This window comes from Pteronotus mesoamericanus, unplaced genomic scaffold (genome assembly GCF_021234165.1).
Source record: "Pteronotus mesoamericanus isolate MK-2021 breed Mesoamerican mustached bat unplaced genomic scaffold, CSHL_Meso_final contig_263, whole genome shotgun sequence".
Taxonomy (NCBI): domain Eukaryota; kingdom Metazoa; phylum Chordata; class Mammalia; order Chiroptera; family Mormoopidae; genus Pteronotus; species Pteronotus mesoamericanus.
The window spans coordinates 5,540,819-5,668,417 of NW_026555112.1; the positions used below are offsets into that span (position 1 = coordinate 5,540,819).

A 127,599-nucleotide genomic window follows, 5' to 3' on the forward strand; every position below is an offset into this window, starting at 1 on the left:
CCACTCAGGGGAGTGGTCTGCCTGAGCCAGATGGCTGCTGCCTTTTGGGGGAGGAGGCAGCACCAGGATCCCACCGGCTACTCTCTCCGTTCTCTCACCAAAGCCTCCATCTTCCATCTCTCCTCAAGTGTCTTGAGATCACTCTGCACCCCCTTCAGCCAGGATCTACTATCTGTGGCTGCTACCCTGTACTCAGCTGTCAGGCTTTAGCACCACCACCGAGCCAGGGCAGAGTCCTTCCCGGGGGCAGGGCTCTTGTGCCCTCTCATGCTTTTGCCACTCAGGGGAGTGCGCTCCCTGAGGAAGATGGCTGCTGCCACATGGGGGATGAGTCAGCATCAGGATCCTGCTGGATACATTCTCAGTTCTTTCCCCAAAGCCTCCTTCTCCAGTCTCTCCTCAGGCATCTCTAACCCACCCTGCCCCCGCCTATGCCAGAGACCAGGGTAAGTGGTTGCAAATAAAAATTTATGCTTTGGACCTTTAAATGGTTCTTTGCATTTCCAGCTGCCTGTCTCTGACAGAGAGCAACCCTGCCACTTTTTGCAGCTGGTTGTTATTTGTGTACTTTTTGGGCTCTGGTGCTGTAGGCTGGAGATCCCTGCTTATGGTTTAGACCCCACTCTTCTCAGGAGGATCCAACAGGATGTTTCAATATCTTTCTGGTGTTGCCGCCCGTGGGCACCCCGCCCGCCTTCTTGAGTCTCTACTGCACTCCTTACCAGTTAGGTTGTGCTAAAGCCGATTCTTCTGTTTGTCTGAGGTTATAAGGTTCCTCTTTCTCTATTGTGTAGTTGTTTGTTCCAGGTGATTTCTCCACAATTTAGTTGTAATTGCAAATTGGCCCTGGGAGAAGGTCCGTGTGACTTCCATTCACTCCTCCACCATCTTGATTCCTTCTGTGTTTTGCTTTTTAAGTTACTGCCATCCTCATGGTGTTTTAAAGCTTTGACTTACATATGGCTTTTAATTAATTATATTACTGAGGAAGGTTGACTCTATGAAGTCAACCATTTATTCTTTATTATGAAGGAAATGGCTTCTTCTGTTTGCTTGAGGACACAGCTCTGGCACTTCCCCTGTGGAGGGGAAGGGATCCAATTCCATTACTTTTGGTGGATGGTGAACAGCCTCGTGGGATTCAGGAAAGATCCTTTTCTGAGGCCTGGTTTCAGGACACTTCTGGGTAATATCATCACCTGTAACATGAGACCTCAGGAGTTATGCTCAGGGCCTTCTTCCCACTGTATTTTCAATCCCATCTTTGCTCAGTATGCCATGAAGACCAATGCTTTTCAATCTCATGTGACAGCCAACTTTGCTAATGATTTACACCTTTGTTTTTAAGTTTGAAAAAACTCAAGGTTATTCTCTAATAATTACATGTTCACTTATTTTCCTATGTGCTTTCTTCATTAAAAGAGAAGGAGTGGTGGAAAGAAGGGGAAGAGGCTAGTCAAAGAACATGTGTGAATGACCCATGGACATGGGCAACAAGGTGGGGGTTGACTATGGGAGTAGGGGAGGGGAGTGGGATGGACACAGGAGGGCAAATGGGGGGAAATTGTAATAGAATAACAATAAAAATGATTTAAACATTTAAAAAAATTTTAAAGTTATACATAAAAAATAAAAATAAAAGCTCTCAAACAGTTCAGGGTAAAAAATAAAAGAGAATGGAATGAATTTAAAGCTAAACCCTAGGGACCTAGAAATTTCAGTAGCATATGTGTCATGGGGATAGTTGAGGATGCCTGGAGCAGACTCCAATCTTAGTAGGCATCCTTGTATTTAGGAATGACAGTGAGGTGGCAGCAGGATGTGGGCAAGGCAGCAGAGGCTTGAAGTTCTATTAAACAAGTGCTCAATCATAACTTATCATGGGCTATTGGTTTGCAAACTGGCCACTACAACTGGTAGGTGACAGGTTTAATAAGCAAGGGAACTTACATTCGAGGTTTATCTTGAGCAGTCCCAAGATCTCTGTGCCACCCACCAGCATCTCAAAAGTTTGTACAAAGGTCTTACCTGGGTTCAGTCACGTACATCATACACATGATTGTCTCAGTAACACATGACTCCTTTAAAGCTTCATTCCTGGAAATGACAATGGCTGTGGGAAAGGTGGGCAGAGCGTATATTCTAAGGACAGGGGTGGGGAGGGGAGGAGGCCCCAACAGTTTGGTTCCAGCTCGAGGCTTCAACTGGTGATCAGAACATGGGCCAGTCTTGACTCCAAGTGCTTTGTATGTATTATCTCATTTAAGCCTCAAAACTAATGACAGGTACTTTTACTCTAACACCCATTTTTTCAGAGAGTTTAAAGAATTTACCAGAAGTCACACAGCAGCAGAACTCAGCAAGTCTGACTCCAGATTCTGTGGTTCTCGCCACACCACATTGCTTTGATGTTGAGACTAACCTCAGAGTGTCTCAGTATAGTCCCCTCATTCCCAAAACCACCTATTCTGTTAATAGCATGGAATGAGAATGAAAAGAAAGGTGCCTTTCTCTACTACTATCCTTGCTCACTCATTTATTTATTCATTCATTTAATCGACAACTTTCTGCTGAGCACAAACCACGTGCTAAGTTCTGTACTCTGCTCAAACTTGAGAATACAGCAGGGACCAAGGCAGACACAATCTCTCCCGTTGTGGGAATTACATACAAGTCGACAAGAAAATTGGGACAGTGGTAAGTGCCAGGAGTATCATGAACATAAACAATAGAGTGTCTGGGGAGCTACTTTAGGTTCAGTGGGCAGTGAGTGGCATCTGGGCTGAGGCCTGAGTGACGAGAAGAGCCTCTGTGAGAAGATCTGGGGTAAGAAAGCCTCGGGATGAAGGTAGAAGAACCAGCATGGTGTGTTTGAAACACAGAAAAGGGCAGCATTCCTAGAATGACGTGAGTGAGGGGCAGAGTGCGTAGGTAGGAAAGGTAAAAAGAATCTTTAAGGTCATGGAAAATATTTTACATTTTACAGTGATGGGAAAACATTGGAGAGTTTGAAAAGGGAAGGAAGATGACCTGGTTCATATTTTTAAAAGCTTTTTATTCCCTGATTTCACTGCCTGTAATAGGAATCTCTAAACAGTTAATAGAGACCTTTCTGCCAGTGTTGGCTTTTTATCAAATGGATCCTCAAACAGGTAACTGTCACTATGGTCCTTTCTCGCCTGGTCCCTAGAATTCCCAGGTGGGAGGGAATCTCTGTGGCAGAGCTCCCCAATCTGAGACTTGCTCTGAAGGCTCCAGAGAGGCTATGAATAGGCTATAAAACTGTCAGCCAGCCCCTGAGGTTGTGCCCAAACTCTGTCTGGCCTGTGCGTGCATCGGTATGTGCAGAGGCATTTCAGCATCCACCGGCTTCCCAAAGAGATCCCTAGGCCGTGGGAAGGGAATTCACGGCTTCTCTGCATGAGAAAAACATGGTGTGGGAGAACCCCTGACAAACAACTCCCCTTGAAAAAGTAGTACCTGGGACAATAAGAGCCATATATAAAATGCTTAAAGCAATCACATAGATTGTGGAGATGAAGATTACATGCTGAGCAAATATTTGTTAAATGAGTGAATGAAAAATTAGAATTAGCCAGTTCCCCATTCCCCATACATTTTGTGGTTGAGAAAACTGAGCTGCAGGAGGCTTATATGTTTTGCCCAAGGTCACACATTTAGAATGTGGTGATGCTGAGCTTCAAATAAGATCTTTTGGCTTCAGTAATAGGACTTTCCTCTTCAGTACACATTATGTTAAAGAAAGTGTTAAAGAAGCATTTTTAACAAATGTCAATATTCTTGGGCTATTAGAGCACAATGATGATAATAGCTAACATGTTCTGAGCACTCATTATGTGCTAAAGAAAAGACAACTGGCCCAAATGGAGTCACTTATGCTAAGTCTCAGATCAACAAAACAAGACTTAACTTAATTATAGTTTCAGCTCTTCTAGAAATACAATCTTAAACCAGTCAATCAAGCAGGTTACCCAACTAATGCCTGATGAGGGACAGTGTTAAGTGCCAGGAATATCATAACTGTAAACAATAGAGTGTCTGTATGTGTTAACATTACATACATTACATAGTCTGATCAGCATTAGTTGGGTAACCTGCTGGATAAGCCCCTGCTGTCCCTATAAGGAAAAAAACTTTGCAATAACTGATCAACTTTTTTTTACCCAACACAACTTCCTTATTCCTGCTCCCTCTGCATATAGCATTCCATGCTTTGTAAAGCTCTTTAGAACTCCTTTCTAGCTGCTAGATTAGATGCTATTCAATTCGTGAATTGCTGAATAAAGCCAATAAGATCTTTAACATTCACTCAGTTGAATTTTTTTAATACCAAGTACTGATTTAATCTTCTCAACAATCTTATGGCATAGGTACTGTGGTCACTCCCATTTCAAAATGATGCAATGGAGACACAGAGAGTTTAAGTAAGCTGCCCCCAAATCACACAGCTAGAAAGCGGAAGTAGCAGTATCCAAGCCCAGGAAGTGCTGCCTAATACCACACAGCCCCTCAGGATAACCATTTGCCACCTTGCATTCTCTTATGGTGGAAACCTAGGCCTAGTTCAGGGAGAGGAAGACCCTGATCAGGAGATTGATGGGTCTGTAGGAATCAAAAACAGAAGTTCCGAGGCCATGGAAGTCCAAAATTTGTGAGAGCAAAACTGTATCTGATGTATGAAATGACAACCTCTCAAAAAATACAAAAGTGGAGAGAAATTAAACTAAAGGTTAAAACATAGAGGAAAAGAAGAAAACAACCTAGAATATAAAACCACTGGGGCAGCTTCTGGTCAAGATAGCGGTGTTGGTAACGTGGCATTCACATCCTCCCACAACCACATCAAAATTACAACTAAACCGTAGAAGAGCCATCATTGAGGACCACCTGAAATCTAGCTGAACAGAATCCTACAACTAAGCACATAAATAAGACTGGGGAGGAGAATGGGGAGGCAAATGGTGAGGACGTGCCACCAGACCCTGTAAGATGCCTCCTGCATGAGGCCACCCTACCAAGCCCAGGAGATGTAGCAATTCTACCTAATACATAGGAACAAACACAAGGAGATTGACAAATAAGGAGACAAAGAAATATATCCCAAATGAAAGAAAAGAACAAAAGTCCAAAAAAAGAACTAAACAAAATGGAGACAAGCAATTTACTATATGCAGAGTTCAAAACACTGATTATAAGGGTGCTCAATGAACTAAGGGGAAGAGTACATGAATTTAGTGAGAACTTCAACAAAGAGACAGGAAACATAAAAACAGAAACTAGAAAACAAAAAAAAAACAACAAAAAAACAGTCAGAAATTAAGAATACATTAGCTGAAATGAGGAATACATTACAGGGAATCGAGAGTAGATGAAGCAGATGATCAAATTTGGAAGGTAAGGAAATGGGGAGGGGAGGGAAACAATTAAAACAGCAAAAAGAAAAAAGAATCTAAAAAAAATGAAGATAGTATATGGAGCCTCTGGGGCAACTCCAAGTATACCAACATTCATATCATGGGGGTGCTGGAAGAAGAAGAGAAAGACCAAGAATTGAAAACCCACGTAAAAAAAAAATGACTGTTAATGTCTTTAACCTGCTGTAGGAAATAGAAGAGCGTGAGTCCCAAACAAGATGAACCCAGAGAAGCCCACGCCAAGACACATTATAATAAAGTGCAAGAGTTAAAGACAAAGAGAGAATCATAAAAACAGCAAGAGAAAAAGTTACCTACTAGGGAGCCTCCCATTAGACTGTGTCAGCTGATTTCTCAACATAAACTTTGCAGGCCAGAAGGGATTGGCAAGAAATATTCAAAGTGATGAAAAACAAGGACCTGCAACCAAGATTACCCTACCCAGCAAAGCTGTTGTATAGAATCAAAGGACATATAAAGAGCTTCTCAGACAAAAAAAAAAAAAAAAAAAAAACTAAAGAAGTTCATCAAAACAGTATTACATGAAATGTTAAAGGGTCTTTTTTAAGAAGAAGGAAAAAAATAAAAATATGAATAATAAAATGGCAGACATATATATCTATCAACAATCGTATCTAAAAAACAAAATAAACAAACAAGCAGAACAAAAATAGACTCATAGGTAACACAGAACATTTTGGTGATTGCCAGATGGCAGGGCCATTGAGAGGTGAGATGGGTGAAAAATTTGAAGAGATTAAGAAGTACACATTGGTTGTTACAGAATAGTCACAGGGATGTAAAGTACAGCATAAGGAATATAGTCAATAGCATTGTAATAACTATGTATGGTATCAGATGGGTATGAGATTTATTAGAATGATCAATGATCACTAAGTTATATAATTTCTAATCATTGGAGTAAATACCTAAAATTTATAAAATATTGTGTGTCAACTGTAATTGAAAAACAGAAAAATATTTAAAGTAAAAAGAAAAAAAAGACCCACTGGGCAACAGAAGTTTTACAAGATAATATTTATTATCTGGGCAACTCATACTGTATTTCCTTAACAATTACATGGTGAAATTATTTCAAAATGAGCCATTCACTTTTTCTTTTAGCACTAAAAAAAAAAAAACCCTTAGAAACTGGGACAAAACAGCCTAAAGTAATCACTACTTTATTTTATTTTTCCCTTTTTCTTCTTGCTGAAAGTGGTATATATTGCACACGGGCCTTGTTTGACACTCCAGCTCTGTGGTGCACTCAGCGTGCTCTAAATGGCTGGGTGTGTTTTCTCTTCTTCCTCAGATTAAATTGGAGTTATTTTGTGTTCTTTTAAAAAGAAAAAAAAATAAAAATAAGCACCTGCAAATTATTTTGAATCCAGTTTTGACATGGATGGCTTCTACATTTATAATGATAGTTTTCTAGCATCACTGTCTAGGCTGTTTAAATGGTTTTTGAGATGCATGATGAAGGCCTCACCAAGACAGTTTTCACAGCCACTTATACGTTTTTTCAGGTTGTACATGTGAGGTTATATTAGTATATAATGGTACACTCTAATATAGAATGGTAGAGCAAATTAGAAAACAAACTGTAATTCGAAACATTAAATGTCTGCAGTATAGAAAATAACTGTGTTCACATTCAAAGTTGGCTTAGTAACGGAGAGAAATAAACATTGCCAGGAATGAGAAGATATGAGTTCCTTTCACAATAATGCCCATGATTTGGGAAAGCTATTTAACTTTATCATTCCATTTCCCCATCTGTAATAATAAACTAGGTGAGAATGCTTTTACTGCCATTGTTAACGATTTTTTCCTGAGTTCTGATCACTCTCACAATGAGATTATTTCCTATTATATTTAAGCAGAAATTTCATATCATGCACATATCAGCTAATTTGGGCAGTACAATACTTTAAATATGTCCCTAAAAGAGGGTTCTCTGCCTCATTCTCAATATGCTGCATTTGCTCTTCTGCATGAAAAGTAACCAATATTTCAAGAATAAATAACTGGACTAAGCCAATTATTTCAGTCTAGCCAAGTTTCATCATTGAAAGTAAGGAAAAATTATTGTATTCTATTCCTCCCTTCTGATTTCTTAGGGTTCTCCATCCCCCATTTCCCCCCAATTCTTTGCTTGAATCCACTTATTTGAACCGAGAATCTCTTGCCTTCAGCTGAGAATGCTTCCAGCAGTCGTTTTTGGCTTGTGTCTGCTCACTTCTAAGAAGGCTCCCTTTATCTGCCAAGGTCCTGAACAAGTCGTTCTCAGCAAGGACTCCTCAGACCATGCCCTGTACCCTCTCCTCCACAAGGCTTAATCATTCCCGCTTCCATATCCAATTAGGCTTTGTAACCGCCACTGGTGCAGCACATAAAACATCGTATTCATTTTATTTGGGAAGAAACCATTTCTCATTTATCTTTGCATCCCCAGTGCCTAGATTTCTAGCATATGTGTCAGTGCTAAGCATGATGCTAGGCCCTACTTACTGGATTTTAAAAAAAGAATACAGTAAAGTTTTAGGGACCTTATTTATGGTCTTTGAGTATAATGAATATTGTGAGGAGAAATGGATGGGTATTTGAGGCAGAGATGATTTTCAGTATTCATTCCCCCTTCTCTCAGTTGTATAAGAATCCCTGATTTTTGGCTGGGCACATGGCAATGCAGAATACAGATTGAATATCTCAGCCTCCTTTGCAGCTAGGTAAGGCTATGTGACTCAGTTTTAGCTGATGGGAGTGACATGTGGCAACTTCTACAAATCTTCCTTAAAAGAGCTCTGGCATACACTGTACTCTTTTTCTTTGCCACTTTCTAATTCTTACTGCCAGGAATGTCTATTTGAAGGCTGGAGATGAGCAGCCCTCTTGGGCCATAAAGTGACCTAGGGAGGCTATGTATGGTGAAGCATCAAGACAGAGAGAGAAATAGCCTAAGTGTCCATCGATGGGTGAATAGAGAAAGAAAATCTAGTATGTATATAGACATATAGAGCTATGTATATAGAATGAAATTCTGCCATTTACAACAATGTAAGTGAAACTAGAGGGCATTATGCTAAATGAAATAAGCCTGGCAGAGAAAGATAAATACTGCATGGTATCACTTATATGTGGAATCTTAAAAAAAATAAAAAGTCAGATTCATAGAAACAAAGAATAGTGGTCACTGAGGGCTGGGAGTGGGGGAAATGGTGATGTGTAAATCAAAGGCACACACTTTCAATTATAAGCTGAGTAGGCTCTGAGGATCTAATGTACAGCATGGTGACCACAGTTAATAATAATGTATTGTATAATTGAAACTTGGCTAAGCGAGTAGATCTTGCGTGTTCTCACATGCAAAAAAATAAAATGTAACTCTGTAAGGTGATGAATGTGTTGAATTGATTGTGGCAATCGCTTCACACAGCTTGTATACATCAAATCATCAAGTTATACACTTTAAATATAAAATTCTGTTTGTTAATTACATCTCAATAAAATTGGGGTGGGGAGAGTGCCAAGATCCCTGAGGCCTTCCTAGGCTAAAACCACCAACACCAGCTCTAGAATGCCAATTCTGGGCTTTTACATAAAAGAAACTTCTATGTTGTTTAAACCACGGTTATTTGAAGTTGCTGTTACAGCTGAATCTAGCCCAGAAACTCTGTTGTATTTTGTTCCTCCTGATTGGTGTATTTTAAATTTCTCACATCAAAAAAAATTTTTTAAATAAAAACTTCCCCCATAGGCTTAGATGAGTCATATCTGGAATCTCTAGACAGGAAAATTAAATGTATTAATATCCTCCAGTAAGACTGCACACAAACACACACATTTTGGGCATCAATTAGTAGCTTTTGTTATTGAGTGCTTAGTGTTTACCAGACCCTATGCTATACTTTATATGCATTATTTTATTTAATCCTCATAAAAACTTTTTGATGTAGGGACTTTTGTGTCTCCACCTTACCAGGGAGGTAGCTGCAGATTAGGGAAGCTAAGTAAACAGCTAACAGGTAGCCGAGGAAGGGTATAGTCCCTCTAAGCCCATGCATTAACCACTTCCTCTGCCCGCCAGAGAGCTTTACTTGCATATTCTCTGAGCTCCGCATGGCAAATGCCAAGCTGTCCAGGAATGGAGTTCTGCTATCATCAAAGGGACCGCTGGGTAGACCCAGGGAGAGAGCTAGACAAAGCTGAAGAGTCAGAAACTCCTGCACTGGCCTTTCAGTAAAAAGCCAGAGGCCAGAAAGACTCCCTGTTCATGAACAAGTTGGTGACGGGAGGGTGTGAAGACGGGGTTGTGTGGGGTCCCACTGCACAGGCACAGCTGGAGAACTGAATTCGGACATAATGACACAAGCACAGGGAAACCATCAATCAGATTTGTAGATAAAGACCAGAGGCTCAAACGCCTGAAATTCATATTTAACAAGAAAGACATTCAGAAAAAAAATGATTGACACATTTTGCTACCCTGCCTCATAATAACACCAAAACACACAAAAAGAGTAGTTAATTGTCTTTCATAATCCAAGGCATAAGCACTCATTCATTCATGAAATATTTATCGAGGGGCCGCTGTGTGCGTGGGCTGTGCATAGCAGGGATTGGGCCGCGCAGTGGAACACGGGCGTGCAGGGTGGCGCAATCAGGTGGGGGAGACCTTCCTGTCCTCAGATCTTCACAATGCAGGGTGCCACGTGCCCTGGTGGAAGTAGGTGTGGGGCTGTGTGGACCCTAAATGAGAAGTGGCCACCTTAGGGAAGGCCTTTAAGGATGGAGCAGAGTTCTGAGAGATGACCAGGACTTATCCAAGAGAAGCAGTGGCAAGGAGGGGACAGCATGTTCCTAAGAAAGGGAGGAGCAAGTGCAAGGCTCCAGAGAGCCTGTCACCTTCCAGGAAAGGTGCTTCCTTCTAAGGCTAGAGCACAGGGTGAGGAAAGAAGAGGCAAAGGAGAGAATGGTTCTTAAAGTGGCCAGTTTAATGATAAGGTGTATCAAATTTATATTTAGTCGACCAGCATTCACAGTCCTGCTCCTTGTTTTTCATTGTAGCTGAAAAGGCAGCAGTTTCGAACTCCACTCCCCCAAAGAACAATGCAATGAACCATCATCTGCTCGTCGAGTCCATCTCTCTTTCCCCTAACAGATCTCATGTCTCAGTTCTTCACACAGGTGAAGCTCTACCTGTGTGACTCTGGAGATGCTGGCTCATCACCAGGTTCATGGGTGGGTCCTTGTTAGTCTAGGGCAGAGGTCCACCTGTGGGCCTACTACCTGTTTTGTAAACAATGTGTATTTGAAAACAACCACACCCATAATTTCCTGTCGCTGCTTTTCTGATGCAACAGCAGAGCTGTGTGAGAGAGATTGTATGGCACACAAAACCTAAAATGTTTATTACCTGGTCCTTTACAGAAAGAGTTTGTTGATTCCTGGTCTAGGCCAATTAGAGCACTACATTCCCCTGGCAGATTTTATTGGCCCTAAGATGGGCTTGTTGCTTAAACTGGCCAAAATCAGATTAAAGGGAAGAACTTAAGTTTTACATTTGGGCAAGGATTCTCTCATTTCCATGGCTGTTCTGCAGGTGGCAGAACCAAGAGATGGAAAAATCTGGGTCCCTGATCACATGGTTAAGCCATTAAATCAAGCAACCCAGAAGCCTGACCTATCTCTGGACTTAGTGTCAGAGAGATAATATATTTCCTAATTGTATAAGTCACTTTGGGTGAGGCTGTCTCTTACTTGGAAGTAAAAGCATCCATTGTTGCTGTATAAGAAATGCCATGTTCTTCAGAGGCCAGACTCACAGCAGGCTACAATACCTAAAACCTAGTCCCAAACCCAGAATAAAACAGAGGAAATGATGGTAGGAATAAGCGCCATCATAAGCCCTTGCACATTACCTGCAGGGGAGGGTCTAGGGGCAACCACAGACCCTTACCCACAGTTGACAGAAATTTTTTGAAAAATAAAGTTCCTAATTCAATAAACTTATGATGATTTTTAAAGAATGGCAGTTCAGACATAGCATATTGGAAACTGGGGGAGTGGGGAGGTACCCCAGGAGAAGTGACAGCTGACTGCCTAAGGGGAAGGAGAAAGACAGAAAAAACAGAAACAAAATAAAACAAAGAGTAGATTGTGCCAGTTAATACAGAGTCAAAAGCTCCCCTTCAGTGGCCTGCAACGGCCCCAGGAGTGACAGTATTTATGTTAGACAATCATAATCCATGCTTATAAAAAACGGCCTTGATGTGCCAAGAATGGAATTAGTTATGTCCAATCTATTCTGTATAATAAAACAAAAAAGAATGCAGGCTCTTTTGTTTCAAGACTTTCTGACCCTCCTCAAAAAGTTTTCTCTTAATAACAAAGCAAGGATTCAATGATATGGGAAACACACCCTGTTCCTCAAATGCTACATCAAAGGCATCATTGCAAACAGTCCTACTTCAGACATATTTTCATGGCTCCCTGGACCAGCAGGATTATACTTTCCTAACATCAAACGCTGACTCAATTATACGGTGTCTCAGAAAGCAGGATCCAGGAACGCAATCACACTTCTGGTGCAGAAGCCGGTGCAGTGCCGCGAACAGAGCACATGCACTGGATTCAGGCAGATCTGACTCCAAACCTCAGTTCCATTTCCAAACTAGCTATGTGGGCCTCTGTTTCCTAACAAGCAAGACAGAAATAACGATACACACCTTGCACAATTATTGTAAGTCCACACACACACGCGTGCACACACATCCACACACACACACACAAGTATCTATGGCTTCTAGCACAACATCTGACATATATATATATTTGGCCTCTATTTATGGAAGTTCTCACTGTCTATTATTGTTATTGGTGGTGGTATTATTATTATTATTCATATTATTCTATCCCAAGTATTCTAAAACATTGTATTTGATGGGCAAAGTTGCTATAGAACAATTTCAAGCTACAGAGAGACAATCCTGTCTGCTTTGTTTAAATCTTCAGTGACTGTCCTTTGGTTTGTGACTGGCCTTTGTGTGCGGAATGTAAGGAGAGATCAAAGAATGAGGCAGACTGCTCCGGTTTGACAAGTGGAGGTTTAATAAGCAAGGGAGCTTACTGACGAGGCTTGTCTTGGGAGGTAGCTAGAGGAGGGGATCTCCACACTCAGCCACCAGAATCTTGGAGATTCCACAGAGGCCTTCCCTGTGTTCAGTCACGTATTTCATCTAGATGGCCTTAACAACAGCTGGCTGTCTCAGGGCTGTGTCCTTGAAACAGCTACCGCTGTGGGAACAATGGGCAGAGCGGATATTCCAAAGACGTGGAGAGGGCGAGGAGCCTCTGATTGCCTGGGTCCAGCTCTCAGGTCTAATGGTGGTCATATCCTATTGATGACCTTCTCCAATGCTTTCTGGGAAAGCAGAATGAGCCAAAACTCTGTGACTAAGAGCTGAGTCCTCCATAAACAGTACTTCATTCAGGAATGAGAATTCCATGAAAACCTATTCATGGATTGGGAGTGATTTCAAGCCATCATTGGATCAAGCAACCCACCACCCTTCCAATGTGTCAGAGGTCGGATGGAGTCGTCATTTAAATCAGTGAAGTGAAGTGAGTGGCTGAGACAGTCCGTGTGTTCAATCTAGCCTCTAACATGCCCCGAATGGTCCCAAACTATTCAACAGCAGATCTTCAGGGGATTCAAGCTATTCAACAGTGACCAGCACTTAAGAGAGGCCTGTGGAAGTTAGGTATGGCCTCAGGGGGCTAGGAAGTCCAAAGTGCTGGCTGATTCAGTTCCAGGTGAGGGCCTTCTTCCTGGCATGCCCACGGCTGCTTTCTCACCGTGTCCCCACATAACGGAGAGGGAACTATCTCACTTTCTTCCTCTTCTTCATAAAGCCACCAATACTATCGTGAGGGTTCCACTCTCAGCACCTCATCTAATCCTAATTACCTGCAAAGGTAATCTCCAAAAGGCCATCTCCAAATACCAGCACATTGGAGATTTGGGTTTCAACATATGAAATTGGTGAGGGGACACAATTCAGGCCATAGCATGACCCTTCAGCAACTTCTTCACCTAAAACCTAATTCCATCCTCTGAGTCATAAATAGTTTCTGAAGTCAGTGTTCTCATTTTCCAAAACATTTCTTCTTTTAGCCATGATGAAGCATAAAGAATTTCATCTCAGCTGGGAGAACAATGGAGAGAATCTTCAGTATGAATGAGGGTACCTTTATAAGAGAAGCCTGCATGACATTCTTTTCCACTGAAGAACACTTAGAAATTGCAGGAAGCTGAGAGGGAAGGTCAAGGATAAGAGAAGGGAGGGTGGAGAATAGGCCTACGTCAGCAAGAGCTCCAGCGTCCAAACAACGATTCTGTTCTGTCTCTGGGTTGCCTCAGCTGAGCTCTGGAGCCGAATGTGCTCCAACTGAGACACATGCAGTTTTGATTACCAGATAGGGCCTGTGTTACGAGGAAATAAACCTCAAATTTGTGAGAGAAACAATTAGGTGAGGGGAAGAGATTGGAAACAGGTGTCAGCATGTGGGGACTTTCTTGAGACTTAGTGGAATAATCTCTGGACTAATTTAATGAGAAGGCCAGAGCTGGTGCAGAGGCTAGTGGACTAGTTTCACGTCCACTCTATGTTGACCTGTGCAGTGGTTGAAAAAAACAAAACAAGTCTGGAAGATCAAACATCCATCTCTTGGTACCTGAGAACAGAGCAGAGAAAGAGAATCCTGAGCAGAAGGTGGAAGCAGAGAAAGTCTTAAAATATGTATGAATGATTCAGTTACCTCTTGGGAGGCACTGGGAAAGGAGGAGGAAGTAAAAAGGACATTTACTGAGAACCAACTAGAGTGTAAGGTCTTAGAAGGAGGGAATCCTTTCTTGTTCCCAATGTGTTCCCAGCTCCTAACATAGGCCTTCACATGCAGGAGGTACTCACTAAGTGCAAGAAAGACAAGCATGGCACAGAGCCCATTATATAGTTGGCACTCAGATATTTTTGAAAAAATCAATTAACTCATGAATGCCTACTGTGTGCCAGGCATTGTTTCATTCTTTCATTCAGTTTACAAGGATTTTATTGAGTGAGGTCCTATCATTTGCCAGACATTCTGCTGGACGCTGAGAACTCAAAACAATACAGAGATCCTTTCTGCCCCCGAAGAGCTTACAGTGTAGGGGAGATAGATGCACGAGCAAGGGCAATGCAATGTGCAGTGACCGCAGGTTGTACACTGTGGGGGACATAGAAGGGGTCGCAGGCTCCCTGGGAGAGCTGAAGCAGCCTTTCCGGGGGAGGCAGCCTTTGAACTGAGACTCAAAGAGGAGCAGAGGATCTCGGACATTTCGGGCAAAGGGAATGGTATGAGGGAAGATTACAAGAAGTTCATCCTTGCAGGAGAAAAACTTCAGTGGAACATAGTGGAAGAGAGAATTGAGAAGGGAAAGAGAGGAGGCTTAGGCCTCATCATAAAGGGTCTGTATTTCATCTGAAGTAGTTTGAACTCGCTGTCTAGAAGATAGGAAGCAGGACCAGATTCATGGACAGGTGACCTGTGCAGTTCTACAGTACTCCGTGCTCAGATGGGCCCCGTGCTTGGTTTACTGTGCTGCTGTCGGTGTCTCAAAATTCTTAATAACTTTGTCTCTGAGCGTGTGTTTTGTAAGCGAAGTCCAATGGGACGATGAACCGGTGCATCGCACAGACGGTGTATGCAATACTCATGTCTATGTTATCTTGCTGCTTCGGCCACATGTGGGATTCATGAAGGCCCATGAGTGCAGAATTCCAGTGGACCTGCTATGCACAGGGGTTTAGCAACTCAGAACAAGTGTAAGGTCAGCACATTATGGAAGCTACCAGCTCCCACTGAGTGCTGATAGCATGTGTGCATACGAAGAAGTGAGATAAAACAGTTGGGTTAGTTTTTGCGATGGGTTACAAGGTACAAATTGTATCATTTCAGTGATTCCGCAAAGGAGTTAAAGGCTCTCCTATTTGCACTTACAACGGGCATTGTACCATATAAAGATGAACAATAACATTTGTGCTAATAATTTATAATTTGAATTTTTCTTCACATTAAATGGCAAAGAAAAACAGCATAAGTTGAGAGACAGAAGGAGACTACCAAAAACAAAAGGAAAGGGAAAAGCTTCATATTTTCCTATTTTAGTACATTTGTCTTTTCCCTTGCTTTGTAAACATTTTGCGCCAGGCCCCGGAAATTACGTAGCTGGCTCTGATGGGGAGCCATTAAAAAAAATCTTGAGCAGGGAAGACACATGACAAGACAATTATTTTGGAAAAACAACTCTCACACTCCGGTGGGAAGAGTTAGGCGAGCAGGAGGTACAACAAGGAGAAAGGCTGGCCGATGAGGTCCACGTGAGAGCAGGGCCGGGGGATGAGGAACAGGGACAGGGACAGAGGTGCGACGAGTTGGTGGGCACACTGCCAGGGCCGGTGACGACTCCTTCCACAGCGGAGGTAAGCAAGAGGGAGGAATGCAGCTTGACTCCCAGATTTCTGGCTTCAGCTTTGGGTGCGCCATCCCCTGAGGTGTGGAACAGGAGGAAGAGAGGGTGGGGGTGGGTGAGGGAGTGGGGTTGGGTTGGAGGTGAAGGCTGGTCTGGGACCTGGGGCCGACTTCTCTGCTGGGTCTGCGGAGCGCTTCTCACTCCGCTTGCTGGTCAGAGACGCCACAGCTGCAGGGGTGTAGCTGGGACCTAGACTGGGGATCATCCTGCTACCTGGCCACAGCTGGTGGTCCAAGGAGTGGCCAGGTAGGTTGCCTCAGCCAGAATAATCAGAGCCCTTCCCTAGGATTTTTCAGACTAAAGCTGAGAGGTGACGTCTTCCTCTTTAGCGCTAGAAGTGAGCCTGCAACTGCCCAACAAACCTGTGTCTAGTGGCCCTGAGGCTTGGGCCTGAGAGTGAGGCCAACATGGAGAGGACGCGCGGGGAGCCTGTTCACTGCCTCTGAGTTCCTGGATCCCGCAGCTCTGAGCTTCATCCTGCCCTTCCTGGCAAGAGGATCCAAGAAACCCAGCGCCCCCTCTCTCCCCTCCACCTTCTTCCAGCCTTTTACGTTTTTCTTAAGCTAACTGGACTTAGGGCTCTGTCACTTTTGACTGAAAGAGTTCTGATTAATATAGGACACGTGGCCAGGTGCCCCTGGAAACAGCCTGTGACAGATAGTATTCCCATACCATGGAGAAGGGAAACTGAGGCTCGGGAAGGCCAGAGAGCTGCCCCAAGTCTCACGGCTAGCAGGCCGTCATGCCAAGGCTTGGGTGCAGGTTTGTCTAACTCCAAAGTCAGTCATCTCTCTGTCATGCCACACTTTCTTCCGAATACATTCCTTGTCCTTAGCATTCCTTTCTTTAAACTCAGGACTGCAAATTTAGGGACACTCATGCTGCTGGACTTCCAAGTTTCTTGCTTAATGATCAAAAGCAGCGAGGGCCCAGCCAGGAGTTCTCTGGAGCACTTCCCAGGCTCTGACTACTCCCACTTTAAAAGTCACTGGTACCCGAGGGCCTCGTTGCTAATTTTGCAGAGGTTTAAAGTCAGTGACCTTATCACTGAAACCTTATTTTTGTAAACTTTGCCTTGTTTTATGAGTTCAAATGGAAAGTCAAGTCTTAATTCTCAACAGAGTTATAAGGAGGTGATAACAAACTGAGCCCAAGGATTCAGATCTTGAGAAAAGCTCTCCGTGACCTTTTCTCAAGCCTGCGTCTCTGTTTCTTGTCACATTTTCTTCTTCACAGAACCTTCTTTCCCTTCTATCCCATTAACCCAAATGTAGTCTAAAGGGAGCCTTTTCTCACTAACTCATTCTAGGGAATTGAGACAGACACCATTGTCCCCAAATTGTTATTTACTCTTCTTCCCTTTCAATAAGAGAACCCCATATTTTAAAAATAATTATTTTTGAGATACAATTCCCATGTCATAAAATTCATCATTTTGTACAATTAAGTGGCTTTTGTGGTAGATTCACGAGATTGTACAACCATCATCACTACTTAATTCTAATTCACTTCATCGCCGCCCCCCACCACCACCACGTAAACCTCACACCTATTAGCAGCTACTCCCTAATCTCTCCTTCCTCCAGCCTCGCTGTAACCAGTAATCGATTTTCTATCTCTACCGGTTTTCCTATTCTGGACATTTCCCATAGGTTGAGTCATCTAATGCATGGCCTTTTGTGTCTGGCTTCTTTTACTTAACATATTGTTTTCAGGGTTCATCCACATTGTAGCATGCATAAGTACTTCATTCCTTTTATTGCCAAATAATAATAATAATAATAACAACATTCCACTGTGTGGTTATACCATAATTCCATTTTTGTTAAACCATCTGGGGCTGATGGACATTTGCATTTCCCCCCACTTTTTGGCTGTTATGAATAATGCTACTGTGAACATTCATGTTCACATTTTTGTGTGGACAGATGTTTTCGATTCTCTTTGGTCCACGCTAGGAGTGACTTGCTGGGTCACACGATAACTCTGTGTGTCACATCTTGAGTAGCTGCCAGACTATTTTCCACAGTGGCAGCGCCATGTTACATTCCCACCAGCAGTATATGAGAGGAAGCCTTGGTTTTTAGCAGGGCACGCCGAGCCAGATGAAAGATTGACTTTCCAGCTTCCCCACAGTGGTAACATTCAGCTCTTCTAGCCAGCCTGACTAAGCACAGGACCTTATGTTGAAATTGCTAATTAAGGATGCATTGTTCTCCCCAAACTTGCTATTTCTTGGAGTACTGCTCAAAAGACTTATAAAGTATACTACACATATAAATGTGCTAATATTGACATATTTACTTGCAAGAATGGCTTATCATTAGCAGCAGACAGAGCCACAAACATAAAGACATGGCAACAGCTACAAGGGAGACTGACTGACGCACATTTCAGTGGGCACGTTTCTCATCCACGCACCTGTCCTGATTCCCAGAAATGTCAACCTTGGCCTTCTACCACATGCTCTCTGCAGCCTGTACATCCCTTATCAGAACGCTCATCTCTTTAATGACCGGAAGCTTCCTGGAAGGCAGGAAACCGATGTCTCTTTTACATTATTAAACTGTCAGTGCCTTGGGCTTGGGGTTTGGAACAAAGTACATGCTTAATTAATACATGCTGAACTGAATTTCACTGACCACAGGAGTGATATTTAGCTGAGCTCCAGGAGATGAGTCTGTCCGGTGGCTCAGCGGGGGGAGGGCGTTTGGGGCTGAGGGAGACAATGTCTGCATGGACACAGGCACGCCCAACAGAACATTTTCGATGACTACAATGACCTTCAGATGGTAGGTATGCAAAGGGTCACGGCAGGAGATGAATCAGGGCTAGATCATGCGGGCGGCTTGTGTCCCTGCTGAAGGATACAGGTGGGACACTCTAAGCAACAGGGAGCCTCTGAAGAGGTTGGGTAAGAATGTCTTCTAGAGCCCAACGGCCTGCGTTTGAATGCCACCTCTGAAATTAGCTAACTGTGGGCAGGTTTTAACCTTCCTAGGCCTCAGCTTCCTCATCTTTAAAATAGGGATTAGAACAGCAAACAGCCAAGGAGACAAGGCAAGTAATGTATTAATGCAGGTGAAATGCAGGCATGGTTCCTGGCCCATCGTAGTAGCTCAGAAAGTGCCTGTTCGCTATTATCGTTTTTGCTCCTGTTATCACCAAAGGGTTTTAAACAGCAGTGTCATGATCAAATTTGTATCTTGAATGAAAGTCACAGGTCAGTCCCTACCGGGAGATGAATACTCGGAACTGACAAGGCTCTTTTCTTTTCTTCTCTTTACTGTTTTCCATGGTGGTCTCTCAGATCTGAAGGACTATACGCCTCCTTGGGGGTCTTCAGTTTGCTCTCTTAGTTCCACGGATAGGCTGTAGGGAGACAAAGGAGATGAAATGACAGTGAGTGAAGCAACAGCCTGATGTCACAGGAGTCTTAGGTGGAGAAAACGGGAACAGTCAACAACCATTTTAAAAGCATGTCCTGAGATCAGACACTATGTAGGCCCCTGGGAGGAAAAGGGGTGAGAGAGCCTTGAGTCAACTAGCCTTAGCTGACCTCTCTTTTCTCTTTGGGGTGTGGTAGGCACAGCCCCGGCCTTTGGAACCTTGTCTCTGTCTCTGTCATGTCATTTGTTTGAGCCTCAGTTTCAGTATCTGTAAAATGGGGATACCACTACTTATGCCTCGTCTTCTCATGCTACAAGACTTTACCTTACCCCTTCCTCTCTTCTCAAAGTTCCAACACCCTCTCACCATCATGGCTTTGAGCTGATGACCTCGTTTCTTATTTTACTGGGAAAATAAAAGCAATCAGAAAAAGAACGCCTTCATCCTCCTCCATGTAATCTACCAACCTACTGTTACATGTATCAATCTGAATGCACTGTTACTGCCTCTGTTCCCTTCATATGCAATTTGGATCCTACTCCCCGCCCTTGTGTGTGTGTGTGTGTGTGTGTGTGTACCCAGGACTATGTTCTTGCAATGGTCACTTCACTCTCTTGTATCTTCAACTCCAACCCACCCACTACCACTCACTCTACAGGGTCAGTCTCATCAGTACACAAATAATATAAGAAATACAGAATCTAAAAAAAAAGAAAGAAATACAGAATCTCTCTCAGTCTCTTCCAGATTTTGATGTTTTCTTTAAGGTAATTGAAGTTAGGTTTCTATTTGCAACTGAAAAAGTCGTGGTTAATACAAGACACATAGATAGGTGCCTACAGAAATAGCTCGTGTCCTTTTCCCTGTTGGTCATCAATGGGTAAAAGGTTATGGCTCCATAGAGCTCATCCTTTCTCTCCCTAAAGGATGTGGCAGCTCTAAATTGCCTGTCTTTGTACTTCCTGTTACAAACCTTACAGCTGTCCAGCAATTTCAGATACAGTTGGGTGAAAGTTTGAAATCCACCCTCATAATAGTTTAATAGGGACGGATATTTTTTAATGGAACTAAAAAACAAAATCTCATGCTTATATAAAATTCCTCTTACATAGCTTTTCACAGGTTATCTGTTGAAGAGGAAGATAATTGGCCTCAAAATTTAAATGAGTCATAACAAAGGCAGTAAAATAAGTAGGAGACGCAGTGCTTATTAACATTGAGCAGTCTATATTTATGAATGATTGGAAGAATTAATGAATGAAATTAATGAAATTAACCATTGCAAATCCATTGTAGTCTTGGAGTTGGTTTTTGTAACTTAGTTGTTTTGAATTTGGGATCCATTTGCCCATAAAAACAATGTTGTAAGTGATACTTAAGTGTCAAAAAAAAAAATCCCACTAAGGCTGTTTAGCTCATTATGTAGCAATAAGATGTAAAAAAAGTAATGGCATTGTGGAAAAAAACGTTTTAAACAGTTTCAAATACTGGTGTTTGAGGGAAAGTAACTTTAATTAAGAGATAAGGTGGCCCATGAAAAATGTGATTCCCAAGGGGACTCCTGAAACCTTTCCAGGGTTCCGAATTCTCTGTTTTATATTTATTTTCAAATTAAAATGTATGCATTTCTTTCCCTTGGTACAATAATACTATTCTTAATCGTCATCAGGATCACTGTTGTTTACCTGGTAGGTGATTAATAACCACTGTGTCTCTAACTGGATGGAAGGGTAGGAACAAAGCAAGATGGAAGTTTGAGGGAAATTTCTCTTAATTAATTGGAACAGTTGGAATAGGCGAACACATCACAAATAGCATTCATGTATTTGTTACCACGTGACTCCACATTCACAATAAAGGGATGTGATATGCTTTGCCCCCCAGAGGCTTACGATTTACAGAGGGAGTAAGACCTAAGGACAGAAAAAGTGTCCCTGGGTAAGACCTGTTGGATGACAATCAAGGTGATGGCGGTTCAGAGGAGGGAGTGATCTTTGGGGCCAGGAAGGGGGAAGGAAGGAGTTTGAGTTTGACTTTGTGGAAGAGGATTTCAGTGAGGAGAGAGTTGGGAGCGTGTACGAGGCAAAATTACCTGAATGGTATTTGACAGAAAGTACAGGAAAAGGAAAATACGTGATGTGAGCGTTATTCTACACAGCCAGAAGGAAGAATCTAGTGGGGAGAAGGCTGCTGGATGATTTCCCCATCGAGGCCATACAATAGCTCAGGAAAGGCTGGTGCTGGCTCGAGCTCACTAGACATGATGGCCTTGGAGTTTTCCAGGGGTCTGGGAGCACATGATCAGACTTTCAGAGGTGTTTACAAGTTAGACTGTAACTTAATACACCTGGACATTTTTGTAGAACAGAGAATGTGTATGATATTATCATATTCTGCCTGTTGATTTTGGTGGCATGTGTTCTATTGGACATATCCTATGGATTCCTAAAGAAGATACTCAGAAACCCTCGCCTTTGGTATAAAGAAAAACGTCAAGTTCAATTTGCCAGTCTTCCCTCGTGGCTCCATCTCTTCTTTCTTCCTCTCCTTCCTCTAGCTTTCCTTAGCTGTTTGATCAAATCACTTCACTTTCTGGGTCCCTTTTTAAAAAATTTATTTATACATGACAACACTGAACTGGAACACCTAAACTTTCCAATGCTAAAAACCTGATTATGAAATTTTCTAAAATGACTAAACATACACCATGACGACAAGACCTAACCCTATTGCTCAAACCAGATTGCTGTGGTTTCCAAAATGGTTACGTCTGAATATCACACATGATTTAGTGATCCGGTTTTTCTTAAAACCAGGTGACCGCTCTGTTCTCTGAGTTATTTGAGGTGCACTGCGATTTGTCTAGAAAAAATGTTGCGTTTTCCTTCCCTTAAAACAAATGGCAAGAGTCACGGCAGCAAAATCTGTTCGCGCCTAGCTCCGGTTCAAAAGTTTTCTGGGTACCCACAAGCAGATAAAACCTTATCTCTCCGCCCTCGAGTTTCTCTTCTTGGGCTTTGTATGCACTGACCAGCACAAGTACCAGGCCCTTGAGCGCGGATATTAACACTCCAGGCGGTCAAGAAGCTGCGAGGGTCCCGGAGGGTCTGCCGCATCCCTTGAGGCGTGGGCGCGGCGGAAGCGGGCGCCACACTTCCGGTACCAGGCCGGGCGCTCGCCACACTTCCTGTTGATCCGGCTCCTCGGAGGGCTGGGCTGGGGGCGGGAGGGGGCCGGAGGGGGCGGGAGGGGGCGGTGGCGGCAGATGGCTAGGCGTGGGCGCGCGGGGCGTTCGCGGCACAGAGCGTCCGCCTGTCTCCGGAGCCAGATCAGGGAGCAGCTCCAACGGCCGCGCGTGCTCCCCTCAGTCGTTCGCACCCGGCCCTCAGTCCACCATGCCCGCCGTGGACAAGCTGCTGCTGGAGGAGGCGTTGCAGGACAGCCCCCAGGTACCTCCTGCCTCCCCGATCCCTCTCTCCGGAGGGCTGAGGCCAGGGAGGCCCCTCCAGCCCGCCCGGGGTGGAGGCAGGGAGTGCTGGGGTCCTCTCGGGGACGAGGAGGGGGCAGGCCCGGCCCCACGCCCCGAGCCCGGGCTTCCCGGGAAGCGGGGTTCCTCTGGCGGAGCCGGAGAGCCCGGGCAAGCCCCCCGTGGCCAGAGCCTTTGTGTTCTGACCCCTTTCCAAAAGTCGGCTGCAACTGAGGCTGCCCGGCCTAAGCTCGGGCTCCACCACTTACTTGCTGAGCGCTGCGGGCGAAGAACTTAACCTTTTTGTGCCTCAGTTTTGTCATCTGTGGAATAGGGATAATCATCATACCTGCCTCTTAGGGGTGTTAGAATTAAATAAGCAAATGCCTGTAAAGTTGTTAGAGACAATGCCTGATGCATTGTAAGTAAGAAAGGAGTCATCTGTATTATTATTACTGCTACTGTTACGTTGTCGTGGGACCTGGTGGATTTAGGGCCAGAATGGGAGGCAGAGCCCGGATCTCTGTCCCAGCGGTACCAGGCCTCCCTTTGGCACTGTTTTCTCATCTGCGAAGAGAAAATTAACAAACGAGCCCCATTTGTCGGCAGAGCTTCATTAGCGCCCTCAGAGATGAGAGGCAAGTCCTTTGAGCTCTGCAGGTGAAAGCTGGGGGTGCACACATTGCAAATGAGTGCAGAATGACATTAGTTCATAATTCAGTGCGCCTGTCCCCGGGGAACTTTTGTTCTCTATTAACATTTCCCCAGCTCCATATCTGTTTTCCTGGTGCTGCGTCCCTGGGATATTTAAATAAGTCTTCTTATTCCCTGGTGTCTCAACCCTTGGAAAATAAGAATGAGATTAACCTCTTTTTCCTTGCACAGTTTCTCTTCTCTTTTCGGTTCCTTTCCTTTTTCTTCTTCGTGGACTGTAGTCCCGGGATGATCCTTTGGGCCTACCTGCAGCTACTCTGCATCTCTCCAGTTCAGAAGAAGTAATCAAAAGGGCTGTGGGCTTAGTTGCCTTGTGCCCATTTCTTTGTAATGAATTGTAAGCAAGGGGTGATTTGGGGGTGTTTTTGGTCTTGTTTTGTTTTTTTCTAATTGGCATCTGCTGGTCTGATTGACTTTTCAGAGGCCTCTTTGAAGTCTCTAGACATTTGGCGTGTTATGGTACCACAGCCCTTGGTAGAAGTCATTTCATCCATTCTTAAACATATTGTGTGGGATGGATGATAATAATGTAGAATTTCTAACAATAACATTTTGAACGAGGATTTCCACTTGCTTTGAAGTTGTAGAAACTGAGGTGCAAAAGTGTATCGCTTTCCTAACTGAGCTCAGTGATGGTTGAGCCAGGTGAGGGAGATCGCACAGATTTTCCATGCAGTCCTCACCGACAGATAAGTCACTTCAATTTCTGGCTCTCACGTAGATGCATATGCATTACTTCTGAGTGGGTCACTGGATTTGCTTAGCTCGAAGGAAGTAGAAAGAGGCCTGGCAAGTCAGGAGACCTGGGTCCTAATGCGGCTTCTAATGCTTACTTATCATGTGATTTGAGCAAGTCACTTATCCCCATCCTGGATCACTATTCTCATCTGCAGAATGAGAGACATGGCGCAGGTAATCTTGAAGGGGCTTTCGAAGCTTAAAATTTTATCCTATCAGCACGGTTTGTAACTCTGAGCTTATATGTGGAAGAGGAGGTTTAGAGGCATTGTCATTCCTCTTTAGTGTTTCTCTTAATGTAATGGAATGGAATTTGTCATTGCTTTTGAACCTTGCATGTCACCCTATTAGATATCTTGGTAAGGCTGCTGAATGGATGCTAACTTTCAAGAGGTCTTTGGTAATCATCAGAGCCTATTTACTTAACACTGTTGTATGGGAACGTGCCTGTTGCAGCTTCACTGCCAAGGAGACTCCAGAGACTTGGAACTGGAAGACATCTAATCCAGCTCTGTCATTTCATGTGTAAAGAATAAAAACAACAGCAAACACCTGTATCCCACATGCATTCTATGAGCCACACCCTGTTCTAAATGCTTTACTTAGCTTTACTTATTCACTCAATCCTCCCAGCAATCTTTTGAGGTAGGTGCTCTATTAGAATTTCCAGGGAACAGAGAAGTTGAATGACTTGCCCAAGATCACACACTATCAAGTGACAGAGTTAGGACTGGGACCCCGGCAATTTTGCCGTATTGTTCAAGTCAGCCCAGCTGCCTGCCACCTGACTCTTCTATCATCGGCGACCTAAAATGCCATTTCACTAAAAGGAAAAGGTCCTAAGAAACCACCCATTGTTTGCTTCCTCTAGTTTTATGTCCTGTAGTTATGAGGGTTGCTCCAGTAACCTGGTTGCATAGGTTTCATTAAATAAGCACAAAAGCTTTTGTATTTGAACTTAGTGACCCAGGAAGAGCTGAAAAGCAGTCGCCTGACCTTAAACACATCTATTTATTTCTTCCTTTTTAGTCCTGCATGTTGTCTTATATGATCAGTTTATGTGTGGACACGTGTTATTTCTGGTTACCTCTGAAATACGAGGTGGAGTTTTAGGGATGGAGATACTTGTCTCCGTTGCTGATTGCGAGTGAGCCTCTGCTGCTCACCCAGCACTGCTAGATGCTGGCAAGTCGTGGCAAAGGAGACAGGCGTGCCTGCCCTCCACTGGCTCACAGTCTGTTCCCGGAGACAGATAAGGAAAGCGGCCGTTCCAGTGCAGTGCGGATGCTGCTGTGATAGGGACACAAATGTAGCTTTGAGCTGCTGCAGCTCATATTTGGTCACTTACTCTCTTTTGTGTAAGTTGTCTGCTTTTGAGATAAGCTGACGACAAAAGCACTATTGCTTGCTGTTTGGTTTTGATTTTTTTGTTTGTTTCCTTTGCAGTTGGCATAACTGAAGCACAGAGAGATAAAAGACTTAGTTCTGAGATTATGCAGTTAGTAGTCAAGCTGGGAATGGCCCTCTCTGACCAAACCAGGCCTCTCAGTCAAGCAGGACATTTCAAAACACAGCCTGGTGGTGATGCCTTCATGATGGAGAAGTTTATATCTGCTGTTCTCTTTGTTTAGAGTACATTTTTTCTTTTAGTAGACTTGGCTCTACTGAGACATTTCTCTCCCTCTGCCAAATTATAGGTAGAAGACCTTTAATAGTTTTTATATTATAAAATACTTACATATAACTTAAATATACGTATTTTACAATCAGAGCTATTACAGTTGTACCATTCTATAATTAGATGACTATTCTTGAGTAAAAAATGTCTAGGACTATTTAGTTAGGTAGCACCCAGTTTCTTTAAGAGAGAGGGATGACGTGGAGCTGAGGCTGTCCCCATAGGGTGTTTGGTTTTGTGTTTCTAGCCAGGCAAGAGTGTAGGATAGTAGAAAAAGGATAAAATTCAGATCCTGATTCTGCCACCGTTACCTTAAGAAGTTACTCAACCTCTTTTAGCTTGTGATTTGCCATCTCTAAAATTAGAATCAAAATAGGTACTTAATGGAATTCTTATGAAGAACAGGTAGCATATGTAAAGTGTCTTCATGCCTCCATATCGTAGTAACTCCATAAGTGATAGCTGTTACTGTCTTTATAAGTGATATGGACCAGTCACTTTCTGACTTTTTTGTAGAGTTTTTGAACTGGTGCACCTTTGCCTGGTCATTGGTCTCATTCCTTCCTTATGTCTCAGAACATTCCTCTTGTTCCAAACGTAAAGTTTAAGCAGATATGAAGCTGATAAGTGATGTTGCTAAGGGCAGTGTTAGACCTTGGTTCCTGAGTTCAGCAAAGGAAGAATTCAGAGCCAAGAACTCTAGCGCAAGAAGTTGACTTAGCCTTTTAGAAAGAGAGTCCCCGAGGCAGGAGAAGTGAGCTGGCTGGGCTGTGTTGACTCAGGAAACAAGTTACAGGAGCAGCAGAAAGGCCTTTAGAGCGTAGGAGAGGGGAAGCAAAGTTATATGCCTGAGGAAAGAAGTGGGCCACGGAGGCGCAGGGGACAGCATGCACTGGGTCCTTTGCCTTAAGGGTTTTTAAGTGTTTTATAAAAGTGGGAATTTTAGGGGAGGTCTCAGGGGAGGATCTCAAGAGACTGTTCATCGGCTTTCCAGGTGTGTCCTTTCAGGGTTGTGGTCTCTAGCGGTTGGCCAGCGCTAGGTTAGGGGGCATTAGTCATTGCATCTGGTCCTGACGTCAGCCAGCGTGTTGCTTAGTCTGGTTTTGCTGCTTTCCTGGGCCTGGAGCTGAAGTACAACTGAGGCCTAGATGTTATCTCTAGTTTGACTAAAACTCTGTCTGTGGTCAACAGACCCGAGGCTTTGTTCCTAAGGTTATCTGATGCCGACCAGAACTTCGGAACGTCATTGTCTGGAGGGCTTAAGGTAGTGGTCACGCAAGGGCAGGTAAGCCAGGGTGTTGGATGGGGCCGGTTTGAATCAGCCACCTGCCTCAGTTTCCCCATTCCACTTGTCAAGGAATTTTCCTGGCTGCGTACTGTCCTGCCTTAAAATCAAAACAGTGTCTGAGATAGGTGGGGATTTGTTTTTTGCAGGCGAGATCATGACCTAGTTAAATTAAAAAGGGAAGATTGGAGTTTTCCTTTTAGTTTTAATGGGTGTTATGGTAAATATGTCCAAGGTATAAATAAAGAAAAAAACAACATCTGCAATGTGGTTCTTTGGCAGTTATTATAGGTGAGAGCATGACTGTAGATGACCAAAGAGAAGCCAGCTCCAGGCAGCCTTTATCCTGCCTCCAGGCGGGCCTGTGGGCCTTGGACCAAAGGGCATGCCCACTGGTCGCGCACCCTGCTGGGGAGCGGACGCAGCCTCCTGCAGCGGGGGAGGCTTGGCCTTTGCCGGCAGCAGGCCAGGCTGGGCTTTACATCCTGCCCAGCTGCTTCCCAGCTATGGGAGGCTGAACAAGTGTCCTAGCCTTGATTAACTTCAGTTTCATTATCTATAAAATAGGCTTAATGTAACCATGGTGTCTGTCTCATAAAGTTGTTGGGAGTATTAAATGAGGTAACAAATACTTAGTGCTCAGCACAGCATCTGACACACAGGTACAGAGTAAAGGGTAGTTTTAGTTTTCTGTCTGCTTTCTTTGTGGAGGACATTTACACAAGTCCTCCCTTTTCATCTTACCTCTCTTTTATCCTTTCTGTTTTATTCCTCAGAGTATTAAAAACCATGAAGAGCACTCCACTAAATGGATATCAGTAGTAGCAAAGGAGTTAAATATTCTCGATCCAGTTGCATCCCTCTCCTTCCCATTCTCCTAGACATATTAGCTGTAGCACAGAAAGGTAACAGAACCGTAAGATTGGTGGACTCGCACAGTCCTGGCACCGTGGGTAGGGAAGGGTCCTGCACCCTTAGATGGCACTTCCCCATAGCCGCGTGGATGACAGCGCTGCCGTCGTGTTCAGCTGAAATCGTGCATGTAAAGCCCTGAGCAGCCAGAATACATCAGTGAAGGTGCATTATCTTCTGTATAATCAATATCATTTGCTGTCACTGTGTGTCAGGCACTGGCAGGCACTTCATGTACATTCATTATCTCATTAACTCTACAAATTTGGATCCAGGACTGACAGGGCCCCAAGGTGATCCCAGATTCTTTGAGAGGTGCCAACAGACTAAGCCTCTGGAGAATGTAGAGTTGGTCCCCATCACCCCTGAGCCTCAACTCCCAGCCCGGGGTTTCATCGGATGCTGGGTGAAGGCAGAGGTGCATGCCTAAATGAAAAGACAGAGACTGGTAGACCGCCCAGGGTAGGTTCTGAGCATGTCTTGTAACAATGTTGTTTTTTCCCCCACATAGAGTGTATTTCACAGAGATGGAGTGAAGAATTCTAAGCCAGTGTTTTTCATCTATTAATGAATTGACATCCATTAATGGATTATTATGTGGGTCACAACTGTGATTTTTGTTTACAAATGGAACAGGACAGAGTAGGAAAAAAATCATTATGTACGCACACTAATGATATTGTTTGGTAAAATACGTTTTGTGCTATGGATTTGAATTGTAAAAGTTTGAAGAACTCCATTCTAACCCACAAGTTACACGCTGTATGCACCGTGTGATGTTTTATTCCCACTGAGAGATTTTTAAAAACCTCTCTTACGTTTTCCTTACTCATGGCGTTCTAGTCCTGCGGATGAGGATTGGTACCAAAGAGTACAGTGGTCTCAGAGCAGGTATTTTTAGCTTTAAGGATGACCTGGGGCAAAGGCAGGGTAAGTGTGTGCTGCTGTGAAGCACACCGGAATTTGTGGAACAAAATCAGGGGTGGAACGAGCAATCCAAAGGCCCAGGTTCCTGATTAAGCTGATGGAGGTGCTTTGGGGTCAGTTATTGCTCTCTTACCTGAGGTAGGTTAGAAAAAGAAATAACAAGTTTTAATGAATTAATTATTCTTTGTAAAGTGTTTTGGTATCACCTCCTAAAGGCATTTATCTTCTTATCACTAACTCAGTATTTTAAATTCCCACTGTGCTGGGCACATTAACAAAAGTCCCTTGAGTAGATACGGTGTCTTCGGTGATGCCTTGCTACTTCTTCAGACACTACCCAATATATCAGTATTTCCTTAGTGCTCATCGCGTGTCAGATGGGAGATGCCTTTCACCTAACGACACTGCCACTGCTCTCGGAGCCCTAAGTAGTTAACTGGACTAGAATCCTCACTAAGTCGCTATTTGAGTTTTGTGCCCAGATCTAACACTGGTGGACACAGGGTACACAACATTTTCTAGCCGTGAATTTGAAAATTGGTTGGATACTATATGATGAAAGACAAGGAAGTTGACTGTAGTACTGTAGGAGGAAAGAATGACACACTCGTGCAAGATGTGCAAGACGGCAGACCCAGGCAGATGGTGAGCTGCTGGGAGGATGCAGTGCTGGGTGTCCACGCCCCGGTATGCAGGCAGGGCTAGCATGGTGTTTAGTTTATCGACTTGAAGGGAGAGGCTGCCCTTTTAACCCTGTCTTTTATTGGGTGGACGTAACTGGTGCTTAGGTAGAAGCTAAAGTTGAGAGAGATAATATGCCCCGAGTCTTAATCTTTTAAAAACTGGCTTTCCTTTTCTAGCCGCAGTACTCAAATTGTATTATTTGTCCCTATTCTGTAGTCTAAAGGTTTAGAAAATGAGTCCTAAGTTAAAGCTGTAGGAATCAACTTGTACCAGCACCAATAAAAATAAAACCGGGGAACAGCCCTCTTCTCCCCCCATTTCTGTGTGTGTGTTTTCAACCTCCTTTATAACTTTTCCACTTAGAAATGAAATTGACCTCTTTTCTTCTTTCCTTGCAGACTCGCTCTTTACTGAGCGTGTTTGAAGAAGATGCTGGCACCCTCACGGACTACACCAACCAGCTGCTGCAGGCGATGCAGCGCGTCTACGGAGCCCAGGTACCCTGCTGTACCCCCCTCCCAGAGGGGAACAGAGGAGGGGCCCTCTGCCCTCATCTGGAACTCAAGGGGGTTGAGAAATTTGAGTCAGATTAACACCATTTGAAATACTGAAATAAAATCAGAATTGTTGTTCTCACTCCAGTTCACCTTCAAAAATGGAGGACGATCTGTTTTCTTGCTAAAGGAAGAGTAATTTCCCTGCAGCTAGTAGAACCGGTAGAGAGGGACCACATCATTGCTTTTAATTTTTTTTTAAAAATTCAACCCCAAAGGGAAACATTGGAGTCTCCTCTTCCTACTTGTGAATGAGTGGGTTCAGTATTCTGACACATGCTCTTTGTCTTTCTCATAAATGAGCAGTCTTAGATGTCAATGCAGGCGGGTAGAGATGTTTTTTCAAGCGCTTCCTCTGAAAAGACTTGAGTCACAGTTCTGAAACTATTGGGTGGCTTCTTTGTTTTGAGGAACAAATATCTCTGGCTTGCAAAACCATGGAAAATAAATTGCTGAGTAGCAAAAGTGAATCTTTTTAAGATCAAGAAGTGCTCATGTATGTTACTTTCTAAGAGAAGACTTGAGAGGTACTTAAAAATAAAATTCATTGTTATATATCGGAATACTGTGGTAGCCGATTCCTTTGATTATTGATTTTTTTGCTGACTTAAACCTATACATGTTAATGTTTCTTTTTCTCATAGATGATCTCTAAAGAAATAGCACATTTCGTATTTAATAACAATATATATTAACACTCACGTAGAGTCATTATTAAATAGCTCTTAATACTCATATATAATCATGTATTCTCAGTGTTTTATTAGTCGTTTATTCATGTCATATGAGAAGAAGACTCAATCCTTGCCATTACGGAGCTTAGAGCTGAGTTGAAAGAGAGACAAAACAATTACCTAAGAATGTTAACCGTGCTAGGAGAGAACGTCAGCTGACCCAGAATTGCACTGGGCGCCTCACGGGAAGATGGTTGTGCTAGGTGAGGTTTATTGAATACTGAGTAGCTTCCAAGCACGGTTTCAGGGGCTCTTACATGGATCATTTCATTTAAATTCCCCAACAATTCTGGGCTGGGTATTGTTGTTATCCTCATTTCCTAAAGGTCAGGAGACTTAAGGATTCTGATGATGAGTACCTTGTCCAAGTTCAGGCCCTTGATACATGGCAGAGCAAGTCAGCCTGAAGTCAAAGCCCGAACCCTTAACTGCTAAGCGTGGGGATGATAGCTGCGCTGGGCGAGCAGCAGTAGAGATGGAAAGAAGTGCATGAGTTTCAGAGGTGTGTGGGAGGCGGATCAGTGACTAGGAGGAAGAGAAGGGATCTGGTGGGAAGAGGAAGACTGAGGGAAGCCCAGGCCTTTGACCTGAATATCTGCTGTGGATGGTTGAGAGGACACAGGAAGAGGAGGAGGGTGTGTGTGTACTGGTTGGGACGGCAGCAGCGCTCTCCTGAAAGGCTGATTTCGAGATGTCCGTGCGACAGCCAAGTGGGGAGAGAGATCTTGCTGAAGGTTCGTAGCCAGAGGTTAGGCCAGAGCTACAGAATTGCAGACTTTACTGTATTACGCGTGTAGCTTATGAATTGGAACTAATTTTAATGACCAAATGAACTGTGCTCATTTGTAATTTTGCGTGTTTGTTGGTAAGACTTTCAGAACCTGGGGACATACTTTGTCGATTTTTTTAAGCCCTGTTTATTTATATTGTGTGTTTTGTATTTTCCCCTAAATATTCAAAATGTAAGAAATAAGATGTTTTTACTGGGCTTGTACCTGAACTTGCTTGCTATTCAGTAATTTAAGTACCGTCATTAAATGATTTGTTTTTCTGTTTAAAGTATTGTGTCAGAGCCCCAAGACTTCAGGGACTGAGCCTCTGCTACTCCCAAGAGTCTCTCCTCTACCTTTCCTTATCTGTCAGAATCGTTTACTTGATGTTCAAGCACTTTCTTCCGCGTTTTGTCTTTTGAGCCAGAAAACTACGTTTTGCCAAAGTTAAGTGGGTCTTGCATTTCAAGAGGCTGTAACTTGGCTTTTAATTCACACCAGATGATCATCACATGGGCTCTCCTCCCGGCCAGAAAGCCTTCCTCCTGCCTCGGCATTTCCTGCAGCGGAGGCTGACGGGAACATCTGGTCAGTGCCGCCGGCCTCGGTGACAGCCTCACACAGGGGTCAGTGGCATTCCGATCAGCTGGTCGGGGCCGGTGGGTGTCTCAGGTTTATTAAAGGCTTAATTTAATTTTAAAAAGGAAACCTTTCTAACTTCCCTTTGATTGGTATATGTATGTTTCTGTTTCTCAATGTCTTCATTCTGCTATGTTTCCCTAAATATAACTTAGAGAAACATTGTTTCTGAAATATTTTTTACCTGGCTCTGTTGAATTAGATTAATACTGTTTTATAATTTTATTTTTGAAAGCAGGTACTTAGCAAGATGTAATTTTTCATTATATTTTAAAAACCAGGTTTACACTGCTGATCAATGATACGTGTTCATAAAAGGTACTTTAATCAGGCGACGTGGTACATTTCTGTATCCTGAGATAGCAAATGCCCTTCATACATCAGTCTTATGAAGGGGAAGGGCAAGAAAAGCTAGAGGAAAGTTTTGTGAGCAGTTTTGCTGATTGTCGGAGAGATCTTAAATTTTATTTGGCTGAAGTGCTAGAACGAAGCTGTAGCCTGTAAGCCGCCTTCAGCACTTAGACGCGGTCCCTGGAGTCATGCCCGGTCTTTTCTTCACTGTCAGACGCGCCTTTGCACAGGTGGAAACGGAGTACTCCATTGTAGGTCATCTGAAAGGTGGGAGCTGTGCACATTTCTCAGGCATTCACAAAGCAGAGACAAGTTACTTAGATCTGCTGTGTTTCAAACTACTGGCTAAATAAGAACCTCCATAGTGTCTGAAGAGGTGCAACTGTACATATATTCTTTCCTGGGCTATTGCAGCGTGGACCCAAACAGCCTTACCATCTTCAGGGAGGTGTCTTTCACCTCCCTGAAGCCACTCCTCTACCCAACTGCTGAATTTATCCCGTCCAAACGTCCCTTCCCTCGCTGGCTCCAGGTGCTTAGGTGGTTGCCTGTAACTGCGGCAGATGTTAAACTCAGTGAGGAGTTCAAAGCTCTTCATGCACTGAGTGTCAGCCTCCCCTTTGGCTGTTCTAGAATGTGTCGGGCCCTCTACACATCTCAAGGCTTTGCTGTGCTGTTCCTACTGCCAGGCAGCCCCATCAACCCTCCCCTGGCAAATGGTCTTCCCGGCTTTTAAGACTGACCTGAAGTCTGAGACGTATCTGACACCTTTTCTTTCTAACTTGCCTCCCTTCCTGGCCAGAGTGCACTTGTCAGCCGGCGCACTTCAGGTGCAGCGAGTGGGCTTTCCTTGTCCCCCTGCGGCCTGCGAGCTCCCAGAGAGCAGATTCTCTTTGCGTCCAATGCCCAGCACCATGCCTGGCCCCAAACCTGTCCCCACCTCGGGTCCTTGGCAAGGGGCATTGTCATCCATCCATCATCCAGGCTAGAGCCCAGTTTTCTTAGGCTCCTCCTCCTTCCCCACTTAGAACACGCTGTTGTTTTTGCCCCAGGAACACCCCGCAGATCTCTGCCACCTTCCCCACTTGGTGGTTCGGGCTCAGGCCCGTTTCTGTCTCTCGCTTGACTTCTTCCAGTGTCTCCTGACCCTCATGCCATTGTCTCCTTTCAGTGTTTCTTCACCACCACAGCCAGTCATGCCTTTCCTTCAGCTCACGTCTCATCTTGTCTCCCTTTGCCCAAGCCCCTCAGGGCTTCCCTGCTGCCGCAGGAACCATGGCTGCCCCCAACTCAGCGCTCTACCTCCGTTCCCGCCGCACTCCTCCCTCCTCCCCATGTGCCTCCCACCTCGAGGTCTCCTGAACCAGAGCGACCCATGACCCCAGATGTGTGGTAAACACTGGTAGATGTGACTCTCAGCCACTTGGATCTAGGGAGCAGTTCGGGCGAATACTTGGTATAGCTCAAAGCAAAAGCAAATCGCAACGTGACTCGAGTGGGTTTCCCCGGCCGCCCCCCCCAGACTCCCCATTCACACTCTCCCTGGATGGTGGCGTCTGCAGGGGTTTCAGGTGACATTTGTGGTTAGGAGCGCTCTGTGCCACCGTAAGAGAAACATTCCTTTGCCAAAACCTCAGTTTCCCTTTCAGGTTTGCTAACCACTGGCCCTCCTGCCATGGCGACAGCCTCGGAAGGTTCTGTGTGACCTGGGAGAGCCTGCGAGGAGACCCCTCATTGGGTCATCTTTTTAAAGGATTCTGAGGAGTCATCCAGTAGCGTAGACAGCAACCAGAGAGCTATTCCAGAGTGGCCAAGGAAGCTTGTCCACGGAAACCCACTATGAATCTAAGCTTCAGGCCACCACTTTTGCTGGACCACAGCAAAAGTATGGGGCTTACCTTCCTACCATCGACCCAATGGGGCCTGGCCCCGGAGGGCTAACTAGACACAGCTGGGGGCTTTGGCCCGGAATGGCACGGTGTTAAGAACTGGAGCTTCAGATCGCGAGTCTGCCAGATCTGAATTGAGTCTTTGCCTTGCCAGTTACAAATTGTGTGATTTTAGAAAGTCATCATCCTTTCTGGTAATCCCTAACTCCTAGGTGCATGGTAAGGATTAAATGTGATAATATATGAAAAACCCGTAATAGCAGTGTCGAGCACTAGGAGGGACTCAATAAATGGCAGCGGCTATTTTTATGGTTGTGATTACTAATGTTTACTCTTTACTCAAGCTCCAGTTTTGCAAGTCTTGTTGCAGAGATAATTGTGCAGAGCTACCTGAGAGGGTGTGGATTAATTAGCTGGTGTTGGTAAAGCAGTTCATAAAACCTTTGCATGCAGTACCTTACGTTGAGTCAGATTTCAGTTGGTCTAGTTCAAAGACTTTTCTTGTGCTGTGCTCTGTACAGGAAAGGTGCGTTTCTTTTCAGGACAGGTGGCAGGCCATTTTTTTACTTCTGGTTTGTTCCCAGTGAAATCATGCTGGGAGAACAGAACCTTGCTGCCTGGAATCACACACACATGGAATGTACACAGTGTTCTCGTCCGGGATTCCTAGGAGAGGCGCGGCAGCGTCCGTTGTACAGAGCAGTTTGGAAAGCAGCTGCTGTGTGTTGTGCGGCCTTCTTCCCTGCGCCTCAGTGGGTTGTGTGAGCGGCAGACACATGCCCTCTGCTTTAGCCTGGTGCAGCGAGATGCTGGCAGCTCCCTGGCCAGTTTTCCATTGCATGTGGAGCGCTGGCCAGTTACCTCTAGAGAGGAGGAGACTTCAGGCAGCCTGTGGCCCTTGCTTGTTTTGAAGGCAGGGAGGATGGTTATCACATCTGTTGGCCAGTCCTTGAAGGCTACAGAGAATGTGGAGCAATATTTTAGACTTAACCTACGTTAAAAAATAAAAAAGAATGAATTCGAAGAGTAGAAAACGTTCCTTGAATATGAAATATTGTAGCTTAATAGAGCACCTCCTGAGGGAACCGTGGCAGAAAAGTGGCTCTTCTGAAATAGTTACTGTCTAAAGCAGGATCAGCGTTATCCTGCCCTCGGGCTGGCCACTTGTTTTTGTAAATAAAGTTTTATTGGAATGAAGTTACGCTCATTCGCTTATAGGTTGTTCAAGGCTGCTTTCATGCTACAGCAGCAGAGTCGAGCAGTTGTGACAGAGACCATGTATCTCACAAGCCAAGAGTAAAGACTGTTTGTCCCTTGACAGGAAAGGTTTGTCAACTCCAGTCTACAGCAGAGACCTTCTCAACGGTCTCTCGGCAGGACTTGGGATCTTAGAGAGTGGCGTTTAAGATTGTGGATTTTAGAATCAGACTTGGTTTCGCGTCTCAGCCCAGCTGCTGACTAGCTGGGCGACCTTGGGCAAGCGGCTTAACCTCTCTGTGCCTCAGCTTTTTCATCTGTAAAACTGAGTTAATACTTAGAACCTGCCTTACAGGGCTGTCAGAATTAAACGAGATAGTGCTGGAATGCACTCTGTGGCCTCTGGCATGAACTGAGTGCTCTGTAGATCTTTGCTGCTATTGTGGGGAGTGGGGGGGATCCTGTGGGTCTGCAGAGCATAGTCTGCATGGTGCTGCCCCAGGCACATGCCCAGGGAGCTTGAACAGATCCACCTTAATCCCAGTGCTGATAACTCAGAGGAGTAAAGCTGCTGGTGTAGCTGAGAGGTAGCCCAGTGGGTGGGCTAAGACTCCGGTTCCCACGCACTCTGAGCCTCAAAACAGCACTGCTGAAGATGACAGCGGGCTGCGTCCTGGCTCTTGCTTCATCCCTGTCCAGTCCTTGCATTGTATTCCGCACCCCCCACCCCCGCCGCCATTTGTGATGTTTCCTTGTAGGATTAGGCGGTATTTTTCTCCTCACACCACGATCCCGGGGATTGTTTTAAACTTGGAATTTAGATGAATCTTCTGACCTTGTTCGTCCAGTCGTTCATCCAGCATTTGTCGGGTGCCTGCTGTGTGCCGGGGAGCACGGCCCGTCCGTGCCTGGGTGCCTGGCAGTGCTGGTGGACTTGCCCACTTGCCTCCCTCTCGGCCGCCAGCTCTGGCCAGCTGCGAAAGGGGCGGCACCCCAGACGGTGCCGACGCCTGGAATGTGTATTACACTCGCCTGACTCTATTCTGGGAAAAAGGGAGAGAGCCACGTTTCAGGGTCTCTTAATGCCTGTCCTTGGGGCGGATGAAGGAAACCAGGGGAAGGGTCTGTGGAGAGGGTCCTAAAAAGTTGGATTAGGCGCTACTGGGTCTGGCAAAGGAGGACCATGAAGAATAAAACAAGTCCCTGGGGAGCTCAGTCCTTTCTCAAAGGAACAGCAAACCCAGGAGAGTTAGAAAGTAAGTGGAGGCCACGGCCGAGGCCAAGGCCGAGGCAGGCCAGCGCCCTGCCCCCATCTGCTCCCGGTCAGACCTGGTGGCTCTGCCCTGCTGTCAGGAATAAGCCCTGAATCTGAAGAGAAGCTTCCGCTGAGCTTTGGAAACAGAAGACACATTTTCTAGGCTGGGTGCATTGATGGGGGTCAGGGTGGGGGTGGGTAGCTGTAGAAAATGGCTGCGCAGCCGGAGACTAGAGGGGTGGGAAGGAGAAGAGGAAAAGGGACAGTATTGGCTGGTGAAAACGGGCACAAAGTGGGCTTCCCCACGCAGGCAGCTCTGCTTCTGTGTTACATCCATCATTACCCAGGCCGCGCTCGGAGTTTGGTACAGCCTGATCACGGCCTGGTGCTGCTTCAGTTCCCGCTGCGCTTAGAATAAAGTCTATACCTGGGCCACCGAGTCCTGCGTGCCCTCGCTCTGGCGGCCCTGGCAGCCCCGTCCCACCACCGTGCCCTGCGCCCCTTGTCCCCATTGCGCCCCGCGCTATAGCTCCTCCACCAGGCCGTGCGCTTTGCCCACGTGTTGGTCCCTCCGTCCGGAAAGCTGTTCCCAGGGCGAACTTTTAATCTTTCTTCGGGATCTGCTTAAATATCTCTTCCGTAGAGACCCTCTGGGTCGTCCTCTCAGAACCCCTACTGCAGGCAGTGTTTCCTTTGCGGTCCTCATTTTGCTGGTAACTGTTTTTTGATATCTGCTTCCTCTGTAAGCCCCAGGAGGACAGGGACCACGTCTTTGTTGATCGTGTTATAATTGATCACTACATTTGTTTATTAGCTCAAAAACCAGAAGGGGCAGTCATTTGTAAGTGGTGTGGGGGGTGGGGGCAAGCTTTAACCTTTGATTTTGTTTTTCCAAATAATTTCTGAACAAAATGATCATTTTACGCAGACGTATTTTTAAGAAATTCTCTGAGGTGCCATTTTTCAGCAACTGTGTGCAGTGGACAAAGTCTTACTTGCGTTTCTCTTCTCCACGCAGAATGAAATGTGCCTGGCCACTCAGCAGCTTTCTAAGCAACTCCTGGCATATGAAAAACAGGTAACTTGATAGTTATGAGGCATATGATGCAGTGCCCAGGGCTTTCTTAGCTGGAGTTGTTTAAAAGAAATTCTCCAAAGGCATTCTTTAGAGACCTTCCATCCTCCCTCCTGCCCGCTCTCCCTCTCTTTTTTCCATAGTCCATTTTTTTCTTTTTTCTTTCCTTTTTCTTTCCCCTGATAAAGGCTAACTGGTGGTTATCTCAAAGTCTGTATGCTGTAGTCATATTAGCCTACAGGAGTCATGAGCTGCCCTTGAGGGAGGGTTCATAGTCACTGAGGGACTACAGGTGAACTGACACTAACAACTCCAGGAAGTAAACTCAAAGATATACCACGATGTCTGAGCAGAAAGGTGATGGCCAACGGAGGAGCAGTTCGGGAGGGGCGGTCGTGTGCCTTGTGGGGGCAGAACAAGGCTTGTTCTGCCATCAGACGCTCTGAAGTGGGGAAGAAAGGAAGCCGGTGCAGAGAGTGTGTGCTGTGGGGTGATGCTGTGGTGCCGAATTCCCAGCGTTCGGTCAACACCTGGCTCTTCTGTTCTTTGGTTTTAGAATTTTGCTCTTGGCAAAGGTGATGAAGAAGTAATTTCTACGCTTCACTATTTTTCCAAAGTGGTGGATGAGGTAAGATGGCAATATGGTAAAACTTTTTTTTGATTCTGTTTTTGAACTGTCTTTTCGTTTTTACGTTGGTCTACTTTCCATTTTTAGGTATCTACTTAAATATCTGAGACTTTATCTCAACCTGTTGACAGTTGAAGGTTTGCCTCATCAGGGAGGCTGTATACTGTCATGTTTGTTCCTGGTTTGAGGGGAAGGGCTTTGGCATATACAAACAATAGACCAAAAGAAAGATTTCCAAGAATTTAGTTTCCTAAGGAGGAAGTAATCATCTCTCAAGGCTGCTGTAATAAATTACAAGTAGGTGGCTTAAAACATTAGAAGTTCATTCCCTCACAGTTCTAGAAGCCAGAAGTGTGACGTCAAGGCCTCGGCAGGGCCATGCTCCCTCTGAAGGTTCCCCGGGGAAGATCCCTCCTGGCCTCCTCTGGCTTCTGCTGGCTCCACATGTCCCTCGGCTTGTGACTGCATCATTCCAGTCCCCGCCCCTGGCTTCACACGGCCTTGTCCCCCGACGTCACCTCACCCCCATGCTTTTTCTCTCCTGTCTGTGTCCTCTCTTCTTATAAAGAGACTTGTCATTGCATAGCCCAGGATGACCCTGTTTCAAGATCCTTCATTACCTCTTAAAAGACCATTTCTCAAATATTTACTAGTTCTGTGTGGATATTTTTTTTGTGGTGGGGCAAGAGGCACGATTCAGCCTACTCCAAAGGGTTTCATACAACTGCTCTTGTAGCTGTATTGTATATTACACTTGGAAGATTTGTAGAAAACAGCTATTATTGTAGGAATGGAGTACATAAATCTTAATTGTAAAAAGAGAGCTCAGATGCAACTGATGCTGGGCAGATCCCTCTGCAAACTTAGGTAGGAATAAACTGTTTCCTATCTCAGGGAGTTTGCAAGCTTGTCATAGAAAATCAAGATAAAGAATAAGCAAAAAGGAGAATATGCAGGTGCCACTTAACTGTTGAATCCTTCATATGAAGTAGACACTGTCTTTAGTTTATAAAACAAGAAATTAATATTCCTATAAAATTGTACTGATGGCATTTTCATTCATTCAGGAAATTAGTCCAAAAAGTCGTTATTCATTCAACAAGCATGACTGCCCACCTGCTGTTTAGCAGATGCTGTTCTGGGCAGTGGTGATGTAACAGACACGTCGATTGGTTCTTTTGGAGTTTTGTCCTCTATGCCACTGCTGTGACTTCCTTCAAAATATGTGTTAAAATGGATGGAAAATGTAATTAGAGAGGAGCAAAAAAGTAATTCTTTTGGAAAATGTGGAGAAGAATGTTTATTAATTAACAGTGAATAGATAACCCAGGGGGAGAAGCAAAGACAGCACCTGCTGAAGGCGTGTGTTTTCCTGACTAGAAGAGAGTGGCTAAGGAAATAGGGGTAGTTGTCAAAGCCCCGGAACCAAGATCCCCAGTTTAAGATATTTATCACAACCATATTTTCATGGGCCGGAGTGACTGTTAGCTTCGTGGAGAGTGAGGCGTCCCCAAAGGACAGAGGCCTGGAAGAGCGAGGGTGTGAGTGGTGTCATGGAGCCTGGAAGTTTCCTTCTATGTAACGACTGTGAGTAAAAGCTGCGAGCTCATGGAGGAAGAGAAGACTAGTTCTTGAGGTTATTTTCTCTAGCTGGGCCGACCCCAGGTTAAAAAATTCCTAAGACAAGTAATGTGACTGAGTAGTTCAAGAAAACTCCAACTAAAAGTTCAGGTTTGTGCAGCATATATTTAATAGAGTGCCTTGGAAGCAGGTCTCCTGGGTAATAGGCGTGTGGAGGTCGTTGTCCTTGGTGGTCTCCCCAGAAGCAGGGTGTCTAGGTCGCTTCCTTGCAGTGCGCCTGGGACAGGAGGTCATTATAATTACGGGTCCCGTTTGCCGAGCGGGCGTCAGGCCCTCAGCTCTGCTCTGAGTGTGTTCTCTCCGTGTTATTGCTTTATCGCAGTAGCCACGCAAGGAAGAAGGTGTTGTCCCCTTTTTCTGTTGGACGCTGCTGAAGTGCCAAGAGGCAGTCCATGCCCTGTCCGCCTTGCTCCGTGAAGGCACTGTTTTTCGAAACGGTTGTCCCATACCTCTCAAAAGCCCCAAAGCACAAAGCTGATGACACACACCCTTTGAACCTGAAGAAATGAGGAAGAGAATGAGTATCTAGGAAATTGCCATTCCTGAAGTGAATAATCATTGGAAAGCCACTTAATCTTCCTGAGTTGTGGTTTCTTCACCAGCAAATGGCAGCAGTGGAAAGCCTGCTTAATTGGGTTATTATAAAGATTAAGTGAAAGAATGTATATCATCATTGAGCACAGAGCTCACTTAATCTTTACATACATAGTAGGTATATTTGCTGACTTTCATCAATTAAGTGTTAGTAAAAAACAGTACATTTCTTATTGAAGTTATTCGGGGACAACCACTAACGCATTCTATTCTGATGGCTAATTTGTTGGCATGACTGTCCTCGTGCGTTCCCAGCTGAGTAAGGCTGCCATGCCTCAGCTTTACTGAAAGACAGGGGGAATGGGGCCGGCTTGGCCTCCAGCTCCTTGCCTGGCAAATTGTTGACCTTAGGCAAGTTTATCAAAGCAGCCTCTGCAGGCACCGCCCTGAAGGACCAGTCGTACCGGCGGGGGGGGGGGGATCTCTGTGCAGAAGGGGCACATGTGTTACTGCCATCGCTGCTGAAAGGAACTTTGCCATGTGTTTACTTCAGAAAACGCCTGCTGGGTGATCCCCCTATTCACCCAGCAGGAACCCCGGAACATCCTCCATGATCTCGGAAAGTCTGGGGCCCTGGGGAAGAATTCTTTCCTCTATGTTCATGGCCGGCGTCTGGACAGCCAAACATTTGGAGTTCCGGCAGCTTTGAGGTTGCGGAAGATAAACTCTGACTCAGACAGTGGAGAGGGAGGAACGTGGCTCGTGGATCCCAATAGCCCAGGATTAAAATCCCAGTCGTCCCACTTATGTGCTCTCCGGACTGGGAGCCTTACTTGCCTGTTGGTAAAAGGGGGATAATAAATAGTACCCAACTCACAGAGCAGGTAGGAGCTAAATGGTATCAAGCACGCGAAGCTGTGTTACAAAATGCTCCAGATGGTAGTGCTGATGGAGACCATTTTTATTTTCCCTTGACCACTGACAATGACAGGGTTTAGTAAGGCCTTGAGGTAGAAAGGCAGAAAGAACCAGGAGCTGTTAAAATGATCTGTGTGGAGGATCACTTTTGCATGGGCTTGTTGTTCTTAGAAAGATTCATTTCTAAAGAGCAGAGGCTTGGAGTCTGGCTGAGTTGTGTGAGTGGCGCGCTCCCTCTCTCCAGAGAGTGATTCCCAGGCCCGCAGCTGGCTGCAGTTTTAGGGTTAGTAGGTTCCCAGCAGGCCTGCCTGCCTTTGAAGAGTGACTTCAGCCCTCTTGACAGTGACAGAGCTCACAGTGGCCTGGGAGAGTGGTGGCTTGTGCTGAGCACTCGGTAAGCTGCGTACACTGCAGGCACATGCCAGCGTTGGCATTCCCCAGGTGGGTGTGGCTTAGACTGAGGACACTGAATCCGATTTCTCACAGTAAACAAACAATAACTGTGGATTCAGACTCCTTTAGCCAACTTGACACATTTGTTTTTTTTTTCCACACCGCATCTGAGGGTATGTTTATTGATTTTAGAGAGAGAGGGAAGAAGGAGAGAGAGAGAGAGAGAGAGAGAGACATTGATCAGCAGCCTCCTGCACACACCCCAACTGGGGGTCAGACCCACAATGCGCGCATGTGCCCTGACTGGGAATCAAACCCACGCCCTTTTCATGCACATGACGATGCTCCAGCCAACAGGGCTCACATTTCGTTCTTAATACCTCTAGGCCTCTATCATTTACTGCTTGATGAGGGTATTTATTTGCTAAGGAAATGTAACCGAGCTCTTTAACCACTCAGAAGTGTTCAGCGTGGTTCCTTGGTGAAATAAGACAGTGTCAGTATAGTGGATGTAATCTTCTTCAACACATTTCTCTTTCTTTCAGCTTAATGTTCTCCATACAGAGCTGGCTAAACAGTTGGCAAACACAATGGTTCTACCCATTGTACAGTTTCGAGAAAAGGATCTCACAGGTAGAGTAACTGAATTCAGTGCCCGTTACCTTCAAAGTATTAATTCATTTAATAATAATTTGTATGCATTAATTTCTTTAAATGTGTGGATCCCTGAGACATGCCTTTTCTTTTGAGCAGTTCCTTTTAACCTTTAGTGAATCCTCATGGTGGTCTTGGCTCACCGGAAGGAGGCCACAGGCTAACCGTGCCCTTTTCGGATGACACTAGGGCAGATGTGAAGTGCTGGTGCGGGCTGCCCTTGAGGCAGCCTGAGGACCGATGCGTCCCCCCGCCCGAGGCAGCAGGGTGGCATTTTGCTGCTGTTTTCACTTATCAACAATACCAGTCCGTGATCTGAGTGAGGGCAACACAAGAAATATCGAGAAAGCTTATTTAAAATTGGTAAGGAAAAACGTCACAACTCTGCTCCAATAGGAAGTAAAAAGTTGAGAGAGAAATAGGGAAAAATGCCAGAAGAGAAAGTCAGAAAGTAGCACAGTATCAGAAAAAGAGTAAAAATAATACGAAGAGAGATTGAAAAGCTGGAGTCAGTTTTGAGGTAAATTGAAAAGCAATATAAAACATGTAAAAATGCTTTGCTTTAACAAACTAAAAATAGGGAGTTTTAAAGTAGAAAATACCACTTTACTTTAGATACCTGAGTTTTTAAGTTTTTAACCTTGAACACTCCTTGCTCTCATTGATCTTTGGGGGCTTTTTTTGGTCTTGGACTTTGTTTAGCCAGCTTTGTGTGTGATGGCTATCATGCACACATGGAGTAATAGTTACTGGTGTTGCCTCGTTGCAAGTACAGCACACTAGATCGCCTCGGTATTTTTGTTAAAACAAGCACCCCCTATTCCTTTGTCAGATGTTAAAATGGCAGTGATGGGAAATTCCTGGGATTTGGATGTAGTTGGGAGCATTCTGAGGAAAGATGAACTAAAACACTTCGGGGCTGAAGAATCAGAGCTCACATTCTTCCTCCTGGTCTCCGTGAATAGTACCTGGCCACCACACACTGCAGCCCTCGTCCCTAAGCGCCCTCTCTGTCACTGACTCAGAGGCTGTCTGGGGAGAGCTGGCTCCGTGGGCAGCCAGGCTCCCTGAGCGTGGAGTGCAGCTGCAGCCACGAGCTCCAGCAAGGCGAGGGTTCCCAGCCACCAGGCCAGGTCCGGGAGGGCAGGGGGGCCGAGAGGCGCTGGCAGCGCCTTCCCTATCCCCTGCACACCTTTGTTTTCTTGGGAAGGCATAGAGCTCTGGGTTGGCTTGTTTTGTTTTTCTTTGCTCTAAGATGTTTCTTTTTCTCTTACGCAGAAGTGAGCACTTTGAAGGATCTTTTCGGACTCGCCAGCAGTGGTAGGCACCCCCTGCGTTCTCAGCGTGTGGGTTTAGCGATGGGCGTGAGTTTAGTCTGCCGGTGGCCAGAGACGCTGAGTGCGTGTTCTTGCCGCTCAACCTGTCTGGTGCTAAAATGCCTCTCTACTTTTAGAGCATGACCTCTCAATGGCAAAATATAGCAGGCTTCCTAAAAAAAAGGAGAATGAAAAGGTAAGAATACCTGCCTTACACGTTATTTTTCTCCTCATTTACTTAAAGCTCCTTTTGCATCTCCCTGTTGTGAGTTTGTGGGCTCAAGGGTGTCTTGATTAATTTCGCCTCTTTTTTTCCTATACATGGGTTTTAAGATTTTCCATTTCCCAATTCCATCTTTAAAAGCTGATTTTCAAACACCAACTGGGAACCACTGTAAAAGTGTAATCACACTACGATTTTAACTTACGCTGGGTGTGTGGTGGGATCACTTGACTCATACATACCCAGGCACCTGAACTTCTCGCCCTGGGTGTTGACTCTGATTTTTGAACCCATGCTCCCTAGCTTTTTTACTACTAAGAATAGTATTGAATATTTTCGGGCATATAACTTCCATCTGTGTTACCTGATTTCCTAGAATGCCATCTCACAAGTGAACCACAGCTTTTGTGGCATTCAGTGCACTGGCCTACTGTTCTCCTAAAGGACCGTGGCACTTTCTAGTGCTGCCAGGAGAAGGTATGGGCTTCACCCCAGTGCAGCCTCACAAACACTGAGATGCTATGATTTTGGTGTTTTTAATTTGGACTTTTAAAAACATGAGGCAGAACCTTATCTATGTTTTATTCTCTTTGTCACAAAAGTGGTTCTGATGTATAAACGAACATGCTTGGAAGTTGCCTGCTCTTATAGAATTGCCACGTCCATTAGACAACTTGAAGTTTTCCTTTCGCGTCTCAAACAGGTGAAGACTGAAGTGGTGAAAGAGGTGGCGGCCGCCCGGCGGAAGCAGCACCTTTCGTCCCTGCAGTACTACTGCGCCCTGAACGCGCTGCAGCACAGGAAGCGCGTGGCCATGATGGAGCCCATGCTGGGCTTTGCCCACGGACAGGTAAGACCCAGGCCAGCTGGGGGCGGGGTGGGGGAGTCGGCATGGCATTCTGCTGAGGGAGCACGGAAGACACATGGAAGCACTGTCAGAGGGAGAAGCACAAGTGCACAGCCTCCCGGGAAACTTTCCGACATTCAGCACTGGAGAGCTTCCAGCTGGGCTGGATCGGCATGAGCTGGATTTGTTAGGCTCTCCGTGCAGGAGATGATGGCCTTGATCCCGTGCCTCCCGTGGGGAGGAGCCAGCATGGCCTGGTCTCTCATCCAGATGACAGGCAGGCCTGGTCCCATTGTCTGAGAAGCAGCTGACTGTTCAGATTGTAGAGCCAGGCTCGCCAGCTAGGACTCCGCCCAGTCTTCTGCCGCCCTGTGTGGTGAGGTCACCCTCAGCTGCCTGCTCCCAGATGATACATGGCTGAGGTGAATGCCAGCACTTGGCTCGCAGGGACGTGCTGCTAGTGCTTGATGAAGTCGCTGTAAAGTATGTGTTAGGTTCCTCCCTGCTGTGTGATGGTCTGCAGGACATTGGGCTGCAGGGAGGCTCCAGCTGTGGGACGGGGCCTGGACTGCGGCACCGGCCTGGCAGGGGTGGAGTGAGTGGGAACGTGAGGCGAGGGCCCCGGCCCTCACCCGCCACCCTGCCCTGCTTTATCCCCACTTACGCTGACTCCAAACTTCACTCCGGCTTGTGAGAAACACACCCAGGAACCTTCTCTCAGGTGACGATCTAGGGACAGGAAGGGATGTGAGAAAGCAAAATGTTGAGAAGGCAAAGTCAGCAAATATTTAAAAAGAAAGAAAACAAACACATGAGCACTTATTATTTTTATAATACATTTGAAAATGCATATATTTTTTAAAATAGGCAGTATCACTTTCATTCAGGGAAAGGGGCAACAAGAGAGGATTTTTGAACATCAAAATTCAGTTGTCTGTCATCTTAATATGGTTGTTACTTTCTTGAATGATGGGGACACTAAAGCCAGCTTACGCATTCAGTGGTGATATTTAAATAGAACAATATAACCTCTCTGTGTCGTCGGAGTAAAGCTGGGTTAAGCCAAAAACGAGCGCGGCCCAGCTGTGTGCTCCGGCCCTCCGCCTACCCTTGGGAGCCGGCCAGCTTCCTCGCGATAGCGCTTGTGCCCGCCCATGTGTCCTCTCTGTTGCCCCCACCCCTCTTTCCATGAGGTGTTACAGCCCTGCCCTGGTGGCTGTCCCAGCCTGTCAGAGAACGCCAGCACTCCCTCTGCTCTCTCAGGAAGTCCTGCTGTCACACTGCCCTCCCCGGCTGACAGGCCCTGCCCCTGGAGCAGTGACCCCTGCTCATTAGAGACTCAGGGTCATGGGGTGGGGGGCCCAAATTTGGACTCGCAGCCAGATGCGCAGCTGCAGGCCTGAGACAGCGGTGGGAGCCTGGTCAGTTAGAGGAGGGGCCTGAGAGCTCTCAAGGATGGGCTGGGCACCGGCTGCTTTCACTGTTGGTGGCCGAGTCCACCCCACCTCCGTAGCCTGCACTTTAAGCCCATGCTGCCCCCCACAGGGGAGGACAGGAGACGGCAGGTGCAGCCACGCAGATGCGGCCGTGCTGGGAAAGCAGAACCGAGCACACCGGCCGTGCCGGGCGGCGGCACAGTCGTGGTTGAGGGCTGAGGACGGCACATTTTATTTTTCATATGAAAAGCATCCATTTTTCAAGACAGAAGACCACATAGCCCCTCACCCAGGAGACTTTGTAATCCTTAGCCTGGGTTGTTCTTTAACCACCTGAATCTTTGGATGATTCTGAAGCAGCCCTTTTAATTTTTTTTTTTTTAATCCTTACCCAAGAGTATATTTATTGACGTTTTTAGAGGGAGAGGGGAAGGAAGAATGAGAGAGAAAGAGAGAGACAGAAACATTGAAGAGAGAGAGCACGGATTGGTTGTCACCGGTATGCCCCCCGACCGGGGATCAGACCTGCGACCTTGTGGTGTATTGGAGGATGCTCCAGCCAACTGCGCCACTTGGCCAAGGCCCAAAGCAGCCCTTTAAATCAGCGTTCATTGAGCATCACCTTTGTTAGCTGATGGTCATTTGACCATTGTACTTTCCACTGCTCACAAAGACATGAACTTTGGTCTTTGGATGACATTCCTCTAAATCAGACTTTTCCTCATTGCCTACCTTAGTGGAGGTTGTTTGACTCCACTTCTGCCTTCCTTGGCCTTAGTTAGTTTTCCCTTGCATCATGATTCAGTCCTCAGGCCTGCACACAAAGGGGGTTTTGTAATCTGTGTACATGTTTACAAGAGCACACGGACAGACTCTGGTGTAGTGTTTATGGGGCGAGTGGTATGGGTCGTGGCTATAGAAGACCGTGTCTCATTCCCTCCTCCCACTCACTCATCAGACTTTTGAGGGAATACGTGAGCCCTGCCGTAGGAACTTAGCAAACAATGAAGGAGCTAAGACATGGACTTGAACATGAATTCCAAGTTGTTCAGGGAGGGAAAGGAGAGGAAAAGCCACCATGACGTTGCACCCTTAGAAATGCGTCATGCTCATTGAACAGACTTTGATATTGAACATCTCAAGGATTCCGTGTTCATCTCTGTATGATTCAGAAGGCATGGGGCCAGAACATCTCCCTGTGTGTATTGCTTCGCGTTAGGATAATCCTGGCCATCATCTGCTTTTGTGCTGTGAAAACTCCGGATATGGGTGTCCGTACTTCCCAGGCCTCAGAATCGTACTGATAACACCTGCCGGCCTCCTCAGGGTGTGAGGTCAAGGTCTGTGCCCATCACCCGGGGTGGGGCTGCTTCCAAATCAGACAGACCAGCTCAGTGACACGAGAGAACACCCATGTCCGAGCTGAACATTTTCTCTCCTTCATGACGCAGGTTTGCAGCTGTTACCTCTCTACAGTCAGGCATGTGAAAGGGAGCAGCTCCTACCAATAGTCAGGCTCTTAAAGGCCCAACCACAGAAAGCAATGAAAGGTTGAGCTTTTCAGGGCAGGGCGGTTGCAGATGTCGGCGAGGCACACTGGTGGTCGTCTTCCCCGCTCTCCCATACCCCGCCCCCCAGGGCTTGTCAGGGGACCCAACCCCTCTGGGGAGGGAATACCCAGGAGTCACAGCAAGTGAGGAATTCCTTCTGTTCGTTTGCAAAAAGCCAGCAGCTGCAGTTTCATTTCAGACCGTGTGGCCCCCAGGTCTCCTCGGGCCAGTCTCCCTCGGGCAGAGAGCGCGTCGGTCACAGGACGCCAGGGAGCAGGAGGGGCCCTCGCCTGCACTGAGCCCCCAAGCAGTGCCAGGGCCTTGCCGCGTCCCTTTCATACACGGTCCCCTTTCAGCTGATGTCAGGGTCCGAAGAGCCTTATAAGGGTCTCCAGCCCAGTTGTCCCTCTGGAGTTGGCAGCCACGTCACCATCATCCAGCCTGTGTTCAGAGCTGCATGTGGCTCAGTGAACAGGGCCAGTCAGGTGGCGGCTCTCACCTCTCGGAGAACTACCTCATGCTGCTTGTTTGCTTCGTGTTGGTGCTGTGCATGTCACTTGTCACACACTGATTTAGCCCCGAAAGATGCAAAGGTGAAAAAGACCTAATCCTCGCCCCCAAGAAACACACTATCTAAAATTCACGCAGGGAAAGGCTGATGATAATATCAAAATTAATCATCCATAGTAATTACTGACACACCTGGTATATGCCAAGCTTTTTTTATTTCCTGAGCTCTTTAGTACTCTGGCCAGATAGCAGGGTTCACCGTCCCCGTTCTACACAGGCACTGGGGCATTGGGAGTAACTCCGCCGGCAGGATGGGGGCTGAGAGATGCCGCCAGTGCTGCGGGCGAGGAGGGGCCGGCCAGCCAGGGTCAGCTGCCCCCCCACGTCAGTCTCATGTCAACGAACTCATCAGTCCCCTTTCCTGGACTATTTCAGATTATTGTAATTCTATCTTCCAGATTAACTTCTTTAAGAAGGGAGCAGAGATGTTTTCCCAAAGCATGGACAGCTTTTTATCCTCCGTCGCAGACATGGTTCAGAGGTAATGCTGCGCTGCAGTCTGGGGCTTCCTGTCTTTGCTCTCCTGCTGACTCGGCCCCTTTGGGGGGTGCGGCGGGGGGCGGGGGGTTCTGTCCACGCCCTGCACTCAGACACAACACCTTCTTCTTAGCTGCCGACACCTGTGAATAGTGTGGTTAAAAAGCAGTGATTTCCTCAGTTCCTACCTTGTGTGGAACCCAGAGTCCTATCCACTACATTTAAAGATTGTATCTCAATAAAAGATTGAAATGTCCACCGGGTCCTTTCCTATGAAGTCCAAGTTCCTGTCCTTAGGGTCTTCTTTTGTTAATATTCACGTGTCACATGGTAGAAGCCTGAGCCCGGAGCAGGCTTGCTGTGGGTGAGTTAGGAGAGCGCCCCGTTTTTCCTGTGAGAGCTGACGGGTTAGCGGGCAGAGGTGCTGCACCTTCTCAGGCACCCTGATCGCCCCACTGACTGCAAACAGACACACAGGGCACTAAGCCTTTGCTGACTCAGTTGAACAAACTGTAGTTTAGTCTTGCAGCTGCTCATTTTCAAGAATGCGTCACCGCTTCAGACCGCGCTGCCCACTCGTAAGTGGTGCCGTGGCTGCTCTGACGCGCTGTGCCGCCCGTCATCAGCGCCGTGGCAGTGAGCCCGGAGGGGACCCCTGGCGCCTCCGGCACCGGGGGGATTCCATTGGGAAATAAGACGCATGCTTCCTTGAGTGCTCTTCTTGATTTCTGGGGTATAGGACTATGTCTTTCTGTATGGCTGGTGCACCTGAGCATTTTTCTGGGGAAGAAAATCCTTACCTTTCATCGGGTCCTCAAGGAGTTTTATCACCCACAAAAGCTTAAGAACCTAAGTGGTTTTGTAAACCTCTGGCTCCTGCCCTCCTTCCCTCTCTTGTACTGCTTAACCTTTTTCCTCATTTTCCATTCTGTTGGCCTTGGCAATGACAAGCAGGTGTAGCTAATGAGGTTTGTTCTCCCGCTGGCCTGTCCGGAGGCCGCCCGTTCTGGAGTCCCCAGTCATTCCATTCAAACGTCAAAATAGCCAAAGCTCACGCAGACGACTGCTCGCACCCGCCGCATTAAACAGGAAGCAGGCGGCGGGCGTCTCTGACAGGAGAAGGTGCAGCAGGCAAGCCCACACTTCACCACAGGCCCCCGCTGAGAAAATCCTGAGGAGCTCCCGCTGTGAACACTGCATTTGTAATCCTGTCTCCTCTTTAACGCGGGGGAGAAGTGAGACATGCCTCTGAAGTGTGCTGTCTCGGATGGACGGGCCATGTTGGCAGATTGTGTTCAGGCTTTTAGGACCAAGCCTGCCACCACCAGGCGAGGCAGTCGTATGGCTTGCTTAAAGGGAAGAGTGTCGCCCTGGCGTGGTCGTTGCACCTTCACCGCTCCTGGTCATTTTCCCATGCCCAGGGGCCATCTCCCAGCACCTGCCTAAACCAGGGCCGGGGCAGGAGTGGCTGCCCTTGCCTTTCCACCTTTGTGGCACTTGCACAGGCCGCTGCATGTGCCCCTTCTGAGAGCTGGCTTATCGAGGCTCCTCTGAAAATTTGCACGAGTTCTGCACGTGGATCCCACTCTGTCAGCAGAGACACTGGTTAGCTGGGTTCAGGCATTGTCCAGTGGCATTCCTTATGTTCTGCTTTAAAAAGCAGTTGGGCAAATGCTTAGAGTCACGCAGCCTGGAGTCTCTGATCTCCGGCTGCCGCGGCTCCCTTTGTGAGGCAGGAGGCTGTGGGGGCGGCTCTGCCATCTGCTGCCCCGCCGTGCCGGGTGGGCCTGTGATGAGTGACTGACCTGACTCCTTCTGTCTCAAGCGTCCAGGCGGAGATGGAAGCTGAAGCAGAACAGATGCGGGTGTCCCAGCAAGAACTACTCTCTGTTGATGAATCTGTTTACACCCCAGACTTTGACGTGGCCGCACCACAGATCAACAGGAACCTCATCCAGAAGGCTGGCTACCTTAACCTTAGAAAGTGAGGATGCCAGTGCCCGCCCCTGAGAGCGGTTGAAGTGCCCCGTGAGGGGGTGGGGGGGTGAGACTGGGCAGGAACTCCCACCACATCATCCCTCCCGCCTGGGACCCAGGAAGCTCCTGTATCCCAGGTCCCAGATGCCCTAGGAGATGGGCTTGAAATAGTCTTAGGAGTAAGAACCCAGCATGCAGACTCCAAGACACCGCAGGCCACCGCTGACCCTGCCCACTGTGGCCTTTTGTAGATAGACTGCTCTTAACTGTCATCACCCTGGACCGCTGAGAGGTATTCTTCCACCCTCCTCGCCCCTCAGGCCCTGACGGGAAGAGGCCGCCTGCCGAGGCAGAGGCTGAGGGCCCGGAAGCTTTCAGTCATCTCCATTCATCTAGACTGAGTCACACACTTACCACTCAGGTCGTTAAATGTCCGTTTGGAATGAGAGGTTGAATTGCAACTAGGAGCGGAGAGAGGCTGTTGTCAGGTGCAGGGGAAACTCTGACTTTGGTAACAGACGCCATGGGTCAGTGGGGCCTCGATCGCTTCATTTGTAAAATGGAGCTGATCATTGCACCTATTGCATAAAGTTTGTACAAGGGTTGACTGAGGTATTTCAACAGGCAGTAAGCACTCAAATGTTAGCTCTTTTTTGGAAACTGTAATCGTCGAGGCAGGAAACCTAGTGCCTCACACGTAGTCGCTGGTGAGTAAGTACTGGATCAGGTGATTGCGTTTGCTCTCCCCCCAACGGAGGGCCTGCGGAGAGGAACTGCCAGCTGCTTTCTTACCCAGGAAGAGCCCCTCAGAGGTCTGTGAGCATCTTGATCACAAGCCAAGTGTCTCCTTTAGTTCTGTACAGTTAGAAAACTCCACAAGGTCCTGCTGCTCTTTGCCAGGAACTGGATTTTCCTCTTGTAAACAGCCCACAAAGTAAGAGTAACATCCAGTTGGAGCAAAACCGAATCTGGTAAAAGCCCCCAGAATTCTGGGGTGTGAGCCGTGGGCCGAGGTGACCCTGGTGACTCTAAGTAGATACTGAGCAGTTCAGCTCCATGTAAAAGATCTCCCAGGTTTCGGCTGTTAATGGTGACGGACCAGTTCCCTTCCGGAGACCAGGTTTAGAAGCCAGCCTGGCTGCACCCCCCACCCACTTAGTGGAGTTGGCCCTGGGACCAGTGGTCCCATGTGAGCCAGGCCCGTATCTCCCAGATCCTTCAAGCTCAGTCACGCCTTTTCCGCTGCTCTTGCACTTGAATTATTTTCAAGGCAGTTTTGCTTTAATTTAGAGAAATACATGTGTGGATAAGGCCTGGATAGTAACATGGACACATAAAAGGTGATTTTGTGCCTTATTTTTTCTAAAATGTCATAGACGCCCATAGACAGGCAGCATAGAGAGGCAGCAGACTTTGAGGTGCTCCTCATGCTTCCTTGTACTAATGGGCTTTTTTAAAACACAATCCTTACAGTAAAACAGGGCTGGTCACCACCACCTGGGAGAGACTTTACTTCTTCACCCAAGGCGGGAATCTCATGTGTCAGCCCAGGGGAGCCGTGGCTGGAGGTTTGATCCAGGACCTGGACAACTGCTCCGTGATGGCGGTGGATTGTGAAGACCGACGCTACTGCTTCCAGATCACCAGTCCCAATGGGAAATCGTATGTCACATGGGTTTTACGTGGGTGGAAAACAAGAGTAGCGACCCCTCCCCTGCCAGGGCCTCCCAGCCCCTTCCTCCGTGGGAGCGGCCGGTTCCAGGGAAGACGATTTCACGTTCTCTTGAAGCAAGCACATGTGACGCGTGTGGGATGCAACCCGCCTTATGTAAGAAGTCCCAGGGAGGATTTGTCTGTGGCTTAGAGATGACCTACACATAAGACAGCGATAAGAGTGGTGTGGGCACACTCGCCCATTCCTAGACAAAGCATTTGGGTTTGTATCTCGGTGAGGCAGGGACAATGAGGGAGGACGGGCCTGAGGAGTTGGTTTTCCAGCTGAAATGGGAGATGTGAGCAGTACGTTCAGCTGCAGGAGTGTCGGTCCTTAGCATGCTGTCCCCACACATCAGGGCCCGGAAGGGGTCCTGCTTTCAAAACGGCAGCCTTGCAGTCGTTCACCATCGACCCCACCTCAGTGGGAGCCTCGCTCCCTCAGCGCAGGGATTTGCAGCTCAGAGCCCCAGGAGGTGGGAGTTGCTCGGGGTTCACCTGCCTGGGGGAGAGCAGTGGCCCTGTCCTGCAGCCAGAGTCGCACCGCTGGCACTTGCTGTCCGTTGGGGTTCCGAGCTGGGATTTGAACACTAGCTTGTTCAGAAGGGCGAGGAGGTGCTGGTCCAGTGGCGACCGTCTCCTCACCCAGACCAGCAGAGCATCGTCCTCCCTGAGTGATGCGTGGCGGAGCGGAATGGCTGCAGTTCCTTCTTTGGGCAGGGCTGGGAGTGGCGGCTGGGCTGGCGTCCCGGTTGCCTTGGATCATCGGAGCGGGGTCAGCGGGATGGTCAACACTGTAGGAACAATAGACCTGGGCCAGTGGGTCTGGGCCCGGCCTGCTCGTTTTATAGATGAGAGCAGAGGCCCAGGGAAAGGAAGTATTTGTCCAGATGACAGTGAGAAGCAGAGCCAGACCCATAACCCCATTCTCTCTCCTTCCCATTTTGCTGCCTTCCTGGCCCTTTCCCTTCGGGACCCCAGTGGAGTTCGGCTTTTGTAGCATAACCCTCAGTCGCTGAGACCTGGGGAGCACTTACTTAGATGCGCTTTATTTCAGGGGAATAATCCTCCAGGCAGAAAGCAGAAAGGAGAATGAAGAGGTAAAGATTTTGTTTGGTTCACTTCCTTCCCAGGGTAGTGGGGACTCAGGGATTCAGCCGTTTCTTTTCATGTCCTCCACAGTGGATATGTGCAATAAACAACATCTCCAGGCAGATCTACCTGACCGACAACCCCGAGGTAATGGCCGTCCGCCTTCCCTGCACCTCACCCTTTTCTCAATCTCAAAGCCAAGCGTCTGCCTCCTGGGACTAAGCCTGTCTTGCTGTGGATTTTTAGGCAGTCGCCATCAAGTTGAATGAGACGGCTCTCCAAGCAGTGACTCCCATTACAAGTTTTAGAAAAAAACAAGAAGGCCCGTGCCCCAGGTAACTAAAGGACAAAGGAAAGCTAGCTTTTGTGGAGCCAAACTGCGTGTTAGGAATTTGACACAAGTTGTCATTTCATCCTCACAAGGACTGGGGTAGTGTGCAGCCCAGTTCTACAAAAGCAGCAACTGGCCAGGAGCGGCCAAGGAAGGATAAACGTGTTCGCCTCGTTCACGGCACAGACGAGGGCGGAGCCGGGATTCAGACCCGGCTGAGGCGTCCAGGCCTTCAGGGCACGCAGGACTCACTGGGGCCCTGGGCCCGGGGGGGGGGCACGTTTTCTAGCAGCATCAACAAAGTTATGGAAGCAAAACATTTTTTTTTTTTAAATAAGGCACAAAATCACCTTTTATGTGTCCATGTTACTATCCAGGCCTTATCTGCACATGTAATATTTTCACAGGTGCATTTATTTTGTCTCTTTGCACATTCCTTTTTCCTATTTTTACATTTTTGATGTTCTTTTTAATAGCTACACACTGTCCCCTCGCTTGTTATTAGCCACCGGATGTTTAGGCCGCTGTCTCTTCCACTGTTGGCCATTCCCATTTACAGGGAGCATTTTCATGCACGCAGCTGTCCTCTCGTTTTGAATCCTGCCTCCGGGTTTGTTCCAGGAATCCCATCTTTTTGCCTTAATGGGAGTCGCCATTTGGTTTAATAGAGAGCCATGTGATTTGGCATGGCACCAAGGGGTGAATTAAAATTGGCTGTGTTTGGCACCCATTTCCTAGTGGCCGGGTAGAAGGAACCCCACCAAGTGTTTTATGGGTACTACCTCATGACTCCAGAAGAGGCAGGAAGCTCAGGGCGGCCAAGTGACTCCCAGGGCCTCAGCGCCACGCAGTGTGGAGCCAGTGTTCCCCCTGCTCTGGGCACGTGATGAGGAGACGAACATCAGGCCAGGAAGTAGGTTTGGGTCTGACTGTGACAGAACTAGGTGCCCTGCTTAGGAGTCGTCGGCAGTGGAGCAGAACTGAAGGCTTTGGGAACCGGGGTGGCACCATCAGAACCAGCGTAGCCCGGGAGGCACACAGAGGGACCAGACTGTCCCTGTGCCTTAGAAGAACCACGGGAGTGCAGAGGAGGGAGAGGGTCAGCCTGGCCTGAAAGGTCTAGTGGGTGAATAGGAATGTGAACTGGTGTTTGCAGTAGGAGAGATCTGGGTGAGCCCTGCGATTGGGACGGGGACGGAGAGGAGGAAGAGCACGTGCTGTGCTTGGTGTAGCCCTAGAGGAGGGCGCGCAGGGAGCGGAGAAGAGGCTCTCGGGAGAGATGAGACCAGGCTGTGGCTGAGTGCTAAGCCGGGAAATATTATTTACTCAGCTAACTTTTCTGACTGCCTGCTGCGTACCAAGTAATAAATATCATTTAACTATGGCTCTGTCCTGAAAAACCTGTCTCACAGGGAGAAATACACTGGGTTGGCCAAAAAGCCTGTTACATTTTTTTTTTCATGAAGACACATTTTTCATGTTCACCAATAACTTTACTGATTTGGATATTTTCAGTATGTCGGCTGTCTCCCACTATTGGCTTCTAGTGTGGGTAGAGGCTGGGATGCTGCTAAACATCTTCCAGTGCCTGACACAGCCCCACAGCAAAGAATTATTTGGCCAAAATGTCAATAGTACCAAGAAACTACACAAACCACCTGGGATGTGTTCAGTCAGTCACAGCACTTCCTCTATACACTGCAAAAATCTTTTTGTTTTGGTTGGTTGTTACCTTTCTTGAAATAATAAAGCATAATACACCAAAAATGTTGCATATCTTCTTCGATATTCAATATTAAAATGGCTGGACAAAAATTCACCAATTTTGATGTTTTTTTTTTAAACATGCTGATATGACAGCTGTCACAATATAGTCTACTATATTTTTATATAATATAGTCTACTATGTTTTTATAGTAATATAGTCTACTATATTACTATAGTCTACAATATATTTTCTAATGAAGACAACTAAGCACTACTAGAGCCATCGTACAGAAAACGCTTAATAGACTTTTTGACCAACCCCATACAAAGAGAAAATCAGCTGCCAGTGATAAGCAGTACAAGAGTGTGAAGTGCGCAGCAGAGCTGCCTGTAGGCAGTGGATGATCTGAAGTGTTTCAACCAAAGAATGAATGGCGTTTTATGAAGATTTATTTGTGGAATGGTTTGAGGGCCTGATCGAAATCTTCTCCCTTGTCTCTATCAGCACTCAACATGTATTTATTTGATTGTGAAGACAAAAGATTAAAAGAGATTTGTTTTTCCCCTCCTATCTTATGCTATAATCCAGCCAGAACCTGGAAAGTTCGGAGACGCAAAATGACAAGATTGTTCCCAAAGCAACAGTCAGCGTGCCTGAAACGGAAGAACTAATTGCACCTGGAACGCCCATTCAGTTTGATATTGTACTTCCTGCGACGGAATTCCTTGATCAGAACCGAGGGAGCAGGTACGGGCTATGGGAGGTCATCTCTGGAAGAAATGAAAATAAACCTGACATCTCGTGTGTCCCCCACCCACCTCCAACGACTGTCAGCATTCTGACTTAGAGGTCAAGTGCTAAGCGTCCTTTTAGCTGAAGATGTCATGATTGTTTGACTCTGGCTATTCCTCTAGGCGTACCAACCCTTTTGGTGAGACTGAGGATAACACATTCCCAGAAGCAGAAGGTAAGTGGTTTGCTTGGTGTGCTGCTGCTTTCCCCTGCACAAAATGACAGGGCCATTGAAATAAGATGTGACATCATGTTCTAGAGACTAGTGACTTGAAATATGGATTGAAATTATGACCCACAGACATGTTCTCTGAAAACTGAGTAGGACACATGCAGTTAGGTCTTGGATAAAAACTGAGGGGAAGCTGACGGATTTCATACAACTGTTGCACCACTGGCTGTAGCCACGTTTTTAGAGCTCCTGCTTAGAAAGTTGCCAAATTGAAATCTGGTGTCACGCTGTTACAAAACAAATTCAGGGCATAAAATGATCACCTTAAAATGCAGCCCAGGTGAGTCATAAATGTGCTATTTCATTTTAGAAAACCAAAGTACAAATAACTCATTCTTGAATTTGAAGATCACATGAATGTTCTTTGCTTCAATTGTATTACTGTTCGATTCACGTTCTAATGTTCATCAGAACATACTCAACAGAGCTGACCGCGACTCCCTGCTCCCCAGAGCAGGACATGAGTCCCGAGCAAAGACAAGTGCTGGCAAGACCGCGCTGTAACCCAGCTGCGCAACTGCAGCTGAGACTGTCATTAGAATGAAATGCTACTTATTTACATGCAAAAGTAGGACTTGAGAAATGGCACTCCTTACAGCTTCAAGCAAAAAAACTCCAAAACTGTTGCCTCAAATCTGACTCTCCTCTTAACGTCTAGCTGACTTTTCACACAGTCCGGTTGGTGAACAGTCTAAACAAAACTTTCAAGCTTGTAAAAATGCCTCATACGGGAGTAACCATACATGACATTAGGTCAATTATATTTTCCTAGTAAGCTTTTAACTCTGGTTATTTTTGGGGGCCAGGATGCTAAATGGGAAGGCAAGTGAGCCAACAGGCTTAGTTTAAAATGGTAGGCATATGAATTACTTTTACAAAAAAAAAAAAAGATCTTTTAAACTCCCTCATGATCTTCAGTTTGGTTGCTTTTATTCAGTTTGTCAGGTTATATTGCATGATCAGGAAGCCAGTACAGGAAGTTCAACAGAATCAAATAAGCAAACTTAGTTTGGGACTTCCATTAGTTTATGGAATACAATATCACAGCCCTTCAACCATAAATAAGACCCAACAGCAGTCTTATTTTCTTCAAATAAGCCTTCTTTTATAAGAGGACTTAATCAGTGGGCCAAAGTAATGAATTTTCTGTTGTCTAGTGGAAAAACTCTTTATTTCCAGAAGACAGGTATGATGCATATACTGCCACCTATGGGCAGCCACCTAGTGTTAGGGCAGGAGAATGCTCATCTGGTACAGCTAAAAGCAGGGCTTTTCTAGTCCAAGGAAGTAGTTCCAAACGGACAAAACACAGACAAGAGCAGATTCAGAGCTTTGGCAGTTCATGCGCATTTGTAAAAGCAGAGTATTGAGAGATCTGGGTAGAAAGCCAACCAAACCTGAGTGAGGTCCTAGGTCTCACACCGTCATGTAGGACACGGGGTACAGGTCAGCAGCAGGCAGGACGTGAATGTGCTCCTGAGCAGAAAATGCTCTCTTGCAGATTCCCTTTTGCAGCAGATGTTCATAGTCCGGTTTTTGGGATCGATGGCAGTTAAAACAGACCACACTACCGAAGTGATTTACGAAGCGATGAGACAAGTATTGGCGGCACGGGCTATTCATAACATCTTCCGTATGACAGAATCCCATCTGATGGTCACCAGTCAAACTCTGAGGTACATTGTTGCATTTCCAGGCTCTTACAGCTTCTTCTGATTCCTATTTTAAGGCACATATACCCACCTAGAGTGTCTACGACTAGGATATTCGATTGGATTAAGTGAAGATGCTACTTTTATTTCTGCTGTATTCCTTTTACATTTCGATTTTGTAATATGTGTTGGATAGAAGAGGCTCCCTTAATGATACCTTTAGTTTAGTGGTGAGTGAATCCTATCATTCATGAGGTTGCCATCGCTCAAGAGTTACTGTCTCAGAGCTTGAAAATGGAAGGTGGATTTTTTTTGTCATTTCTATTTATAAAAATGAACAGCAATGTATACAGGATATGAGCCTGCCTGAGATAACTCGACCACCACAAGGAAAATCTGATCAATATTTATTGGGCTTAAAATCAAGAAGCCAAGCAATTTAAAAGGATTTGGAGGTGCAGGTAACAAGATCTGTGGTAAACCACCCTCAGGCCACCGCCAGCAGAGGCGCCACCAAGAGTCGCACGGTCCAGCACTGCAGCTGCGGGCAGCGCCTGACACACAGCCGGCCTCCGCGGAGATGTGTTCTAAATGGGAAATTCTGAGATCGCCTCCTGCCCCTGATAAAAGAATACAAACTACATCGCCTTCATAATTCTTAATATTAATAACGTCTAGCTGATACTTTAGGTCTATTAAGTATGTTACATTAACTTCATCTGTTTTACTTTTTTTAAATGTAGCTGCTAGGAAAATTTATGTCTGAGGCGTACATTCTATTTCTATAGGACAGCAACAAGGCATTGGAGCCAATGTGTCTAGGTCCCTTCCTGGCTTTTGCATGTACTAGTTGTATGACCTTGGGCAAGTTATTTAACCCCTGAGCAGCCTTGGTTTCTTCAGCTATAGAATGAAAAAAATAACTAGCTACACCCCTTAGTGTTGTCATGAGAAATAGGTGAGTTAATACATGTAAAACATTTACAACCATGACTGGCACATAGAAAGCATTCAATAAATGTTAGCTTCAAAAAAGTTAACCAGGTCTTTGGCAGAAACTATATCATTTCTTCCGTTCATTAAAATCAGTTCGTTATAAACCTTATACTAAGAATTGGGTTCTTATGAATAGAACCTTATAATACAGCTTTTCTCCAAGTATGTCCTGGATCTTTCATAGGCACTGGCTTACTGTTCTCATAATTGTCACCAAAAAGATCAAAGTAAATGTATGTAAGAGCACTGAAAAGCCATAGTGCATCAGAGAACAGTATTTAAAAAAAAAAAGTGCAAAGACGATCCACAAACTCTTCTAAGTTTATCCAACATTTGTGACACAGCGTTTCTTAAAATTTCAGGTTAATAGATCCTCAGACTCAAGTATCCAGAGCCAATGTAAGTACATACCAACTGCAGTGGTTATTCCTTCATTCACTGTCATAACCACCTTAAACACAAATTCAATGACTGTCACTAATACACATTCTTCATGACTTTTTCCGTGGAGAACGACCATGTCTGTTGTTTAATTTCAGTGTGTTGTGTGATGTTAAGTCTAATCCTGTTTCTTCCAGTTTGAGCTTAACAGTGTCACCAAGTTCGCTGCTCATCAAGAAAACAAGAGACTGGTTGGCTTTGTGGTCCGCTTGCCCGAATCCACAGGCGGAGAGTCTCTGAGCACATATGTTTTTGAAAGCAACTCCGAAGGCGAAAAGGTCTAATTTTTTTCATCTTAAGATTCTCAGTACAAAAAGAGATGTTTAAAGGGGTTTTGTGCACCATCCCTCCCCCCTCCCACCCCCGTCCCACATAGAGCTGACTATTGTGCAAGCCTCCACTGGGGAGTTTAGATAGTGATACCTCCTTGGAAGGTCCCACTGAAAGAGAACTGCCTAGAAGTAAAACTTCCCTGTGGGAAATACTTGTTAACCAGAATAGATTGAATGATGATGAACTTTAATGGTGAGATGTAATTGTTTAGCAGAGCTATCAGTAAATGCTGAAAGCAGTTCTCCTCAAAACAAGTTACAGCAGAAAATCTAATCTCAGAGAGCAAACCAAGGAAGCAGACATCAAATACATCAAAACTGTTCTCTTAAGTATGAATGACTGCATTCGCTTAGAAGTGATCAAAATTAATCAGCCCCCCTTTCAGCAAGGATCCGTGTGCCAGTGTGTGTATGAACAGGCAGTGGCTAAGTGCCATCGAGAGAGAGGGGACAAGCATCCCACTGAGAACGTCAGACGCTGGAGTAGCTGCGCTCCCCGCCTGCCTGGGTATTTTTATAGACACAAACAGGCGACGGGGGCCAGGACAGGTGGATGCTCGTGTTCAGAGCCCCATGTGATGTTTCCTACAGCCACGTCCTCATGTTGACGTGAGCGGGCAGTGACCTCATTGTACTTCCATAATGACCTTTTTTCCACAAATACTTTATCCTTTTCTACCTTTACCAAACACCAGTTTTCTTATCTTTTACAGATATGTTATGCTATTAATTTGGGGAAAGAAATCATTGAGGTTCAAAAGGTAAGGTCCTCTAAGCATCCAGCCACATTTTTAATCAGCTAGTTCCCAGTCACTGGTCACCCATGTGGAGTTCTTAAACACATCGCTGCTGTAGTCCCTGCTTCCTTTCTTTTTTTGCTTGCTGTCGCCTAGATTTCCTTTCAAATTAGGATGGCACAAACTCAAGCCTCTGCCGTGTGCTTCTAGGCCGTGCTCCTCAGACTGGTCACAGGCCTAGCACACGTCACCCAGAAACTCACTAGAAAGGAAGAGTCAGACCTCTCTGTCTTTCAGCGGCTTACACTCTTCCATTCACCCACTAGGTTTTTGAGAGCCAAGTTTGTTTAATAAAAACCCTGGAATTAAGCCTTGAGCAAGACAGATACAGTCCCGGCCTGAGGTAGAGAGGGGGCTGCCATAGAGTTCAGCATTGTCCAGGACGACTTTCTGCTATAGTGGAAAATATGCAGATTGAATGTGGCTAGTGTGACTGAGGAACTGGATTTTTAAATTTAACTTAAATTTGAATACTAACATGTAGCTAGTGAAGACCGGATTAGTGTGGTTCTAGTCCTCTAGTGCAGACCAAGGACTGAGACGGACATACATGAAGGGAGCAGCACTGCAAGTCAGCGTTTCAGCCTGGGGCAGGCGCTGGCGGACCCTCTCTGCAGAGGGCCAGATGGTGCCCCTTTTGGGCTTTTCGTCGCTGTCTCAGTGACGCAGCTCCACTGTTGTAACACAAAAGCAGCCACAGATGCCGTATGGACATAAATGGGTGTGGCTGTGTTCCAATAAAATATTTACAAAAACAAGTGGTGAGCCCAATGGCCATAGTTTGCAAACGCATATACAGGTTGAGAGAGAAAAGACAAGCGTTTACAGAGACAGAAGACACAAAAGGTGTGTTGTGAGGGAAGTCCTTCTTCGGACTCTCCCTGGGAGAACGATTATGATCTGGGTGTGGAGTGATATTGTGGCTGAGAGGAGAACCAATGCCTAGGTTCTGGAAGTAACACAATTGAGTTTTTTCCCAGAGAAGTGAGACAACTCACCTGACAGACAAGAAGGAATGAGGCTAGAGGACAGAACATACTGAAAGCTGAGCCAAAGGGGTTTTAAGTGCATTTTAAGCGTTTTCTTTTCTCCTTCTTAAACTCCCATAACTTCAGGATCCAGAAGCATTGGCTCAGTTAATGCTGTCCATACCACTAACCAATGACGGAAAATATGTACTATTAAACGATCAACCAGATGACAGTGACGGAATTCCAAGTGAAAATAGAGGCGCAGAATCTGAAGCGTAACTCTTGTGCCTTTGGGGGAAGAGCACCCAGGAAGGCGAACCACTTCCTTAAGGGTTTTCAACTTCTCTGATACACAGGCACTCAACCTGGTTTAAGAACGCTGACAATCGCCATGGAATGTACCCTCAATCAATGCCTTGGTACAGAGACTTGGGAGGGAAACAGTAAGAAATGGTTGACAACATTCCTAGCCATCTACAAATGTTATTTTAGGTGCTTTGTGGTAAGTCCTTTCTTAGATTGTTATTGTTCAGTGAGCAGAGAGTTATGAGAAAATGCAATGTTCACTTTATTTGAATTTCATCTCTTTTATTTCTAGTATCTTTTTAAAAATAGCAAATGCCTAGATTTACAATTTGATAAACACTAAATATTTCCTATTAATATAATCTATTTTTGTATTTTACTTAATAAGCTTTAAGTGCCTGTCATTCTGAAAATCGTGTATTTATAATCAAGCTTGTCTCATAATTGGACCTAATAGCATTAATTTGTGCAGTTAGGTGACGAGTCCTGCTTCGAGGCCCTAGCACTAGCAAAAATGCAAGTCTAGTTTTGATAATTGTTCCAGGCATCATGCAATAAAAAAAGACTAGCAGATGAATAGCACAAAAGATGTTTGACTTTACAGTGGGTCCTCAGTGAACCAGCATTCCGAAGTTTATGGTCCTTTAGATTTTATTGTTTCAGTAGTGGATCTCCCTGGACAGGGTGCAGTCCTGCCAGGTCCTGTTTCTTCTGAGCCAGACCCTCCTCGAGGAAGGAACCAATTAACTTTAAAACTCACTTGAAGAAGAGCTGGTGGTGGGGCTTGGTGTAAAGTTCCTATTTCCACTCTGGCACCCCTGCCGATGACACTACCCCTCTGATCCCTCTGATGAATTAAGTACAGTGATCTTGAATTGATACAGTGTATTTAATTATAACCAAGGTCAACAGAATGTGATTGTCTTTGTAATAAATTAACCTAGCAGTAAATGCTAGCAAATAAAATCTTTGTTTCTTTCTTTTGCTTTTTTGTGGTTATTTTCTAGAACATCCCTGGAAGAAAACTAAAGTTGATTCTGTAGCTTTAACAGTTGATTTCCAAAAACTAGAGCAGAATGAAATCACAGGAAGGGGGATAACTGTCAAAAAAATACCTGTATTCAACATGGGTAGGAGAATGAGCTCTCAATGCCAACTTCTTAAAAGGTTTTTCTTTTAAAACGGTGGATTAAAAAAACTTTTGCAACCCCAAATTAGGTATGTTATATAGGGTCCATCTGAGAAGTCTACTTGTGTAATATGTACACCATCAGACATATAATGAGCTATTCTGAGTATGAGGTTATATACCATAAAATTATTCAGTGTTAACTAACGTCTTACAACTTTGTATATATCATGATTATATCAGACCAGGCAGGCTGCAAGAGCCACAGCCCCCTGAATTTCTTTTACTTGCTTAGAACTGCTGAGGATGGGAGGGGAAGAAATCTCAAGTTGTAAACAATACTGTTGGAAACTAAAGCCAATCTTTTGTGTGGCTTAACTAAGCCACAAAGCATGCAAAGCGTAAGAAAAATACTGAAATTCAGTACATTAAAACTAACTAATCACAAAAATACCTTAGAGACCATGAAAACACAAAGTTAACTGAGCATATTAGCAAGCATGACCAACAAAAAATTACTACCCAGAACATACAATGAGGAAAGGACAGTTTCTTCAGTAAATGGTCTTGGGAAAACTGGACTACTACCTTATACCACACACAAAAATTAACTCAAAATGGATTAAAGACTTGGATGAAAGAGATGAAACCATGTTAACTCCTAGAAGAAAACACAGGGTAAGCTCCTTGACAAAGGTCATGATGATGTTTTTTTAAAAATCTGACACCAGCCTTGACCAGTATGGCTCAGCTGGTTGGGTATCATCCCACAAAGCAAGTTCCATTCCCAGTCAGGGTACTTGCCTGGTTGGCAGGTTTGGTTCTCAGCTGGGGCATGTACAAGAGGCAACTGATCCATGTTTCTCTCCCTCCTCCTCTTGAACAAATGAATGAATAAATAAATCTTTAAAAAAAACTAAAAATATTAAAAAATCTGCTCTGGCAAGTGTGGCTCAGTGGACTGAGTACCAACCTGCGAACAGAAAGGTCGCCAGTTCGATTCCCTGTTGGGATACATGCCTGAGTTGCGGGCCAGGTCCCCATTTGGGGGTGAACAAGAGGTGACCAATCAATGTTTCACATATCAGTGTTTCTCTTCTCTCTCTTTCTCCCTCCCTCCACCTCTCTGAATACAAATAAATAAAATCTTCAAAAAAATTTTTAAAAGTCTTGACACCAAAAACAACAAAAGCAAAAATAAACAGGAGATACTACATAAAACTAAAATGATTCTGCACAGGAATCCACCAACAAAATGAAAAGGCAACCTATTGAATGGGAGAAAATATTTGCAAATCTTATTTTATTAAGGGGCTAATACTCAAAACATATATAAAGAACCCATACAACTAATAAGCAATAGTAAAACAACCTGATTAAGAAATGGGCAACAAGTTGCCCTGACTGGTACAGCTCAGTGGGCTGGGCATCATCACACAAATCCAAAGAAATGGGCAGCAGGTACATGAGAAGATGCTCTGTATCATTAACAAACAGGGAAATGAAAATCAAAACTGCATTTCAACCTGTTAGAACAGGTATCATCCAAAACAACAGAAAAAAACAAGCGTTGGTGAGAATATGGAGAAGGTGCAATGTTGGAGGGCATGTAATTTGGTGCAGCCACTATGGAAACAGTGTGGAGATGCCTCAAAAAATTAAAAACAGAACTACCATATAATCCAGCAATTCCACTTCTGCGTGCTTATCAGAAAACAAACAGTAATTCAAAAAGGTAGCTGTATGCCCATGTTCACCACAGCACTGTTTACAAAAGCCAAGATATGGAAACAACCTAAGTCCATCAATGGATGAATGGGTAGAGAGACTGTGGCATACCGAACACAGTGAATATTCTTCAGCCATTAAAAAAAGGAAGAAGTCTTGCCATTTCCAACAACATGGATGGGCCTGAAGGACATTATGCCAGGTGAAATAAGTCAGAGAAAGACAAGTACCGTATAACCTCTTTTACATGTGGAATCTTAAAAAAAAAAAAAGTTAAAAAAAAAACAAGCAGCTCATAGATACAGACTGGTGGTTCCAGGGGGTTCTAGTTTCTTTTTTCACTTAAATAAGTGAATTTTAAAAATTTGTTATAGATAGTGCTTCAGGGTATAAAAGTATTAACCTCTTTTCCCTCACTTTAACAATGAGCATTACTATGGAATGTTTCACCACACACAGATCCTACATGTCTTAGAGAATGTAGAGTCCTTGAAGATCCCAGAATGATGACATCAGATCTATAGTGACTGGAAGATAAATTTCATCTACTTTTCTCAGTATGTGCCCACTAATGGGAACTACTGGAACTATCAAGTAAACAAGGTGGTAAAGAACCAACGTATTAAAACAGAATATCCATAAACTTGCCTATAGACTTTTTATATTATAATACAATATGTAAGAACTTCTTATATAAACTGAACTCCAACTCTGCCATCACCATCTCTGAATTCACCGAAAGTCTGATGACTTTACTTAATCTCTTCAGATTTCCACTTACTCTGGTTTCTCTTTTAACTGAAATCTTTGATAACCTGTTATTCCTAACATCCAAAAACCTTTTCTTTTGGGTTTTGTTTTCTTTTTTTGTTTAATGTAGCATTAACACTTCCTGAAGAAATACCATCACTCTTAAACTTCCGCAACTTTACGTAAATAAAGAACTAAAATTATTAACATTGGTTAAAGTCTACCTTTGAACACTTAGCCAACCCAGCATGAACGAGGAACATGATAATGAATGTGATGGTATTATCTCATCTTTCCCACAATCTTAAAAAATGTACTCCCTCAGAAAAGGAGCATCAGACTTCACCAAGAACAATTTCTGCTGTTATTTAAAAGGCCTGTGTCTCTGGTCTCCAATCTGAAAAGCGCTTCTTTACTATTGTTTCAGGTCAATGCATGTTTGCAAATGGCACCACAGTTATTTCTAACATCAGACACTGCAAACTAATGTTCCCAGGATTAAGATTTTAAATTATTCATGTAGGTTCTTTTCATATGAAAATAGCAAGCAATGGAAAAGATCAAGAAGGTAAAAAGGAAGGAAAACAAGATTTTTTCTTGGGACACATGGGGAAGGAGCCAATGCCAATCTTATATTTGAAATTCCTTGCTATGTGCAAGATTAAAGGGAATTCCAAAAAAGTTATTGTTAAATACTGTTTTAAAATAATTTTGAACATAAACATCCAGGGGAAGTAAATTTTTGAAATTATATTTATTAATGTTTTATTATACATATTATATAGTCTGTTAGAATTGAGGAAGAGGGAGGCCCCCCGACTCAAGTAACAAACTTGCCATCTTTTACAAAATTTAATTAGAACTGACAATGTTATATGGTTAGGACTTAATTCCTGAGAATTTGAACATTAAGTTTTCAGTGAATTTACAACAAATGTTCACGCTAATTTTAAATTACAGTATGTCTTAAAAAATGAAAATATTAACATTAATATGTTAGCAAGGAAAACCATCATCCAAATGTGTATATTAACGTAGGTGTGAAACACTCACGTCCTGTTTCTCAGAACTTTAATAATATTTAAATATGCTTCATCTGTTCAGAGATTTCAAATATGTGACCTTGCTATAACTTACCCAGAATGCAGTGACATTATTTTGAACTAAAGGCAAAATAGTAACCTATCATCTCAATTGTAGGTATCCATATGGTCAGCACATGAACTCTACCTATTATCGGTAAAATAAATGATGTGTATGAACAAAGACATCTGATTCTCTTCTAATTACATTTTTCTATCCCTTTTAGAGATGATTTTAGGGAAGCTAGACAAGAAAAACAGAAAAGCAAAACTTTGCTATCAAATGGTGACAAATTTGATACAATCTAATGCAAGGACATTAACATAAACATTCACAATAATGAAAATATAAATTATTAATTATGCAGCATGCTTTAGGGCCATTTCTACAGTTAGAATGAATTACAAATATTAAATGCCTTTAATTCATCATTGTCCATAATTTTGTAGTTCATAATTTTTAAAAAAAGTTTCCTATTTCATTTCTTCTGACTTTTAACAATGATAGCATTTATCTTAGGCTAGGAAACTAGTCGTGACTGTAACCAATGAACATAGGGCATTGTACGTCTGTTCCAAAAGCTGAAAATCAAACATTGTTAGAATTACTTTCAGGATTTACCCGAAGAAATGTTTAATAGGCAACTGCAATGGAAAATCAAATTTTTGAAAATACTCTTAGTATTACATGTAAAATTTTAAACTTTCTTGTTTTCACTGTAAAGATATGACTGTGTTATATTAAAAGAGTATAGGCCACAATTCACCATTTAACCATTAACATAAAACTTTACAAAAATAAATCTAGTAGTTTGCTGGGAGCTAAATTTACTCAAAATCTTTCTATACTTTGTAAAGCAGTAAATGATTTAATTTATTAGAACTTTATTGTCACAGTGGTAATTTTTTAAGAACCTGCACAGTGCTTAATCTGATGTCTTAGATCAGACTTGGTTTAAAGAAAAACTTTGCCCAAACCATTACCAAGATTTCAACTCAATCTAATGAAGAAGAAACCTGAGGTTGGATGTAAAAATTAGAATTCATTCAATTTTCTCTGATAGCACATAGTGCCTTCAACCAAAAGTGAAGATTCAAGCAGGACTCTATGGCTTATCTGAATTTTACTCCATGTTGTATATTAAGTAAATCTTAAATTTAAAGCAGTTGTAGAGGTTAAATGTTCTCAAAGCAATGTAAACTAGTTATAAAATGTCTCACCAAAGACATCAGCAGCGCTTGTGAGTCACGTGAAATTAACAATGAGTCAGTTTATACTGGACATAAAGAGTACATAACACACCTGTGCCTCATCTCTATTATTAAAACCATCTTCATATATTCCTTTTAGAAGAATACTGATATGTATGCTTCATGAATTTCAGGCTAAATTCCTTTTATTTAAACATGTATTTACTGGCTGTACATAGTATATGCACTGAATATCCAATGACTGGACAAAAATGGATCAAAGACCCATGCAAATAAAATTCTAAACATTCATGTAGACGACGAGAGATCTGTGGCAGCTGAGGAATTTGGATTGGCCCTTTTAGAACCTCACCTCCTAGGCACATCTTCCAGCCTAAAGTCCAGGAGAAAATCCAACTTCAAAATCTCATTCTCAACCTTTGAAAGTAGAGCCTTTCGAAGAAGAATGGACTTATCTTTAGAGCACGGCCCTAGAGAGTTCCAACAGTCCCCAGAGATGTGGCCCAGGAAACACTTCATTAGCTCACTAGCATCCACGTCACTGGCAACAGTAATACTCATCCTGGCGGTTTCACAGGGGCGCCGCGTACCACCGGTCTCATTTGACAACACGATCTGCAGACACGGTGCCACTGGACGGATCTCCATTGCTTGTTTTAGTCTCCTCTGGAAGTATAGGTGAAAATAATAGTGGATAAATTTGTTCATTTTTAAAAATTGAAGAAGTAAATAAAAATTGAGAAGAGCTGCACTGCTAAATTTCAACCTCAGAAAATGTTGCATCTACCAAATATTTAATATCACAAATTACACTTAGGTTACCTTAATTTTTTTAAAAAATCAAGGCTAAATATTGCAAATGTAATGTTTTGACTGGCTCGTAAAGGGAGTGGATTTGTGAGATCAGAACAGCATCTGGGAGCGAGGGGGTATTAACAATGCATGTTTGAAAGCAAGTTACCTGCAGCCAAAGAAAGAACTGCTATTCCAGTGTAAGAAGTTACTGAGAGAAACGTTGGCTGCAAATTCACATATAAAATTGTCCAGAATGAGTAACTTTTCACTTGTATTCATGTTATTTTTAAAAGCAACTTATTATGATTGTGATAAAATGAATTCCTGGCTTTTTGTGCAAAATGTCACAAGCACGTATTTCTTTAATAGAGAAAAACTATTTGACTATTGTATTCCACAACTTTGACTTCATTCCTGAGCAAGCTTTAGCTAAAATAAGAGTCCTAAAACAGAAGAACAATCTAGTCATATGAGTGATGTCCATCAACCAGAAAGAGCCCTGGAGTTCCTTTAGAACAAGTCCAGCCTGGACTGGTATGGCTCAGTGGATTGAGTGCCGGCCTGCAAAGTGAAAGGCCGCCAGTTCAATTCCCAGTCAGGGCACATGCCTGGGTTGCAGGCTGTTCCCCAGTTGGAGGCACGCAAGAGGCAAATGATTGATCTCTCTCTCACATATCAATGTTTCTCTCCCTCTCTTTCTCCCTTCCTTCCCTTCTCTCTAAAAATAAGTAAAATCAGTCCAAATCAAGGTGTTCCACTTAAGAGTGAAAGGTTTGTTCTGTGTCAGTGCTTTAGGCCTTCAAATAAATTAAAGAACTGGAGACAAGGTTCTGGCATCATAAAAAGCCTTGAACAGAACCTATGCAATAACTGAGTTACTTCGTAATTTAGATTATGCGAAATTCTTCCAAATGGCTTTACCAACATTATCTTAGCCTTGAAAATGAACCGAAACATAATAGCAACATATTTTTATTTAATAGGTAACAGCCTGAAATGATTTTTCAAGCACACAATTATTATTTACTCAGTCTAGATTCCAAAAATGACTGCATATGCTCCTTACCAATAAGTGACATTCAATTTATGGGAATGAGGTCGTTGATATAAGTGGTCTATCCAATTAAATCACTTCTATTCAATGTAAAAAAAATTTTAATTTGACAAAATAGGATTAATGAAAATGTTAATGAAAACATGTTACTTATGAAATATAAGTTTTATGTTTTAATTTATGAAATATAAGAAAAAAGGAAAAAGAACAAACACGAAAACTTTCAACTCAGTTGCTATACCTCATTTTGTGCTTCCAAGCAAAGAGGAAAACCTAAGTTACATAATTTCCACAACAGAAAAAAGGAAACATCCATTTCTTGGGGAAGACAACTGTCCCTACATTTGAAATCTGAAAGAAATGTGTGATGGCAGGGTCCTTAAGTAAAACACACTGAACAACATTCTTAAACATTAAAATATATAAATATTTTGCCACCATCCTACACAGTAATACAACGGACAGAATCCTTTCCTTAAATGACCCAAGTTCATTGACATGACTATCGGTTACTTTGGCTATATTCCACACTAACTCTCCAAGGCCTGGCTGTAGAGGAGAGCAGGAGGCTGTTCCTGTGTCACTAAATGGCCCCGACTCTTTTATACCTTCTTGATCACCTGTCCCATCTCATTCAGTCACTGTCCAGTCATCAGCAGCTCTGACTCTGGCCACATTTAGTGTCCCTCCTCTAAACTGTTCCTTCCCATCTGATATAGAGTAAGGGATGAAAAGAAAAAACACTAAGTTTGTTACTTCATTTAACTTTAAGAGAAGATGAATAAAACTGAATAATGTGTTACCCCAGAATGAAATACACATACTATGTCACTTTCTTTTCAGTTTCACAAATGATCTATGTAGGCTTTATTTTTTTTAAAGGCATTTCTAGTCTACTATTTTTCAAAAGGAAAAGGAACCTGGAAGTCTGACCAGACAAAATGGGGATTTAGTGTCTACTATTACAGGAAGATGTATTGGTCTTTCCAAATTTAAGCCATTCACTGACCTTCCTTCTCTTTCTTTTCTTGGTTTTCTTCAGCCGCAGTCTTGTCAGCTCTGAAGAAAATTCTTGCACTGCTCAGTGAGAAATAGAGCAATTCAAATTCCTAAGTAAATAAAAAAAAAAATTGAAATAAAAGCTGAAAATATTATAGCAAAATATTAAAATTATATTTAATGTCTTTTTTATTATTTCTAAAAAGCTCTAGTAGAAATCACAAATACAGAAACTGAACTAAGTAACCCATCCATTTTTAAAATCTGATCAAATGGCTTCCAAATACCATTCATTTTAAAATATATTCTAATTACTTCTACTTATCTCACTTGTTAAAATGGAGGGTTTTCATATAATTTATGTTTTTTTAGATATCAAAAAGTGATGGATATCAAAAAGTCAAAGCAGATTTAACTATTACCCTCCTCTAACCTGTAGATAGACATCCAATCGTTTCTGGGTAAGATTCATGGTTTGCAGTAGTTTTTCATCTTGACTAGCTGACTGCACATTCTGTTGCTTAGCAACTGCTCTTATCTCCTTCAGGTACTTCTCTCTAACAGACTGGAACCAGTGAAGCGAGTCAAATTCCTGGTACTGATCCAAAAGCTTTAGAATGTAAGCCACGCCTGCAGTCATTAGCAAAACCAAAGCAAAATACAGTGAGTATGGAAGTTGTGTCCTACTCCGCCAGTAATTTGGCTAAGCATTTTGAATTAATTCTCTTTTAAATTACATTGTATAGCATAAATAAGTGTAGCAATGTGTCTTAGTTTCGCCTTAAACAAAATAAAAGAGATGTGAAAGTAAAAAGAATGAAAAACAAGGAAGAAAAAAGAAATGGCATGGCTGTGAAGATACGCCTGGAGATAACACAGCTGTAAGGGCAGGACGAAGTGCCGATGCCGCCCAGACAGCAACGAAGGAAGCGACAGGGAAACCAGGAAAACTAAACCCAAGAGACTAAAACTGTGGAGCAAAGCCTAACTGTTAGTTCCAGCATACTGGAGATGACAGTTAGTATCATAATATACTAACTGTTAGTGTATCATTAATACACTAAGTGATTAGTAATGCCAAGGGGGCATGAATGAGAGTTACAAATTTGAAGAACAAGTATCAATCAGATGACCCAGCTAAAAAAATAAACTGAACAGTAAACATTGCTCATGAAAAATCAACAGAGAACACAGACCTATTCTCAAGCAAATCTCTCTACAATTCCATTACAAGGTGAACATAAAGTTGTTGGGAAAACAATTCCATTAAGCTTACCCATGGCAAAGCCGTCATCAGTAAAAGCAGCTCCAATTTTATTTTTTTTATTCAATTTCTCCTTGCAACTAATGGAATGCTCTACAAAGTTGAGGGTCTAAAAAGAGATTAACAATGTATTAGAGAAAGTGCTAAAAAATCTTCAGAACTTAGTTTCTAAAACAGAGATTTCAATAATTACAAATAGGACCTCTTCGAGGTTCCTGTCCTTTTGATTTGAAACACTTGCTTCCATTAAGAGTCTGCTGGAGAAGTCACAGTCGGTACAAGTGTTTCTCTGAGTGACTCTTTTCCGCAATTTCTCTGAAAAGGAGTCCCCCCCGCCCCCAATCACTACTTACCCCAAGCCCAGTGTCTTTAGAGTCATCATGACATATCATGCACATTTTACACAGGAGGACTATGAGGCTGAGTAACTTGCCCAAAGTCGTACTCTAAGTGAAAGCTGAATTCAGAAGAGTAGGCCTGCCTACATCAAAGCATTAAGTGCTTTTAGGCATGGAAAGCCTTACTTCTGTCTACCCAATTTATTCTAAAATACCATTATCATATTCTTGGTTAAAAAGAATTAGTAGTCATTTGTATAAATGAATGCCCCCAAAAAGTGCTCCCTTAAAATTCAGCACCTCCAATACCTTCTCTAATCATATCATTTATTCAACAGAGTTATTGATGCTTACTATATTAATTACAATAAAAAATATTAAATACCATGAGGTCACATCTACAGCAGCACTCTCAGCAGTGACAGACATGCTATATACCTGCACTGTCCAATGCAATAAGCCACTCACCACATAGGACCAATGAGCATTTGAAATGTAGCTAGCTAGCACAACTGAGGAACTGGATTTTTTTATTCTATAAAATTTCAATTGACTTAAATTTAAGTAGCCACTTGTACCTACATATGGTAGCACAGCTCTAAAGGAGTACAGACTTAAGAGCCCTAACTGGTATAGCTTGGTTGGATGTCATTCCGCAATGCAAAAGGTTGCCGGTTCAATTCCCAGTCAGGACCCATGCCTGGGTTGCAGGTTCAGTCTCTGGTTGGGGCATGTATGCAAGGTAATCTATCTGTTTCTCTCTCACATGGATGTTTCTCTCCCTCTCTTTCTCCCTCCCTTCCCCTCTCTCTAAAAATAAATAAATAAAATCTTTTAAAAAAAATAAAAAGCAGTTTTATGTAGAAACCTTAAGGGAAAAATTACTCTTATTGCTAATATATACAGGGTCCTGCACAAATAGTGCCCTGTTTTTATTAAAAAATCTTTTATTACAAAATCATAAGCATGTAATTCTCTAACATAACAGTATCACACTCAAGCACACCATCTGATATTTTAGGTGAAATGTGCAAATTAAAACTATACATTATTACACCCATATTATTATCCTACCAAACACACTCAAACAGGCATTACTTCTGCTGGGCCCTGTGCTTTCCTCATCTCTGAACTCCATTTTCTCTACTGTAACAACTATTTTTATAATGCAATTTTAGGTCACTTGAATTATTTTGGATGTAACTACAGAATTAGAGCACATGTGATATACTATAATGAGGGAGCACTGAAAATTTAGTCTAGTTGTAGTATTTACTACTGAATAGACAGAAGTTATCCTCTAACACAATGCCTTTAAGAGATGTGTTAGAAATAACTTCATGATGTGATTAAAGTTAGTCTACATCAATCACTTACAATGATTATGTGGTATAATTTAGCCCTGAAATTATGTGTATACATATTACACATACACACACACACACATATAAAAATAGTGTACACTCAAGTAATTTAAATCACAGTAGGTTTCTCTGGCAGTTATTAATAAATAAGAACCTATCTTAACTTTAAGTCTCATTCTGCATAGCTAGTAAGTGAAAAATTCTAGGCCACATTCAATGAGATCACATTTAGTTTTACCTCCAACCAGGCCGCAATACAGTCCGTGTGCATTCCCTGTTGCAGAGAAACTGGATCTATTTATTAATACTTTTTAAAATTCATTTTGGATACTAAAAATACTCACCAGAGGGGGAACAATGATATAGAAATTTCGGAGATGTATATTCTTTGGCCTTCGAAATTCTGGTGCAAAAACATCTACGAGCATCTTGAAATACTCTGTGCCTTCAGCAGAATTTCGTGTGTGATCACTAAGGACTGAATCCAAATGCCTAAAATGCAAAAATTTATTTACTTGGCATGCAGAAGTATGAAACATTTTAAGACATTTTTGAGTAAATTTTCTTGGAATTCAGAATGAATTAAGTTTCTTACTGACAGAAGCTGAGCAGTACTGTTTAAACTTAGTCCCTAAGTATAATATTTGGGTCATCTTGGTATTTAAAGTATTTTGAATCTGGTATTTCTTCTTCCCAAAAGGAGCCCTGTAGAACTCCATTTCATTTAAATAGATTCCTCTTTATCTTAAATCTTTTCACTAATGCTTCTTCTCTACACCTCCTTCCCTCAACTGACACCTTGTTCTTTTTCAAGAACTTGGAATCCCCGTTCAACCTCCAGAAACATCAACTGCTTTTTCTCCTGCATCCCTCATGTATAGCTACTACCACTTTCAAATGATTATTCCCCCACTAGAAAGTAAAAAATCTCTCCTTTGAGACTCACATAATCCAACCATATCCATCTACTTTAACTACTTCCCTCTGCAAGCAGGCATCTATTAACCTTTAAACCACTACCCTACATTAATTTATCTCGGACTCTGAAGACCGCTCCAGTTCTCCTCCTCATTCTGGAAGAGTTCACTCTCCAGTCAGGTCATCAATTCATTATTATAACCTCACCAGTCCTTGACTTTGCCTGCCATGAACTTTCCTTCACTTGATGTTAGCCATCTATTCCTTTGCACAAATCTGGAGATCTTAAAAGACAACATTCTACTCTGTTGAACTTCTTCAAAAATTTTTAAAAGGTCAATTTTGAGAAGAATAATAGCATTTAATAAGAGGTAAAATGGTCTGATTTTCTTCTTTGATATACAAGCCGCAAACTCGTTCAATCATTTTGGGGCATGTGATTTCAAACAGCTTATTAACTGTTCATGACTTCTTTAATCTAGCAAAGAAGTAAGCTATACAACAGGCTATTTCAGAGCAAATCTATGTTGGGACCTTATTCTCACAAAAATGCACACATGCATTTTCTAGTATATTTTTTCATTTAAAAAAATTTTGAGCATATCAAAGTTAAAATATAGTATAATGAACACCAGTGTACCTTTCAATTAGTTCACCATTTAACATTTTGTCAAAATTTGTTCTTTTTTCCTGAAATATTTAAAAGTTGCTCAGCCAATAAACACTTTAGTATGAATCTATTAAGAACCAAGACATTTTCCTACAAAACCATAATACATTATTACACCTAAAAATAAAATAATATATAATACATGTTCAGATTTTCCCAATTATCCCTCAAATGTCCTTCCTTTATTGCTAGCTTTTTTTTCCTCATCTAGGATATGATTAAGGATCATCCACTGCGTCTGGTCATCAGGCCTCTTTAGTCTTCTAATCTAAAATAGTCTCATTGCCTTTTTCATCTTTCATGACATGACATTTTTAAAGAGTCAAGACCAGGTGTTCGTTCTGTAGAATGCCCAACATTCTAAATGTCTCCAATGGTCTCTTCATAATAAATCTGGAATAAACATTTCTGGCAAGAATATAATACAGGTACTTGCTACAGTGCATCAAGAGACCACATAATGTCAGTATGTCCTGTTACTGGGAAGGCTAAGTTTGAACCCTTGGTTAAGGTGAACTATAGCAATCTCTCCACTGTAAAGATAGTTTTCCTTTTTGTTATTAATAAGCAGTTTATGGGATAATTTTTTTATGAAATACTCTATTCTCCAAAAATGCCCTACAATTCATTGATGACTTTTGTCTGATTTCAAGTATTAGAGTGGTGACTGCAAAACAGTGATGTTTTTCCCCAAAATTTTCTCATCCCTTCCTTATTAGCTAGTACTCTTCTGTAAAAAGGAACTTTCCCTCTGCTCCTACAACCTTTCTTCTTATTACTTACTTATGGTTTGTTGTTTGTTTGTTTGTTTTTACTCAATGTATTTAATATATTTTATTCAATGATTATGACTGATTTCTATCATTACTCTTTCTGAAATTCAAACTGTCTCCACTTCGTCCAGGGGTGCCCTTTCATGTCCGTCTCAATAAACTGTTATATCACTTACAAAACTTAGTTTCCTAGAATATTCCTCAATTCTGCAAGCCTCTCTCAAGTTTCAAATTGTGTTCCAAAATCACTACTGACTCAAATCTATAGATCTGCAAACAGTAGGATGGTCATTAGCTACTTAAATTTAAATGAAATAAAATTTAAAATTCAGTTCCCAGTACCATTAGCCCTCATTCAAGTGTCCAAAAGGACACGCGGCAGCCCTGGACAGTGCTGTCCTAGGCTCCTCTAAACGAAGACTGGTGTTCTAGAGCAGTGTTGGCAAATAGAAATAGTAAAAAAGTAAAAACAAACAAGTAAAATGAATTTTATTAATGAGCTATTTGGCACGCACTTTATACTAAATCCCCCAAGATTAGTTATGTACTGCACATTTTAGCATATTTCAACTTGGACTAGCTACAGTTCAGGTGTTTAACAGCCTCGTGTGGCTACTGGCTATTATATTAAACAGCATGTTCTAAAAGATCTCCTTTTAGTGAAGTTGGAAAGATCTCAGAATACTGTAGTCTTAAAAAAACATATTTCATAAACTGAGACTATAACTTGTATAATAAAAAGAGTGACATAAAAGTTTATATATTACCCTCTAGTTTCTTCTTTTATGTTTCATATAATCATATACTCTGTAAGTCTCCAAATTTAGATTATTCTAAAATTAAATTACCTTGCTGCTTTTAATGTTTCTTCTCCAAGACCTTCTTCTTTTACTAGTTCTTCAAAATTTATAATATCTTCAAGATCAGGCACAAACCTGCATGAGAATTCAGGAAAGAATTTATTAAGGCAAAATAAGTATGTACAATTGAAACATAAAAGTAGTACTATGGGACTCTAAATTTTTCAACTATATATTTGAAAAAGAACACTGTGTTTCAGTTTTATTTCTAATATCACCACTTCTGACCCAAAATTGAATTTTACATATGAATAATCAAATCTTAATCTTTAAAATCATATAATTTTAAAACCATTTATAAACTGCACTGATAAAATACATTAACTATAACTAGAAGAGAAATAAAGATTTTCAAGTCTGTTTTATTTTAAGAAAACATTTTAACTAGTAGAATTAATGGTTTTCTTCCATATTTTACTTATTTTTTTAATTTATTTATTTTTTCAAATACATCTGTCTCTGCCTACCCCCCACCACTTTCCCTTGCCCCCTCCCCGCTCCTTCCCCCAACTCTTTCCCTTTGGTTTTGTCCATGAGTCCTTGCCATATGTTCCTTGACTTTCTTCCATATTTTATATCAAAATACAGTACATCAGCAAGGAAAAAAATCTCTACAATCTTACAAGAGATTTGAATGACATAAAAATTTTAAATGGCATAAACAAGGCAAAACGTTTGCATCCATACCTAATGGCATTGCTGCTACAATGAAGGCCACCAGATCTTATCATCCGTACATAGCCCATAGCATTACCTTAAAAACCACACACACAAAAAAAAATCAGATATTTATATAAATAATTCTGAATTCTAATAATCAGGAATATAGTTATATGTAGTAGTCAATTACAAGATGTCCACTCCTTAGAACCAAAAGATTCTGCTGTATTTTATTTCCGTTCTTACTCCATAAAAATAAACTTACATATTTGTGCCCTTAAAATGTAAATTTATATACTTATATACATTATATTAAATCCTTTAAAAACAAATGTTAACTTATTTGATAAACTAAATACTGGCAGTAAAAAAATTTTTACTATATCAAAAATTCCCACTCTAATATTGACAAAGTCAGTGTCTGTATCTCCCTCTCTCTCTCTCTCTCTCTCTCTCACACACACACACCGCCCCCCCGAAAGTGTTACCAGAAAACTTTATTTGATGCTTCTCAAATTTGTATCTCTAACATCAACTGCTCCTCTAAGCTTTTTAATCCAATGCCTACACCTACACAGCTAAGAATTATTTTTAATTTAATATGTTCAAGTCAAACTCAAGATCTTTACCCCCTCCAATTATATTGTTTTCCAGAAGTTGACAATTCTATTGTTCCAGTTTCTCACACCAAATGCCCCGAATCATTCCTGATGCCTTTCTTTCTCTTACACTTTCTATCTAGTCAATGAGCAAATTATTTGGCTCTGCCTTCAAAATGTAGTTAGTGTCCAACCACCTTTCGCCAGCTCCCCAGCTTTCACCCCGTTCCAAAACCACCACCATCCTGCCTAGACCCCTGCAGAGCGGAACGGGGGGGGGGGGGGGCCCCTGCCTTCCCTGCCGATGATCTCACCCCCACTCCCCGCCAATCTTTTGTCTACATACCAGTCAGTGGTTCTTTTAAAACTAAGTTGGAGCATATTGCTTCTTTTCTGAAAACTCTACCATGGCTTTCCATGTCACAATAAAATCTAAACTGACATCCTAACATAGCCTTGTATGATCCTGTCCCTTGATGCTGTTCTGATATCATGGCTCACCACTCACATCTTCACTAACTCCATTCTAGCTCCTAACTATTTCCCAAAAATACTGAACAGACTCAGGGCTTTTGAACTTACTGTATTCTCTGCCTGGTACTCTTTCCCTCAATATACACATAGCTTATTCCCTTGAGTTATTTAAGTCCCTGTTCAAATGTCACCTCCTTTGAGCTTCTGAACATTACTGAGTAGCACTGCCCAGGCCCCATTACATCTATTACCCAGCACTCATCACTGACATCTATCTTTTTGTTTGTGTCTCCCCCAACAAGGCTGCAAATCCATGATACAGCTTTTGTTTTCACTGCTCCATTCCTAGAGCCAATATGTCTTGGCACATAGTAGGAGTTCAATATATATACTGCACAACTGAATTTAAATAACTTAGAAGAAAGAACAGACAAAAAGGTGAGAAGTAGTTAAAAGTTCACAATTGCTATACACATACTAACTCATCTGATGTTATTAACAACCCTCAAAATACATATCACTGAATCTACTTTAAAGCCTATTCCAATATGAGAGATGACTTTAAAATGTTTCAATACGCATCTTAGAAAAGTCAAATATCTAGTTTTCTTGTTTCCTCCAAATTGTCAGACCAATATCTGGCTGATCAAAATGTGCTTCTAAAAGGCAAGTATTGAGTAGCAATTAAGAGCAAATCTCAGAAATACCAGTTGGATTCAAATCTAGACTCTGACACTTTTTAGATATAAGGCCTCAGTCAAGTTATAAGCCTTGTATGTCAGACTCCTCATCTGTTAAATTAAGGGGGCAGAGACTGTTTATCATCATATATATCACCAACACTTAGAAACATTTCTTGTCCTCGATAACTATCTATGGAATGAATTAGTGGAAATAATACTTCATAGCACTGAGTTTTACATTAGTTAGAACACATAAGCACTCAGAACAAACCTGGCACAAAGGAAATGCTCAATAAATGTAAGTGATGGTTGTTATTTCAGCAGTCAGGTTATTAGATAAATGAACTCCCCATTTTGCTCCCAGCTTTGAGATTCCTTATTCCTTCTCAAGATACTAAATGGAATCAAAAACACATTACAATGTTTTAAGCAGAGATAAAGAATTTGTATTTTTTAAGAAAATAAAGAATGAAATGCTGGAACAAAATGAAAAGGATAATTATTATTCCCTAACCATGGAATGCATCCTAGTTGCAACTGAGGTAACACTGACATTATTCTTTTCTGTGTATTAGGGGGAAAATGACTAGCATTCTAACCTCATGAATTAACAATTATTTCATGGAAGAAAAATTACATTTTTTAGAAATATAAAAACATAAAATAATGATACAGGCAATAATCATATGGGGAAAAACCTCTGGTACTGGTATGTGAACAAATGAAGTTTTCCACAACAGTGCTCTAGAAAAACAGCTTAGTCTGAGGCCCACGGACTAACTACAGAACCACATGGTTATTACATGCAAAACTGTGTGTGTTGTTCTGGAGGAATCAATCCAGACTTTTCATTGGACTCTCAAAAAAGTTAAGAACTATTGCTCCAAAAGTTTATATAATATATGTGAAAAACTCAAGTATAAAATTTTGTTAATTATGATTACTTTTAAGTGCAGTTCTTGTTTCCAAATAAACTCATTTCAGAAGACAAGTCCTACATGTAAGGCAGAAAGACAACTCAAGAAATTATAAGTAAATGTGAAATGGCATAGCACAGAATTACAACATTTAACACTTCATCTTTAACTAAATTTGTATGTAACTTATTAACGTATTAGTTAACTTTTCACATATTCTATACCTTTGTATTTAGGCTGTAAGCTCTTTTAAAAGCCCAAACAGTGCCTTAAACAGAGTAGGTACCCAATAAACAGTTACCAGTTGACTATTGTAAGTATCATCTTTGAGATGAACTAGTTATTACAAAACATATATATTTTTTATCCTCCCCTGAGGACATGCTTCCTGATTTGAGAGAGAGAAGGGAGGGAGGGAAAGAAACACTGATGTGAGAGAGAAACACCTATCGGCTACCTTTCTACCTTTCATACACACCCCGACAGGAGGACCAAACCTGCAACCGATGCAGGTACCCTGACCAGAAATGGAACCCACAACCTTTTGGTCTACGGGAGGACACGTCAACCAACTGAGCCACACCAGCCAAGGCTAAATATATTTTTAATTGAAAGATTTTATTTATCATATTAGTTCACAGTCTTTCAATTATTTCTGCACCAACAGTCTAATCATACTTGAAAAACTTTTGGTAAGAAAACAAAGTTCTCTAGTGGAATAAAGCCGAACTCAGACACTCACGTATTAAATTATTTGTTGAGATATTTAATATATAAGATAGATTCTCTTTCCCAACACTGTGATAATAACTTACCAATTTGGCTGATGAGCTGTCTAAACTGGTCAAGGTAGCTTTGTCCCTCTGGGGTTATTCCAAGTTTTCTGATGCCTCGATTGAATTTGTCTGCTCTTTCAAAAGGATACTAGAGAGATAATTTAAAGATTACCTTTATGAACAAAGACCCCTAATGTATAAAATGCCTACCAACTCAACCACACTAATACCACTTTTCTTTCTAATTTTGCACTTCCATTATGCTTAAGAAAAAAAAATCATCCAAGTCTAATAAAAAATGCACAAAGACTACCAATGTTCAAGGTCAGTATAAAATAAAATTTTTTGACATTAGCTAAGGGGAATAATCATTAATGCCACCAAACTTAAGTTTCCCACCACCATTATTAGTCTCCCAACACCCAACTACGCTTTCAGATAGAAAAAGAGAACAATTCTTTCTGGAATATTTGTTCAGAGATGTGTTAAAGCATTTCTGTGGGCTGAATAGGCATTAGGAACTTATATAAACATACTTCTTCCCAAATAACACATATTGGCTAAGGTAAAATTTCTAGTAACCATCATAAGTAAAATTTTTCAAGTCTTAGGTCATTAAAAGATTATTAACTCATTTTTATAAATAACAAATGGAAACAATTCTTATACAACAATAGCATGGTTATTTATTTCTCTGAATACTAGTTAATTTCTGTTCCAATAAAAATCAGATAGTTAATACAATTCTCTACTGGTAACTATAATCTGTAATTTTATTATTTTACTAAAAAGCAGTATTTTTCTGCTTTGACATGGAAGAGAACCACCAAGTAGTATAGAAGAGAGCTGGAACTAAGTGATGCTTATGAAGGGTGATTAAAATAGTTCTGGATGTGGCAAATCAAATATATCGGCCATCTAAGACTGCTTGCTGGTTCTCTACCCAAGAGGCAATATGTCTCTATACGATTAGCACTTAGAATTCTTCATCTCACTATGAGAAAAGTCAGCCTGGACAGTGAAGACAAAACAACACTGGCATAAATTATAGGTTGGGATATTAATTGGTACCATATTTTAGAGTGCTTGAAATATGTATCAGAATTTTAAATACTTATATTCTTTGTCCTAGAAATTTTTCTTCAAGGAACCTATCTTTCAGAAATAGTCTCTGAATACACAGAGATAAATATGTAAGGACGTTACTGTAGCACTGTTTGTAACACTGGAAAAGTCAGAAAAAAAAACTAAACATTCATCAGTAGGAGAAAGTTACATAAGTTTCAGTATACATCCTTACTATCAATTCTTAAAAAGAATGAGGTGGATCTATATGTACTAACATGTAATAACCACACTGCAAAACAGTATGTACAGTGTTACTCCATTTTTGTTAACATTTGCTATACACACAACAGTTGAACTGAACTACCTTAAAAATATTGTGTAAAATACCTTATGATCATTTTGGTCCTTGATTTCTCTGAAAAACCGAATATCTTTAATCAATCTGGATTTGATATGTTCATCATACATAAACTGGCTAAATATATAGAACTTCTTTTTCAAAAACTGGTAGGTGAAATTAACCTATGAAATTGGAAAAAATAATATAAAAATTAATTTTAAATCAGTATTACTGAATAACAATTCTATTATAAAATCTAATTTATATGAGACTTTATAAAGTCTAATATTTATAAAGTCTAATTCACATTGGACATGAAATACCTAAATAAATGAAAATTTTTTTTGCCCAACTTTACAGAACTTTCTATAAATTCCCCTTAAAATATTTCTACTATAAAAGGGAAAAAAGAAGCAGAAAATACTTTCATAGTAGGACAAAGAACTTCAGCAGTGAGAATCACAAAACCAGATTCAACAATCTAGTGTTTAAGTCATAAACTACAGACAGAATTTTCTATATTTCTCCATCTACAAGATTACTTATTACTAGTATTCATGTCTAGAATGGTACTAAAGAAAGAAACATGGGCTCTTTGAACTTTCCTGAAGGAAGATTAGTAAACATTCAATTATTTATCAGTAATTATTCCAAGTACCTCGTACATGCAAGGCAATGAGCCTGCTCTCATGTTAGACATGGTCCTTTGTCACCATGACGTTTAGAGTCTAACAGGAGTGACAGACATTTTAAACAAGTTTATATTAAATAAGTTATTAAATCTCAACTGCAATAATTTCTAAACTGAGATATGGGGGTGCTTTGAGAATGAAAAACAAAAGGCCCCGACCATGAGTAAAAAACTCTGAGAAAGTATGATTTGAGCTGAGATTAAAGTCAAAATAACATATGATTAATTCTGACCTACAGATGGAAGCCCTATACTAAATTCCATTCCCACCACTCTCAAATACTAATTGTTTCAGCAAATGTATGTCATTTTTTTTTAAAGACTTTTTAAAATTTATTTTTAGAGAGGGGAAGAGAGGGAGAGAACTATCAATGTGTAGTTGTGGTTGCATTTCACACGCCCCTACTGGGGACCTGGCCTGCAACCCAGGCATGTGCCGTACACTGGGAATCAAAGTGGAGACCCTTTGGTCCACAAGCCAGTGCTCAATCCACTGAGCCCACCAGCTAGGGCTGTACGCCGTTTTTAGGTCTTCATTTACCTAATTGTAGAAATGGGTGCTTTCTCATAATTTCTCCTTGTGGCTAAAACACTGCCTTTTTCTTAGTAGAGGTCATAGTAGAAGTGGTCTCCTCTTAATCTTTCACACTCTTAACAGTGGGTAACTGTGCCAGCCTCTGATCTTACTCTTCTGTGCTACCTTGATATCATCAGACATTACAAATTTACTTTCATTAATGTGATTAACTGATTAACAACTATATCTCTTGCCAGACTGTAATTCCTATGACAGAATATGTCTGTTTCACTTACCCTAAAGCCCAGCACAGAGCCTTACATATAAAAAAAGTGCTCAACTGTCTGTTACATAAATATTTGCTAGATAAGATAGTTTATTTATCCTTAAACTTTAGACATGACCTTTACATGGATGACTCATTTTAAATTTGAAATTCTGACTTTTCTGTCTCATTTCCATATTGATAATCACTATATTACAGAACTCTAATTGCATCATTTACTAACTCAAATACTTCAAAAGTTCCCCTACTATATACTACCAACTTCCCCATGTAACTTTTCAGTTACATAACTTTCCCTGTTCCCTTACTCCCAAATATGCCTAATAACATTTTACTGTTTAAGCATTCACATTCTTTGTATTCTCAAGGAGAAATTAAGTATGCCCTGAAAACCAGGTGAATTCAAAGTGTTCTCTTCTTCCACAGAAGGAAAAAGAGCATACAAATTCAAGTGATTTCCTCAAGTGACTGATGCCAATTTCTAAGATTCAAAACACTTTTAGTAAATTGCTATTTTTATGGATATCAAATAATTAGTAAGCCCCCCCAAAAAGAGCATGAGTGATGCTGAATAAACTGCTACCAATGATTCGCTTTCAAAAGCAACTTTCAGAGAATATCAGACAATCCACATAGAGATATATATATATTTATGCTGATGCCCTCAAATCTCTAATTTTTTTTTATAAGGACCCTGAAAAGATATTCTAAAGTGCCTTTTGTATCACAGAGCTTCTATCACATCCAACACAATTTTAGTGCCAGACATTTAATTACACCAACCAGAAAAATAGAAATTCCAATATAATATAAAGACACCATATACTGACCAGAATATTCTATGAGAAAACTATTTTCCACAGTACCAAATTAAACAGGGGCCCATTACCCACCCAAACCCCTAAAAAAGATTCTTACTGTTGTATTCATGATTCCTGTGCCATGTGTTCTAATTGAATTAGCAATATGCCGAATATTAATAGTATTCAAATGTTTGTTATTGCTGGTTCGTTCGATAAAAATCTGCAATGAAACAAATTTATGCTAAATAACAACACAATCCAACACAATCACTGGTCAGTTATCCAAACAAAATTTTAGAATCTATTTCACTAATGATAATTTAATTAGAAAGTCATTCAAGAAGATAATACAATTAAAGGAATAAACAAGATGATCTCCAATTTTTTTATTTTACCAATTTTAACTACTGAGAATCAATTCTTTACCCCTCAGCCTTCCTACTATATAGCCACTCACATTATAAAAAAAAAAATTTCTAAAACCCACTCACCTGATTGTTCAGATTATAGAGGTATCGAGACACAAATATATGAATATTTCTCATAATTTCCAAAACATCCAGACCCTGCAAAACAATCCACATAGCTCTATTATTCATTGAAGATAGTTAGACTTGTATGGATATAGTGACTTACAGTTTACATTTCCCAATGTTTTTTAATTATTTAAAAAAACAGCTATACAAAAAGTCTGACCAAAGGTTACAAGAGCCTTCTAACATGTACAGTCACTGGCTGCTTGTTATCTTATCCCTTTTGTATACACAGGAACAAGTATATATATTCAAAGATCCATGACTCACAATCAGTTCCCCACCATTCTTGGGATAGTTCTGTCTCCCTGGTGACTTTTTCTCTATTTTTTACAAAGTAAACTAATGGCCAGATTCTGAAAGATAGTCAGGATATGTGGTAATATTTATAAATTACTATTTTTCAGGCAATGTGCAAGGTTCATTATAAGTAATTCTCAAAAATTGAGGTGTTATTCTAAATTCCACACCTGAAGATGAAGCTTAACGGAGTCCTCCAAGGTCAAATAGCTGGGAAGAGGCAGAAGACAGGGATTTTTGAAAGTCTAATTCCAAATCCCTATGCTTCTTTTAATTACGCTAGACTGCTTTTAATGAATTCTTCATTAAGGATGATGAAGAATCCATCAATCTTCAGTTATTTCTCTAATACCTAATGGTATCGTATAAACTGTTCTATAGCCTTTCTAATTAGGGCTCAGAATACCCATTTGATAACATTTTCATTACAGCTTTTCTCAAATTCCAAGTTAAAACTTTGTTTACTCATTCTTTCTCTCACTAGTCTGTAATTACATGAGCTGAGACTGTTTCTATTTATTTCTGTAACCCTAAACATAATTCAGTGCCTAGCAGGTTTTCAGTAAATGTTAAATAAATAAATGAATGAAAAGATATACATACAGACCCCAGAAATGGTCCCCCTGTATGTAGTGGAATGAAGGAAAAATTATGATCCTTAAATTCTGGAACTGAATTTTTTTTTGGGGGGGGAGGTAAATATCTGGATTATCTTAGAATTACATGCAAATTAACTGAGAACAAACTTTTGCACTCATGAGATAATGCCATACTGTCAAATAGCTCATTGAATTAGGGAAGTTAAATGCTTATTTGCACTTCTCATTGTAAGAACAAATACATTTATAAATATATAAATTTAAGCATTTTCCCTAAGGTATCTAAGTTTATATATTATATCTAGGTTTAAAATCCTTAACTGTGTGACCTTTATTAAACATTTTACAATTCTGCAGAAATCACCTGACTATCCCAATGTTTCTGAAAAGCCGTATCAAAACCTACATGTACAGGCACACCTTGTTTCACTGCACTTCACTTTATTGCATTTGATACAACTGCATATTTTACAAACTAAAGTTTGTGGCAACCATGCATCAAGACCACCAATGCCATTTTTCCAACAAATTCAGATAAGAGTTGGCATATTTTAACAATATTTTAAAATTAAGGTATGTACATTGCTTTTTTAGACATGTTATTGCACACTTAGTAGATTACAATACAGTGTACACATAACTTTTTTTTAATTTATTGATTTTAAGGGTGGGAAGACACATCGATTTGCTGCTCCACTAACTGATGCATTCATTGGTTGATTCTTGTATGTGCCCTGACCAGCGATCAAACCCACAGCTTTGGCACATCAGGAGGATGCTCTAACCAACTGAGCTACTTAGCCGGGGCACATACAACTTTTATATGCATTGGGAAACCAAAACTTTGTGTGACTTGTTTTACTGCAATATTCACTTTTATTGCAATGGTCTGGAATGAACCTGCATATCTCCAAGATATGCCTGTAATTCAAATGTTCAACAAATTCAAAAGGTGAAGTGTAAACAGGAAGCCAATGATAATTTCTTTCATAAAGCAAATTAAGGCCCTAGCCAGGTAGCTCAGTTGGTTAGAGTGTCATCCCAATATGCCAAAGTTGAAGGTTTGATCCCTGGTCAATGCACATACAAGAATGAACCACTGAATGCATAAACAAGTAGAACCAATCGGTTTCTCTTTCTGTCTCTCTCCCCCTCTCTCGCTCTCTTTTTCCTTTCCCCCTCTCTAAAATAAATACATGAAAACTTTTTTTAAAAAGAGAGCTAATTAGCAATATATAATTTTTTATTGTCAAGTATGAGATTTTATATAGCAAATATTTTCTTAAAAAACAAACATGTAGCCCTGGCTGGTTTGGCTCAGTTGACTGAGTGCTGGCCTGTGAACCTAAGGGTTGCCAGTTTGATTCCCAGTCAGGGCACAGGACTGGGTCACAAACCATGTCACCAGGAGGGGGCGCACGAGGGGCAACCACACATAGGAAGTTTCTTTCCCTGTCTTTCTCCCTCCTTCGGGAAATAAATAAAATCTTTTTTAAAAAATATAATAATGAAATTTAAAAAAGATTTGTTGAACAAATAATTGTTATCATGCTACAATAAGACTAAGCTAGAAATATTTTATACCATACCTGTTCCAAAGTCTGACTAGGAAGATGCGCCTCTGTCATAACCAATCCATAACGCTGAGTAGCTAAATTTCTCATTTCACTGTAAGTGGCCCAGTCATGAAGAGCTACTGTTGTAAGATTGTAGAAAGTCTTGTCTAGGTAGTGAGTTACATAAGCTTTAAAAAAAACAAAACAAAAAAGACTTTCTGATTCATGAAAAGGTAGAAAAGAGAAATAAAACTAAAAAGGCAACAACTCTGAATACTAAATTTCTTTTTCTAAATAAAGTGCTAGGAAAATAAAAATAAACAAAAAGGAATTAAAGAATAAATGGACTGAAAAAGGGACTGTGGGAGAAAGTCTCTTCCTTTCCATCTGGCTGCAGCCATCCAGTAAGCCAAGATGGGCGCCTACAAGTACATCCAGGAGCTATGGAGAAAGAAACCGTTCAATGTGATGTGCTTCCTCCTCAGGGCGTGCTGCTGGCAGCACCACCAGCTCTCTACGCTCCACAGCGCCCCCGCCCCAGGTGGCCTGACAAAGACAGCATATATTGACCAGATATATAACCAGATATCTGTATCCTCGCCTGTGTAAGCATGCAGGCGAGGATACAACACCAAGCAAGGTTCTGTAATACACTGGATATGTGTGTGCCGTGGTGGCTGCAAACACCCTGTTCCTACGGGTGTGACCTTCAGCAAGCCTGTCCATCATGGTGTTAACCAGCTAAAGTTTGCCCGAAGCCTTCAGCCTGTTGCTGAGGAGCGAGCTGGATGCCACTGTGGTGAAGATTCCACATACAAATTCCTTGAGGTTACCCTCACTCACTCATTCCATAAGGCTCAGAAGGAATCCTGACACCCAATGGATCACCAAACCAATCCACAAGCACAAGCAGATGCGAGGGCTGACATCTGCAAGCAGCAGGAGCTGTGGTCTTGGAAAGGGCCACAGTCCCACCACACTATGGGTGGTTCTCACTGCACAGCCTGGAGAAGGTACAACACTCTCCAGCTCCACCGTTACCACTATTACGAGTAATGTTTGTAAAATTCTTACCTAATAAATAATTTAGGTCAATTAAAAAAAAAAGAATAAATGGACTAACACTAAAAAAGATAAGCTCAAAGTTTCATTTTTGTTACTTGTTCTTTTATAGTTAGGGCAAAAAGATGTATGTCTTTCAGAAGAAAAGCAGAACACTCACCTCGAATGTCAATGAAACGATTGAAAAACCGAATTGGATTCAGAGAGAAAAAAAGGGCCAGGTCTTTCATGCCAACTTTGAAAGGGTTTCGGTCATCCAGCTTTAAATGAGTATGCACAGAAAGTCGCAGATCCTTCTCTATTTCTTTGCACAACTTGTCCAGCAAATGCTATTCACAAAAGATTAATACCATAATTTCTCAAAATGATATTTCAATTGTACTGCTCCCCTGGGTATCTATGCTTTAACCATTAGAGTTTTATAATCCATGCAATGATAAAAAATTTGTCAAGCTGGTTTAAGGGTCTAAATACTCTGGTAAAATATTTTTATTGGGAAAGTGAAAATTACTTTACTCTTCATTTTAAATTAATGATTTTTCTGACCAGGGAGCAGTGAGATATAACTCTAAGCTTTTTTCATTAATACTCTGACATCCTTGAAAGAAAATCCAAAGCTAATGTCTGATGGTTTCAATATGAGGAATATGAATATATACTATAAAGCACAAAGTTTATGGGAACAAGCAACAAGAAAAATCCTGAGAACATGCAAGAAAGAAGTTTTTTAAAAGCTTCCTTGTAATAATCACTAAAAAGTCACAAAATTCACTGAGCTGAAGGTAATGAAGTTCATCACCTTTTCTGGTCTCCTGTGGAGTTCTAAACACTGGTAAGACATGTATTTAATCCTCTAAATAAGAATATTTAATATAAAAAATTATATAAAAATTTCCATAATTTTATCAAACCCAAAAAAGGTTTATATTGTGAAGTTGACTCATTTTTAATTCCTCCCTCTAAAAAAATATAATTAGATGGAAATTTAATTTTAAAGATATCACTGTTTATAATACTTTATTCAAACAGAAGGGATGTGCTATATTGCATCTGAACTATTGCCATTACCCAAGTAAATCTTTCAAATATGTAATTTCCTCTTAGTAGCTGTCCAAATGAGTTTAATAATGGTAGTTGTCTTAATTGTATTATCATTAGTAGCATTCAATATTCCAACCAATTTTGCATTTGCATTCTTCTAAAAAACAAAAATGTAAATATAAATATACTATTTACTAAAGTAAGAAAAAATTTTTCCAAATTCCTAGTCTGGATTTTTATATTGAAAAATTAGGAATTAAAGACTAATTTAGACAGTAGTGATATTATAACTAAAAACCATTTCTTTCTTCTAGACAATGATTTATAAAAAATTTTAATATGTAAAAACCTGCTTCAATCAAAAAACTTTTTCCAGCCCTGGCCGGTGGCTCGATCAGCTGAAGCACCGTGCCATGCACCAAAAGGGTTGCAGGCTCAATACCCGGTCAGGGCACATACCTAGGTTGTGGAAAAGATCCCCAGGTGGGAGGCAACCGATTGATGTTTCTCTCTCACACCACTGTTTCTTTCTCTCTTTAAGAACACCAAAAAATCAATAAATATATCCTTGTGTTAGGGTTCAAAAGTGAATAATGAAGTTTTCCCAAACATCATATTCCAAATACATGTTTTAAGTTTTTCAATCTCAAATATAATATTACCTCGTTTAAAATTTCCATGATTTCCTTGTCATAGCAATCCAGAAGTAGTTCATAGGACTCCAAATGTCTTGCATGCATCATAGCGGGTACACAGTCGCGTAAAGCACTGAACATATACTAGGAAGAAAATCAGAATGTACATGAATTTATAAAAACCAGATCTCCAACCTAAATAACATCACAGAGGTTAATTATCTGTCTTGAAAGACAAAACCTCAATCTGAAGGCTAATATTTTTCTTTTTTTAACATATAACTGTCTTCCTCTCCTAAATAAGAGTAGCTGGGTTTTCTAATGTATATATTTTAAATATACCAAAAAAATTAAATTTACTAACTCCTTCCTATCTTGAGCATTCAATTGCACTTATTTCCATACAGAAATAGAAAGATCTGAATAAATATATCTTACTGACAAATTAATGTCAGACAATTGTGATATAACCTAAAATCAAGGAAATGAGAATGATAAGGAATAAGAGGGAGTTAAATATATGAATGTGTATTAAGTATTAATATAAAATTTAACTATAGACTGTATAAATGCTATTGAATATGTATAGCATTGTATAAACCAGCATTAGCAGTCAATGTTAAAACAGTTTGTTAAATCAAATCTATTTTAAAATTAATTTGTACACTGATTTAAAAAGTGATGGGTTTATTCTTTACTTACATGTAACCTGGCTGCATCAACGGCGTTTTCATATACATCATCTAAATAAATTGGGAAGACAGCTCGATGCCAGTATAAAAAACAACAATTACATTGTGCTTGAATTCTACAATGTAAAGGAGTAATTAGTGGTATCACAACTGAAGTTATCGCACCCTCAAAAAAATAATGTCTTACTCATTTTAGCATTCCCTATATCACATAACCCGAAATTAGTATGGAAAAGCCACACAATAAATGTTTCGAAATGAACAAAGGTAACAAAATATTCTAATACCTGACGTTTTCAGAATTCTGCACACATGCTTTAGTTTTAAAGAACACATGAAAAACAATTTAACTTTTAAATACAGGAATTTAAATTTATTTCAATACACTTATAATACTTGAATCACATGCACACTTTTACCTGTCTCAAAATTGAAAAGCAAGCCTTTAAAAAAATTGTGACCAAAAAAACCAAAAAAACCAGTCACACTTAATCTGTCTCCTATCTTTGCCAAGCGACTACTTCATAGCTTATGAGTACATAATAAATGATCATTATGTATTCATGCAAACAAAATGATCATTAAATATCTCATAAAGACGACCATTCAGTATTTCTTCCAAGGACGGAATGTTAAACGCCACTAACTGCAAAAAATCTCAGCTTCTCAGAACAAAAACGTTGTTAAATATAAGCATTAAATGGAAATTGTGCTGTAACCTTAATTTGGCTAGGAATTAAAATTCAGAAGACTCATTTTCCCTTTAAGAAACTTGCTGCTTACTCTTTACTTAAAAAATAAATAAAGCCACAAGGAGCTACAAAAGGTAAGCCTTCCAAAAACCACTTCATCTTAATGACTGCTACCAACAATGGATCTCTAAGTCTCTCACAAGCAGACGACGCCTTACAAGAAAGCAGTAATTTTAAATGCCAGCTGGCGATACCCATCACAACAATCACAATGAACATCAGGGTCTGCCAGATGCTCTCAGGGCTACCTCATATTGTCTCATGTGAGTTCTTCCAGAAGCTGGAAGCAAAGTTAAAGACATGATCCCTAGTCACAGTCTCATTCTGGTCATGCTAAAGGAATTACAGAGAGGAACTAATGGTCTATCAGGATTACATTTCTTCTCTTGTTATGCTAAAAAGAAAAATCGATGTTTCCATTAGCCCTACCTTTTGAGTATCATGGCATATACCTACTTACCTTTCTCTAAGTTCACTGATAAGATCCAGCTTTTTCATGACCACTTGTAATGGAAAGAGTTCTTCATCTTTAAATGTTTTCTATCACGGAAGGAAAAAAGGGGCAGAGAAGTTGCAGTCAAAGAACAGGTTTCTTGGGTCAGTGGGAAAGGAACTATGAAATCTCAGATCTCATTTTTATTACATAACTAATAGCAATACACTTACCAACTGTGTACCAACACTGAGTGCCAAAGATACAATAAGGCGTCTTTGCTTTGTGCTTGGACCATTTAGAGTGTTTTCAGCCAAAACTAGAGCAGAGAGAACATCAAGACGCTGTTCACTGTATTTTTTGTCAGAAATTACTCTTTTCTTAAAGATAAAAGAAAACAGGACACAATAGTTTTATTTCTGAGGCAGTAACAAAAGATTCAGAAGAAAATCTCAATAATCTTTTGCATGATTAACTTTAAGAAAGCTTCAACAATATTTTCCCTATTGAGCTTCTTCTGATGCTGTTATGTGATTTACTCCTTCTGTAACATTATCGTTTAGCACTGTCAGGGACAGCAAATCTGTATCAGACACACTTTACAATTTCCATTATTATAAATAAGCAAATCATTTCTTAAAAAAAGATGCATCATATTTTAAAACTGCACATGTCATTTTTAAGTGTTTTAATGAATTACACGTTTTAAGTTCAGAGAAAGAGCATTCTAAGTAAAAATCATAAAATACCATGGAGATAAATGACCAAGAATATTAGATTTGAAGGAATGGACTAAACAGGCTGAGATAGAAAACACATACAAAGCAAAAGAACAAATTAAGGTAATTACGCTGGATATATGATAACCTCCATCCATACCTTAGCCACGGAAATAGAATTCAGAGCCTGATGTTGAAGGTACTGTGTTATATGTGAAACTGAATCAGCCACAACCATGCTTCTCCTGTAGAACATATGCTCTATTGCCTAAAATGGGTCAGAAGTAATTTTGTAAAACTTAACATAAAACTTTTAGGCAAAATTACAGAATATTTTTATTACCTTGAGCTAGGTAAAGAACTTGTAAATAAGATGCAAAAGTACTACCATAAAGAATAAGAATGGCAAATTCAAATGTAATAAAATTAAGAATTTCTGTTCATCAAAAGCCAGTATAAAAAAAATAAAAAGGCACGCTGACTGGTGTGGCTCAGTGGATTGAGCGCCAGCCTAAGAACTAAAAGGTCGCTGGTTCGATTCCCAGTCAGGGCATATGCCTGGGCTGCAGGCCAGGTCCCCTTTGGTGGAGTGTGAGAGGCAACCGATGGATGTTTCTCTTCTACTCTTTCTCCCTCCCTGTCCCTCTCTCTAAAAATAAATAAAATCTTTAAAAAATAAAAAGGCAAGCCAATCTATGAGAAAATACCTGCCGCATACAAGAGATTAGCAGTTAGAATATGAAAGACCTCAAATGAATGAAAGACTTTTTTAAAGGCAAATAATCCAACAGAAAACTGAACAAAAACATGAACAAATTTTTTCACAAAAGAAACAGTTAAATTTTGAAAAGATACTGTCATTAACAATCAGAGATATGACCATTAAAAATCACTATCAAAACCATTTATACCCACTAATTTACCTAATAATACCAATATTGGCCAGCAGGGGAACAATGGGAAGTCGATTATATTGTAGGAGATATGTAAACTGATATAACTACTTTGGAAAACAATTTGGCATCATCTTGGAAAGTTGAACATGTAGGCAAAAGCAATCCACTGGTATCCAACATCTCAGAGAAACCCTGGCACAAGCACATCAAGAAATGTATACAAGAAAGGCAACGTTGTTCATAATAGCAAAAACTGGAATTCATCCTCATCCCAATAATTCATCCTCAGGAAACCTGCACAGCTAAAAAAGGAAGACCTACAGCTATTCATCCCAACATAGATAAATTCGAACACAAAATTTTGAATAAATAAAAAAGTCAGTCAAAGAACATATGCAGTATTATTCCATTAGTGTAAACTTCAAAAACATATATAAACAATGAACGGTTTACAGACTCAAACTTATATGATAAACTAAAAAGAAAAGCAAGGGTTTAAGTATAAAATTCAGGACAATAGTTTCCCGAGGGGGCAGGGAAAGATGCGATCAGAGAGGACCAGACAGGGGGGCTTTGAAAATATAGGTAACATTCTTCTATCTCTTAATTGGGATGGTGGACTTCTGAGTGTTTATTATCTTTTTAAATTATGCTGACACATTTGATATGTATTTATACATGCATATACACACATATACACGCACTTTTGTGTTTATATTTCTTAAAAGTAAAATACAGCTGATAATACATGTTAAAGAAAAAAAGCTAAAAATCTAAAGGCACAATCTCAAAAACAATAATCTCTATTTCCTTAGCAAATCTAAAAGCTACTAATAGCAGAAATTCACTAGCAAATCTTAATTTCAATTTTTTAAAAGATTTTATTTTTACTTAGAAAGAGGGGAAAGGGAAGAGAGAGAGGGAGAGAAACATTGATCAGCTGCCTCCTGTACGCCCCCAGTGGGGAACTAGCCTGCAACCCAGGCATGTGCTCTGGCCAGGAATTGAACCAGCGACCTCTTGGTTCTCAGTGCAGTGCTTGACCCACTGAGCCATACCAGCCAGGGCCTTAATTTCAATTTCTAAAACAGGTTAAGCAGGCTCTCCTCCTTAGAGGGGCCTTTTTTTTTTTTTTTTAATTTATATAGAATATGCTAAGAAATATTTTACCATATTTCCAGAAGTACACTCTGATTCTTAATTTATCTGACCACTCCTGTAAGTAGCTTACTTATTCATATGACAAGATTACAGCACTTTCTCTCAATTACAAAAAAAAATAAAAAATAAAAAATCTTCACATGTATTTGAAAACCACAAAATAATGGCCAATGCTACAAGGCTATAATTTTTTTTAACTCATATAATGTGCTTAAAACTTCCATGAGTAAATCTTCACTAATTCTTAGGCTACACTTTTCATTTCCCTTCTTTTCTGCCTCACTACATGTTAACTTTTAATATAGTTTAAATTTATTAGCCATTCTAGAATGTTAACATAAATTTGTTTCAATGACTAATTCCTTTATCCATCTGAGAGATAAGTACACCTTCCCATAAATTTTTTATTCACACATAATCAGAAAGTCACACTTTAAAAGATCATCCTAATTTAAGCCTAGGTCATTTCTAAATTATAATGGCAAGGTAAAATAATCTAAAACCTACCTTGAGAAGTTCAACAAGTCTGCATAATGCCTTAACTGAGGTTTTGGTCATTGGCTTTTGCATGGACATGTAAAGATTCATTGTGGTTTTAATGATGGTGCTAATACTATATGCATATAAGAAGCCCTATAAAAATAAAATAAAACAATGATTATTAATCACAAGAAAATATTTCTTCACAATTTCAATCTCTTTATAATAATTATTCCTCAGCTTACCAGTAACTAGTGTTTCTAAAGTTCATTTTAAAGTCATCTTACAATTTTGAAATACTCTTCCTCACACAATGTTATACATTGTGGTTAAGTTTCAAAGCAGCCCTTAAAAGCTTTTTTAATCTACCACCAGAAGTTTAGTACTGCTGAAATTATAGTGTATAATCACAGTTAAAGAATCCTTACATTAAAAAAAAAACTTCAGAAAAATTATTTGGACGTCAAGAAGACATCTATTCATTCATATAGCTTAAGACAAGAACTGAGGACTGTAAGGAACTAGGAATTTAAAAACGAGGATGAAGAGAGCTGCTCTCTGGCCAGTACCTAAACACAAATGTATTTCTCAGTTCCAAGCCAATTCCCCCTTCACTTTCCCCTGGGCCAATACCCCATCTACCTGCTACCACGTTCTCCGCCTGCACTGGTGCCAATCAGACTTTCTCTCCTTCCATCCCAATACGAACCGTTCTCCCCTACCCTTCTGTTCATGAAAGAAGCACACAGGTCTCATGAGGTTTTAAAAAAAATAGTACTAATAAACCCAGGGAACAATAGGGAATAAGAAAACAGCATAAATAATATTCCCTCTCAAATACTTTTTTAAATTTAGACCCAAAGAGGACATAGAGAAACACAAACATAATGTAGGAGACTCACTGAGTTTATTAAGGACCAAGAAAGACACACAGGTTATGAATGAACCTAAACTATTCTACTGTGGACATACCCTGGGAACCGGGGCTGAAGCTATCTGAGTTACTCTCAAGCTGTCTCCGGCCTGCCGTCCATGTGAGACCAAGTACTCCCCCATCATTAACAGTGGCTCCCTAAAGGAGGGACAGTGTGGGGTGCGGATTTCTCTGAACCAATAACAGCTCTGTGGTAAAGAGATGCGCTACTTGAGAGATTTAAGAAGTGAAAGGGTAGCATCCTAAGAAAGCGGGCAGTAAGACCACCGTTTGTGGTATTCATGCAGTAAAGGGCCACAATCTTACCTCGTCGGCTACGGGACTACACCACCAGGCTCTGCCCTAGTGCAGTGCAGCACTGCTAAAGGTTAAAAAGCAGGAACAAGGAACAGCAAACAGGTAACTCAAAGGCAGGCAGAAAGGGGGGTCTCTTCTGGGGGTAAAGGAGATACAGAACTCATGGGCCAATATCACACCATTCCCAGATAGACGGTCAATAATTTATGAAGGATATATTCAAAGGATGTAGAGTATTTTAAAATTCTAAATTTGGAGGAGGGGGTGTCTGGGGTCTATTCTGTTAACAGCAGAATAAATAATTTGGACTAATCTTTCCACTGACAACTAGAAAATCTGGACAAAACATTTTTTAAAAACTCCTGGAAGGCGTTACAGCTATCAAGAAAATAAGTAAATACATGGCCAAGTTCTGACAGAAGACAGAAACCAAGAGAAGTGAGCTTGACATTTGAGGATGCTTTCCCTTCCACAAGAGGAAAATAAAGGCAGAAGCCAAGCTTATCTTTCAGCATCTCACGGGAAGGGAAAGGGGATAAAAAGAAGAGCTCATGGCCCATAAAGAGAAAATGGGGGTCCAGATAAATACTAGACCCTGGGTTAGGATTCTAAAAAACTACCCTCTAAAAAGTAGGGGAAAACTAGAAAAAAAGAGCCATCAGATGATTTTGGTCCCACTTCAGTTATCTCCATGTTTGAACAGGTTGAGATGGCCTGTGTTACAAGTTGACCTAGACGAGATATGTAGCAGAAGAAAGATAAAATCTCTCTGGAGGAATAAAAACAGTGTCCAGATCCTTAAATGATACCTACAATTTTTAATATATAACGGGTAACACTATAGAAAATAACCAGTCATACAAAAAGATGACATATCCAAAAACGAGATAAACAATAGCTGTAGAAATATCCAGATAATGAAATTATTAGACAAGGGCTTCAAATGATTATGCCAAATATGTTAAAGGAAATAAAATTACTTCAGAAGAGAACTAGAAACTATTAAAAAAAAGAAACAAACTGAAAAATAAAATAATTAAAATTAAGTACTCAGTAGATAGGCTTAACAGCAAAGTAAATAGAGGTGGAAAAAATTAGAAAAGAAAACAGAACGGATCAGTACTTGAAGAATTAATGGCTGAGAATTTTCCACTCCATCTGCTCTACAAATCTTAAGCAGGACAAACACAGGAAAATCACAACTGGGTGCATCTTTCAACATCTTTGATAGACATTGAAAGTAGTATTGCTAAAAACCAAAAAATTAATCTTATAAGCAATTAAAGAAAGATACACAGTGAAAAAGCAACAAAACTGACAGCTGACTTCTCAACAAAAACAAAGGAAGCCAGAAGATAATGAAATGGTACCTTTAAAAGCTGGAGGATGGTGGGGGAAGAATCCTACCAAACTAAAATTCTGTATGTAGCAAAATTACCTTCAAAAATGAAGTTAACATTATGCTTAGTGGAATAAGTCAGTCAAAGGAAGACAAACACCATTATGATTTCACTCATATGTGGAACTGAATGAACAAATGGGGCCAGACTCAGAGATGGCGAGGATGACAGCTAGTGGATGGGGAGGGGTTCAAAGGGGGACTGAGCAAAAAGGAAAAAGGACTCATGGACGTGGACAACAGTACTTGCTGTGGGGGAGGGGGGATTATAAGGGGCCTAATATTAATGGAAAAAAAATACAATAAAGGTTAAAGCAAAAAAAAAAAAAGGTTAAAATGAAGACACATTCAGACAAAAAAACTGATAATTCATCAATAGAAAGTCACTTTAAATGAAATTACTAACAGGTACTCCATATATGGAAAGATGAAGAAATGCAGGAAGGAAGAAAAGCAATAGAATGATTAAAAATGTGAGCAAATCTAAATGAACACAGACTATAAAAACAGTAGCAGCAACAATACTACCTTGTGAGGTTTAAAATATATAAACAAAATACACAGCAGCAGCGGGGAGAGAGGGGGATAAAGAGAATTAAAGCAATTTAAGATCCTTAACACTGTCTGGAAAGTGGTAAAACTAATGGACATTGGAGTTGAATGAGAAAATCATGCATCTTAAAATCTTTATAGTAACCACTAAAAAACCGTTATTCAAATTCAAGCAACAAAAAAAAAAGAAAAGTGACCCAGAACAAGTGAGGCAACTGGTCAGGGGGTAGTTTTAAATCCAGATTAGTAATAATGTATACGGAAAATAGTTTAATGAAAAAGTTACAATCATCAGATTGGGAGGAAATGTATGCTGCTTATAAAAGATACATATTAAATTTCAGGAGCCACACAGGTTGCAAGTAAAAGGATCAAAAAAGACAAACAATGTAGACCTTAACTAGAAAACTGGGATAGCTATGTTATAATCACACAAAAACAGATCTACGACCAGAGAAAAAAGGGAGATTTCATAATTCAATTCACCAGGAAGATAAAACAATTCTGAATGTTATGCAGTTAGTATCAAAATATATAAAACAAAAACTGACAGAGCTATGAGGATAAATGGACAAATCCACAGTAACAGTAGAAGAGTCTAACCAATTCTCTCAGTAGCTGGTGTGCTATGCAGACAAAATCATTTAGAAACACGACCTACTTAACATATACAGAATACTACAAACAACAAATACAAATTACACATTCTTTTGAAGCGTCCTTTAAATGTTTACCAAAGCTATCATAAGCTGAGTCATAATGCAAATCTCAAAAAATTTCAAAATACTGACAACACTGCTAGAATCAATAATAAAAAGATAACTAGGAAATCCTCATATATTTAGAAAATAATAAATCTCTTTCCAAATAAGCCACAGATCAAAGAAGTCACAATAAAAATTTTAAAATTTTATAGTATTTTGAACTATATAAATAATAATGGAAATACAACATATCAAATACTTATGGTAACTTTTAGCAAACTTTATGATAAGCATGGCAAGGACAGTCTTGCCTTGAAGAGAGTACATTAAATGCATATATTTAAAAATCTAACCTAATAAATTAAAAATAATGTTACACAGATCCAAATGTAACCTAATCGATTTCAATTTTAGAAACAAAAACATATCCTATCTTTTCCAATTTTTTTGAAGTATAACTTCTATACATTAGATTAACAAAGAAATGACACCCAAAATATTCTAAGAGGATGCAACTACCTGTATAAAAACACTGCATCTGTTGGTGAGGTCTTCAGCAAATTTATCCATTCTTTGCTCTTTAGATAAAATAGATTCCATTTTCATCATCCACGAGCTCACAAAGACGTAGTAAGACTGTACATCTCTAACAAAGGAAAATACTGGGGTTACTAAGCACAGAAATGAAAATTTACTTCCATTTCTTCGTATAAGTTGGTAAAAAATATTTCCTTGCAGCAGCCATTTCATCTTTCTGGTATTCAAAAAACAGCTATCACATATACATATATAATTTATTCATTCAACAAATATTTACTGAATGCATATATAAGGCAGGCACTGATTCTCAGTACTGAGAAAAATCAGCAGTAAAGAACACAGACAAAAATCTCCACCCCTATGAAGCTTACTTTCTGAAAGGTGGGTTGTATAAGAAATCAAATAACTAAACTTTCTAAGATATCAAATGATAGGTGCTATGAAAAAAATACAGCAGGGAAAAGGGATAGGGACTGGGATAGTTGGCACAATTTTAAATACAGTGATCAAAGTAGGCTCATTTGAAAAGGTGATTCTGAGCAAGACTCAAAGATGAATGAGTAATCCAAATATGTACGAGAAGAAAATTCTAGTGAAGCAGCAGAGTAAAACATTTTAAAATGGAATGCATGTCTGGCACGTTCAAGTAATATCAAAGAATTTTGTCAGTGGAGCACAGAGAGCAAGGATACAAACAGAAAAAGGAGGTAAGAGCGGTATGGCAGGGGGAGGTTTGGGAGAGCAAGGAAGGTGGAGAGTGGGGAGAGCCTTGTAGAGAGTAAGGACTTCAGTGGAAACTCACTAGAGGATATGGGCAGAGTGACTTGATCTAACACTGAAGAGGACCAACACACTTTGGCTGATAGGTTGAAGCAAACTCTAAAGGAAATAATGGTAAAAGGAAAACCACTTAGGATGCTACTGTGATAATGCAGAATGAAGGGGATGACAACTTGAGCCAGAATGGAAGAGTGGAAGTGGTGAGAATCTGAACATAAAAGCCAGTATTTATTGAACGCTTACCATATGCCAGCCGCTGTTCTAAGCACCTTACACAAAACAACTAGGTCAAGCCTCACATTAACCTTATGAGAAAGGTATTATGATCTCCATTCACAGTAGAGAAAACTGACACAAAGAAGTTATGTGCTCAAGATCATATAACTAGTAAATGAGTCAAAATTAAACACCCAATCTAGGAAGATTCTGTCTTTCCCACCCTGGAAAGACAATATAATTAAATGCAAGCTGAATTCAAACACTAAAGCCTTCTACCAATGCATCTCAAATCATTCAAGAAAGGAACTTGCAGCCTACGTGCTATTTAAAGCATACTTTCTTAAAACCTTAGTGTGCAAAAAATGGACAGTTCTCCTTTATGGGATCTGACTTTACGAACTCTTTTTAAAAACCACGCATAGTTAAGATAGGGTAGAGAAATGTGCCATGACTGCTGGCGAGAATCAGCTAAAGGACAGTAGTACATCAAGACAAGAGACTGAAGAGGCCCACTTAATTAAGAGTAAAATCCCAGAGGTTGTTGGCTCACCATACTGCCAAGCAATCTGATAATCTCAAGGACTCAGACTAAAGGATTATACCAAAGTGTGTAATAAATGTGTTTTAAGGTGAAACCCTACCATCAACTGAGAAAAATGGTTTCTGCTAAGCCAGGATTCCATTAGACACAAGACACCAATACTGTATTTTTGGCTTCACCTCCATTTATGCTAAAGAGTTATTATATCTGACTTGTAGATAATTCAATTTAAACGTCGGGAACAAAGGGAAAGAGCATGGTCCTAGGGCAATGCCTCCACTTTTGAGGAGGACACTATGATCAGGACTCAGCAGGGATACAATGTATAGGAGGGGACAGAAAGATTGTGAGCAAGGACAAAAATAAGGGGGCCTAGACTATGGAGCCTTCCCTAACAGCAATCATGTCAATAACATTATGAAGAAGGCTAACACAGAGTCAAGAGTATTCACTCAGTTTTAGATCATAGTATGCAGGATAAGGCAGTTTGTCTGTCACTCTGCCCATTACTCCTTATACCCAGACACTGGATCATCTCTGTCTCCTGTAAATATATACAAATAAAACTGCTTCAAGTTTTAAAACGCAAGTTAACTGACAAAAGGAGTATAAAAATGGCCAACGGTCCTGTCAACTGTCAGCTTCATTACAAAATACAAACAGGAAAAAAAAGAATCCCCTGCTCCAATGTAAAGCACTAAATGGTGTCAACATCTATAAGTCAACTGGGATTTGAAACGAAGATTCTTACCTCATCTTCTAACAGCAGTATTCCCAGTGTCAAAACGGTTGAGAATGGAAAGCAAGGTGCAGCAACCTACAAGCCTTGGACCCAGTCAAGAGATGCCAGGCACACTTGCCACCTGGGGTCTAGTGCATAGTGTGGGGCAAGGAATACTGTCCCCAGCTGCTCCTTCCTCACTTACATAATGAGCTCTGGAGCATGACTGGGACAGCTCTTAATCAACCCTCAACTTCTTCTAAAATGTTAGACAAGCTCATGCTGATCACATCATCTCCCCTCCTGGGTTTCCCTATAGTGGAGTTTCTATGGCAGAAGTGCAAGGACAATGAAAAAACACAGTCCTGTTCAGCTCCATGGAGCTCCACAGTGACTGGGTATCTTTACAATCAAAATTTAGAAACATAAAATTTTATCACATGGGATCGCTGAAAGTCAACTTATTCAACCTTCCACCGAACAAGACTCACTTCCCACAGCCCCTTGGGCTAATGATCATCGATATCCTGCCTGTGTAGGTCTAGTGAAAGCGTGCATTACCTCTCCGAGCAGCCTGCACAAGGCGACCTGTAAGAGGTACTGGAGTAGGCTGCATACCCTCCATGTACCTAGCTGTGTGACCTAGCTAAATTCATTTCTCTAAGCCTCATTTTTCTATCAAAAATAGGACAAAAATAGTACTATTGAGGAGTAGTTTACAGCTTACGTTCTAGAGCTGGACTGCCAAGCTGTGCCATCTTCTAGTTGTTTAAATTTGGACAAGTTTAAATCTCCTTGTACTTTAGTTTTCTCATCTATAAAATGGCAATAACAACCATATCTTCTACCTCATATCATTTTCTCATGACTAAAGATGATATTCATGAAATTCCTGAATAGCTGCTGGCTTATCAAAAATATTGAATAAATATTAGTTATAATGTTTATTTCCCACAGAAGATTGTTACAGTTTTACACAGACATTGTGTTTACAGCCTTTAGCATAATGTCTGCTAAATAGTTAAAAGGTCAATCATGTAAACAATTATTATTTTCATCTTTTGGTTCTAGTCCAACATTCTGAAGCTACAGAGATCAAATCTGTTCCCTCCTTAACCTGAATGCCCATCAAATACTTAAAGACACCCACCACATTTTCCCCAGGTTTCTGTTTTAAAGGCCAAACTATAGAGAAACTCTTCAATGAGTCTTTAAGGGGCATGGTTCTCAGATCTTCTGACATGCCGTTCAGCTTCACCTAGGGATGCTGCAGTTTGTGACCCTCTTATTGTACAATAAGATTGGTAATACCAAACACCAACTATGATCTGACCAATAGAAATTCAATGAACTACCAGTTCCTGTGGTCCAGATATTATAACTACTAGTTCCCACAACCTGGGTATAGGTGTTAATGTGATCTAAGTATGTACTGGCATTTTTAGCAACTGCATCACACTGTTAAAGAATATTAAGCTCCTGTAACTAATATATCCACATCTTTTTAAAATTACTGTTATTAACCCTGATCCCAGTTTCCCCATCTTACTGAATTTATCTCTTTAACCTAAACCCAAACTTATGTCTTTATCTCTTCTCAACTCTGCTTCAAAATGTATTAGGGAGCTCTAAAATCCCTGCCATAAGTAGTCCTGCCTGAATTGAGTTGTCATTTTCCAGACTTTAATCACAGATTATGGGAGAAGAAAGAAATGCTTTAGGCAGGGGTGTCCAACCTTTTGGCTTCTCTGGGCCACACTGGAGGAAGAAGAGTTGTCTTGTGCCACACATTAAATATACAAACACTAATGAAAACTGATGAGCAAAAAAAGGGTTTTAAGTAAATTTACGATTTTGTGTTGAGCCACTTTCATAGCCATCCTGGGCCACGGACTGAACACTCCTGCTTAGGGGATCTCCTATATCTGGCACACTTCTTCCCCCATTGTGTAGCAGTCTCCCCATTTCCCCTCGATAGCAAAGATCAACAGAGTGGGTAAGTATCCGTATTAGCCTTTAAATATGTCACACAGAGAAACCGTATCCAGCACAGGGCCACTGGCAGAGTCGTGTCACTTAATCTTCACCCAGGTCAACATGTGATTTTAGCACTGTACTCAAGCAAAAACGTGCAGTAAATTTAATTGTTGATGCTAGGTGATTGCGAGCATAGGAGCTCTTTACAATATTTTCTCTACTTTGTATACATATGAAAATTTATAAAATGAGAGTTAAAAAATTAAGAGGTAAATATCAGAAGAAACTAAAAGCATTCTTTTAGGGAAGACTAAGGTACAGGGGGGAATTATTTTTCCCTTTAAATCTTTAGTTTTTAACTTTTTAAATATGTATTTACATTACTTTCCTAAAAATAAAGAAAAGGAATGCATAAAATTAAACTCTAAAATTCAACGTTGACTCATGGACACAAAATGTTTTAATGATATCAAATGACATCTACTGTAGACTGCATTTTAAACAAACACTATTTACCACATCTGATAAAAATTATATGTACATATATATGTGCATGTATAAGTACATGTGTTTATAGATGTATATATGTATATAAGTACATACACACATCTCAAAAAAGTGTAATTTGCCTAAATCTTAAGTTGAGTTTAAATCTAAAAACAAAACAAAGAAAACTCCAAGATAATAAATTTCCTAGAGAATGTCCAAACTTTTTTTCAGTAATGAGCATGTTTGATTTTATAATTCAAATATTTCATATACATTTAGAGTCAGTATAAGCTTTGAAAATATAAAATATCTAAATATTTTCATTACAGGTATTTCTTAAACCTACTTGGTAAGTGACTGAGCTTTCTGCTGTAGGAAAGTATCTCTGTGTATTTTAATGGCTTGAAGACTTTTTCTGTCTAGAAGTTTGGCAGCTGCTGGTATTTTCTGGATCAAAAAATTATCAGGAAACCAAATAATATTAGCAGTTAGAGTGATGGCTGGCACCTGAAACAGTAACCAGAAGGGGAAACAAACCATTAAATGAAAGCTAAACAATAAGTTGTTTCATAGTGCTACAATACATAATGGAAGACAATTTATTTCAAGAAAAATTACCATAAAAAAATACTCATTTATATATTATGAGACAAATTATCTCACTGTGGCACATTAAGGCATTCCTAAATCTGGTATAGAGTATGACAATAATTTTATTCTGCCTAAATATTAAACAATACAATGCATGTGCACACAAACATACACGGTCATGGATTTTAAGATGAATAAATATATGCAAAAAAATCAAATGGAAATCCTCATGACCTTCATTTTCACTCTATATTAGAACAGAAAGAAAAAAATACCCAAGACAGCTGTGTTCTCATGGTCACATATCACTTGATTTTTCACACAAATTAAATTTTCAGTTTTTTTAATCCTTACCCAAGGACATTTTTTAAAAATTGCTTTGAGAGAGAAAGGAAGGGAAAGCAAGGGAAATATCAATGTGTGAGAGAAACATCAATTGGCTGCCTCCCACACATGCCCGGACCTGCGATTGCACATACCTGGACCAGGGAGACCAGCAAACCTAGGTGCGTGCCCTGACCAGGAATCGAACCCACAACCCTTCAGTTATGGGATGATGCTCCTACCAACTGAGCCACACTGGCCAGGGTTAAATTTACAACTTTTAAATTAGGTGCTATATCATGGAAACAGCAAAGATGTAAAAAAAAAATCTTTAATTTTTCTCGTCTTCAATAACGAGAATAAGTGGCAACAGGAGGCAGAGAAAGAAGAGAGAAAAGTAGTAATAGAAAGTTAATGTATAGGGAAAAAATCTGGAAAAACCACCACTAATACATATTTATATTATGCAGAATTATAAGGTATTTTCATTTAGTATATTACTTATTTCTAGAATGCTAGAGTTTTTTTTTGAATGACTGTATTTTTGTAATTATTACAAAAGTTATTTTTTTGTAAGCAGATACATATATTCTAAATGTATTCTAAATACATTTTAACATTCACTTTTATCCGAAATCTTTTTCATCTACTCAAATTGAAAAAAATAAAAATTGCAAGTTCATACCTTCTTACAAATGTCCAATAAAGACTTATAAAACTTTTTATCAATAGTTCGAAAAATCTGAAAGTGTAGTACAAAAAGACCACAAATTCCAACATACTTGTCTCTCTGGTCAATTTCAGAAGGCTCTCCTTATAAAATAACATGAAAGAAAAACAGAACAAATATATTTAAAATTCCACTTTCAAGGAAATGCAAATTTTATAAACAAAAGCCAAAGAATACACTATACTTTACCAAGTCTTGCTTCTACATTTGCAAAAACTGAACGAATGCTATGTGCAAATTCTTCTGCAAAAGTGCTATTTTTTGACACAGACACACCTCCATTAAGAGAATCAAACTGCTGCTCTATACAGGCCTAGAAAGGAAACATTTAAAGAGAAATGTAGACTCTGAATAATAATCTATTCAACAAGTTTAAATATAATGTGTGATAAACAGCTACATTCATCATTTTAATTTTACTAGCACTGAAGATCAGGTTTTTACCTTAATCTACTATCTAAATCCTTCTGAATGGAAAATTTACATATACTTATATATTTGAGTACCAGTTATGTGAAATAAAATTAAACCAAATGTCTGTAATCCAATATGAAGAGATAACACTCAGTGATGTATAAAAGACGTATCTGATGAAGCTCTAGAAAACATGTTTTATTATTTACTTTGCACTTTTAAAAGTAGAGTTTATTTTTTCTGCTTACAATTACTTTCCTAGCACTTTATTACAGCCTGTATATAATGTCTCCTGGAAAAAGAATCAATTATAAAAAAAAATTACCTTCTAAATCTAATGGATTAAAGTGATATAAACAAAAATTAGGATGACTCTGTTAAAATTGTGATCATGTAAAATATAAAGGTAATCTTGAAGCAGATATTACATGGAATATAATGCAATTTCTGGTAGATACTACCCAAAGCACTGCTGTTCAACAGAATTTCCTGTGATGATGGAAATGTTCAACATCTGCGTTATCTGATATGATGGCTGACCACAAACTATGTATCTGGCTATTTTTCCTCCCAGCCTTACGACAAACACAATACTTAACACAACTGTTTAGATCTTATTCCTTGAATAGCATTATCTTTTTACATACTTTAAAAAAACAAAAAAACCTCACCCCAAATACAACTAGTACACTAATTTTGTTTGCTATTAGATACTGAAGTAATTATGTATTAGTAGACTAACAATGTTTTAAGACAAAGCACTTTTAAAGAAAAACATATTCAACAGTATGCTAGTATGCTACAGAAGTAACCTACTATAATTCTGAACTAGGTCAACTAACATAAGCCCATGTATTATACCCTGACACAGCTCTCATACCTGAAATATCATTCCATCAAGTAACTGCCCTTCTAGCTTCAGCAAGAACTTTTCAAATGGCTTTAGTTTTTCTTCCTGAAGTCCAAATTTTGAAGGATTGTGATGAACTGATTTCAGTAACCTTTTGGAAGATCATAAGACCATAAATTTTTAAAATAAAATTTTCCCAGCAATCAAAATTTTGTATTTGTCTTTCTTGTTTGGCTCTACACATTGAAAACTCTGAACAGCAGCAATGAAAAAACCTAGTACATTTAATTTTCTAATCATGCCTTTTTATATCATCTTAAATTCAGATACCTGGTACTCTTTAGATACCAGTCATTTAGTAGATTTATAGATTGAATAACATAAAATGCCCTGACTTAAAAAAAGTTTTTGCGTATACAATGAAATAAAACTAAACTCAGGAAAAACAACTGTTCTCTGAATAGAACCCATGGAAAAAGTAAATCTGAGTCCTAAGGTAGCAAAGAATTAGGATGCTTTATAGAAGAGTATCACACTCTCAAACAAACCCACCAGAAATTAAAGAATGATTAGTGTCTACATAAAAACATCTGACATGAGAGTCTTCTAAATACATATTTCCAGGTCTTTTAAAGGACTTGCACTATTTATATTTGTTTGCTTCTTACTAAAACAAAGAGAATATTTTCATTGGCTCACCTTTTATACATAGTCCAGTGGTCTTTTAACGTGATATGATTATCAATAATTTCATCCAGGGTAAGCAAAACTGTTAGCAGCTCTCCCAAGTGCTCGTACATAGTCTGTCAAAAAACCTTTAATGATTACCATTTAATCACTAGTTAGAAGTTAAGCTTCATGTGGATTTGTAAAATTAGACACATTTTAGCTAATTACTGAATTAGTTAAAGCAGTGGACAAATCAGTTTATTAAGCTACAGATGAAACTACAGACGAATCCTCAGATGGAATAATTAGCTTTAAATAGAGAAACACTTTGCCCAATATTTCATCCTTAATTGTGATATTGCAGATGTGTTTCACTCTCCAAACAGACCACTTGGAGAATCTGCATTGGGCCACCACTGGGGAAAACTCTAGAGTTCCACTGCTGGTGGGTCAGTAATGTCTCAGCTTCACAAATGAAAGAGAACAAAAAACAATCCTTTAAGACGCTCACTGTAATTGCTGTACTCCCCAATCATACAAACTCCAAAGTAAAATACAATAAAGATTAGTTTTATAGATCAAGTTAAATTATTTTTTTACCTGAAAATGAACTCCAGTTGTCTCTATAATTTTGGGTGCACCTCTGTAATAGAAAAATACTCGTCAAAAAACTATATCCTTTTTTTGTTGTAATTCATTTTTATTTTGAGAACACATAGCAGCAAGAGCTCTTGGGATTTTAATATGAATTTATCTTGATTTCGGCTTTAGTCCATAAAATTTAAGAGATCCAAGGAATTACTACCATATTCCACGTTCCCAAGAAGGGAACTTACACACACAGAGTCTAGAAAACCCTTGCCTCTACCCAACACAATGGATAGGGATATGACAATATGTGGTCCATGCATAGCCTCAGCCATTTAATACTAAAGGATCTAGCTTGGGAGAGAAGGAGGGAAAGAAATAAAAAAACTGATACTCATTTCTTTCTAAACTATTAGAATTTCCCAATTCCCAACTAGAATCTTTGTTATCCTACCCAAAATAGCACTTGAGAACTAGTCTTCCCTTGACTCAGGTTTATTTCTGAGTTGTCACCCCTAGTGAAAAACAGTGCATACAACTAGGATTGCACCAAAGTCCAATCTCCAACATAATTCAATTTTACTTCCTAGAGATTCAATTTATTCAACAGTAAATAATTTAAAATAGTACTTACATATCAAAGCACATACATTCCACAAGATAGATTATTTTAAAGTTAAACACACAATCAAATAAATTTCATCTCTCATGGGCAGGGGTGTGGTGGTGGGGATTCACACACTAAGTACTGAATTACACACCAGGCACTGTCAGGGTTGGGGGAGCTATGCTCTCTTCCCCTTGGGCCACAAGAGTGTTTCAGTGAAAGGACAGAACAGAAATACCTGGGGTAAACATGAGAATGAGGACAATGAGTTAACACTGTCTTCCAATTTATAAAAGAGCATTAGGGTGTGGCGTGGTATGTAAGAACAAAAATGAATGGATTGGTGAACAAATTCAGTACATAAAAAGCTATGAAAACCTGGCAAAGTAATTCCTCTGGGCCTTAGTCATCTCTTCTCATAATTGAGAATCCCTAGTCACATACCTCAACAAAGTTATTGTAAAGTTCCATTAAATATGGTCATGTACCACTTAACCACAGGGATACGGTCTAAAATGTGTCATCAGGGGACTTCATCATTGTGCAAACCTCATAGAGTGCACTTCCACAAACCTAGATGGTACAGCATACAATACACCTAGGCTATACGTTATAGCCTATTTCTCTGAAAGGAGAAAAAATAACTTTCTGTCTACCCTTTGGGCGTTTGGCTAAGACATCCTTACAATAAGAGAGATTTTATTTCAGTACAGGGAGAGAGACACTCTTACAAATGAAGACTTCCCTTACAAATGTAAATGTCTTTTTTTACAAAGAGTAACTTCTACTTGGTTTTCAGAGCTTCTCCCTTGCCTGCTCTTTTTTTAAATAATCCTTACACCTAACAGACATATTTTAGGATGACAAATTCTCTTCCCCTACAGCTCCTAGGCTACAAACCTAGGATGTTACCATACTGAATACTGTAGGAAACTGTAACACAATGGTAAATATTTGTGTAATGTATTGTGCTACGACATTACTACAGCTATGTCACTAGGTGGTAGGAATTTTTCAGCTCCATTATAATTTTATGGGACATCATCATACATGTGGTCCACAGGTAACTGAAATGTCATTATGCATCACACAGCTACAGTGAAGGGAAAATTTTAAGTATATACTAATGGTCATGCAAAATAATTATTTTTTGATAATAAGAATGATAAGAACTCTATGAAAACTTGATTTTTCTTGAATGCAGGGTAGTGGTCCCCAAACTTAAAAGATTATTAGAATTACTCACAAAAAATTTTTTATATAGATTTCCTAACCTCACCCCTAAAGATTCTGCAGTTTAAGAAAAGTCTCATGTGATTCTTATGAGCCAGGGAACTTTCAATGTAAAGGATGAAGGAAAGGAGTAAGAAGAGAGAATATGGTACATTAGGCTTTTTCTATGTAATCAAATTTCTTTATGATTATTCTGTTCACATTCTCATTCAGACATGGTGGAAACTGTGACTCACTAACCTATCATCATTTTTTTATTAAACACATCAAGTAGAGTTTGAACTAGCATGAGTGTTTAAAGAATACTGAATAAGTGAATGAAGGAATGAATGAACAAAGAACTAGTTCAGGTAATTAGCTAGCTTTAGAAAAACATTTCGTGTATTTCTAATATAAATGCAAAAATATTTCTAAAATCCATTACTTGTTACTGATATAGAGGGCAGCCAACTGATGGACTACATTCATCACCACTTCATAGCATCTGGTAACAAAACAAGACAGTTCCTGAAATGACAAGTTGGGTATATGTTACAAAGTTGCTTTTTAAATGTCACCATTTCTGACTGAATTTTAGGGTAACAAGGTTAAACAAAAACAAAATATTTTTCCAGTAAGAACTCCAGTTAACCTGCAGCCAACTTTAAGCATCCCTCAAGAAATCAATTCTTAACTCATCTCCTGCATCCCAAGGTCACTTCTCTCTCTCTGCCCCCACATTTCATTCATACATCTAGTGTAAGCCTTGTGTTTTATGTTGTTAATGCCTACATAACAAAAACTGTCTCATTCCTTCTTTGAATATCCACTACCTAGCATAGTGGCTAACCCTCAATTGCTTCTCAATAAATTTGTCCTATCAGGTGGATAAATGAATGAACATCTGAATGAATGAAGAAGCACAAAAGCTGCCCGTTTTAGAAAGTATGACAATAAAGGGAAAGGGGTCTCCAGAAATCACTCTGACTTCAAGTGTTTACCTTTAACCTTATTTATAAACAGACTTGGCACACGCAAGTGAAATATTAATTATCCCAGGAATATGTTCGTGATTAAATAACTAACTTGCATATACCATGTCTCACGCCTCCTAAAAATTTTTCAGAAGCTCTCAACCTTTAAACCTATAGAATCAGTTTATATCCTAACACGCTTAAAACCTGATTAAACCTATGCTGTTCTAAATTTTATGCTCTAGAGGCAGGAATTTCTGCTGGTTTTGTGCACTGCTGTATCCCCAACACCAAGAATGGTTTGTAACGTGTGTTACCCTCGTAAAACATTTGTTGAATGTTTAAAAATGAAATTTTATGCAGTTGTCAGTGAAATCCAAAAACAATTTAACACTTTTTTAAATGAAAATAATGCATTTCAATTTTACTTAAACAGCTCTAGTTTTAGATTTCTTATTAAATTTCTAAAGGTTCAGTAAAAACAGAGAAAAAAACAGGAAAGTGTAGGACAAGCAGTACAAAAATAAACAGGCAGAAACAATTCCAGATATATAACAGACTATATGAGACAGAAATAGAATAAATTAGCCAATTAAAAAAGATTTTCAGATTGCATAAAAAATCAAAGTCCAGATATATGCAGTTTTAAAGAAACAAAACAAAATGACACTGGAAGACTGAAAGACTTTAGAGAGCTAAATCAAGATAATGTTAACTCAAACAGAGCTGAAGCAATGACATTAATATCAAACAGAACAGACTTTTAGCAATACAACTTCTAATTACCATATATTTATATAATCATGTATTATATACATAATAACTATTATCATAGCTCAAGAGGGTCACCATATACTGATAAAAGATTCAATTTATCAGAAATTACTCACATTCTAAACCTGTTTGCACCAAATAAAATATCTTCAAAATAAAAAAATAAAATTTAATAAAACTAGGAGGAGAAACTGACACAATGCTAGGACCCTACAAACCACGCTTCTGAAGACACCTGCCCAGCAGGCTTCCTGTTCGGTTCTGCCAACAGATGGCACTAAAAGGAGACTGGAGGGCAGGAAAAAACATCCTACTTCTTCCTGTTTTTATCAGCATAATCCAGGCAGGAGCAGCTCACCCCAGCAATGGCAGACCGCTCAGCCCCAGCTGCTTCCACCACCACGGAGCCAGCCTCGCACTGCCCTCCCTGAGGCACCAGCAGCAGCCAGGCAAGCACTGCTCCCTCAGAGGTGTAAGTGCTAATTCCAAGGGCCCCCTCCCCCTCCTCCCCGCTCCCAGATCCTGGCAACCCCAACCTCTTCCCTTTACCCGCTAGGTGCAGAGCTGGGATCTGCTTCCTCTGGATCACCTCACTGCTCTCTTCCTTCAGCCCTCCGACTCTTATGTAACCAACTATCTACATTAAATGTCCTCTTCTGAACTATCTGGTGGGAATTGTTTTCTAGACTGGAACCTGACTGACCTACACCATAATAGAGGGTAATTTAAACAAAATGTTTTCAAATTAGGGCAGGTAGACTAATAAAAAGTACTAAAGATATAAAAGATCTGAACAATATATGAGCATGCCTGATTCAAAGAAATAACCACATGCTGTACCCAACAATCAGATGTCAGGTACAATTATGGGTATTTTTACCTCATCTCCAATTTTTGCTTTTGTCACACTGTAGAAGCGTTGCTTTTGTAATGGATAGGTGAGAAAGAGAAGTTACTTCATTCTTTTGGAAAAAAGTAAGCCAAAGACCTAGAATAACTAAAACTTTGCAGTGAGCCCTAACCAGCGTGGCTCAGTTGGTTGGCCATCACCCCACAAAGCGAAAGGTCCCCGTTTTAATTCCCAGTCAGCACACGCCTGGGTTGTGGGCCTGGTCCTCAGTCAGAGCGTGTGCTAGAGGCAACCAATCCATGTTTCTCTACCTCTCTTTCTTCTTCCCTTCCCCCCTAAGAATAAATAAAATCTTTTAAAAATGAATAAAATAAAATATAACTGCAGTGATGAAAAGTGTATCTAAACTGAAACACCTGGTTAGAGGCATCAAGTGCATATGCTTTCAACCCCTCATCGCTGCTCACGTAACAGCTTAATCCATCGCCATTAACAACTTTTTCCTGACATAAATTCTCTTTTTCTACCTACTACAAAGGTTAAATTATTTTAAAAGACATGGTGACAAGGTGTCCATAAATGAAATTATACAAAGAAACTTAGTTTGATCTTTATTTCCCTAAAAACGCTATGAAAATCTTTTAGGAATTACAATCTTAATTATCATCCAATGCCAACTAAGTGCCTTACCCTCACAGTACAAATTTTTAGCATTTGAAGTTTCAGAACTCTTTTTCAACTCTGTGTAATTCACTAAAACTTTTCAAAGAAAAACCTCAATAGAAAGTAAAAATCAATTACCTGTAAGAATGAAATAAATCTCCCCATTTGAATCTGGCAATCACCTTCCAGCATGCTAGAATCTGTGGCTTTACAAGGCAAAATGAAGAACTGTATTTCAATTGTTTTTACATAAACTAAGTCAATACCAAAAAATAGAAATGATTTTTATTCTTTAGTACAACTACTAATCTGCATAGTATTAACAGAATTTTTACACTGAAGGAAAAAATAAAAAAATCATTAATTATCCAATTGAAAGTAACCATCTGTTTTACTATTTAATAAATTCAAGGAAAATTCTCATCTAGCTACAATGCTTTGTAATTTATAAAAATATCACAAGTAGACTTCAGAAATTAGCTGCTGCTTCATCACTCAGGTTTTTTTTTTTTCCCCACCTGTTTACCAAACCAACCAACTAAAAATCTGAATGCTTATTTTCTCACACGAATACATTACGGTAGCCCTAGAACTGTCTGTTAACTTTTTGTTCATTTCAATCTCAAAAAAAGGCATCATAACAGTACAATGTGAAATTTAAAACTTACCTCCTTCTCCATAAAACAAGAGACCATTATAAAATTTAGTTTCAGCCTGTTTTAAAAAAATTAAAATAATTTTACAAGGTGCTCTTTTGTTTTTAAACTCTTAGGCTCTCTTAGTTATCCATATTTAATAATAAGCAGAGGACATCACTTATAAAGAAATTCACTTAAATTCAAAAGCTGCTTATAATCAGATAAATTTATCTTTAGAATACCAAAAATATTACTAATAGTCAATGTTATTTCTTGATTTCTTTAGTCTTTACTTTGTCTTATCTGACCACTCTACTGTAATCCTCCCCTTAGTTCAGGAGAGACACAAACACACAGTACCAAAAATGGAGAGAAAAAGAAGATGAAAAGTTACCAACTTCTTTCAGAGCTTTGATTGCTCATCGGCAAGGAAATGCAAAATATATTAAAAATTCAAAGCTTTTTTTAAAAAATCAGTTATAGATAGGAAGCAAGTATAAATGGCAGGTAACACAGACTTTGAACATATGCAGACTCCAACTCAAACTGTTACTACTAGTAAAATGTTAGGCAAGTGACACCTCTTTAAACCTCACTTTGCTCATCTATTCCTCACATAACTCCCTGGATTGTTGTAAGCATTAACAGGGTTAGCACAGTGTATGGTACACAGTACTCTGTCATTATTAATACTATTTAAATAATTCATTTAATATTCAATATATATTCATGCACAATGTAAACACAGAAGCATATATTTGCTTTTAAACCATAACATCTTAAGAATACAAATAATTACCTCGTATTTTAATTTCTTGATTTCACAACAAAGTGCAGCATAAACTGTAATGACTTTGTTTAAGACCTAGTTTCATTAGTAAAAACATAAAATAAAAAAGTAAATTAGAGTAGGTAATTAAAGCATTTTAAAAATCAACTTTTAGGTTTGGGAATCTGTACCTTGTTTTCAGTCTTTATGAGTTCCAAAAGGGAAGACTGTTCATAAGGCAAAAGCTATATAAACAAACAAACAAAAAAGAACATTTCTTTTTAATGTGAAAAGAATCACTGAAAGATATCTTAAACACATAAATGGAGACTAGCTCTATTTTATTTAAACTTGTGTTAGACCCTACACTCAGCACTAGCACCATACCAGATAGGGAGCAACTACTAACAGGTAAAGGATTTCTTTTCTGGGTGATGAAAATGTTCTGAAATTGGCTCCGGTGCTGGTTGCACAATTCTGTGAATACGCTACAAACCAAAGAGCTGAATGATATGTGAACTGTATCCCAAGAAAGCTTGTTATTGTAATAGTCGGTATGTGATTTAGGACCGTGTCTAGTACATAATAAATGCTCCATAAATGTTAGTTATTAAGTAGTAACAGGCTATAGTTTCACAGATAAAACAAGACAGGACTACCCTGAAATGGAATAGAGCAGGAATGACCTATTTTATACATTGAGAAAACTACCCCTGCCCTGGCTGGTGTGGTTCAGCTGGGGGTCGTCCCACAAACCAAAAGGTCTCGCATTTAATTCCAGGTCAGGGCACATGCCCGGGTTGCGGGTTTGGTCCCTGGTAGGGGAGTGTGCGGGAGGTAACCAATCCAAGTTTCTCTCTCACATCAATGATTCTCTCCCTCTCTTCCTCCCTTCCCCTCTCTCTAGAATAAAAGGAAAAAAAATTTAATTACTCCCACATTAAGATTCCCTAAATATCATAAAGGAACTTTTAAAAAAATGATAATATTCTGTATCTTGAATGGGATGAGTTACATGGGCATATGTGTTTGGCAAAGCTCATTGAAAAGTACATTTTAAATCCATGAATTTTACACTGTATGTAAAATAATCTCACCTGAATATTCTATTCCAACCCTCTTCATTTCCTCGATGGAAAAAAAAAAAGCTAGCTCAAAGAGCTGGAGTCTGTCATTCTTGACACTTAAAGGCTTTGAGTTTGTGTCATTCTTTAAAAACACCAAAACACATAAAAATACCTGTGTGACTTACAGAAAAGGCAATTAAATAATTTTTCTCCATGTCTCTCTTAGTTCTCTAGATACCAAATAATGTTTCATTTTCAATAATTACATTTTCAAAATATAGTATGTCCTAAAAATGTATGCATAAATTTTTTTTAAAAAATCAAACCTTTAATGCTATAGGATCAAGATTGAAATCCCAAACATCTCCAATTGAATCATCCAGTGCATCCTCAATTCTTCTCAGTTGAGATGTATACTCGTCGAGAAATTTTCCATAATTCTTAAGCTGAACTTCAGCATGAATTTCTAAATTTAAATATTAAAACAGTATGTGAGAAGTATAAAATTTACAGGACATTTATTTCAAATAATCTCGTCACAGCAAAATAGAGACTAAGCATTGTTAAATGTATTATTCTGAAATATAATTTTTTGAAAATAAAGTTTCAAAGTTTAACAATAATTCAGCTTTCAAAATTTTCCAGATAAAATACTTTTAAAAACAGATGTTGCCATATACAGAAATATGTATCATCTTAAAACTAACTTTAAAATATTATGAAAAAGTCACTATCCCATTCACCCTATAATCTAGGGCTTTTAAACTTAAAATAATTCCCTAGGCAACTCAATGTTCTGACTCTGTTTTAGTCATAACAACACTTTTGGAAAAAAAAAAATGACCTGGATCAAGTGCAAAAATCTGTTGTCATACAAGCAAAATTTAAAAGCATAATTCTTAATTCTAAGCACACTAAACTGTTTAAAAATACACCAACATATTGTTTTTGAAATGCATTTAGACCTGTTTCATCATAATGAATATTACTCATGTAATGCCCCAAATTTACCAAGATATTTAGTTTTATTCAACTAGCATTTGTTGGAAGTCAGTAAAGAACATTAAGTACAGAATACTGGGTTTATATTTACAGAATTTACATACTAATATAGATTCTACAGAGTCACTGGAATAAACTGAATGATAAAGGTATATATATCAATACTAATGAAAATAAACATTCTACCCTATACATAACAATTCATTACTTATTACGAAGGCAGCAAATCTGCCCTGGCTGGGTTGCTCAGTTGGTTAGAGCATCATCCCAATGTGCCAAGGCTGCAAATTCAATCCCAGTCAGGTCACATACAAGAATCAACCAATGAGTATATAAATAAATGAAGCAACAAAAATCTCACCCTCCAAATCAATACATAAAAATATTTCAAAAAGGCATTAAATTCAATTCCAACTCAGTTTTTTATTAATGTGAATTACCTTATTCAATCTCTATCTTATTAATAAAGGTAAAATTTTTCTCTCCTCAAATTAGCAATACAAAGCAAACTCTAAGTATCTTCTGATTCATAAATGATAAAGACCTAGCTCCCCATTCTCCCTTATTTTGCAACTAATGCACTAAATCAGGTGGATCAATTTAGTCTATTAAGGTTCCTATCTCATTATAGCATTAGCCTAAGCAATTTTGAAAAACAATTAGTCTAGATATGATTCAGTCCAAAAATTAATGAAAATCAGGCAGAGAGATGAGAAGTCTTTTCCCCACAGCTTAAATTAAAACTGCGTTAAGATTCTCAAAATCCCAAGTACACATCTAATTCACAGTTACATGGAAAATTACCATAGCTGTATTCAACCAGCAAATGAGTTCTTAATGACAAAACTGCAAAAACATGCCAATAAATTATTCACTTAGTCTGCCTGGGAATTCACAAAGTAGCAGGCAAAACAAAACCTGTTTCATCATGAAAGTTTCTTGCTGGTAAGATAGGAATAGTTGTAATACTAGTAAAAGTTAAAGAAGATTTGAATTAAAAACTACATAATTCTTCAAGACTCAAATTCCAAAAACCTACTTAACATGGCTATCTCTTCCAAGAGACTGCATTCTTTGTTTTATCTTTGTATCCCTAAAACCTAGTACAGTGCCTGGTACACAGAACATCTCTGCTGCGTAAATAGGATCGTTCTACTCTAAGGTGAACCGTTTTCAAACCCAGTTAACATATTTTTACTCCAATTTTTTGAAGGATTCCACCCTACACGTAAAAGTTCATTACTTAAGGGAAGTGAGGGGAGGTAGAAGAGAGTGTAGGGAGGATACACAGGTGACAGGATACTTGGGGTGGTGAACACAACACAATATATGTACAAATGTTGTGTTACAGAATTGTATACCTGAAACCTATATAATTTTATCAACCAATGCACCCCAAAAAATTCAAAAAAGAAAAAAAGGAAGAAAAATAAAAACAAAATAATTACTTATTCCAAAGGCGAAGTAGGAAAACTTTGTAACAGTAAATACAGAATCCTCTCCCCCCAAACTTAAAAGGTTTTGTTATTACGACCAAAATTATTATCTTTTAATGCTGCATGAAAGCTAATATCTTGTGGAATGTTTCGTGAAAAACTGCAAACCATCCTGAATTAAACTCAGTCTTGAGGCTAATAAAATTTAATTCAATTTAAGTATACATGAATCTTTCGTTAAAATTAAGCAAAATTTACGTGTAATTTTTAAAAATTACACCCACCTTTTGGAAAAACTGCATTAAAAAACAAATTCACAAGCAGTATGTCTCAATACCTCTTATATCATTTATGCAGATTAATATCACCAAAGATAAGAAACAGATTGTCAACTAGTATTAATCTGAAGTAGAGTTTCACTAAAATAGTTAATTTGACTTCTAAATTTTGCTCCGTGGAATTGAATTTACTAGTTTTTTTGGTTGGACTTCTAAGTTAAATCAGACAATTCTGAAGCAGATTTGCTGTAATTTGTGAAACTCGTCTAGCTCCAAGGGAAACTGCAAGACATCACGTTTATCTAACGTAAGTAAAAGGCACGGAAGGAGATAAATGATCATTCACGTGTTTATTTTTACCAGGGGAAGACATGCTCTTCGCTATAGTCTTTGCTTATAAGCGTGTAAAAGAAAAAACGCTCAAACTTCCAAAAGTTGGGTTTGGGGAGAACAGAAAAAAACAAAACAGGAAACCGAAACAGGAACTCAGACCTCAGCCCCTTCTGAGCGGACGCTCTAAGGATCCGGCGAAAGCCGGGGAGAGAGCCAGAGCTAGCTTTCGCTCCCGGGACTGCAGGGCCTCCCCGGACCCGCCCCGCCCGTGTCCCCGGGCTGCAGAAGGTGGGCGCCGCTCCCCAGCGGCCACGCGGGCTCCTCGGGACGGCCACCGCTCCCAAAGCCAAGCCCCGACCCGCCACTAGGGCTAGGAACCCCAACCCCGAAAGTGACGCTCGAAAGCGCTTCCCTCTCACATCCCAACGGGCAGAAAGTGCCCCTAATGAGAGGGCTGCGCAGCAACCGCGACGCAGAGCCCTCCCGCAGGAACGCCGCCAGGGCTGAGGCCCGCGAGAAAGCGTCTCCCCGAAGCCCCTTGTCCTGCAGCTTTCTTACTCTGCGAGCCGTCGTCAACGCGATCGAAATCCCAGTCCGGGGACAGAGTCTCCACCGCCATCACTTCGGCGCCTCCCTCAGTCACAGCACCAACCAGCCTGGGCGGCTGACTACGCCGGTCTCACCCCAGCGGCTGTCACAGCACGTGACTTCCGGCCCTGGCCCCGCCCCCGCGGGCGAGGGTCAGCCGGGCTTAAAGCCCCTGCGGGCCGTGAGGGCCGCTGGGAAAGAGAGTTCTCTGCGGTGGCCGGGGGCTGCTGCCTCGGCGGCGGTCCTTCTGGTGCTCTGTTTTAACTTGGGCACTTCTTGTCTCATGCCACACCTATACCCTCAATTTCGCCCTGCGGTCTCCAGGCCATTTTTAATACCTGTGGAGTGGCTCTCAGCCTGCCTTAGAAAGGCAAAATTGATGGGGTTGGGGATTCACAGGAAGGCGGGGTTCTAGAGGAAGTGACTTTCCAGGCGCTTCTTCCAAGAGCCCGGTCCCCTCCCTGTCGCCACCGTCAGGGAGCTTGCTGCTTTGGGCCAGCATGTCCTGTGCGATTGCTCTGGAGAAGAAACTGCTGTGCGAGAGAGTTGCAGAATTTTACTACTCTGCCTGTATTGCACTCACCGCTCTCCACTTCCTCGTCTCAGAAAGGTTTGGGGGCGGGGGTTGGGGGAAGCGGAGAGAAGAGCTGTTTAAGTGTGTTTTAAAATGCTTGTATGTTTCAACAGGCTTTTCCGTGAACAGGAATCTGTGTTACCCAGTAACTTGACATTGCTATATAGCAATGTTCATGACTGCCTGGTTTTTAATAGATAATAATGGGGAAAGATCTAAGTCTATCAACAGGGAATAATTACATAAAATTTAATGATCCGTACTATGAAATACTAGATAGCTGTTAAAAGAAATAGATTTATAGAGGCGTGAAAATATTGTTAATTTCTTCAACCAGTGTTTATTCGGGACCTCCTCTGGTTGATATATCACAGTGACTAAAACCCTTCAAAGAATTCAGGTGCCTGGTAAGGGAAATTATTAAGATACAGGGCTACCTCGGTATAAGTTGGCTTCACAACTCGTCAAACCCTGTTCTCCTCGCATTTTGACAAAGGAAAAAAAATGTTTCAGCTCTCAACGCTTGCTCAGTACACGGAGGGTTTTCGGCACTCATCATGAGTTCTGGAACGAATTAACCACGAGTACCCAGGCACCACTGTACTTAGGAATCGATAAAGTACAGTTGGCAGATCTACAACTTGCTTTTATAAATAGAGGTTTATTGGAACACAGTCATGCCCATTAATTTGTATGTTGTCTGTGGCAGCTTAATAAGACAATGGCAGAGTAGAGTAGTTCCAACAGTGACCATACGGCCCACAAACCTAAAATATTTACTATCAGGTCCTTTAAGAAACGGTTTGCCAACTCTTCTTTCAACTTGAAAAGAGCAAAATGAGCCAAAAGAAAAAAAGTTTATCTATGTAAGTTATGGTCTACAAAGTGGGTTGAAATAACCTAATTTTTAAAAATATAGTTATCTTAGAAAAAAATCTTATGCCAGTAATTAATATATCAAAGTAATTGACAAAGATACCTCTATATCCTTGTAAGGAGGCACTGGAAATGGCCTAAATAGTCAAGAGGGCCCACTTGCAGTAAATAACTAGGAAAAGGAGACAAAATACAATGAAGATAACTTTTTAAAGTTCTGGAAAAGATTAAAAGCAGGCAGAAAACACAGGAAAATTTACTCAGCAACTGGTAATGATTAGGAATTTGTGGCTTTTGCCTGACAGTGTCCCTCACCCCTTCAAATCCAAGAGTAAAACATGATAGTCTTACTGGCTTGAGGTGGTAGCAAACTATGTTCAGGGTTGTTGGAAGAGAAGCTGGAAATTTTGGGGGGGAGAACCCTGAAACAGGAGACCCACCAAAGGGATGAGATCTAAAATCCAAGTATAAACTCTGCCCAAGTCCCTGGCTGACCACTAAACTACATGGAGAAGGCCTGCTGTAAAAAGCAGCCAGGAGTGCTTGAAAAACCACTGCACTAGTTGAGAGGTATGTTTGTGCTCTTTGATGTATGTATTCCCTAACAGATGTGCACCTCACGTGCAAGGGCTGAAGACTGTGGGTTTAAATTAGAAGATTGTAACAGAGGATGGGCTGGCAGAGAAGCTTGACATTTAGAAGGAAAAGCTGATAATCAAGGAAACTACTGCAAAGAGACTGAATCCCAAAAATCTGAGTAAAAGCACCAGCCAAGTAAGCAGAAATATAAGCTACTGCACTCTGCAAGGTTTAAGTCCAAACAAATCTACTTCTTTCTAAATCAAAACCTGAATAATTTTTGTAAGAACATAGAATTCAGAGTGTCACTGAATTGGGATTTTTTTTTTTTTTGATGAGTGATTAATTAACCCAAATCTTGCAGAATAAAAGAAGAAATAAAATTATAATTATAGTTGGAAATTTTAACACTTCTCCCTCAGTATTTGAGATAACAAGTAGGCAGGATATAGAATTGAATGATACTCTCAACCAACTTGTCTTAATTGATGTTTGTAAGACATTTTACCCCAAAACAGTAAAATAGACTTTTTTTTTTTCAAGCATGCAAGGAATACTCAGCAAGACAGACCACATGCTAGGCTCTAAAACCAGTCTCAATGAATTTAAATGTTATAGTTATATCCTCTGACCACAATGGAATTTATATTAGAAATCAGTAACAGAAGAATCTCAAAATCCCTGGAATTCCCTAAAAGTTAACGTGAATTTCAAGGGCATTATGCTGGATGAAGAAAATTAGTCTAAAAAAGTTGCACATTGTGTGATTCCATTTAGTTAAAATTCATAGAGAGAGAAAACTACAGGGATAGAGAACATTTCAGCGGTTATCAGGGTTAAGGGGTGACTGGTAGACATGACTACAGAGGGACAGGGCAACAAATTTGGGAGGGCAGAATGGGGAGTAGAACTGCCCTGTATCCTGACTGTGGTGTTCCTTTCACAAATCTACACATTTGTTAAAAGTCAGAACTATATATCAAAAATAGTTTTGCTGTATGCAATTTTTAATGCATCAAGTGGTGGAATTGGCCTTCACATGCATCCAGTTTCAGGATTCAAATGATGTCAAGTCTTGAATTTTCACTGTTTCTTTTTTCTTCACAGTTTTTGCTATATTCATTAGGCCCAGGGGTGTCCAACCTTTTGGCATCTCTGGGCCACACTGGAAGAAGAAGAGTTGTCTTGGGCTACACATTAAATACACAAACACTAACAAAAGCAATGAGCAAAAAAAAGGTTTTAAGTAAATTTACGGTTTTGTGTTGAGCCTCATTCATAGCCATCCTGGGTTGCACGTGGCCCCAGGGCTGTGGGTTGTACACCCCTGCTGAGTTTAATGGTCTTTGCAGTAGCCTTTAGCAGCTTCAGGCTTATCACCATACCAAATCTAGCATAAGAGAGAAAAGGAGCACACTTAACTGATAGCTCAAACAGACGTCCCAGAATTAAGTCTTGCTGGCCTTCATCAGCCTTACCAGGATATTGTTCACACTGTTGAACCAATTGTTGTAATTGAGGGAATGGAAGAAAAGCACCGGTTGGCTTATTCTAGGTCATGTGTTCTACCCCTGGATGCCAGGGTTGGGGGTTGGGGGAGAGGTAACTTCATAGGAACCACAGTATCTAAGATGGGAGAGGGAGCAGATCCTTAAAAGAAAACCAGAGTATTGTTACCCCAAGTAGAGGGCTGGTTTTACAGTAGTTACCCTACTCGTATATCATATTTTTTCCTAGGGTGATGTCTTCCAAAAGTATCAGTTGAGAGCCTGGGGTGTTTATTGGCCTCTTTTCTTCTTGTCAGGCGTTGAACTCCAATTTCTTGATACTAACGTGGGTAAATTATTTATTTTAGTTTAAATAAATTACATAAAATTAAAAATATATATGAGTATAAAGACTGACGATAATCCCCAGAGTTGCTGAGAAAAATGAGCATTTTTGCATCCCACCTTCTAGGTGCAACTGGTGGTGTGCTTCAGTGTTTAAAGTGCTACCTTTCGGTCAGAACCAGATCTCTAGGTACTCCTCTTAAAGACCTGACTGACTGAATCATTTGTTGAGGATGAAGACGGGGGGTCATTTCCTGACAGTTGCTCAGGATGAGGCAGGATACTAAGAAGCTGGGAAAATTTCCTGGGCAAGTGGAATGGGGAAACTGAGGCAAGAAAATTAAATAAGGCCAGACAGTTTGAGCAACTTATAGCCAGCTGGTGAATTACAAGAACTTATTTCCCCTAACCAAGGACACTTGAGAGCATATGGTTTATACCTCTCCTCCCTAATCAGAGAATACATAGCTTAACTCTCCCTGGTCTGGGTGAGAGAGAACAGAGACCCAATTAATGCCATTTGTGCCAGCTAAGCCCACAGGCAGATGAAGTCAGGAACAAATTTGAAAGACCACATTAAAAACCAGACAGACTCAAGATAAAAGTAAAACAGTATAGTGGACCAAAGAATATTACCACACCCCATTATGATCTCTTTTCTATGCATTGGCATATTAAAAATTCACCTGGAAAGCTGATAAATGTTCTGAAACCATCCCCTAAGATTCTCACCCACAGAAAAAAACATAAAAAGCCCTCAGGATACAGACTCCGTGCAGGCTCACTCTAGACCATGCCTATGCCCCTTCTCAGGCCTGAACTTTTTATTTCTTCCTAAACTCTTAAGTGTCCCCAAGGAGACTTGTAGCTAGGGAAGCAGTGGGCAGCAGCAGCTCAACCTAGGCTTTCAACCCCATAATCCTTTCTCCAGGGCCCCCCTTTTTCTCTTAACTTCCAGGTGACCTAACAGCAGCCCTGCTGTTGAGTCTTTCCTTTGTTTCACTATCCCCAGCCTTAATAAACATACTGTCAAAGTCACCTGGACTTGTGTTGTGAAATCTTTCCTACATAAAGTCAAGAACCTACATGCTACAGGCCAACCTGAGACAGACCCACTCTGGGATGGTGCCTGTTCAGTGACAAGGAGAGAAACTAGAAACCACCTAAGGATGGGTTAAGTAAATGACATGTATGACTCTCCATGGAGTGTGCGGCAGGTGTTAAAAATGAGGATGCAGAACTTTATATGCAAATTTTAAAAAATAAAGCTTTTAGTCTTTTTTATTTACTGCAATTTCTGGTATATTTAAGCTGAAATCTAACATTTTAGTAATTTCCTTTTTTTCCCCCACCTAATCCATGTTCCTTTTTATTTCCATTCTTCTTTTGGATTAATTTTTAAAAATCATTCTATTATTTTGATAGTTTTACATTCTATTAACTTGGTAGTTACACATGGTATTACTATTCTTTCAGTGGTTATACTAGGGATTATAATATGCATCCTTAATGTATTAAAGTCTAACATAAATTGGTAACTTCATTATTTCTAAGACAATGATAGGGTCTTAGAATACTTTAAGCCCATAACACCTTTTCTCCCTAAAACTCAGATCTACTGTTGCATTGTATTTTAATTATATTATATTTAAACTCTATAAAACATTATTAGAATTGTTTTAGACAATATTAACTTGTTTGCCCTCATATTTACCCTTTCTATTGTTTGTCCTTTATCTCTGAAATTCCATCTGGAATTATTTTCTTTCTACCTAATGACCATTCCATTCCTCCAAGCCCCCCTCCCAAACTTATCCAACAATTTTTTTATTGTTGATTGTAAATTTTCATACATATATGTATATATCCACAAGATGTTTTTATTATTGTGGTTGTTGTTTATATGGCCAATGTTCACTTAAAATTCACTCATATACTTGCCTCCCCTCCCCCCCTTTTTTGGTCACTATTCCTTCCTGCTTTTCCAAGCATCCATGTGCGTAGTTTTCCTACTGCTCGAAGGATGCTCTTTATCTCCTTTATTGTGTGTCTACTGATAACAAATTCTCTCAAGCTTTTGTTTCTAAAAATGACTTTATTTCATGTTTATTTTTTTCTGGCTATATAAATCTAGATAGATCTATAGATATAGATATATAAATCTAGATTGGCAGGGATTTTTTTGTTTGTGAAATTCCCTAATTGCATCTGGTCTAACTTTCAATTATCAGGAGAATTACACTTTTGATTCTTACAGAAAAAAATTTTAGACATATTTCATTATATTTGGGTGAACTTAAAGTCATTTTCTGAAGTTAGGAATTGGAGTATATATAACTATGGAACCCCTACTCAGGAAAAACCACACTCCTTGCCTACCCCTCCCAGTGTACACAAATCAGAACAAATAAAATGAATATCAATATTTGGAAGTTTTTTTAAAAGCAATAAATCACAAAATACAGTCAAGGAAATGGGTTGAATTGGCAAGGAGTAGTTCCCAAAGCAAAAACCTGGATGTTTGCTGCAATTCTCCAAGCTTTAAGGATCACTCTTTTTCTCTCCCTCTTACCTTCTTATTTATTCACTCATTTATTCTCTTTTAACAAGTATTTTTTTAAGCTCTGTGTAATGATAGATAACTGTAAATCCTTGTAAATCAGCCTGCAAGGAGCTTCTGGTAGAGAAGATGACAGGTACATAAATACTGGTAACAGACTGAGACATCATTAGAGGTGCATAGACAAAAGTCCTTCCCAGATTAGAGGAGTAAATAATTACCGTATTTTTGCCATGTATAATGTGCACCCATGTCTTTGGCCC

General features: G+C 40.6%; 2 protein-coding genes across 3 annotated transcripts; one reads left to right on the forward strand and one right to left on the reverse strand.

Moving 5' to 3' along the window:
• The first annotated feature begins 22,687 nt into the window (after nucleotides 1-22,687).
• On the forward strand, nucleotides 22,688-63,736 carry APPL2 (adaptor protein, phosphotyrosine interacting with PH domain and leucine zipper 2). Of its 2 annotated transcripts, none has more exons than XM_054574590.1 (21): nucleotides 22,688-22,850; nucleotides 30,204-30,302; nucleotides 38,213-38,272; nucleotides 38,826-38,897; nucleotides 42,929-43,016; nucleotides 44,316-44,357; nucleotides 44,491-44,549; nucleotides 45,280-45,426; nucleotides 49,378-49,460; nucleotides 51,282-51,440; nucleotides 52,907-53,095; nucleotides 54,204-54,246; nucleotides 54,329-54,385; nucleotides 54,485-54,573; nucleotides 56,866-57,024; nucleotides 57,192-57,244; nucleotides 58,803-58,977; nucleotides 60,312-60,348; nucleotides 60,528-60,668; nucleotides 61,436-61,483; nucleotides 62,635-63,736. In XM_054574590.1, the coding sequence occupies exons 1-21, from the start codon at nucleotides 22,797-22,799 to the stop codon at nucleotides 62,767-62,769; spliced, it is 1,989 nt and encodes a 662-aa protein (XP_054430565.1). In that variant the 5' UTR covers nucleotides 22,688-22,796; the 3' UTR covers nucleotides 62,770-63,736. The 2 variants fall into 2 exon arrangements, with proteins under 2 accessions (XP_054430565.1, XP_054430566.1); XM_054574591.1 differs by having other exon boundaries at nucleotides 62,847-63,736.
• Nucleotides 63,737-67,223: 3,487 nt separating this feature from the next.
• On the reverse strand, nucleotides 67,224-121,030 carry WASHC4 (WASH complex subunit 4). Its single transcript, XM_054574593.1, has 33 exons — nucleotides 120,886-121,030; nucleotides 117,605-117,744; nucleotides 116,403-116,456; nucleotides 116,242-116,307; nucleotides 115,473-115,518; nucleotides 114,943-115,010; nucleotides 111,989-112,071; nucleotides 109,737-109,779; nucleotides 109,167-109,270; nucleotides 108,498-108,618; nucleotides 107,393-107,516; nucleotides 107,159-107,286; nucleotides 105,905-106,065; nucleotides 100,811-100,937; nucleotides 96,433-96,558; nucleotides 94,029-94,136; nucleotides 93,383-93,529; nucleotides 93,177-93,256; nucleotides 91,975-92,080; nucleotides 91,300-91,416; nucleotides 89,757-89,925; nucleotides 88,568-88,722; nucleotides 86,038-86,112; nucleotides 85,662-85,766; nucleotides 83,297-83,431; nucleotides 81,881-81,989; nucleotides 78,420-78,486; nucleotides 77,721-77,807; nucleotides 74,856-75,003; nucleotides 72,822-72,918; nucleotides 71,979-72,175; nucleotides 71,556-71,655; nucleotides 67,224-69,363 (listed from the first exon to the last, which is right to left on the reverse strand). The coding sequence occupies exons 1-33, from the start codon at nucleotides 120,944-120,946 to the stop codon at nucleotides 69,296-69,298; spliced, it is 3,522 nt and encodes a 1,173-aa protein (XP_054430568.1). The 5' UTR covers nucleotides 120,947-121,030; the 3' UTR covers nucleotides 67,224-69,295.
• Between the last annotated feature and the right edge of the window lie 6,569 nt (nucleotides 121,031-127,599).

What these genes read in the sequence shown, in the direction of transcription:
- APPL2 (XM_054574590.1), top strand. Translation starts at nt 22,797, where the DNA reads ATGCCCGCCGTGGACAAGCTGCTGCTGGAGGAGGCGTTGCAGGACAGC. An exon ending in TGGGCTTTGCCCACGGACAG is followed by an intron (nt 45,427 to 49,377) that starts GTAAGACCCAGG and finishes TCTATCTTCCAG; the next exon opens with ATTAACTTCTTTAAGAAGGG. An exon ending in ACCTGACCGACAACCCCGAG is followed by an intron (nt 54,386 to 54,484) that starts GTAATGGCCGTC and finishes GTGGATTTTTAG; the next exon opens with GCAGTCGCCATCAAGTTGAA.
- WASHC4 (XM_054574593.1), bottom strand. Translation starts at nt 120,946, where the DNA reads ATGGCGGTGGAGACTCTGTCCCCGGACTGGGATTTCGATCGCGTTGAC. An exon ending in ATTCTATTTCCGTGGCTAAG is followed by an intron (nt 93,530 to 94,028) that starts GTATGGATGGAG and finishes TTTATCTTTAAG; the next exon opens with AAAAGAGTAATTTCTGACAA. An exon ending in AGGACCAAAATGATCATAAG is followed by an intron (nt 81,990 to 83,296) that starts GTATTTTACACA and finishes TTATCTCTCTAG; the next exon opens with TATCCTTTTGAAAGAGCAGA.